Source organism: Sorex fumeus, unplaced genomic scaffold (genome assembly GCF_029834395.1).
Source record: "Sorex fumeus unplaced genomic scaffold, SorFum_2.1 ptg000055l, whole genome shotgun sequence".
In the NCBI taxonomy this organism is placed as follows: Eukaryota; Metazoa; Chordata; class Mammalia; order Eulipotyphla; family Soricidae; genus Sorex; species Sorex fumeus.
The window spans coordinates 4,200,352-4,344,530 of record NW_026606112.1 but is presented as its reverse complement, the minus strand read 5'-3'; the positions used below and the strand labels follow the sequence as shown (position 1 = coordinate 4,344,530).

The window sequence follows — 144,179 nt, the reverse complement described above, 5'->3', positions numbered from 1 at the left end:
TGCTCAAGTGGGCCCAGTAACATTGTGAGACTTTTTACTGTGTTTGGCATACCGAATATGTCATGGGTAGCTCGCCAGGCTTTGCCGTGTGGGCGAGATACTCTTGGTAGCTTTCCAGGCTCTCTGAGAGGGGCGGAGCAATTGAACTCAGGTCGGTCATGTTGGCTGCATGCAAGGCAAACGCCCTACCCACTGTGCTATCGCTCCAGCCCAAATAACTACTATCATTCACAAAACTGTAAGCTCTAAAGTGATAAGGTCAATACAGAACCCAATTTTGAGTTGCTTAAGAGATGATTTTGTTAGACTAAATGAAATAAACTGGATTTTTAAATTTTTTATTGGTTTAAAATACTGCTCATCATGCTTTTCATGCATCCATTAGTCCAATACCACATCCATGTGCAGAGACTGTTTCCCTTCACCAGCATCCCAAGGACCCTCTTAATGCCTCTGCCTCCATATAAGCTCAATTACATAGACAAAATCTTCAGTTCTGATGCCTTTGAACATGAAATGGGTGTGTTTTAGATCAACCACAACTAAACATTGACAATTTCACATTGTCCAAATTGTTTTCAAGAATCCTTTCGTTCTGAGGTTTTCATCTTCTTCCCCAACTTTAGCCTCATCCTGTTCTTTCCCTCCACAGCCTCTTGGAATTTTCCCTCAAATCCCAATGTCTGCCCTGAAGCCCATTGGGTCCCTACTAAGTTCATCTTGCTCAAGCATCACCCATTCTACGAACTTTCCTCAAATACCTTCTCCCATCCAGGGACCCACACACTGCTGTTGGCATAATGGAAAGTGAAATCTGCCCTAGCCTTTTGAGAGCCCCTTTGTCTGGTAACACCAGGAAACTTGGAAAACAGATCCACTTGGTGATGGAAATGTGGTCAATAATATCATCAAGAGTCAAGGACCATCCGTGAGGAAGATTTCAAAGAAGTCATCATTGAATTGGGTCTTGAGGAATTTGTAAGACTTCCTGACTGAGTCAAGGTTTAGCAGGTAACAGCACCAGATGATAGTACTGGGGGAATGAACGATTGAATATTCTAGGAAAGGGCCAGTAATAGGACAAAATATTTGGATGTAAGGAGGCAAGAGAGGATTGAAGTCAGATTTTAAAGGAATATGTCATTTCTCCCCCTTTATCATGGGGGTAACAGAAATTTTTCTAATAAAAAAAATAACTTTTTCTTCCAACTTTTCTCCTACTCGCACCCTCTTCCCTTCTGATAACTTCCATTGTATTGCAGTATAGTAACTTGACATTTGTTTCTGAAATGCACTTCTTGCAAAATTCAAAAGTCTTTATTTTTATGACCAGTTTGATTAGAAGGAAATAATCAAAGTGAGTGGCTATGTAGGTGTTTATAAAATAGAATCTATCTTTTTTTTTTTTACTGACAAAAGAAATAGACTCATCCTAAGCAACTGTCACTGTATCACTGTATCACTGTCATCCTGTTGTTCATTGATTTACTCGAGTGGGCGCCAGTAAGGTCTCTATTCCTCCCAGCCCTGAGATTATAGCAGCCTCTCCTTACTTGTCTTTCCCAACAATTGGAGGCTCTTTCAGGGTCAGTGGAATGAGACCTGTTATAGTTACTGGTTTTGGCATATCAAATATGCCACAGGGAGATTGCCAGTCTCTGCCCATGCAGGTGGGATACTCTTGGTAGCTTGCCGGGCTCTCTGAGAGGCATATATATATATGTATATATATAAATATATACATATATATGTATATATTCCTAATGTCTGAACTCCATCAAATATGGTGTGGTAATTGTGGAATGGGTAGGAAGCCCCAAAAACCTCCATCCATCTCGGAAAGCCCGGCAAGCTACCGAGAGTATCCCACCCGCACAGCAGAGCTGACAAGCTACCCGTGGCATACTCGGTATGTCAAAAACAGTAATAATGAATGGTCCTGATTTCCCTGACCCTGAAGGAGCCCCCAATATGTCATCGGGCTACACTTGCACTTGACAGGGACGAATGGAGACATTACTGGGCCCGCTCGAGCGAACTGAAGAACAACGGGGTGATAGTGATAGTGATAGAAAGTGTCTTATGATGTCTGGAAAGTGGCCTGGAGCATGGTGGCAGTTGGGTAGTGGAGGTCAGCTGCTGGGGCGGGGCCTCTTAGGGTGGGGAGGGCTCTTGCCCACCCCTCTCTGGGGAGCCCCGAGTGAAAACAGCCTGGCGAGGAGTCCAGTGGCATGGTTATGGGGGCCTTATTTTATGCTCCCTTTTGGGAGAAGCAGCCGTGAGTTCCAGAGGGTGGTCATGAGGAGATTATCTGGTGCCAGCAGGGTGTGGCCTATGGGTGTGACACCTGGGTCACCAGAAACTGGGGAAAGCAGGCAGAGGATCTCTGCTCCTGGGTCCCACTGAGCCCAGAGTCTAAGGTTACAAAGGTCACAAAGTTCTGCATTATCTGGGTTCCATGGGTTCCATGGGACTTCACTCTGGCATGAGGCTCAGCCAAAGCATCCAGAGAGCGACCTGGAGCATAGCAGTGGTTGGGTAGTGGAGGTTGGATGCTGGGGCTGGGGTCCCTTTGGGGGGGGGGGAGGGCTCTCTCTCGCCCCCCTCTGGGTTGCCCCAAGTAAAAACAGCCTGGCTCGGAGTTTATATAATGTAACATTATAGAAATATACAACATTATAAAAATAAACAACATAGAAACCAAAAGCTCCCTGCCATCTAGACTTTCAGACCCACGTGCTATACTAATATCTGTCTCTGTCTCTGTTCTCCTGTTGTTCATTGATTTGCTCTAGTGGGCCCAGTAACTGTGTGTGGCATATCAAATACATCACGGGTAGCTTGCCAGGCTCTGCCATGCGGGCGAGATACTCTCCGTAGCTTGCCGGGCTCTCCAAGAGGGGCAGAGGAGTCGAATTCAGGACGGCCATGTTGGCTGCATGCAAGGCAAACACCCTACCGCTGTGCTATTGCTCCAGCCCATACTAATATCATCATATAGATTTCTTTAGGTCTTTATTTCCAGAAATGAACCACACATTAATAAAATTTTCTCTGTGCAAAGTAAATATAGTGCTATCTCATTCTTTCTAATGACTGTGTGAGAGGCACCTGTGTTATTATACTATAATGCTCGAGCGGGCCCAGTAATGTCTCCATTGGAGACTTTGTTGTTACTGTGTTTGGCATATCGAATACATCACAGGGAGCTTGCCAGGCTCTGCCGTGCGGGCGAGATACTCTCGGTAGCTTGCCGGGCTCTCCGAGAGGGGTGGAGGAATCGAACTTGGGTCGGCCATGTTGGCTGCATGCAAGGCAAACGCCCTACCACTGTGCTATTGCTCCAGCCCCATACTATAATATACCAAATAAATCTTTTTTTAATGATATTTGAGCTGTTTTAAGTTTTTCATAGACATAGACAATATTAGGAAGAATATTTTACATAAACTTTTGAAAACTTTTGTTACCCTCAGACAATTCTTCAAAATTCTTTAAGGAGCTGGAGAGATAGTTTAGCAGGTAAAGCACTTGCCTTGCATGCCACTAACCCTGGTTCGATCTCTGGCAGTCTATAGAGCTCTCTGAGTCCCACCAGCAGTAATCCCTGATGCAGAGTCGGGAGTAAGCCCTGAGCACTAACCAGTGTGGCCCAAGCAAGCAAACTAACGAGCAAAAAAAGTTGTAAGGAACTGACATAAAGACAGCATTTTTTTCCATCTTAATAGATTTTACCAAATTGCCACCAGAAAGGTTACATCCATTTACATTTCACAGTGAATGCAGACCCAAACTTCCTTCGGTAAGGGAGCGGCCTTCTAGGCACTCCATTCTTATCAGCGAGTTCAAAGATCCTTGAGACCCTTCACTCAGCTCTGCAAATGTCTGTAATTCATATGTCTCTCTGGTTTCTAACCAATTAACATTAATAGCAGCTCTGAGATTTGCCCAAAAGAGCCGACATTTATGCCGGTCCCTGGGCCATTCCAAGCATGCCTTCTTTCCCAGGAGAGCTTTCAGCAGAGGGTACTTGGCGGGAATGCAGTAGCGTGGAATGGGTTCCAGGAGGATAAGCAGTACACAATCAGAACTTTCACGGAGGAGATTGTGACGGGCGAAACAGAGCTCATAATGGCCCCATACACTCTGAATGAAGCTGCTAGACAAAACAAAGATGGATTTATCGCTGTTCTCAATACAATTTATGATGGTGTCAGGAATTCTCTGGTCAGGGTCAAAGTCTCCCTCCTGAAGACAAATCAAGACAGAACCATCTTCTTTCTCTAGTTTGGGGATTAATTCATATTTCACCCAGGCAGAATCATGTTCACTGTATGAAATAAACACATGGAATTGGACATTTCTTGTCTGCTGTTGCCTTATCCTTCTAACCCTGTGATATATCCGTGTCCACTGATACAACATTCTAAAGTACCCCGGCATATCAAAGCGGAGGCAGCAGAGAGTCACAGCTAAGCCCACAACTAGCACAACAGTTGCAATGGTGACCATCAGCAGTGCCGTGTTACAAAGTAATTCCGGGAGGTGAGCATCTTTCAGTCGAGTCCCCTTCAGGCCCAAAGGGTATTCACAGATGTAAGAATCTGGCCATTCAACCAGGATGCTCTCTGAGTCTTTTCCTTGGCGAATGAAGTCTCTTAATTCACAGGTACAGTGGAATGGATTTCTTCCTGCCTTCAGAGTTTTCACCGCCTGGCAGCTACGGAAAAAATCCAGAGAGGGACTGAGCACCGAGTTCATGTCAACATGCAAAACGGAGAGTCCTCTGAAATGACCACATCCAGGGAGATCGGTTAGAAAGTTCAGTGAAAGTTTGAGCTCTTGCAAAGACTTCAGGTGAGCCATCTCTTTAGGGACAGCTTGAATTTTATTATTACTCAGGTCGAGTATTTGAATACTTCTGGGCAAGCACCTGAAAACAGAATCTGCAAGTTTGTTCGACGATAGGTTCATGGTAATCAAAGTTTCCGGCCACAAGCAATCTTCATCTTCTTCATGCAGTAGCAGATTGTGGCTCAGATCTAAGCCTTCCAGGGATGTGTTGTTGGCAAAGTGGCTCACTAATACAAGGGTCTCCAATTTATTGTTATTTAGAATAAGAGTTTTCAAATGAGGCAGCTGGATAGGTTTTTGGAACAGGTCATCTGTGAAAGCATTATTAGCAAAATTTAAATACTGGAATCGTGTAGGGTAATTTGGGAACAGCACGTGTGGTATTTGTGCATCTGAAATCGTCAGATTTTCTATATCCATTTTGGTAAAAAGCAAGTATATTTTACTTTGTGGAACAGAAAAATCTCTGACATTTACATGCTCCAATTTTACACTTCTCACTACGGAAGCTGAGTAGTCAAATGAACTGTGGTCACGAGAGACCTTACCCCCCAAAGTCACATTTTGGATCTGGATGTGTTCCACTGAGGTATGCCAGACAAATTGGAAGATGAGGAAAAGGTCATCCCAAGCTAAATCAAGTTTATTAAGTAACAGGAGCGCTGTTTTGGAAGTCTCAAAATTAAGGTTTTGCTGAATTTCATAACATGCGAGTTGACTTCTGCTGTCTATATTGGTTATTTCTAATATTTTTGAAGTCTTGATTCCATCACGCAGAAGAACCCAGAAATTTGTGTTCCTTGATAAAATAATGTGAAGTTTTGTTGTGTTTAAGACAGTCAGGCTGCCTTCCTCATAGTGAGAAAACACTTTCAGTCCCAACAAGACGGTTTGCAGATGCAGATGGGCAATTTTCTGGAAAGCCGACTTTTGTATTTTAGCCCCACTAAGACCCAGGACCTCCAGATGTAACATGTTGCCCAGTTCCTCACCCACAGGCAGTGTGTCGAAGTCATTGAAAGAAAGATCTAAATGCCGGAGACTTCCCAGGCAGTACCACGTTACAATCTTCAGTTGATTGTGAGACAAATCCAAATAGCTTAATTCCTTGTTGAATTCAAACACCCTGACATCCAGCTGTCGGATTCTGTTATGGCACAGGATCAAGACTTGCAATTGAGACATGGAATGGAAATCAGAACTCTGGAGCTGGACCAGGAGGTTGTGGGATAAGTCCAGAGTGGTTGTGGAGGAGCTCAGGTCTGCAGGAACTGTCTTCAGAAGCATGTGAGAGCAGTTGGTCATCCATTCTTTCTCCTGTGGCAGCTCCCAAGCCCAGCCTGGTGCAGAGAGAACAATGCTGCAAAATACATAAATGCTTCTGCTAGGCTTCATGGTCCTTGCAAGGATTTTAACGCTGGTTCCCTCATGTGAATGAGAAATGTGAAAATAAGAGCCTAGAAAGACAATGTAGGAAGTTAAGGTTCTTTTTAAATTGCTACATTCCATAGGGTTTTTTTTTTTAATGCTAAGATATGATTATCTTCTGAGCTTGATCTGAGGACTTATAGAGTCTCGAATTACTTCTTTTTTTTTTTTTTTTGGCTTTTTGTGTCATACCCGGCGATGCACAGGGGTTACTCCTGGCTCTGCACTCAGGAATTACTCCTGGTGGTGTTCAAGGGGCCATATGGGATGCTGGGAATCGAACCCGGATGGGTCATGTGCAAGGCAAATGCCCTACCCGCCGTATTATAACTCTAGTGCCCAAGTCTTGAGTTACTTCTGCCCTTTCCATGCAAATAGAGACAAGGAAGTCTTCCTAAAAAGGAGAAATACGATAGCTGGGAGAAGTCTCCATGCCAGATCAGAGTGTGGCCTTTGCTAAGTGGTACTCAAGACCAACCTTCTTCCATGCCCCTTTGTTGATCTGAACAGTTAAGAACTAAAGTAGGGCCAGAGACATAGCACAGGGATTAAAGTGCTTGCCTTGCAAGCAGCTAACTCTTTTGATCCCCATCATTGTATAGAGTCCCTTTGAGCACTGCCAGGGGGTAAAATGAGTGTAAAAATCCCTGTAAGGAGCAAAATAGGATTCTTTTCATAAAGACAGAATTAGTAATACTGATTCTTTTTAAGGTTTTGGGCCACACCAGGCAGTTTTTGGTGACTATTTCTGGCGATGTTCAGGGGAACCATCAGCAGCTCCATGGGTCAGATTAGAGTCAGCCACAGGCAAGGCAAACATCTTAACCCCTGTCCTATCTCTCATCTCAGTAGTATTGAATGTTCTTTCTCTCTTAGGTTCCAATATGACTTATAGGCAATGGCAGATAGAGTTAGGAAGCTCGGATCTGTGATTTTGATATTATCATCTCAGAGAAGACTTAAAACAATTTTAAGTTTCTAAGTTTGGACACTATGTCCTTTGAAAACTATAGCAGGATCTAACCACCTTGCCCTAGTTGGTTCTCCTGATCTGGGACACTTAACTTGCATCTTCTTGCTCTCTCTTCTCCCCACCCAATACCACAGTATCATCTGGATCTTATTCTCAAAAAGGAAGCAGAGCTTACTCTTATAGAGCTTCTTTAAATAGAATATAACAGAAAGTCCCTGGCAGTAATGCATATTCTTTTATCTATTTCATTTAAACATTTTTAAAAGTAGGCCATAAACTGCTGATGAAAGACACATTCAGCAAGCAATATAAATTATTATTATAGTTCTCCTACTGCTACTTCTGTACTGAAAGCAGGTGAAAACCAGAGAATAACTTACCTTAATAGCCAATAATTTAATTCTCTAAGCTCAAAGCCGCCATAACAATGACTATGGTGGCTTGCCAAAGAAGCCCTAATCATTGAATTCCTCTTTACCCAAAGAGGCACACGGCAAAGCAAGTATGCCTTTCCATTTTTTGAGCTTGAGCCCCTTGAGCTGGAGTTTTAAAAAAATCCTTGAATACTGAGTGATTTGTTGCTGTTGTTGTTGGGTCTCACCCAGTGATGCTCAGGGATCAGTCCTGGCTCTGCACTCAGGGATCACCTCTGGTTGGGTGCAGGAAGCACCATATGGGATGCTGGGATCAAACCTGGGTTGGCCACATGCAAAGCCCCACCTACAGTACTATCTATCCAGTCCCTGAATGTTGAGTGATTTTCTTAAAGTAAGAGTAAGAATAATACTTCCTGGCTCTTTCCAATATGTCTGACCAGGAAGTGAATGTTTTCTATTGATTGGTTATCCTGTTCAGTCCTCCAGACAGTGAAACAACGGTGGCTATTTTATCCCTGTTTTGTTTTTAATCTCTGTTTACAGCAAGAGGAGCAGTCTAGAGGCTTAATTAGCAGCCAGTGGCAGAAAATCTAAACCCAAACCCACAATCACCTGCAAGACCCGAGATCCAATCAATAACCCAGGGACAGTCACTAATCCTCAGCTTTATTAATACACATATTAATACACATTAATACAGACAAGAGAACAAATACAACCAATCTGAATAAATCTACTTTTTTCCCATCTCCTTGATTTCTTTCAAATTCTCCCTTCTTTGGAAAATATCCCCTCAAAGCCTATTTCTTTTTCAGCAAAGCAAGCTAAGAGTTCTTACCCCAGGCTTGCGTGGGTCCATCAGCGCTGCAGGTGTGGCCCAGTCAGGTTCACAATTGCCTGTAAGAGGGACCAAAACAGAACTTTTCTACAACACTTGAACCTCTTTGCCCTCTACTGCATGCTGGTGGCACTACACCATGAACGCCTGCATTAAATTTTTAGGGCGTTTTTGGCAAGTAAAGTGAGGGTGTGGGGGGCTCCCAAGCAGTGCTCAGAAGCCCAGGGACCTAACTGGCAGTTCTTAGCCACCCAGCTAGTGGTTCAATGCAAGGACCTGAGGATGAAGAGCTGCTGGGGCCCTGAAGTGTTGGGGTTACTCAGGTCACCCAAGTAGTGCTTGGTGGCCCCAGGGCTGTGCCTAGTGATGTCATCAATGCTCAGGGAACCACGTGCTATCACCAGGAACCGAATCCAGGTCAGGCACAGGCTGTAAATAACTGCTGTAATATCTCCTGAGTTTTCTTTCTTTAGATTTTGGGCCACACCCAGCAATGCCAGAGGCTTCCTCTTGAAAAAGAAATGGTAAACATCATCTGTTTTAATGTAGATTTCAGGATACAAAGTAATGACTTCAAAGCAAGGCTTTTGACATTTTTCTTTATACTTAAAAATCAAATGACATGGCTGAATTTTCCCAGTGAAAATAAAAATTCCTAAACAGATTTGTCCACAGGAGAAGTGATCCACTTTACAAAAAATGATTATAATAGTTCTATGTCAATATGACTTTGGGAAGGAGGTATGTTTTTATTTTTTATTTATTTATTTATTTTTTATTATTAGTGAAACACCATGAGGTACAGTTGTAGATTTACAATTTTTTGTGCTTGGGTTTCGATTATACAATGATCAAATACCCATCCCTCCACCAGTGCCCATTTTCCACCACCATGGATAATATCCCTCCCGCCCCCATCCCTCCCATCCCACCCTGCCTCTGTGGCAAGGCAATCCCTTGTGTTCTCTCTCTCCTTTTGGGTGTTGTGATCTGCAAAAGAGGCTTTGAGTGGCAAACATGTTCAGTCCATAGTCTACTTTCGACATGCATCTCCCCTCCTGGGAGGATGGAGGTATGTTTTTAAAGCAAGACTTCGTTAGCATCAATTCCCCCCCAGCAAAATGGAAAGCATGTATGTCTACTTATATTTTAAAGGAAAATTGTACAATAAATATCTGTCCAAAAAAAAAAAAAGCAGCTGCAAAGCAACAACAACAACAACAACAACAAAATGTAGCCTGTTCTGTTGTCCACATAAACATAAGGGAAATTTTCTGCACAACTTCTGGAGAAAAAAATCCCCGGGTCTCTGATGACAGGACTGAGGTTCCCTCAGACGGAATTAAGTCCAGGAAGGAGGCTGTGGACAGTGAAGGAGAGATATTGGCACTACAGAGGCAGGGGTTGTATGGTAACACTCTTCCGTGTGCCCTAAAAGTTATGGACACCTGTAGTCTTATGACTCTATGTTATACTCATCAGAAAGGGACCGGAGCAATAGGACAGTGGGGAGGTGCTTACCTTGCACATGGCCAACCTGTGTTCTATCCCCTGTATCCCATATGGTCCCCAGAACACCACCAGGAGTAATTCCTGAGTGCAAAGCCAGAAGTAACCCTGAGCATTGTTGGGTGTGACCCAAAAAGAAAAAAAAGAAGAAGCAGAAATTAAATTGGAAAAAGAAAGAAGCATGTCAGCCGACACTGCCTCATGAGCACAGGGGCTGGTGCTTGCCCGTGGTAGAGCCGTGTTGCATAGACAAGCAGAGCTCTAAGACCTCTTTCCCTACAGAAATTCTCAAGTGATAATTAGCACACATATATATATGCTAGATTGCTCTCTTTAAATGAAATAGTCACTGGTGGGGGTGGGGGGGCTTTAGATGTCCAAAGATATCTTCTTTCCTTTCTCACAACCTTAACTTTGCACTGTCAAGAATAAAGATGTTTTCTTTATTTGGCATTGAATGTGATTGCCAGAAAGCAGAGAGCCAGCTTAGAAAGCAGGATTCTGGGCATATTCATCCCCACGTGCATGGCAGCTTCCTTCCACCCTACATGCAGGAAGGGTCACATAGATGTTCTAGACTAATTCTCTCCAGCAACTGCATGGAACTTGAGTCTTGTAGTGCATTGTCATTCCAGAAGTACAATTCCTGCTAGACAGATGATAAAACAGACATAGAGAGAACAGGAAACCTGTTCAAGGTCATTATCCACAACAAGACAAAGTCAAGATTCGTAAGTGATTCAGTATGGTTCCATGATCTGCATTTTCCCCATGACTCCACTCCCACCCCTCAGACTTCTAAGCTCATTAAATCTTTATTTGCAGTAAGTAATTAGAACACCATGCTCAAAACCATATGAACTAATACCTTTATCTTTTTTTTTTAAATTTTGTTTGAGGGGAGGCATTTCGGGGGATGGGTGATGCATACCCAGCTGTACTCAGGGAATATTACTGACTACTGACGCTGTGCTCAGAAGTGAACCCTGGCAGAGTTCTGGAATCAAACTGGGGTCTCATGCAGAAAGAGTGCTTTGCTTTCAGTGTTCCCTTTTTGGCTCATGAGCTGATGATAACTTTAATTTGTGATGCTTTTATTTCCTTCAAAAAAATCTTTTCTTGGGAGGATCCTCCCAGGATGGGAGAAGCATGCTGAAAGTAGACTATAGACCAAACATGATTGCCACTCAATGCCTCTTTTGCAAACCACAACACCCAAAAGGAGAGAGAGAACAAAAGGAATTCCCTGCCACAGAGGCAGGGTGGGATGGGGGGAATAGGGGGGAGGGATACTGGGATCTGTGGTGGTGGAGAATGGGCACTGGTGGAGGGATGGGTACTTGATCATTGTATAACTGAAACCCAAGCACAAAAATTTGTAAGTTTACAACTGTACCTCCTGGTGTCTCACTAATAAAAATTAAAAAAATAAAAAAAATCTTTTCCTCTCTGTCTCCCTCTTCTCTTGCTCTGAGCATCAGAGATATCTGTTATAATATCTCTTTCAGTCTCTCTACCTACCCCAACTCCCCCTACCCCAACACACACACACATTTTCTCCCCCTCCCTGAACTCCTCCCCTGATTTCAGGTTTCTGTCTTCTTACATAAATTGCAGCAAACAGAGCTTAGGGTTTCCTCAAGTGGATGGAGGTCTAAGAAAACTCAGGAAAACAATAAGCTACAGATACTACAGGAAGAAAGGAAGCAGATAGAGTATGTGATGACAGAGTCCATGGGGTTTTCCTTTACCCCTTTCTGGTGAGACACGAACTGATAAATTAGGGCAAGTGCTGGGATGGCTTTTTAGAAACAAGGAATAATAAAAATTATCAGTGCTTCACTAGTCTGGGGTTGTCCTTTAAATCACTGAAAATTTCCCAGTGATACTTGTGATGATTAGCACTGTAGCACTGTCCTCCCGTTGTTCATCGATTTGCTCAAGCGGGCACCAGTAATGACTCCGTTGTGAGACTTGTTGTTACTGTGAGACTTGTTGTTACTGTGTTTGGCACATCAAATACGTCACAGGTAGCTTGCCAGGCTTTGCCGTGTGGGTGAGATACTCTTGGTTGCTTGCTGGGCTCTCCGAGAGGGGCGGAGAAATCGAACTCAGGTCGGCCAAGTTGGCCGAGTGCAAGGCAAATGCCCTACCACTGTGCTATCACTGTTTAAGAAAACTAAATTCTGTAGTGAGGAAGCTATTTTATTTCTTCTGATTTCCTTCCCCAAATTCTGAGTCTCTTAGTTAAAGATGCTTATTGATAGTGTCCCATAGCCTATATATATATATGTATATATATATATACACACACACACATATATATATATATAAATTTTTTTAAGAAAAAGAGAACAGATCGGTGGGGATCATGGGAAGGAAGAAAGCAAGCAGAGCAGCACAAGCCAGTTTTGATGGAGCCTTGGAAGTACAGCTGCTGGGGTTGCCCAGAGGATCCTGGGGTTCAGTGTACTAGCTGTGCCCTGCAAAATGACCCAGTGTCAGTGGTCTGTTACCTCTCCCCTAGTGATGTCTTGGCTTCTCTTGGCCTCTTTCTCTTCTCTGTCTACTCCTAGCTTCCCCTGAAGGCGGCCTTTGCTTCTCTTTCTTCTCAGTCAGAGCTTATGGGTAGAAGGGTACTTCCCACAGACATCTGATTGGCTCTGACTTCAGGCCCAAAGCAGAGTATCTCTATGTAGGCAAAGGTTCCCTGGACCCCTGGAACTAAGGGCCTGGAACTGCCTTCCTGTGGTCTAATTTGTGGTCTAGTATGAGGCTTATGTTAACTAAATAAAGATCCTCAGTTTCATTGTAAACATCACGAAAAAGAGTGACAGATGATAATATCTAAATTATGTTTTGGAAAAAAAAAGCTAGTCATTTTCCCATGTGGTTAAGAAATTTCCATCGCTTGCCATTTATTTGCTTCACAGATGAATATGAAGCAGGGAGCCATTTTCCATCTAAACAAATAAATATAAATGGTCCTATATAAGTCAGGGGAAATAAATGTAAAAGGTCCTGGATTAGTCACAGGAAGCTAATTACAGGTTTTGCAGACACTTGGTAAATTTTGTTATCAAGAACTAAAGCAACACAGTTCAATGGAGTATAGAAATAATGCAAAGACACGTAACTATTTTGTTTTTGTTTTATGTAAATAGATTCTGAATTATCCAGTTTTTGATGTAATATTTTATAGGACACAATGAGGGTGAGGAGATAGCTCAAAGGGTTTGGAGCGCAGTTCTGGAATGTACAAGGTTCTGAATTCTGCCACCTCACTGCATGACACCCAAACACTTTAGGATAACATTGGTTTGTCCTTTCTCCCTCACTGCAGGGAGCTTAGGTTTACTGGGTTACACCATTCACGGTGCTGAAAGGTACTCCCATTCCTCTATGTTTATCTTTAACCTCTTCTCTGTGCTCTGTTTCCCCTATTGGTTAATTACCTATATCCCCAAATCACACCCTATTATGACTTGTAAGGCCAGATTCTTCTAAGGACTCTTCGTATTTGTAAGTGTAATATTGCTTTCCTCTTTCCCTTATGTCTTTTGCATAGTTTCCTTTAGAGCAGTATTCTTTTTGTATAGACACAGGAATGCTATGCTTTTGTAACTTGGGAGTTAATTGACTCTGGATAATATTTACTCCCGGGCATCTGTCATATTTGCTCAACTTAAGCCTCAGTTTCCCTTAGTTCCTAGCACCCCAAAGCAGGATCCTAATGAAAGGACTGGATATACCCAGGGCAAGTGGTAAACTACCCTGGCATTGAAACGGGACAGGCCAAGTGCCATAAAACTTGTAATAAGTTTAGAGCATGGTCGTGGATGAATTCTGTCATGACCCTAAAAGAAGCGACTGGACAAGGGCCCTACAGGGATTAGGAAAAACTATTCTGGCCTGAGGACTGTAGTCCGGGATCTATAGTGAGATATCCCCAGGAGAGCCACCCTATAAGCTTAATATATCTTTTACTGTGTCCATGAAAAATGACTAGAAAGATTATTAAGGAGTAAATCGAAGATGATTATTTATGGACTAAGGAAAGAAGTATGTTCTTAGATGAAACTCCACTCTTGAGCAGAATTTCACCTAAGGACATTTCTTTGTCTTAGAAGAGCTTCCCCAGAAGGAAGGGCTTTACATATATTGATAGTTCTATCTGACCAAGGTAGAGTTGCCCGCCCCGCCCAAGGCTGGGAGGTTGGGCTCTAGACAAAGGCTGCGAGAATTGGGCGTGGGGAGAGTAGCATGGGGAACAGGAGGAAACAGTACTGAGGACTGAGGGCCAGTAGGAGACGGGAATGGGGCGCTCAGTGAGACTGGAACAGGCATGCGGGGAGAATGGAATAAATGGTGGGACTGAGATTGGAATAAACAGCGTCTGATCACTAACCAGCCTGGCTGCCTGTTCCCTCCTTCAAGTGTCTGTTGTGGCGGCTGCAGGCCGGGGTATGGAAGTGGCTCATGGCCACCGAGTGCACGTGGCCGGAAAGAGAGTGCCATGCCTCTCACTGATTTATTGATTACACACCACACCATCACATCTGAGCTTTGCTTTGCAGGCTGAGCACTTGGAAACCATCAGATGCACATTACCAAGGAATGGACCACCAAGTCCCTGAATACTACTAGGGAGCCACCCCAAAAGTAAAGAGGTTAAATAAAATTGAATATATGTATATATTTAAATTTGGTCCATTCTATAAAAATACTTACATACACTCACTATAAAAACTAACAAAACCTTTCACATTCTTTATTTTTCATCCAGTGTTATAGAAATCTATGTTTAGAAAGTGTGTGTTACGCTTACAGCATATTTCAACTTAGAATTGCCATATTATGGACTCAGCAACCACTATGACCAACGGCTACCATATTGGATAAACAAGGAGAGAGTCTGAAGTTAAGCAGAGACATCACGGTCACAGTAGAGAAGGAAAAGGAGGAAAAATGGAGTTCTCATTTGATTGCTGTTTACTGCTATAAATATGAATGTGTTCATCTTAGAATGAGTTATAGGGTAACTCACCATGTACTAAACATCTGCTAAGACACATTAGCCACAGGACTTTCCTGAGTTTCCTCATCTGCTTCTCCATTATGATTCATTGTTTTAATTGCATATGAAAAAAAATCAGTCTTGCTTACTAAGCTCTCTTTCAATCCATCCAGAGCTCTACTAGAGTAGCTTATCAGCACATGAGAGTCGATCTTTAATTTTCAATAATTTTATCACTTAACCATTATTAAAAATTAAACAGAGACTATAAAATCCAGCTCCCGGAACCGCACGGCCGCGATTATCAGGACATCTTTTATGACATCTTATTATCTCATTCCTACTTTGGACAAACTTGCAGGCTATCGAATGTAGCCTGCCCACAGGGCAGAGTCTGGCAAACTCCCTGTGGCCTACCAAATATGCCAAATACCAGTAACAATGATGGGTCTCATTCTTCTAAAGAGCCTTGAATATAATCTCAGGGTTAGGAGGAAAGAGACGTTACTGGGGCCTGCTCGAGGCAATCGACGAATAACAGGATGATGAAATGAAATGAAAATGAAACAAGATATTAAAATCAAAGCAATAAGTTCTCAAAACTTATCAATTCCTCAATATTTTATAGTGTGTTATCCATTATTATGTTGTTATCAGTTATTTATGTACTGATATCTGTATTGGAGTAATATATAAAATGGTAAGTGCCTAAAGCATTTTGCATCCTTAATGACATTATATAGACTTGTTGAAATGGTGTGGCAAGAGTATTCACACAATGAAGTTGTGGACACTGAAAATCAGGGCTTAATAATTTTGCTTAGTTATGAAAGTAATGGAGGTATTCATTGTCATGAGTACTTTGGTGTGCAAAGGGAGAGAGAATTTATTATATCAGCATATTATTGCACTTGGAGCGCTAGCATAGTGGGTAGAGTGTTTGCCTTGCACACAGCCAACCTGGGTTCGATTCCTCTGTCCTTCTCAGAGAGCCCAGCAAGCTACCAAGAGTATCCCGCCCACATGGCAGAGCCTCACAAGTTCCCCGTGGCATATTCAATATGCCAAAAACAGTAACAACAAGTCTCACAATGGAGATGTTACTGGTGCCTGCTCAGGCAAATCGATGAACAACAGGAGGTCAGTGCTACAGCACTACAGTGCTACTATTGCACTGGGTACCACATTGAATATTTGAAAAAGAAAAGACAGGCTGGAGAAAGAGTACATCTAGTAAGGTGCTCGCATGTGGCCAACTCAGGTTCTAACCCAGCACTGCAAGGGAGCAAAGCCAGGAGTCATTCCTGAGCACAGTCAGGAGTAAGGCCTGAGCACAGGCAGGTGTGGCCTGAAAAACAGAGGCAGGAAGGCAGGAAGGGAGGAAGGCAGGAAGGCAGGGTAGTAACTTAGGGGATATCCAGGTTGTGTGACTGAGATGGAAGGGTTTTTTATGTTCCTTTTCTATCTGGCCTGTTCTAAACTGCCCGTCTCATTGCTAATCTTAGAGTATAAAGCTTGTAGTGCTTCCCTACTATATTCTATTACTTTATATATAGCACTGTCCTCCCGTTGTTCATCGATTTGCTCGAGTGGACACAAATAACGTCTCCATTGTGAGACTTGTTACTGTTTTTGGCATATCGAATACGTAACGGTGAGCTTGCCAGGCTTTGCGTGCGGTCACAATACTCTCAGTAGCTTGCCAGGCTCTCCGAGAGGAGCGGAGGAGTCGAACTGGGGTCGGCCAAGGTCGGCTGCATGCAAGGCAAGCGCCTTGCCACTGTGCTATGACTCTGCCCAACTTCATATATATATGTATATATGTATGGAAAAAGTCATTTCAAAGGAAAATTATATTATATATATTAAAGGAAAAAGTCATTACGTCTATGATATGTGCTGACAGTTTCCTTCCCAATTTATTATTTCCCTATTTGTCACTTTTTAATTTCTTTTGCAAATTCATTTGCTTGTTTGAACTGAAAGCTATTTCCAGTTTTGACTGAGTCAAATTCTGCCTCTATTGTGATTTTTTTAATAGAAAAATGTCTACAATATTCAGTATAGTAGATTGAATAGATCAGTAGCTCAGCTCCAGGTCTGTGTTTGGTAGCATTAGGTCCTGAAGAAAGGAAAAGTAGCAGGAAGCAGAGAAATATAATAGCAAGTAGGGCTTTTGTCTTGCACCGAGCTGACTTGGGTTCCATCACCAGCACCCCAAATAGTCCCCCTGAGTTTTCCAGAAGCGATTCCTGGGCTCAGAGTCAAAAGTAAGCCTTGAGTATGGCCCCAAAACAAAACAAACAAAAACTGGAAAGGAAAACTAGCCATCACAATAGTTTCACCATTCTAATAATTAACATTTATTGAGCTTTCCCTTTGTGCTGAATGCTGTTCTAGACACATTGCTCCATTTGCTCGAGCAGGCCCAGTAAGGTCTCCATTGTGACACTTGTTACTGTGTTTGGCATATCGAATACATCACAGGTAGCTTGCCAGGCTTTGCCATGCAGGCAAGATACTCTCGGTAGCTTGCTGGGCTCTCCAAGAGGGGCAGAGGAATTGAACCCGGGCCGGGAGGGTTGGCCAAGTGCAAGGCAAACACTCTACCTGCTGTGCTATCTAGACACATTACCACTATTAATTCAGTGAATCTTCTTTAACATATTTTTTTTTTTTTTGCTTTTTGGGTCATACCCGGCGATGCTCAGGGGTTACTCCTGGCTCATGCACTCAGGAATCACTCCTGGCGGTGCTCGGGCGACCATATGGGTTGCTGGGAATCGAACCTGGGTCGGCCATGTTGGCTGCGTGCAAGGCAAACGCCCTACCTGCTGTGCTATCGCTCCAGCCCCTCTTTAACATATTTTGAGGCAAACATGACTTTATTTCTTATTTGACATTGAAGATAATATAAAAAGAAATCACATAATCACACAAGGTTCCCAGAAGGAGGTGAAGAGGCAGTATCCCAGAATTGAAGCCTTGTCTTTAGAGTGCATGGACTATGCACTGTCTACTCTGGAGTGAATATCAACCCTAAACTAATTTATTTTATTTAGTGTAGTGTTGGGGATCAACCCAGGTCTAACACATGCCAAGCAAGTGCCTTACTACTGAGCTATTTTTCCAGCTCAGCCAAATCCTTCATACACATTCTGTCACAGACTTCTCATTGCAACCATTTGAGGGCCACGATTATTATGCCTAGTCTACAAATGAGGAAAAAGAAGGCTGAATGAGTTCATTAGAAGTCAACCAAGGCCATGAAACTACAGAGAAGTTGAGTCAGAATTTAATTCCAAAATGCTTCAGTGCTGATTTAACAGATTTCACACGGTTTCTCTGCTACTGCCAAACTCGGGGAGAGACCTATTTTTAATTCCCGTTTTCTTGGTTTTGATAGTGGTGAGTTCTTTAAGCATAGGAGAATGTAACACCAAAAGCAAGCACAAATTCATCAGCAAGGAGTGATAATATTTTTGTATACTATCATTTAGACTTCGCCATCTTTCACATACAATATTGTGTTCTATGTTTCTCATTTATGTTGGAAGAATTTTCCAACATGAGAAAAATTCCACATTATTTTTATTTATTTATTTAAAAAATTTTTATCAACTTTAATTCAGAATAGAAGTCAGGTAAAAAGGACTCATGCTTGATATTAATATAAAGGAATGTACGTTGAAAGGAATATTTTTCCCTTTTATGTAATTTTATTTATTGAATCACCGTGAGAGCAGTTACAAAGCTTTCGGGTTTAAGTCTCAGTCATACAATGAAACACCTGTCCCTTCACCATTGCCCATTCTCCACCACCAAAAACCCCAGTATACCCCGCATCCCGCACCATCCCCCTACCTGTGGGGCAGATGATTTCTACATTACTCTCTTTCTCTACTTTGATTACATTCAATATTTTGACACCAGACCCACCCTTATTATTTGGGATTTAACCCAACACTCAAATCTTCTGAAAAGGCAACAGTAGAAAATTTGTTTTCTTTTGCTGGTTATGGATAACATATGATGTCACACGGCCGCAGTAGTGGCCACACTATTTTGGAATTCCAAAATTTTAACAATTAAATCAGGAGGGATTTCTGCCAAAACCTGCTAGGTTCCGAGATTTGTTCCTGAGTCTCTTGGATCATGGCCGTTAAGCAGCTTGATCAGGAGCCAGAGAGGCTATTCATGGGCAACAACTTGGGATCTCCTTGGAGCAGGGAGGAAAGGGCCGACTCCACCCCCATCCCATGAGGCCCTGCGTGTCTCATCACTGTGTGTCCAAACCTGACTGTCCAATGGCCTCTGGAGGATGGCGGCCACCAAGCTGCTAAGGGGAAGCAGGCGGAGGGACAGCACCATTTCCCCCCTGGGGTGGCCCCGTGACAGTAACCTACTGCAGGGTCTGGAGGTAGTTCTGTCAAAAGCCGCTGGTTCCAAGATTTGTTTCTGAGACTCTGGGATCATGGCCGTTAAGCAGCTTGATGAGGAGCTAGAGAGGTCGTTTTTGGGTGGCGACTTGGGGTCTCATGGGGTGGGGAGGAAAGGGCTGGCTCTACCCCCATCCCATGAGGCCCTGCGTGTCTCGCCACTGTGGGCCCAAACCTGACTGTCCAGTGGCCTCTGGAGGACAGAGGTCACCGAGTCATCAAGGGGGAACAGGCGGAGGGACAACACCCTTTCCCCCTGGGGTGGTCTGGCGCTGTAACCCATTGCGGGGACCAGAGACATCTCTGCCAAAAGCTGCTGGGTTTTGAGATTTGTCTCTGAGTCTCTGGAATCATGGCCATTGAGCAGTTCCATCAGGAACCAGAGAGGCCTTGCCTCCAATTATATAGCTGAGCCAGAGGTAGTTTGTGGGTGTGTCTCCCACATACCTAATTTTTGGCTGTTTACTTTCTTGGTAAACTTTGCCCCAAGTTTTTGGGGTCTGGCCAAAGGCACAGCAGCAATTTTGGGGTATCTGGAAGTCTGAAGGTTCCATCAGGCTGCTGATGCACTTGCCTTACAGGTAAAGATTGACCTGCTGATGGCACCATACTCCCTCCACATTATTTTTAAAGATTACAGTATCACTGTACCACTGTCATTGGTTTACTTGAGCGGGCGCCAGTAATGTCTCATTTGTCCCAGCCCTGAGATTTTTAACAGCCTTTGTTTACTCTTCTTTCCCGATGTTGGGAAAGATAACAGTAAAAAATACATAATTCAAGATTTACTGTCTTAACACCGTACCTTTCTTCTAATGGGTGTAAAATACATCATAAATAAGTATAGTACTGTGTTCCTTTGTTGGAGATTTGTATATTTTCAGAATTTTCATTAACAATAAACCTGCAGCAACACATTTGTAAATAAACATTTATCCCACATTGTACAGTATTGCATAATTTTAAATTTTATTTCAACTGCTTTATTTAGGATGGATTTCCAGAAGTGAAATTTAAATCAAAAGACATGATTTCTGTTTGTTTTTTGTTTTGGGCCACACCCAGCAGTGCTTAGGATTCTTCCTGTCTCTGTGGCCCCTGGTGGTGCCTGTGATCCAAGGCATGCAAGGCAACTCTGAACCCTTGTACTATCTCTCTGGTCCCAGAACATGACATGTGCATGTATATTTTTTTAAAGCAGTGTCAATGTTCTTATCCTGACCCTTGGTAATGAATCCTCAATTTCATTTTCATATTAAACCTGAATTTTATTTATTTTTTTTTGTTTTTGTTTTGTTTTTGTTACTGTGTTTGGCATATCGAATACTCTCGGTAGCTTGCCGGGCTCTCCGAGAGGGGCGGAGGAATCGAACTCGGGTCGGCCATGTTGGCCGCTTGTAAGGTGAACGCCCTACCCGCTATGCTATCGCTCCAGCCCACACTTGACAGTGTTCAGGACTTACTCCTGGCAGTGATGAAGAGAATACATGGGGTGTCAAGAGTTAAATTTATTTTATTTAGTAAAGTAGCATAGTTTTTATTGAATGAAACTTATTCAGAAAGATGTGAGGAAAGAGAAAAAGAAGAAGCTCATGTTCAAGAGAAAACATGGTAGTTCCTTCTCTCTCCAAACTGCCCTCTCCCCCAGCATTTGAGGCAGCCTTCCAACTGCGGGCCAATCTTCCTGGCCCTTGTTTCTACTGTCCTTGGGTATTGGTCTAATATTGTGTGTGTTTTGTTTTATATCCCATAAATGAGTACAAATGTCTTTCTCTCCTTCTGACTCTTTTCACTTAGCAGGATACCCTCCATGTCCATTTATCTATAAGTAAATTTCATAACTTCATTTTTCTAACAGCTGTATAGCATTTCATTGTGTAGATGTACTGTCTTTTCTTTAACTGGTCATCTGTTCTTGGGCAGATGACAAAGATAGTTGGAAATGTACACTTTGGAGAAGAACTGCATGCTGAGAGTTGTTAAAGAAATAAATATGATAACCTCTCAGTATCTGTATTGCAAGCCATAAATGCCCAAAAGGGGAGAAAGAGAGAGAGAGAGAGAGAGAGAGAGAGAGAGAGAGAAACTGGGGACATTGGTAGTGGGAAATTAAACTGGTGGAGGGATGGGTGTCGAAATACTATATAACTGAAACCCAATAATGAACAGCTTTGTATATATGTATCTTATGTCTCACAGTGATTCAAAAGAGAGACAGAGAGAGAGAAGAAAAGTGGAAAAGTGCTGCATAGAGGAAGGATAGGGGAGGTGATGGGAGGGAAATTGGGGACCCTGGTTGGTGCTGGGATACGTACACTGGTGGCGGGATGGGTGTTGGAACACTGTATGACTAAAACCTAATCATGAACAGCTTTTTTAAGAGCCTATCCCACAGTGATTCAATACAAAAAGAACATTAAAAAATAAAAATTCACTGTTTACATCAAAATTACATCCTTTTATTCATCTTCATTACCATATATCAATGGTGGATTAAGGTGTGAAGGTACACATTTTTATCTGTCCCATAAACTCCAACATTGTCTTTATATTTGCATTGATATTTCCAAGGAACATCAAAAGTAATAAAGGGAGTTTTTTTAGACCTCTGTTTGGTTTATTTCTTTGGCTGGCACCACCAGCTTAATATTGATGGCAGCTCTTAGGTTAAACCAAAAGAGTCCATGTTTGCTCTTCTCCTTGGGCCATTCCAAATAAGTTCTTCGTGCCATCAGAGTTTTGAGCTTGTGATAGCTTCCAGGAATGGAATACTGTGGAATAGGCTCCAGCAAGATCAGGATTAAGTTATCAGATCCTTCATGAAACAGGTTGTGATGGGCAAAGTAGAGCTCATAATGGCACCACTCGCTCTGGACAAAGTGGGGAGACAAGACAAAGATGGACTTGTAGCTCTTCTCTATGCAGTTGATGATATTTTCCACAATGCTTTTGCCTGGGACAAAGTTTCTCTCATGAAGACAAACCCGGATGTCTTCTTTTTCTAAATTGGGCAGTAATTCTGTCTTCACCCAGGCAGAATCATGCCCACTGTAGGAAATGAAGGCATGGAACTGGAGAGCTCTCCGCAGTTCCTGTACGTGTAGATTCCTGGCTCTGCGTCGGGTCTGGGTCCACTGGCACACCATCCTGAGATACCAGGGCACATCAAAATACACACAGAGGATGGCCGTGGCTATGGCCCACACCAGCACAGTACCCACCACAGTGGCCATCAGCAGAGAGGGGTTGCACGATAATTGAGACAAACGGAAGTCCTGAAGTGGGGTTCCCTTGGAACTTTCTGGATAGTCACACTTGTAGGAAGCAGGCCAGTCCTCTACCACTGCCCTTGAGGCTTGACCTACACTGTGGATAAACTCTCTCAGCTCACATGTACACTGGAATGGGTTGTTCCCGGCTTTTAGTGACCTGATCATTGGGCAGTTCTGGAAGAAATCAGCGGATGGATTGGAAATGGCATTGTAGTCAATGGTCAATACAGAAAGACCACTAAAGGCGCCACATCCGGGCAAGTTGGTTAAAGAATTGAAGGCAACATTGAGTTCTTCCAAAACTTCCAGACTATTGACAGCTTTTGGAATGCTCCTTATTCTGTTATTGTGAAGATCAAGAACCTTGACCCTTAGAGGTAAACATCTGAAAACAGAGTCAGTGAGCAGATTTGAAGACATATTTAAACTTAATAAACTTTTAGTCCAAGAACAATTTCCTTCATTTCCATCATACCTGAGAGCATTTTGGCTGATATCCAACTGTTGCAAAGATTCCATCATCTTAGTCATTTGAATTATATTTGCAAGTTCCTTCAACTGATTCTTTCGTAAAATAAGTGTCTCTAACTGTGTTAAATTTCCACAATTTTTAAAAACTGTATCTGTTAAGAGATTATTGGAAAAATCCAAATATAGAAATGGGCTAGATTGGGATGGGCAAAGCATATGGACCATGCGGGTAGAAGATACTCTAAGGTTTGGGATGTTCATATTTGAAAGTATTTTATAGACAACATGTTGTGGAAATTGGAACACATGACTTACAAGTTGGTGTATAGACACGGCCTTCAGTGAAGTATTATTATAATTAAACTTTCTAAAGTTAAGTTGTTGTCCGAGAGTCACATTTGTCATTGAGAAATACTCTATGTTTGTAGGCCAAACCAACTGAAGGATGTGGAAGAAACAATCCCAAGTTGTTTCAATGTTATTTAAGGTAAGATTCGATATCTTTGGATTCTTCTGAAGATTCAACAGAACATTCAGGAATGAACATCTATTATCGATGATAGCACACTTCATGTTAGACAGTTCCAGATTTACTGCCATGCTGGTTGACACATCCAAGTTATAATGGAAGACCTTTTTTGTGGGGAAAATAATATGTAGGCTCTCTGTGTTAATGTATTGAAGGCTTTCAGGGTCTTCTTTCTCCCCATAAGATTCTCCTAAGACTAGTAACATCTTCTTGATGTTCAAATGAGCAATTGTCTGCATCATAGATTTCTGTAATCTTGTGGCACTCAAGCCCAGAAATTCTAACTGGGTCATGCTGCCAAAGTCTTTGCATATGGGTAGAGTATCAAATGCATTGAATGAGAGGTCTAAGTGCTTGAGGTTCTCAATGGGGTGACAAGAAATTGTTTCCAATTCGTTGTGAGACAAATCCAGGTACACCAATTCCTGGTTGAACTTGAAAACACTGATGTTAAGATATTGGATTCTATTATGAGAAATTATGAAAACCTTCAGCTTTGAGTAAGGTAAAATGTCAGAAGTCTGAAGCTCTGATATAGAATTTTGTGATAGATCTAAGATGGTGGTTTCCACAGGTAGATCCTTGGGAACATGGTTGAGACCTGTTTTTGATCTGTTAACTAAGAACTCACTTTCATCAGATAAGTGAACTCTGATCTTAAGTATTAATATGATGATGACAGCAAGATGATAAATGCTAGAATTAGCTTTAGTCATTTTGTAACACTGGACATTAGGGAAACTGATCATCTTTGGATCTTCTTGATACAGATATGAACCCTAAAGTTGGAAACATATTAAACAATTATATTAAAATAGCATTAATGGAATTAAAAATTATTTTTACTAGAGATTTATTAAACAAGACTAATATCTGGAGTCACACACCTTGGAATATATACACATTGGTAAAAATTTGATAATACTAACCAAATAAATTAGGCTCTTAATTTTATTGTTTTGGACCCACCCCCAAACTGTGCCCAGGATTTACTCCTGGGTCTGTCCTCAGGAATCATACCTACTTGTGCTACGGATTTAACCCAAGTCAGCTGTGTGTAAAGCAAGCGCCTTAAACTCTATATTATCTTTCTATCCCCAAATCAAATAACTTGTTCATAAAGATTGAGTAATGGGTTGAATGATCCCCAATATTTCTGTCCGCATCTAGAAATGGCAAATGTTAGAATTTCTTTGGAAAAAGGAATCTCTGCAGAAATTTGGGATTTGGGAATCAATAGAGTCTCCTGGATATTGCAAGTGGTCTCCATATCCAATAAGTGTCCTTAATAAGAGAAAGGGCAGAGAGTCCTATGACTGAACAGGAGAAAGAAAAACAGAGACACAGGGAAGTTTCTTAGGAAGATGGGCAGAGACAGTAGAGATACAGCCAGAAGTTTGTCACGAGCCTGTAGTAGCTGGGGGAGGCCCGAGAGAGAGTTTGGACTCTGAGTCTTCAGAACTAGCACTTCTGCTGGGTTAAGTCCTCAAATTTGTAGTCACTGGTTACAGTAGTCACAGAAACACAATTTTGCTGTTTATTTGTTTTGCTTTGTTTTATGGCTTTTTTTTTTTTTTTTTTTGGCCCCATACAGAGTTCTCGGTGGCTATTTATTCCTGGATCTGTGCTCAAGAATGATTCCTGGCATGGCTCAGTATATGGTGTCTGGGATCTCAGCCAGGGTTGGCCACATGGCAGGCAAGCTCTTAAACCCCTGTACTGTATCTTTGGTCCCTGAAAAATGGTTTTACCTGTTCACAGAAAGTCATCTGGTCTCAGCCTTACAAGATCATTAAAAACTCAAACCAGGGGGCCAGAGAGATATCACAGTAGGTAAATGCTTGCCTTGCATAGCAGCCAACCTGGGTTCCGCCCCCAACACCACATCTGGTCTCTGATTCCCCACCAAGAGTTGTCCCAAAGGGTTAAAGCAAGGAGTGAGACCTGAGCACCACTGGATGTGGCTCAAAAACCCAACAGCAGCAAAAAACCAACTCAGACCAAACCAAAAAACTCAAACCAGGATTCACAGCGGGGTATTTGATATTCTTGGCCTGCTGCTCCTCATGATTACCATGACTACCTTGGGAGTTCCCTTCCATATAGTAGAATCCAGATGGTTGCACCATCCATTTTTAACACATGGTTTGGAACCTCACTTCGGTTTTATTCAAAAAGTGATTTTGTTATGGTAAAAAGCTTCTTAGAAACCAATTTATCTTGTTTTAAATTTAAACCATATTTAGTAATAACCTACTGATCTCTGTTTTAAGAATTAATGATAAAGCCATGAGCAAGAATAAATTTTAATACTCAAGGAGCTTATTGTCTAGTGGGAAGAAGGAAAGATAACAAATATATGACTAAATGTAATTTCACATGGTGATAAGTGCTTGAGAGACAACGAAAGTAGGATGAGTGAATTAGGAATAATGGTAGATCTAGAACCATGTCTGGTAGTAATATTATGTGGGGTGGAGGAGAAGGGAGGGATTGGTTAACTAACAGATAAGGCCCTTTGGCGAAGTTGACAGGAGTAGAAGCTAGAATAAAGAACATGTGGAATATATGGGCAGTCATCTGTGGAAAAATCTCTCTTGAAAAGGTCTTTGGTTTGTCTGAGGCCCAGACCCTGGCCCAGATCGTGGCCCAGAATTGCACCAGGAAGACTCAGAAACAATTCAAGTTCCAGAAACAATCTGGGTTGCCAAAGTTCCCCAAGTTAGACACAGAAACTTATCTAGGTTTCAGAGTATTGTTGAGACTTACCCTTTTCTAGAAGTGCCAGTGACACCTTGGTTATCTTGATTTCTTCAAACATAGAAGAGAGTCTGGTACATGCCCTTTAGCACCACTCATAAAAAGTCTGCAAGTTAGGAGATGCAGACATTAAAATGCAGGTGAAAAGTAACGGTGATGTTTTTATGATTACATTTCTGAAAGACCCAAACATTTCCCAGGTCTTCCTTTCCAGCTTCCTGAAAGAGCTACTTACAAAGAAGAAACACTTAGAGAAGATATAAAATAATGTCCAATTACTGCTCTGCTTAGGATAGTGCCCAAAATTTCCAAAGATAACCAACTGGCAAAAGCAAGGTCAAAGAGAAGTGGTTTAGGTTTAAAACTCACTTATTCCCAAGCCTGAATCTATTCTTACTTATTCAAAAGCCTGCCTTCTAGACAACCTTAGAGTTCTATGCTTCAAAGAATGAGATCAGTCATAGTCAGGCTTGGTACACAGAGAGTGACCAGGGAGAGGAAAGGTGGAGATAGGACTGCGTACATGGACATGCGTGTTTGGAGCACGGTGACCCCTTAGGCGTGAGTGCAAGGAGTGTGGTGAACCAAAGATCTGAGTGCTGGGAGCACAGTAAATGCATGTACCAAATATTTAAAGCACAGTAAACCCAGTCACAACTGCTTAGAGCACAGTGAGCCAGGGGACATAAGTGCTCGAAACATAGTGAGTCCAAGGACATGAGTGCTTGGAGCAAAGTGAATCCATGGCATAAGTGTTTGGAGCACTCAGTATGCATAAGTACTTAGTAAATATAAGTACACAGTGCACTCATCACAAGCAAGATGAAACTTCTTGTTTTCTTCATAATAGCAACCACCACAAAAGACTTCAACCACTCCCCCAAGGCTTATAAAAGCAAGGCATCAAGTAGGAAGCTTACCACTGGGGCAGAGGTGAGGGGATAAGTCAGTGAGGAGAACGCTAGTCCAATGGGGGGCAGAAAGTGTTTGTCACAGAGAAATGCTTTTGGGCAGGAGGGAAACCGGAGATACCGATGGAGAGTAGTTAGCGCTGCTGAAGGTGATGTTGGTGGACCCCACGGGTGGCTCACATGAGTTCAGGAGGAGAGAAGGATGGTCACCTTCTCCCACTCTGCCTCTGTCACCCGGGACCCGTTGGGAAGACTAGGACTAGTAAAGTCTGCCATGAGCCCCTGCTCGGCATGGGCCTGAGCCCCGCCAGCCCCACCAGGTGGCTGTCAGGTCACAACTGAAGTCCACTTGGTCTTCCAGGCACGGGAATCGATCCCCACCACCCAATTTCTCAGGGAGCAACATGCTCAGGCTGGAGCAAGAATTTGCTCTTTGCAGGAAAGGAGAGGCCAGTCCCAGACCTTACCCAGGGTTTTCAGGGTTCTTGTCTTGCCTCGCATAAAAGAATTTCAGGAGTAGACAAGTAGTGAAGCAAAACAGATTTTATCTGAAGGGATTTTAGGTGTGGAGGGGGAGAGAGTGAGAGAGTGGGAGAGAGAGAGAGAGTAATGTGCTCAATAGAGAATGCACCAGCTTCTCCAAGGGCACAGAGAGGTTTGAATGGGCTTTTGGGCTGGCTTTTATATAGGCTCTTGTCAGGCTGTCTTAATCCAGAACATTATGGAGTTTGCTCAGGGCTGAATCACTAAAGTTAATCTAATCAAGGGAGAGGTCTGAGGGTTTTCAAGGAACTTCATGGGGAGGGGTCCATTCTCCTCAGAGTCTGCTGAAGGTCTCATCAGGTCTTTGTTTTTCATATCCACAGGGTGGATCAGCCTTAGAATTTTTCTTCCTAGAAGTTTTGTTGACCTAAGTTTCATTGCCTACCTGTCTACCTGCCTACATCAAAGGGATTGGTGTAATGGTGTTATACACCTGAAAGTCAATCATAAATAACTTTGTAAAATAAATTAAATCTGTGTCCAAAAAAAAAAAGAGCAAAATAATTGGTTCTAGTTACCAGATCTTCACTTTGCCCTTTCACTTAAAGTCATTTATTTGGGGCTGGAGCTATAGCACAACAGGTAGGGTGTTTGCCTTGCATGCGGTTGACCAGGGTTCGATTTCCAGCATCCCATGTGGTCCCTCGAGTACCGCCAGGAGTAATTCCTGAGTGCATGAGCCAGAAGTAACCCCTGTCCGGTGTGACCCAAAAAGAAAAAAGAAAAAAGAATAAGTCATTTATTTCAAGTACTCAGTTTGGGGAAGATATTTCAAAGGACTGGAGACATGTCTTACACTGCATAGTCCTCTAAATGATGTAGGCAGGTAGGTTAGGGAAGGGCACCCTCACATCATGTCAATGAAATTTCTGGGAAGTAATAAAGTGACTACTCCTAAGTCTGACCCACCTTGTGGATACAAAAAGCAAGACCTGATAAGACCTTCACCAGCAGCCCACCCTGAGAAGACTGGACGCCGCTCTACAGAAAGGGCCTGAAGGAAATTACTGGAGAATCTTCAATTCGTTCCTTTAATCTGATTAACCCTCAATCAACCCAGACCAGAGAAGGCTGGACCCACCCTCTGAGTGAAGATCCAGCAGGAATAAAGGTCAAGAAAAGGAGTTTCAGAGAAGACCACTCCCAACCCTACCCACTTAGCAACAACCCTAGCAATGACTCTTACCTGGCTAGAAAGCCCCGTGTGGGGGCAGCTTGGAAAAACCCTATAAAAAAAAAACCCTTGAGCAAAGGGAGGGTGCACATATACTGCCCAAGCCCATGTGTTGCTTGTGGCAGGATGGCCGAGCACATGTGGTGCCCAATCTCTCCCCCTCCACACACCCCTCCACACCTTCAAAACCCCCAAATAAAATCTGTTCTACTTCACTGGTCATCTTCACTGAAATTCTTTTCTGTGAGGAGAGACAAGAACCTCCAAAACCCTGGGTAAGACCTGGGACTGAGTTTCCTTTCCTGCAAAGAGCAAATCCTCGCTCCAACCCGAGTCTGTTGCTCCCCAAGAAGTCGGGTGGTGGGGATCAACTCCTGTGCCTGGAAGACCAAGCCCACTTCAGGTGTGGCCAGATGGCCACCTGGTGGGGTTGACGGGTCAGGCCTGTGATGAGCAGGGCCTCATCGCAGACTTTATCAGTCCTAGTCTTCTCAGCTGGTTCTCAGGGCAACAGAGGTGCATTAGAAGAAAGTGACCATCTCTCTCCTCCCCGCCTAACATAAGGCACCAGTGGGGCCCATCGACATCATAGGCAGTGCCAGGAGAAGTCTTGAGCACACTGGGGTATGGCCTCCCAAAATAGTAAAGAATTGTTTATGAAACTATTTTGAGGGGCTGGAGAAATAGCACAATGTGTAGGGTGTTTGCCTTGCACGTGGCCAACCCGGGTTCGATTCCCAGCATGCCATATGGTCCCCTGAGCACCGCCAGGGGTGATTCCTGAGTGCAGAGCCAGGAGTAACCCCTGTGCATCGCCAGGTGTGACCCAAAAAAAAGCTAAAAAAAGAAAACCAAAAAAACCCTACACAAAACCTATCTTTATTTTGATTATTAAAAACTCAAAATTTTAGATAAATAAAGAATTAATTTTTGATATTTCAGGATTTTTATCAAATTTGCTAAATCAGTAAAAATTCAAAATTGTGTATTAAAGTCTCTAACTCACATTTATATAAGAATCTCGAAACTATTTTATTACCAAATGAATATTTGCTAAGTAGACTAATAAGTTACTTTATATATTTTAATATTTATTATTTAATGCCATCTAATTGATATGCTGTAAGTGTAATTTATTTTAATAATGTTAAATCAAATAGTATAATTTGATTTAATATTAATTCAATAGCACAAACATTAAAATAAGTTAAGTACCAATATAATTTAACTTGCTTAATATTGATGTCTATTAGTACTTTTTAATAATTTAAATAAGTTTACTTTTACACTGTAATTGGAATGAATAAAATACTTCTAAGTGTGTTGGATGACATTGGTCCAGTTCTTTCTCCTCTGAAGCAAGGAGCTTAGATTTACTGAGCAACACCCATCACAATGTTCCTTGAAGCAATCCCATTCATCTTTAACTTCTCCTTTATGCTCTGCTTCCCCTATCTGTTAGGTAAGGTAAGGTAAAGGCCCTCCCATTGATCATCGGTTTGCTCAAGCGGGCCCAGTAACATCTCCATTGGAGACTCTGTTGTTACTGTGTTTGGCATATCGAATACATCACGGGGAGCTTGCCGGGCTCTGCCTTGCGGGCAAGATACTCTCGGTAGCTTGCCGGGCTCTCCGAGAGGGGCAGCATCATGCTGAGTGAAGTTAACCAGAGGGAGAGACACTGACACAGGATGATCTCTCTCGTATATGGTGTATAAAAAAATGTAAAGGTGGAATAGCAAATGCCCAAAGACAACGGAAACAAAGAACACAAGAACTGGTATTCAGTAGCAAGCATGCCACTTGATAGGATCCAGGGAATAGAAGGGGGGTCAGGAAGGCAATATCTATGGTGGAGGGAAGTGTTCAAGCAGGAGAAGGAGGTGGTGCTAAAGGGCGGTTATGCATGAAACCACACTAACAGTGCTGTAACCCACACTGAAAGAACATATATAAATATATGAGCCTCTCAGAGAAGCAAAGCGATGGGTAGGAGGCAAGTGGGGTGGGGGTAGAGGGGCATTGGTAGAAGGAAGTGGACGCTGGTGAAGGGATTGGTGCAAACAATGATGCTTGAAGTCCAATCATGAATAACTCTGTAATTTCACGGTGATTAAATAAGATAAATTAATAAGTAATTAAAAAAAAGCAACAGAGGAGACATTGGGCCAGAGACAGATCTCCACATGCTGAGGGAAGTTTGCATGCAGGAACCCCGGGGATCCTATTTTTAGAAATGCGTGGTCTTCTGAGCATCTCTGAACATTGGGCTCGGAGTAACCCCCAGCTACAAAAAAATAAAAGAAGCAAAAAAGAAAAAATAATTAAGAAAACCATTTGTCTTTGTGAAAGTCTATCAGTGGTTCAAGTATTGATCTCCCAGTGAAAAATCCATCTCTTGAAAGAAAATCATGCCTGAGATGAGGTATACTAAGAAGAAAACAAATATCAGAGAGAAAAAAAAACAACACCTTTCTCTAAGGAGAGAATAGCCAAGAAGAGCTGATAAGCAAATGCTAGTCCAACATACACACTACATTAAAGAAATAAATCACTTAAGAAAAACACCCAGGGCTTCATCATAGGGACTGTTGGAAATTTTTTGCATCCCATAGCTAACCATACCATTATATTATTTTAAATTGAGATTTTAAAAAGATGTCACTTACCAGGACAAACTGGCCATCTGACCCGCTGGCAGTCTGTAGGAAATTTAAACACTTCCTTGAACATTTGTCTCACCCGTTACAGCATTGAAAGTTGGGGAGGGAAGCTCGCTTATGCCACCTGCTGAATTATGTTGAAACTGCATTAGGCCCAAAGTGTACATTTATTTTCTCCAATTCAGATGTAAAGAGGGTCTTGGCTAAATTGACAGGTTTAGAGGCCAGAGTGATAGTAAAATGGGCAGGACACTTGCCTTGCACACAGTCAACCTGGGTTTGATCACTGGCACCCCATTTATTCTAAGCACTGCCAGGAGTAATCCTTGAATTCAGAGCCAGGAGTAAGCCCTGAGCACTGCCTGTATGGCCAAAAAACAAACAACAACAAAACTGACAGGTTTAAAACCCTGTCTGTATGATTCAGTGTCTCATAATAATTCACTGTTGTCCACATTGACACAGTGAAAGAGGTTGTGTTCGTGTATTTCTGGGAGGATTCTCAAAGGTTTTTACCAGTATGAAGCTATGCTCCTGGGGTTCGAGTTTGTTTATTGTTTGAGTTAGGAGCCACACTCAGTGGTACTTTGGAGCTACTCCTGGCTCAGTGCTCAGGAACCAGGCATCAAACCCAGGGCTCCCAGATGCACAGCAAGGGCTCTGGTCCTTGGAGCCATCTCCCTGCCCCCTAAGAGGCAGGTTTTCACTCAGTGTCCCCAGGGGGTCACGTGCTGTTCTCAGCTCTGCACAGAGATAGCCCACAAGATACAGTGGTTCTCCTGAAGCTTGTATTTTAGTAGAGAGAAAGAAAACAAGCAGGCAAGAGAACTTCCGGAGTGATGTGTACCCTAGGGAGGAGGGGGGGGGCGGGGGGGGGGAGTGAGAGACAGGGAGTGAGCAATGGGAAAGTGGGGTAGCATTTGTGCTGAGACAGGAACAACAAGCTACAAGCTCAGCCTCAGGGTCAGAGAGATCCCCACAGAACGGAAGGGAGGGGCTGAAGAGGAATCCCCTGAGGAGCATCCGGGGAACAGTCAGAGGTGACTGCGGCTGGAGTGGGGACTTTGGAGGGGGAAAGGGTGTGCAAAGAGCAGATAAAGGGGCAGCAGATTTAGGGGTCAATGTCAGAGATCAGATATGAGGGGAAGGAGGGCAGACAGTTGTCACTTGTCTATGACAACTGGCATGCTAAAAAGCTCAGCTCTGGTTCTCAGTGGAAGAGGAGGCCTTTGTAAGCATTAAGTCCGGAAGGGCTTCACGCAATTTATCCTTGACAATCACCATCACTTGGGGGTCTTTGGTAATGGGTGAGAAGGGGTTTCCCACTAAGTTCTGCAGTTTCCCTCTAAGTCCAGTCTGGCTACACCCAACATTTCTGTTTAAATTGTGTCCTTGTCACAGTCATAGCGCAGTGGCTCATACATTTGCCTTGCAAGTGAGTGTTTGATCATGACTTGAGATCCCCACAGACACACAATGCTCTTCTGGCGACTGTGCTGTTTGAACCTAACAGCTCTGCTATTTCCAGCCACGCTGCAGCCACGTGTGTGTAAGCACCTCCCTAAGGGTTGGGTGTAACCCTCAACGAGTGCAGCAATTGAAAAGACACACAGGCACCCTGACCTGGAAGTGCAACCTTTGGCAAGCAGTGCAGGCCCCCCTCCCCATAAACAACACTCCATAACTTGTGTGTACCAACAAGGAGTCCTTGCCCTAAAGAGCAGCAGTGTGGGCACCACCATTAAAGGAGTGAAGACTGAGCTGGGAAGTGAACACAGTGACCCAAGGGACTGGAATGCAGGATTTGTGTGTGGTAGCCCCAGATTCGATCCCTGGCACTGCATGGTCCCCTATCCAAGTGCCTCAACAGGAGTGGCTCCCCAGCATCACTGGGGCCTCAAAAACAACAATCAGAAGTGCAGTCATCAGTGAACCCTGTGGCCGGTTGTGCAAGAACTATAACCAGAAGTGTAATCCCCATCACAGCGAAAAGTGTGTGAGCACCACAGGCAGATGTGGGTGTAGGCCCTGCTCCCTACAACATCATCATCATCACCAACAATGATGAAGGGAAGGGGGAGAGGGCAAATTAAATCAATCAATCTCCTCAGTATTACTGCTGTTGTCAATTTCAAAGCATTAGACAAAACCAAGAGAAACATAAAAATCTTATTCAATCATGGGTTACAAATAAATTTGGCTCTGAGCAAGCAAATAAATCTGAGCCTTTAGCCTCAAGAGCCTATGATAGATGTCGGCACTTTTCTTTATAGACATAAATTACTGCCATGAGTAGCCTCCATCACTGATGGCTTTTGTGTGTAACAGGAGCCAAGACTAAGTAGACTACTACTCTGGTGAGAAGGGGAACAACATCTTTATTTTCTATAACTGGTCTCATTTTTCCTGTACTGCTGGACTGCACAGATGTCAATGCTTACCCAGAGGACAATGAGGAGTCCCAGGACACTCAGGACTGTCTCCCACGTCTCAGAGGCTAACTTTCCTGGTGCTCTGAACCCCTGCTCACACCAAATCCATCCGGCAGAGAGCAATAAGCAAGGTCTTTGAGTGACTGAGTCTTTACTCAAATGAGACTGCCCTGATTACAAAAAAATTTCATACATGTCCATGTCATATTTTAAATATTTGATATGCTGCTAGTTCTTTGAGGAGAGGGCTTGAACCATGCACTACTGAGACCATGTGCTGGGATGAAGCCAATGTAGGTGGGATGCAAAGCAAGCATCTTTGTACTGTCTCTCTGGCCCAAGACTGTTTTCATTTGTTTTTGGAGTGACATCTGGCAATGCTCAGTACTACTCCTGGCTTTGTGCTCAGGAATCACTCCTAGCAGTGTTCAAGGAACTATATGGGGTGCTGGGGATCAAATCCAGGTCAGCTGCATTACTCACTTTACTCTCTCTCTCTCTCTGGCAAAACCTTTTTCATTTGGAATAGAAGGTTAATCCAGAAGCAATTAAGCTATCTCCAAATGTCTGCCTTGGTCTTTAACCAGCTTCTCGGGTTAACCGCAATGCCATGAAAAACTTTCCCAAATGTGTGCAAATATGGAAGTCTCATAGAGATAATAAGGAAAATCACAGTGCTTGCTGGAATCTAAGTCAAAGACAGCTTCCAAATTAAGCTGCATTTCCCTACTTTTTAAAAAGATGCTTCCGCATTGTTTTCAGTCATTAACATTAACTGCACATTGAAAGCAGCTTTAATGTTCGCCCAGAATAGTCCCTGTTTGGCTTTTTCCTTGGGCCATTCCAAATAAGTCCGCTGTGCCATGAGAGTCCTCAGCTTGTAATAGTTGCCAGGAATGGAATGCTGTGGAATAGGCTCCAGCAAGATCAGGATTAAGTTATCAGATCCTTCATGAAACAGGTTGTGATGGGCAAAGTAGAGCTCATAATGGCACCACTCGCTCTGGACAAAGTGGGGAGACAAGACAAAGATGGACTTGTAGCTCTTCTCTATGAAGTTGATGATATTTCCCATAATGCTCTTGCCTGGGACAAAGTTTCTCTCATGAAGACAAACCCGGATGTCTTCTTTTTCTAAGTTGGGCAGTAATTCTGTCTTCACCCAGGCAGAATCATGCCCACTGTAGGAAATGAAGGCATGGAACTGGAGAGCTCTCCGTAGTTCCTGTACGTGTAGATTCCTGGCTCTGCGTCGGGTCTGGGTCCACTGGCACACCATCCTGAGATACCAGGGCACATCAAAATACACACAGAGGATGGCCGTGGCTATGGCCCACACCAGCACAGTACCCACCACAGTGGCCATCAGCAGAGAGGGGTTGCACGATAATTGAGACACACGGAAGTCCTGAAGTGGGGTTCCCTTGGAACTTTCTGGATAGTCACACTTGTAGGAAGCAGGCCAGTCCTCTACCACTGCCCTTGAGGCTTGACCTACACTGTGGATAAACTCTCTCAGCTCACATGTACACTGGAATGGGTTGTTCCCGGCTTTTAGTGACCTGATCATTGGGCAGTTCTGGAAGAAATCAGCGGATGGATTGGAAATGGCATTGTAGTCAATGGTCAATACAGAAAGACCACTAAAGGCGCCACATCCGGGCAAGTTGGTTAAAGAATTGAAGGCAACATTGAGTTCTTCCAAAACTTCCAGACTATTGACAGCTTTTGGAATGCTCCTTATTCTGTTGTTGTGAAGATCAAGAACCTTGACCCTTAGAGGTAAACATCTGAAGACAGAGTCAGTGAGCAGATTTGAAGACAAATTTAACACCACAATGCTCCAGGCCCAAGTGCAATTTCCTTCCCGCCTCTCATATTCTAAAGAATTCCCACTAACGTCCAGTATTTTCAAAGAGGACATATCCTTAGTCATGAGGCCTACTTTTAAAAGGCCTTTTAATCCATTCTTTTGTAAGATAAGAGTTTCCAATTTAACTAATGTGGAACAGTTTTGAAAAACACTGTCTGTGAAAACATTACGAGTGAAGTTCAAAAACATGAATGTGCTCAATGTCTGGGGGCAAAGCATGTGGATAAAAGGTGTATCTGATATGGTGAGCATCTTAATGTTCATCTCAGAAAACACTGTGTATAATGCTTTCTGGGAGAAAATGAAAACTCTATTTGTAATATGCTCTATATTCAGTGCTTTCAAGGTCGTCCTAGGATAAATAAAACGTTCTTCACCAATGCTTTCAACTATCGTTAAATTGTAGATATTCAGGTATTCTATAGGTTTGGACCAAAGGAACTGAAAAACCTGAACCAAACACTTCCAAGTTGTTTCTATCTGGTTGAAGGTTAAATTCAGAAGACTTGGACCTCTAGTAAATTCTGATAAAAATTCCATGAAAACTTGACAGTTGACATCATTCAGTTTAATATTAGTCAGTTGTAAGCACTCTAAAGCATTGACTGATAGGTTTGCTTTAACAGAAAATAAACTATTTGGGTGAAAAACTAAGTGAAGTGCTTTTGTATTCAAAACTTGAAAACTTTCTCTCGCATCTTCTTTTACATAATAGTGTTCTAACTCCAGAAGGATGCACTCAAGATGCAAGTGTGCAATTGGTAGCAGATCTAGTTGTAACTTTGCAACACTTAATCCTAAGAAAATCAGTTGTGTCAAGTTGCCAAATTCCTTACAGATAGGTGAGACATCAAAGTCATTGAATGAGAGGTCTAGGTACTTAAGACTTGTGATGGAATGGCAGGTAATTCTCTTCAACTGATTATTAGACAAATCCAAATATTCCAAATTCCGGTTTAAGTTGAAAATACTGAAATCAAGGTACCGCAGTCTATTATGGGAAAGTCTTAAAATTTTCAGCCTCGGAAGATATCTAAATTCAGAGAGGCTAAGCTCTGCTATATAGTTTTGAGATATATCTAAGACTTCAGTTTTGAGTGGCAAGTCCTTTGGAACATGAGTAAGGCCTACTTTTGACATGTCAATTGCAAATTCATTTTTATCGGAGGATAGGGTTATAACTTCAGATGTGAAAGCCACAAGAAAAACAAAGTTTCTGAGAATGATTCCTTTGTCTTTTGTCATGATTTTGAAGAGGATGTCCCACACTGTGTTTGCTATTCTTCAGAGCATCTTGAGAAGAATTCAAATTCTAGGAACAGAATAGACAGTAGGATGTTTAAAGATCAGATTTTTGCTCTCAGGCCTCCACTTACTAACCATCATCTCCATGATTGCTTTGTTTTCTACCCAAGTCATTTCTGTTTCTTTCCTTGAATGTACCATTTTCTCCCAGTTCATTAAGACCCAGTCATCCAATAATTGGTGGGGGTGAGGGTGTGTGTGGGGGGATATCTTAACCAGTCAGCTCCCAGAGCAATCCACTCAGAACTTCCACTCAGGGCAGGCCTCCCTCTTGATGTTTGGTGAAAGCTCTGAGAGAACTAGTTCCTACCAACTGGGTAAGTGACAGTAGATAGGGTAAGCAGTGGGCCCACCAAAGAGCCAGGGAAGAAGAGGACTACGAGAGGAGGTATGTGAGGAAAAGGCTTTGGAAAACTCCATGCAGACCAGGCAACTGCAGGTCTGCTCATAAAGGATCTGAGAAAATTCTGCACATTTACTTCTAGATGATCTTTAGACTCCATCATGCAGAAAGCAAAGACCAGAGATATATGCAACTCAAACAGGCACTAGAAGAGCAGAAGGCTAATCTGCCCAGATCAGGTTTGCCTTCACATTGCTTTAATTTTTTTTCTCTAGGTGTCTAAGAAACTTTCTAGCTGATCAAACTAATGTAACAGATAATTCAATGGTCACACCCAACAACAAACAGTTCTTCTACAATATTATATATAAATGATGTCACAACTGTTATACATAGGTTTCTTAAAGTAGGCACACAAGAAGGTAAAATTTAAAAAATTATTTTCCCCAGAGCCCGACCAGTGGATACCTTCATCCAGAGTCTTGGTAATGTTCTATTTCTTGGTCTAGGCAGTCAATAGGGAAATGCAAATTTAAAAAAAAAAACAAAATGCCCCTGAATACCTTACAATGGTCAATATCCTAAAACAATATCAAAAATTACTGAGGATGTGAAGACTCATTCCTCATTGATGGGAATTCAAAATGACACAGACATTTCAGAAGACAGTTGAGTTTCTTACATTGTTAGATGTGGTCTCACTATATAGAACAGCCTGAAATTTACCCAAATGAACTGAAAATTTATGACTACAAAAAACCCTGCATGTCAGTGTTTATAGCTATTTCATTTCTAACATCTAAAAAGTGGAAACACCAAGATGTCCTTTAATAGATTTCTTTGCTAACAGTAGAGCCCAGAAACATAGTACAGTGGGCCAGGTGCTTGCCTTGCTTGTAGGCAACTAGGGTTTGATTACCAGTCCCACAAATTCAAATTATTTGTCATTTCATATCTGTTCAAATCTCTTATCCATTTAAAAACTTGTGTTTTCTAGGGCCAGAGAGATAGTACAGAGGTTACATTACTTACTTTTAGGTAGCCGACCCTGGTTTGATCCCTAACCCTGCCTGTAATCCTTCTGAGTGATCCCTGAGCACAGAGTGAGAGTGTACCCTGAACACTGTTGGGTGTGGCTCCAAAATTGAAACAAAGGAGAAATTTCTTATTGCTGAATTTAAGAGTTTGTTTTTGCTACACCCAGTGGTGTTCAGAGGCTACTACTGGATCAGAGATCACTCTGGAGGTGCTTTGGACCAGGGCTCCAGGTCTTTCTGCTTAAGATGGAGCTAAGGGGTCTTTTAGGGTTTATGTGTTGGGCTGTCTAGATAAGCCTGAGAAAAACACTGACTGGTGGACAGTGAATAGTCAAGCCAGCTTTGAGCTAGACTTTCAGATCCTCTGTCCCATTTGGACAAACAAGATGAACAGCAAGGGCTGGGAGGTAGACAGGGGGCCAGAGATGCAGGTGTGGTCCAAAGGTTCATCCACCATAGCTTGATTGTTAAAGCACTGAGACATACAACCATCTGTGTTCTTTTATGAGGGCAGATGAGGACCAAAATGAGGTCGGGCTTGTGTCCTAAGGAAAACTCTCCTTCACTTCCATAAATTGGACCTGGTGAGGAGAGAAAAGCAGCAATAGCTGAACTGGCAGAGATTAAACTCCCACTCATAGAGTCACTGGAGCAGTCAGACTCAATCTAGACCTATTAAAGGAGTGAGAAGTGGTGCAGGGTCAAAGTAGGGTCACACATCCACAGACTCCACATGTGTGTTAGACTCTAAAGGGGAATGGGACTAAAGGTGAGGACTAGAATTGTGCAAAGTGTCAATCAAAAAACCCACCCCACAAACTCAGACACTCTTGAGGCTACACCATCTGCCTCTAGACTGCAGAAAAGGATTCCTGAGCTTCTACATGGGATCAAAGGTTGGCAAGACTGGCGAGGCCTGACCAACTCCCACAGTGAAGAGGTCCCTAATCCCCACAGTGGCATCTCAATCACAACAATAAGATAGCACCTAAACCACACCTTCTCCTTGCATGCAAAAGTTAGAGTGTTCCTACGCAGTGGTCAGAGGCAGTTCGGATAACACAGACTCTGCCATTTCATTGGGGTTGGGTGTTGGATAACATTGGTTTGTCCTTGCTCCTCCCACAGGGAGCTTAGGTTTATTGAGTTACTCCTACAGCAGTGCTCCTGAGGCACACCCAATTCCATCAGGTACTAATAATCCTATATTGCTTTTATATTTCGTTTATGTCATTTGTATGATTTTGTATAGACACAGGAAGACAGTTGATGCTATGCTTTGTAACATGAGAGTTAATTGACTCCAAAATAATATTTACTCCTGGGTATCTGTTATATTTACCTGACTTAAGCCTCAGTTGCCCTTTCTTCCTAATACCCCTAAAAGGAGGGTCTCAGCGAGGGACAAGGATGGACCAAGGGTAAGCTGTAAGCTACCCTGGCATTGGAAAGGGACAAACTAAGTGCCATAAGAAGTATAATAAGTTAAGAGCAAGGTCATGGAACAAACTCTGTCATGACCAAAAAGAAGTAGCTGAATAAGGACCTGCTGGGATTAGGAAAGACTAACCTGGCCTGAGGACTGTAGTCTGGGATATATAGCAAGATGTCCCCAGGAAGAGCCAATCTTTAAGCTTAATATATCTCTTACTGTGTTCATACAAAATGACTAGAAATATTAGAAGTAAATTTACTATGATTGTTTAAGTAGATTACTAGCTGAGGAAGGGTGAAAACAACACACCCTAGATGGAATCCCGCCCTTGAACGGACCTCCTAGTAATCTAGAGTGCTGAATCCCCACATGAGATTTTGTCCTTGACTTAATCTCCTAGAATTTCCCATGAAGGATTGGCTTTACATTTGTTTGTTTGACAATGTTCAACCTCATCTATGTGTACCCTCACCCTTCATGATTTCTATGTAACTATGCTATAAGGGGAGAGATTGAACTACGCTAGGGAGAAAGGAGGAGAAATTACTCTGCTGTAAGGGGATAAAGCAAACTAGATTGGAGAAGAGGGCGGGAGCAATAGCACAGCGGTAGGGCTTTTGCCTTGCACGCAGCCAACATGGCTAACCCAAGTTCGATTCCTCCGCCTCTCTCGGAGAGCCCGGCAAGCTATCGAGAGTATCTCGCCCACACGGCAGAGCCTGGCAAGCTCCCTGTGACGTATTCGATCTGCCAAACACAGTAACAACAAAGTCTCCAATGGAGACGTTACTGGGCCCGCTAGAGCAAATTGATGATCAATGGGAGGGCCTTTACTTTACTTTACTTTTAGATTGGAGAAGAGAGAGAAATAAACTGTCTACCAACGAGCCTGGGGCCCTGTTTCTCTGTTTTCTTATTCTTCCCATCCTTTGTCCTTCTGTTGCCATGGGCCAGCTAGGGGAATGGTTCTCAGACACTGAAAGCATGCATCCCTCATGCACACGCTCCTTGAAACTCACAATTGGGGACCCACCCTGCAGTGCACAGGGGCTATACCTGGCTCTGTGCTCAGGAGTGACCCCTGACTAGGCTCAGGGGACCATATACAGTGTCATGGATCCAACTAAGGTCAGTTGCGTACAAGGTACAGTGGCACAAGGCACCACTGTACCTTGGCGATCTCTCTCTCTCCCGACTCTCTACCTTTGTTGTGCTCAAATTTCAGATTCTCAGTTGCAGAGAGACCAAATCCACACATGATAATGCAAAAGCAAAGGGACTTTATTACTAGCCCGAGCCAGCGCTAGCCCAAGCTAGGGTCCAAGTCTCATCCAACGCAGTGGAGTCTTGACAAGGACCTCGACTTCAAATCACAAGCAGTTTATATAGGGTTCAGAGTTATGAACAGTCTATATACTGGTCTATTTTTAGCATTGGCCCTATTACAATGGTGGTCACAATTAGGCAATGGTTAGTAACAGTTTCTAAGGAAGGTGCAGTGACCCTTTATAACCGGCCGGACTCAATTGCCCTATTCCTTATCTTGGAAAATTTTTATTCAACTTGGAGTTTATCAGCAACGGCGAGTCCTTCTTTGGGGAAACAGAAACTGAGGCCTAGTTGAGACTGAATGTTAGGTGCAACTTGTCATGGCTTTAGTTTTGCCCTCACACTATTATTATTATTATTATTATTATATTATTATTAGTGCCAACAATTTTTTTAGCTGCAGAATTTCTTTCTTTCTTTTTACACAATTTCCATACATACACTTTGTTTTTTTCCCACTCGCTTTAGCCCAGAAGCTGCAAGCATTCATTCAGGTGACATGGACACAAGCCACAGTGCTTGAGAATCTGTCACACCCCAGTTTTGACAGTTGACACACTGACACGGTAGAAGAGGACAGAGAAATGGTAAATCCACGTGGAAGATATCAGAAAGTAAGGCAGATGAAACCGCTGGGAAAAAAAAATCAAACAGTTTTCTTAGGACGCAGAAGGTCTCAACATAAGAGATTCGGCTGATGACAGCAATGATGCAAGGGGAACAGAAATGGGTCACCTGTCTTTGGGGGGAAACCTGGTGCCAGAGATTCCTTACTTGTATGCAGGACAAAGTTCACAATGGTGCAGCTCTTTCACTCAGTTCAGGAGATGATTCACTGGAAAAGCATCAGGGAGCTCCTGTAGGGCAAAACTGACACCATGACTGGAGGCAGAAATGAGAAAAATCAGGTAGGCCTCAGGTTCAATTCCTGGAACTGAAACAGATTCAGTTTGCCAGCAATAAAATAATGCGTAACTAGCCAAACTGAACCCACCTAGGAAAGTTCCTAGGCTCAGCAAGTGGGCTCAATGAATCAATTTTCACAATGCCCAGAAATTGCTTTTTTGTTAACCCTAAAAGAACAAGAAGTCTATGTAATCATAAAATTAGTACTGATATGGGGCTGGAGCGATATAGCACAGCAGGTAGGGCGTTTGCCTTGCACACAAGCCAACATGGCTAACACAGTTCAATTTCCAGCACCCCATATGGTCCGCTGAGCACCGCCAGGAGCAATTCCTGAGTGCATGAGCCAGGAGTAACCGCATGAGCCAGGAGTAACCCCTGAGCATCGCTGGGTGAGATCCAAAAAGCAAAAAAAAAAAAAAAATGGTACTGATACTGAAAATTTTTTGTTTGTTTGTTTTTGTTTTTTTTGCTTTTGGGGTCACACCCAGCAATGCACAGGGGTTACTCCTGGCTTTGTACTCAGGAGTTACTCCTGGCGGTGCTCAGGGGTCCATATGGGATGCTGGGAATCGAACCCGGGTCAGCCGTGTGCAAGGTAAATGCCCTACCTGCTGTGCTATCTCACCAGCCCCCGGAAATTATTCTTTAATTGTTGCCTAACCCCTGTTACCCTATACATTTGCCAAAACACTTTTGTTTGGTAACTTAATAAGATTCTTTTCTGAAACAATAAGGCATGCACTGCTTAGATAATCAAACCCTATATAAACTGCTTGCTGTCTGAAGTTGGGGTCGCTATCAAGAGACCACTCTGTGGGTGAAATAGTTGACCCCAGTATACTGGAATAAAACTCCTACTGCGTTTGCCTTATCGCGTCTGTGTCTCTGTCCGTCTTGCCACTTGGGAACCCAGAATCCCGGGCTTAACACTCTCAGGGGACAAGAGCAAGCAACTGCACAATTTACACAGGGTCTGTGTCACAGGAATAATTGAGAGCATATTTTCACTCCTCACTTCTGTTCAGTTTTGCTAACAAAAGTTTGTTCATAATCAGAGGCTATCTTGGAAATTGTAAAATAGTCAAGTGCTAAGTAGGATTTTGATTAAGTATTCTCTGGAAGATTATAAACTCCATGGAGAGGCCAGAGAGATATTACAGCAGACAAGGTGCTTGCCTTGCATGTGGCCAATCCAGGTTGAATCCCCAACACTGATCCCCTGAGCACTGCCAGGCATGATTCCTGAGTGCAGAGCCAGGAGAAATCCCTGAACGTCACTGGGTGTGACCTAAAATTGAAAAAAAATAAACCACCAATTCCACCGAGTTGGAAAGCTACACACAAGAAGCCCTTCATGGCATTCCTTATACAACCTCTCCAAGCTGTCTAGCAAAGCAGCCTTAAAAATATAGCCATAAACGTTAAAAAACCCACATAGTCACCAAAACGAAGAAGGATGCATATTTCTTGGTCAGGATCAAAAGCATCTCCATTTATGAAAAACTAATTGGAGCTGAATTAAGCAGTCTGGAATATCCCAGCACTGTCTTAAGAAATTAGACTGACAAAAGTATAAAGACATTCTGATCCTTTCCTGTTTAGTCTGTCTCAAACACTGTGAATCACAGCCAGGTAGTTAAGCAGTGTTACTTCAGCTCCAGTGTTACTTCAGTACAGATGAGTGGGTCAGACACTGAGGTTTCATTCTACTATTCAAAATTTTCCCACCTACTTTGTAATGAACTCAATCATGTAAGGATTTAGCAAGAGATACCCTCACCTCTTCAACAGAGTATTATAGTCCAAGGAGTGAAAGAGAGGGACGGGTTGGGGGAAGGAAGTAGAGGAAGGAAGGAATATAAAAATTAATATTAATAATTTCTAAAAAGCAATTTGGTAATATTTATTTATGTCCTAAAATTGTGCTTTATATATCATAAAAAATTGCGAGAGCTACACATAAAAATGTGACTGTGAGAGTGCTCATGAGATGATGCAAAATTATAAACAAAGTCACAATGTTCCAGTGCCTGGCTAGATCAGATGAGGGTGGACAGCCCAAAGGGCTGCAACAGTAACTCAGATTGTGGGCCCTGGGCTTGAGGGGTAAATTTTGTTAAAGTCACTAAGCAATGATAAATAAGTAAAAGTAGAAAAATTCTGTATTTATTTACAGTACAGAATTTTACAATTAATTACAATTTATAAACTGTTCTGCCATTACACTCACAGGAATTTAAGCCCAACAAGTAATCAGATTCTAGTGGAATAATGTTTCCAATAGTTCTGGATGCAACAATGAGCATTATTTAGCTAAAGGACCAGGCTAGATTCACAAGCATGGAATTCATAAAATTAACATTTTAGATATTAGTGGTGAATCAAGGAGGAAAATGGCAGATTTCATATCCAAAACTGATGTTTTAGATATCTAAGTACTTGTTGCTTTAATTGTCATTGTATGTGAAGAACTGTACTCTTGGGTCTTCTATTTACATTGCTTTTCACTGAGAAATCACGGAAAGCAAATTAAAAGATCCTCCATGCCATTGGTAGATTTAGTTTTTCACATTAACCAAATACATAATTTAATTTGCTTATTTAATAGTGAACTTGTGATTTCTCCTACCCCCTCATATGGTTCCAAATCATATACTATTAGTATATTGAGTTGGAATCATAGGTTTGGAAATTTGGGGGTTATCAACCTCATAGGTGTCTTGTTCCCTTTAAACTCTCTATTTTTAATCTTTAGTTTACTTTTACAATTAAAATTAAATTAATCTAAATTAAAATTAATATAAAATAAAATTTTCTTCAAAATTCCTATTTGTCCTTTAATACTGTCTTCAAGTATTACTGCTAACTAATATTGTTTTCAAGAGATGTTATCTCCCTATTATTACAGGAGGCCTGGGAATCTGGTACTGCTCAGGTTCTGCAGTGCAGAGATTACACCAGCCACCCCAGCAATCTCAGAAATCTCCAGGGCTGTACCCTGCAGTGCTTGGGGGACCATCTGGTACCAGGGAATGAACCGGGTTGGCCCAAACTAGACATGTATTACATGTATTCTAACTGTCATACTGTCTCCGGCTCTTAAATAATTATTTTTTTACCATGTTCTCTCAGTTCAGAATTGGCATTGTTTTGGCTGAATTTTTTTCCTTCAAGTAATTATAGTGTAGTCATTGGGAAAGCGATGATGGCTCAGTTTCTACATTTTCTTTGGGGAATATTCATTAAACGGAAGCTTAGGATCCCGTAATGCAGTGAGGGAAAACCACACCACACATATGGAACCATCTTTGCACAGAAACGGGCTATTCTGAGGGCAATGTGCAGAATGTTAAGGAACATAATTGTAAATTTTGACTTTTCATGGATCCATGGCAATATGACAGGTAAATTAGAATATTTATTTTTTAAAGTTCTAATGTCTAGTGTAAAACGTGGTTTAACCAATTTTGTATATCTGTAACATGAAATAACAGGTTGCCACGAATACTGAATTTTGAGGGGGAAATGTCAACAATAAAATGTTAAGTGGAGAAAGAATACAAAATTATATAGGTAGTAGCACTATAGCACTGTCCTCCCGTTGTTCATGGATTCACTGGAGCGGGCACCAGTAATGTCCCCATTGTGAGACTTGTTGTGACTGTTTTTGGCATAATGAATACACCACGGGGAGCTTGTCAGCCTCTGCCGTGCGTACATAGGTAGTAGGACTCTAATAATGTACCATATGGTTAAAACCTGACGTGTACTCAAATACTAAGGGGGAGAAAATGGAAAGATTTTTATCAAATTCTAAGAGCTTATCTGTAGATTGCTGGATCATAGATAAATTTTCTTTCTTATATTTCTAAAATATTTCCAAAGTCTCTCATGTTGAATACCTATTAGAAACTGAAAGTGTTGTCTTAAAAAATGTAGCTAATGTAACATGAGTTTATATTTAAGGAAGTCTTTTGTATTGTTATGAATGTGACTAATTAACAATATATTTTGTAGGTATATTAATAAATCTTTTAAGATTTCTTCCACATTGAATCATTGACATTTGGAGATGAGAACTTGGGTATCTGCTGTGGGGTCTGTTTTCAAGGGGACTGAGATTTAGCCACCAGGTGGGAAGGTTAATCAGACTGTCCTTCACCCCAAACACAAATGCTCCCCCAAAATATTTATACCTTTAGCTGTTCCTAGTGTATACACTTAACAAAGAGGCCAGGAGCTTTTGTGTTTAAGAAGGTCAAAAAAGAGAAATGAAAGCAGACAGAAGATTCAGTAAAACTCACAGGCTTTTTTTGTCTCCTTCCTCCCTCCCTCCCTCCCTCCCTCCCTCCCTCCCTCCCTCCCTCCCTCCCTCCCTCCCTTCCTTCCTTCCTTCCTTCCTTCCTTCCTTCCTTCCTTCCTTCCTTCCTTCCTTCCTTCTTCCATGCTCTCTTTCTCTCAAGTTGTTTCTTAATTTAGTAAATAAAAAGAGGGGGAGAAAGAACAACAGAAGATGCCCCACCTAAAAAAAAAAACAACCCCCCCCCCCCCCAAAACACCAAAAAACAAAACCATGGGGCTGGAGTGATAGCCCAGTGGGTGGGGCGTTTGCCTTGCAGACCAGGATTCAATTTCCAGCATCCTATATGGTCCCCTGAGCACCACCGGGAGAAATTCCTGAGTGCATGAGCCAGGAGTAACCCCTGTGAATGAATCATCATCGGGTATGAACCAAAAAGCAAAAGAAAAAAAAAAAAATTAAAAAAAACAAAACCAAAAACCACCCAATGCACCAATGGAGAGAATAATGAAAGTTAAATGACAAGAAATAGAAGACCACAAAACCATTAAAGGAAGTAAATCGATTCCACAATTTTGTCCAAAAATATGCGAAAGGAATGTTTTCTTTGTCAAAGGTTAGGTGAGAGAACTAGAGAAATGCAAATTGGGGGCTGCCATTTCCTCCGTTCTTCGATGTTGATTCGGAATAGGCTGGGTGCCAGCACTGCTGGCTGCTCAGAGACGTAAAAACAAATTGCACTGATATAATCCCTGCTTTCACAATGCTCATAAATTAGTGACAGACACAAACAATTATAGCACCAGGGGAAGAGGAAAAATCGAACACCAGGATAGTCGCTAGTCGGTGAAATTGTGAATGATGTGAAAAACAAGAAGCAAAAGACAAACGAGGAAATATAGTCCATGAAAGCAGAAAAGAGAACATACTTAGTTTGGCTTTGTTTTCTTAATTATGTTAACAAGTGTTAGTTATCTTTTATAAACAGTCATAAAGACAGAATCCTTGCTATCTTTTGTAGTTAAAAGAACCTTTCCATTGTTTTTTTAATCAATTTCTTTTTTAAATTTTTTAATTTTTTTAGTGACTCACCATAATGTGCAGTTACTGACTTACAAACTTTCGTGATTACATTTCAGTCATAAAATGATTGAGTACCCATCGCTCCACCAGTGCACATTTTCCACCATCAATGTTCCCAGTATCTCCCCCCCCCCCATTCCCCCCGACCTGCCTCTGTGGTCTCTCTCTCTCTCTCTCTCTCTCTCTCTCTCCTCTCTCTCTCTCTCTCTCTCCCCTCTCTCTCTCTCTCTCTCTCTCTCTCTCTCTCTCTCTCTCTCTCTCTCCCCCTCCCCCATCCCCTTTTGGGTGTTATGTTTTTTTTAAGATACGAAAGCACATTGCAAAACTTCCTAAGAAACGTCATACCTATTTCCTATAAAATCATTAGCATTTTCTTGATTTTTTAAGTAATGATATAAAAATTTAAGAAAGCCACAAACTCCTTTTCACTTACCAAGATTTCTTTCTCAGAAGAAATAACTTCTAAGTGCTTGACGAAGTGAGTGTGTGACAGATTGCAGGCTCTCCACTTAAATTCAAGTGAAACCACAGCAGAGACAGTCTACTGACATCTATTGGAACTCACCAGAACTACTCTTACATCTGCATTTCCCTTTCTGAGGTTTTGTACAAAGCTCAGCAGGGGTTTCTGGAAACAGACTAAAACAATGGTCAGTTTCTTAATTCACGGGAGTCAAGAGCTTATGAGAATTTCAGCGTGAGAAAATTGTTTAAATTACACTCATACTTAAGAGTTTTCAGCCTAAATATTAAAAAAGTTGGGGTCTTTGCCCTTTCTGTTTCCATCAAATTTAACACTTAGAAAACAATTGCATTAACCATTATTAAGCAATTTTGTAGCAACATTATTTTAGTTGACTAAGATACCTCAAAAAATATATATATATGTCTCTCAGAGAGTCCACAAGCTACCTAGAGTATCCCTCCCGCACAGGCAGAGCCTGGCAAGGTCCCTGTGGCGTATTCGATATGCCAGAACCAATAACTATAACAGGTCTCATTCCTCTGACCCTGAAAGAGCCTCCAATCTTTGGGAAAGAAAAGTAAGGAGAGGCTGCTAAAATCTCAGGGCTAGGAGGAATAGAGACGTTACTTGTGCCGGCTCAAGTAAATCGATGAACAACGGTTGACAGTGACAGATACTTCAAAATAAATTTAGGTCCAAAATTTTTTTAAAAGTTATTTTGCAACTTTGCTGACTGATACATAATTAGTTACACTTCTAGGAAATTGTACCATTTCCTCACATTCTGACCAATACTTTTTTTTTCTTTTACGTTTTGTTGTTGTTTTAGTTTTATTTGTTTGGGGGCCATAACTGATAGTGCTCAGGCTTACTCTTGATTGCTCAGGGATCACTTCTGAGGGGAGGTGTGTCTGTGGACCACATGGAGTGCAGAGGATACAACCCAGGTTGGCCACATGCAAGGCGAGCACTTTACCCACTGTATCATCACTCCTGCTGTCCACCCTCACTCAGGCCCCTGAAGTTATTTATCATTCAAGTATGATAAATAACCCTGAGATCCTGCGAGCCTAGATGGAAAAATTACTTTTGTAATGAAATAACGATTTTAGAATGATAGCAGCACCTTAGAAAAAGAAGGGGCCTGGTGAATCAAAATTTTCAGGTAGTCAAGATATCTGAAATATCAAGAAAGTTCCACTTAATTAAGGCTCTATAAGGAACTGTATGGTGTAACTTTAAATTTTATTTTATGATGAATACCACTACCTGTCATTTGTTCATCTTCACAAAAATGAAACAAAGCAGGTTTTAAGTCTGCTCTTTGAGTCGTGGTGAAACTGGAGGCTGGAGAGATCATTTCTGCCTAAAGATGAACAGCAAGCAAGCAACAAAGGTCCAAAGGCAACAAATGGGAAAACAGATCCACACAACAAGAGTTGGGGCTGGGGCTTGAAAGGGAGGGCTGTTGGGGTCCTCGGGAGAGGGACTTGGAGTCACTGGTGATGGATGTGGTGTTGAAATTATGTGCACCAGAAACAGTTATTAACAGAATTGGAAACCACAGAATCTCAATTAATTAAAAAAAATAATAATTAAATAAATGAAATAAAACACTGAAAAAAAGCACTTCTGCTTTTAGAAGAAAGGAAAGGGCAGCTTCATGCTATTCATTTTTACTCATTAAATGGGACAGGAAATCATCTTTGGGCTGCAGAGGAGGAGCAAAAGTGAATGGTGAAGGAGACAGAGAACCGCCGGCACCCGTGACCCGGGGAGTGCGGAGCTGTGATGCAGGCCAAGGAGAAAGGGACCAGCATGCCATGCTTGCATGCACATCCGGGCAAAATTGGTCGCATGGCACAGTGACATTTTTAAAATGTTCGTTTTACTATCTGGAGAGAGAGTGCAAGGTTGAAGCACTGGTCTTGCATAGGAGTATGGGGGGTGGTGGGGGGTGGGGGTTAGCTCCTGGGCGCCCCAAGGTCCACAGCACTGCCTGGTGAGGCTCAATAGAGAGAAATGCTCATCAGGGCATTGCCTCATAGCACTGGTGGAATGAGGAAATGATTCCTGTTGTAGTTCTGAGAACTGTTTTTATGGAAATGACAATGCAGAACAGAAAAAGATTGACAGGCAAGGGCTGAACCCGACTCACAGGGTGCGGATACTGTGAATTCTTTCAAAAAGTGGGAGTTTTTGTGCCTGGACCTGAGTGGCTGGCAAGGGTCCTGCCAGTGAGGCGCTTTGGGCTTCTGTAAAGCCCAACATTGGAGGAGAGCTTGGGGCCCACACCCAGTGGTACTCAGGGATCACTCCTGGCCGGACTCCGGGGACCATAGGGAGAGTCAGTGATCAACCTGAGTCCACCACGAGCAACGCAAAAGCCCCCCTCACTGTACTCTCACTCAAGCCCCTAAGAGATAGATTCTTATTTATCATTTTATCATTTTATTTTTTGTCCTAGTTCAATGTTTCTACTATGGACATGCATTACTTATGTTTTTTTCTTTTTGGGTCATACCCAGCATTGCACAGGGGTTACTCCTGGCTCATGCACTTAGGAATTACTCCTGCTGGTACTCAGGAACCTTATGGGATGCTGGGAATTGAACCCGGGTCGTCCGCGTGGAAGGCAAATGCCCTACCTGCTGTGCTATCGCTCCAGCCCCGCATTACTTAATTTTTTAAATAAATTAACACCCTAGAGGTATAAAGCAAAATAAAATAGTATAAGGTCAGTAAATAAATATACTGTCCCAGAGCATAAACATTATTATGTCTATTTTGATATTTTTATTATTAAATGTTATTTGAATCATTTTATTTTTAATACTTATATTTAAAATTTTTACTTTTAAAAAAGAATAATTTTCAACATTATTTTAATAACTTTTACTTTTCAAAAAGAATAATTTTCTATTTTCCTTTAAATCAATAAATAAAGGTAAAAGGTAAAGGCCCTCCCGTTGATCGTCGATTTGCTCAAGCGGGCCCAGTAACGTCTCCATTGGAGACTTTGTTGTTACTGTGTCTGGCATATCGAATACTCTCGGTAGCTTGCCGGGCTCTCTGAGAGGGGCGGAGGAATCGAACTCGGGTCGGCCATGTTGGCCGCGTGTAAGGCGAACGCCCTACCGCTGTGCTATCACTCCAGCCCTCCATATTTATATTTAGGTTATAAAGAAACAAGACAAGGGAATGGCCAATGGCCAATAAAGACAAACCCTGAGACTCTGATGACAGAACTGAGGTAAGTAAGCAGAGGGTGGGGAGGAATTTGGTGGGCTAGAATGGGCATACAGAGTGGGTGAAGGGTCTTTGGCACTTTGGTGGTGGGAGAGGGCCAGTTTTCACTCCAGAAGCATGAGTATCACACAGGTATAAACTTTGTTACCTCACTGTCACTATCCTCCCGTTGTTCATCAATTTGCTCCAGCAGGCCCAGTAACGTCTCCATTGGAGACTTTGTTGTTACTGTGTTTGGCATATCGAATAGTCACGGGGAGCTTGCCAGGCTCTGCCGTGCGGGCGAGATACTCTCGGTAGCTTGCCGGGCTCTCCGAGAGAGAGGCGGAGGAATCGAACTTGGGTTGGCCATGTTGGCTGCGTGCAAGGCAAACGCCCTACCGCTGTGCTATCGCTCCAGCCCTTGTTACCTCAATAATAATAAAATTAAATTTAAAAGGAGAAAAAGAAGGTCTGGGTGGGGCTTGACATCAGTATTCTTTTCAAAGAATCAGTATTCTTGTCAAAGCTTTGTGGATGATTTGATTCAAATCTGTGTGCATGGAGGGGAGGGTGGAGAGGGTGGAGCTCAGACCTAACTCTGTCCTAAACACATTGCCCTCTAGTGGCCCCTGTTTTCTTATCTGCAATCCTCCTACCTCAGGGCCCAGAGGTGATCCTTGACCCTCACTGATCCCTGTTCCTGATTCCTGTTCTTTCTTCTTGTCCTTAAGACCTATTCCTCTGGACTGCAGTCATCCTCGAGCCCTGTAACTCACTGTAACCCACTGTTTTAGCACTGCTGACTATCTCCATCACTGTCCCTATCATAACACCAGCGATTTCAATAGCTTTTTAGACATTCTCCCACTCCCCCTGACTTCTTAGCTCTTAGTTCTTCTAATGATCTTGTCCTGACGCCTCCTTCAGTCATGCATTCCCTCATTAGGCCCTACTTATTACTCCCAGCACCACCATAATCAGAGTCCCACCTTCCAGCCCCCACTTCCAATTTCTCTTTGTCACCAACAATCCTCAGGCCCCACTGCACTGGATCACAGAACCAGGTTTCGACCTTCTCATCAATATTTGCCCGCAGCTACCTACTCCCCTCTTCTCAATTTGCTTAAATCCACCTCTCCTGTGGACGCTAGGGAGCCTGAGCAGCTAAAGTTGGGGGAAACATGAATTCTAGTGACAATCTCATTTGAAATTCAAAGCTGGGGCCCACAGTCTCCAACTTGTTCTACCTCATTCCACCCCCAGTTCTCCCACTTGTCACCTCCTCCTCCCTCCAATATCCCCAGTACCCGCTTCTCTCTCTTGCTCTCTGTTAGGAAGGCTTCATTTTTCTTTATCTCCTTGCCTTCTCCCCTTCCCTGGCTCATGGTACTTCCATAACCGGCGCTTGGGCACAATCTTGCATGTGGTAATCTCTAGATGTACATAAGCATCACTTCAGCGGTGGTGCTTATGCACATCTGTGATACTCACCAGGGATCATATCCATCTTAGCCGTAATATGATGGTTTCAATTAACATAGGAGGCTACAAATCTCTCATATTTAACAAAAAATACCTTCATCTGGACCTCTTCTCTTCTCTCTTCTTTATATTAGAAATACTTGAGGGAGTTGTTTCATTCACTTCCTCTAAGTGTTCCTCTCTTTCCTCAAATCTACTCCAATCATATTTCCATCTCCATCACTACAGAAAAAGAAGTCTTGTCAAGGTCCCCAGTGACCTCCACATTGCTGAATTCAATAGTCAGGTCTCAAATTTTATTATTTTTATTTTATTATATTTTATACTCCATAACATTATTTATGAACTATCTTAGTCTCTTAAACAAATATAAAATAAAATTCCCCTGTATGTTTTTTATTTTAATCACCATGATTTTTAGATTTGGAGCGATAGCACAGCGGGTAGGGCATTTGCCTTGCACGCAGCCAACATGGCCGACCCGAGTTCGATTCCTCCACCCCTCTCGGAGAGCCCGGCAAGCTACCGAGAGTATCTCACCCGCACGGCAGAGCCTGGCAAGCTACCCGTGATGTATTCGATATGCCAAACATAGTAACAACAAAGTCTCCAATGAAGATGCTACTGGGCCCGCTCGAGCAAATCAATGAACAACAGGAGGACAGTGATTTTCAGATTTAGAGTAATGCCAGTGATCGAATTTCATTAATTCAACATTTTAACATCACACCCCCACTAGAGTGCCCATTTTCCTCCACCATTACCCTGAGGTGCTCCTTAGCTCCTCCACGTCAACAGAACCTTGTGCCCTCATTTCTATGTCTCATTGTTATGGTAAGCTCAGGTTTTTTTTAATGTATTGAATGACCGTGATATAGAGCATTACAAAATTGTTCATGATTGTGGTTCAGTCATACTATGTTCCAACACCCATACCCCCACCAGTGTAATTTCCCAGCACCAGTGTCCCCAGTTTCCCTACCATCCTTTCAAGCCAGTCCCCACCCCAGCCTGCCTCTATGGCAGGCACCTCTCTTCTCTCTCTCTTTCTCTTTCCCTCTCTGGTTTAAGGCATTATGGTTTGCATTACAGATGCTGAAAGGTTATCATCTATGTGCCTTTCCCTGCTTTTAACCTCAGCTCCTGTCCAGAGTGATCATTTCCAATTAGTACTGTCATAATGGACCCTCCTCTATCTTAACTACCCCCTATCTCCCACACCACTGACCAACCGTTGTTTGTTTGTTTGTTTGTTTTTTCAGATCTCAATTTTTAACTTAATTGATCATTGTCAGCTTAGATAATAATCAGTATTTAAAACTGCTAGGAGTAATTCCTGAGTGCATGAGCCAGGAGTAACCCTGTGCATTGCCGAGTGTGACCCAAAGAGCAAAAAAAAAAAAGTAAAGAACTACTAAAGGAAACACTCTATTTTTATTTTATTTATTTACTGGGGTGGGGAGTTTTGGGGAGATATCTGGTAGTGCTTAGGAGCTACTTATAGCTCAGTGCTCAGGACTGACCCCTGCATTGCTCAAAGGACCATATGTGGTCAAGGATTCAAACCAGGATTTCAGGGACATAACTGCGTGAAAGGAAAGTGCCTTATCTCCTGGACTTATCTCTCTAGCCCCTCTTAAATTTCTGTGGGAGGAGGGTTGGGGTCACACCTGACAATACTCAGGCTCTACTCTACTCCTGGTTCTGTGCTCAGGTGTCACTTCTGACAATGTCAGAAATTGAACAGAGGTTGGATGCATGGAGGCAAGTGCCTTAACCCCTTTATTATCTCTTCAGCCCTAAAACCTTTTTCTTATTTGACTGCTGGCACTCCACACGCCTGTTCTCCATTCCCACTCTCATGCACTTTCCTCTCAGTTTTTTTTTTTGACATAGGACACCCAAGAATCAGTCTTAACCCTTTTCTCTCCTTCCATTCTGGGCTCTTGCATTCTGGCCCATAGCTTCAGTACTATTTGCCAGTGACCCCACCCACAGTTCCTAGCTTCAGTCTAGATTTGTGCCCTAAACTCCAATTTCCCGTATCAAACTTTCTGCTAAACATTTGCTAAACTGTCCTTGTTGAAAACCAAATATTGGATTTATTACTAACTCAAATCCCAAATAGCGGTTCTGCCTCACCCCAGCAAATTCCCAATTTTGTGACTTCTCAAGCCACACTCCTGAAAGTCATTTATGACTTCTTCCTTTTGTTTAAACTCCACACTCATGAACACATTGCATTGGTTTATCTTTGAAATCTAGCAGATAAGCAAAATACCTTCTTTACCTTCCCCTGCCAGCCTCTAGGTGGGCAAAAGCAAGACTGATCTCACACTGACCACTGCAATGTTCTTCTAAGGAAAAAGACAAATAGCATATGATCTCATTCATGTAAAATATAAAGAAACAGCAGAACATTTCAGTTCATTTCATTTCATTTCATCATCCTGTTAATCGTCGATTGCCTCGAGCAGGCCCCAGTAACGTCTTTTTCATCCTAGCCCTGAGATTATATTCACGGCTCTTTAGGAGAATGAGACCCATCATTGTTACTGGTATTTGGCATATTTGGTAGGCCACGGGGAATTTGCCAGACTCTGCCCTGTGGGCAGGCTACATTCGATAGCCTGCAAGTTTGTCCAAAGTAGGAATGAGATAATAAGATGTCGCGCGGCCGCAAATGCGGCCGCGCGGTTCCAGGATCTGGATTTTATAGTCTCTGAGTCTTGGCCGCTGATGGGATTACACGGCGCCAGGGGGCCAGGTGGTGGGTGTGACCCCCGCCTACTGGAATTTGGAGGATCTGGGTGGAAGATGCTCGACTCCAAATCGAGTAGGCTTGGAGGTCTCGGCCCCGGAACCCGCGTGGCTTTGTCCCTCTGCCAGTACCTTCATGTGTGCGGAGAGTGGTCTCAGCATGGTGGTGGCTGGTTCTGGAGGTCTTCAGCTGCCGTAGCCCTGGTCGGGGCGGGGAGGAAAGCTCAACCCGCTCCCCTCCCAGGGACTCCGGGAAGGAACACCCAGGCGCGGGGGCAGAGACAAATAGCATATGATCTCATTCATGTAAAATATAAAGAAACAGCAGAACATGCAAAGACAAAAACAAACCCTTGGATTCTGAGCACAGAGTTGAGATTAGTGGAGAGAGTAGGCAGGGAAGGTCCAACAGACTACAATGACAGGATTATGGTACTTTGATGGCAAGCATGGTGTACTTGAGAGATCATTAAACTTTACTCCTAAAACATATCAAGTGTTATAAACCATTGCTTCCTCCCAGTTAAAACTCACATGAGCGGAGCTTGAGCGATAGCACAGTGGGCAGGGCATTTGCCTTGCATGTGGCCGACCCGGGTTCGATTTCCAGCATCTCAAATGGTCCCCTGAGCACCGCCAGGGGTAATTCCTGAGTGTAGAGCCAGGAGTAACCCCAGTGCATCAATGGTGTGACCAAAAAAAGCAAAATAAATAAATAAAAATAAATAAAACACTTCGACGTTCTTGAAGGCGTTCCAAGCCGCTCTCTTCCTCCTGCGCAGCTTGGGTGCCAGGTCATTTGTCATGTTGACCTCTCGACCTAGGTACACATAGCTGTTGCATTCGGAGATGGTCATTCCATTGAGAGCGAATGGGGCGTCAGGAACAAGGTTGTTTCTCATAAACATTGTCTTCGTAAGATTCAGCTGTAGTCCTACCTTTCCACACTCACGGTCAAAGTCAGCCAGCATTTGTGCCACTTGGCTGATGTTTGGTGTTATTAAAACAATGTCATCAGCAAAGCGGAGGTGGTGTAGTTGCCGACCATCTATCTTCACTCCCATTCCTTCCCATTCCAGTTGTCGCATGATGTTCTCGAGGGTGGCACTGAAGAGTTTCGGTGAAATGGTATCACCCTGCCACACCCCTCTCTTGACATCAACGATCACTTCTTTGTAGAATGGTGAGATCCTGGTAGTGAATCCGCAATACAGCTCACGGAGGATCCTGATGTATTGGGCTTGAATGCCCTGATTGGCTAGGGCTTCAATGACCGCTTCTGTCTCAACAGAATCAAAGGCCTTCTTTAAATCAATGAACGTTAAACAGAGCGGCATCTTGAACTCCCGAGAAACCTCAATGAGCTTGGTTATTGTGTGGATATGGTCGATGGTGCTGAATCCTTTGCGGAACCCTGCTTGCTCGCATGGTTGTCCTTCATCTAGTGTTCTGCCAATCCTATTCAGGATGACTCGAGTGAACAACTTGTAGATGACAGACAATAGGCAGATCGGGTGATAGTTGCCAATGTCATGGATGTCTCCCTTCTTGAACACTAGTATGGTCCTGCTGGTTTTCTATTGGGATGGAACCTTGCATTCAGACAGGTAGCGAGTGAACAGCCGAGCCAGTGTATTGATTAGTACTGACGGCAGGTTCTTCAGGTGTTCAGGTCTGACCTCGTCTGGGCTGGGTGCTGTTTGTTTCTTTACCGACGAAATGGCGTGTCGGATTTCGGAAGGGAGAACATTGGGAACGACATATCCATCCTGTGGAATTTGGTATGTCGGCAAGTGGACATGGCTATCGAAGAGATTTGAGTAGAAGTCATGGATAATCTTCTCCATTGCCGTTCTGGAGGATGTGATGGATCCATCAGGACGTCGGAGGGCAGTCATCTTGGTCTTATAGTTGGCGAAGGACAGGCGGGCGTTAGGAATACTTTTCCTGGCTTCTGCTACATCTATCAGTACTTCTGCTCTTCTCTCTTTGAGGTCTTCCTTGATCGCATCTCTGCACTGCTTTGCGAGCTCGGATGTTAGCTTGCGGTTGCCTGAGGCATGCGCCAAACCACGCTGGCGAATTAGCTCAAGAGTTTTCGAAGATGGGCGAAGCAATAGCTAAGAGGACAAAGAACCTCCGGCTCCGAGCACATCTCTTTGATTCCACTGTTCTTCCTGCATTAACATATGCCTCAGAGACCTGGGCCCTACGCAAACAAGATGAGAACGCTATTCAGGTCTCCCAAAGAAGGATAGAAAGAGCTATGCTTGGAATATCACGTTTCACTCAAATGAGAGAAAAAATCCGGAGTTCTGACATCCATCCACGATCAAGAATCAGGGACGCTGTCTCATTTGCCAAGGTGTCGAAAATCAGATGGGCTGGTCACGTAATGAGATTTAAAGATGACCGCTGGACTAGAGCTGTTACCGACTGGATTCCACGGGATGTCAAAAGACCGCGTGGCCGCCCACCTTCCAGATGGTCAGACTTCTTCATCAAGATCATGAACGATCGGTTTGAGGCCCTTCAGGTTCCCGGAGCGAACAGATGCCATTGGGCTACACTAGCACGCGACAGGGACAAATGGAGACGTTACTGGCGCCCGCTCGAGCAAATCGACGACTAACGGGAAGTTAAGTGATTAAGTGATTAAGTGAAAAAAAAACACACATGAGCATGCATGAACACGTGCGCCGCACACACACACACACATACACATACACAATGACTTTTAGAGTCAGAGAGTGTGGCCTAGTGATAGTGATAGAGCATATGCCTTGCCTGTGTGTGGCTCAGGGTTTGATCCCTGGCATCACAAAATAAATTAAATAAGAAACGGGGGAGACAGCTCAAAGGCTTTGTATATTGAAGGCCTCGGTTCAATATCTGGCACCATATGATTCTCTCAACAAAGCTGGTAGCAACCGCTGAGCACCAGCTAGTGTGGCCCCCAAACCAAAATAAAGACAAAACAAAAAGAAACCACAAACACACTTTCATACAAAAATAAAATTAAACTCTGGAACAAACCCCCTGAAATGAATATTCTACAGACATGAAGGAAGAGCAATGATTGCCAAATGTCACCTAAATGACATTCTCATGGCGTAGAGTAAAAACATCTACAGGATTCTATTTTATCAAAGTCTAAAACTTTGAAAAACATTCTATAGATGGCGCTGAGTTGGGATGCATATAGTATGTGTGGGGCTATAAACGGGGAGAAGACACAGCAAGCCCAGGCAGTGGTGGGGTGGGGAATGGACAGAACCATCTCACACTTACTGGTATCACTTCTTTTTTGTTTACAAGAAGGTCCTGGCTCAGGAAGACAACTCAAAGGCTGGAGCATGTGCTTTTCATGCTGGAGCCCAGTTTCCCTCTCCAGCCGTCCAGGATCACCAGGAGCCACCCAGAGTCTAGAAGAGGACCCCAGCATACCAATGGATGGAGCACTCACCCCTCAAAAAATAATGAAAGAAGGTCCTAAAATAGAGTAAAGTAAAGTAAAGTAAAGGCCCTCCCGTTGATCATCGATTTGCTCGAGCGGGCCCAGTAACGTCTCCATTGGAGACTTTGTTGTTACTGTGTCTGGCATATCGAATATGTCACGGGGAGCTTGCCAGGCTCTGCCGTGCGGGCGAGATACTCTCGGTAGCTTGCCGGGCTCTCCGAGAGTGGCGGAGGAATCGAACTCCGGTTGGCCATGTTGGCTGCGTGCAAGGCAAACGCCCTACCGCTGTGCTATCGCTCGAGCCTAAAATAGAGCAAAAATTAAAATGCGTAAAATTAAAGTATCAGCATAGTATTCTCTACTCTTTTTACACACATAAGAATTTGCCATTTTACACACATAGGAATTTGTCTTTAACAAGGGCCAGGAGGGTTAGTCCACAGTTGGAAGCTGGCCGAAAGTGGTGGGGGAGAAGGCAATGGAAAGAGAAGGAAGTTTTAAGGATAGTTGGAAATGATAAATCTGGATAGGAACTGCTTGCTGAAAGCAGGTAAAGGAATAAACACTGTAACCTCTCAGTATCTGTGTTGCAGACCCTGCTCAGAAGGAGAGGGGACAGGGGTAGGGAGGGAGGGCTGGGAGGAGAGGGAGAGAAGGAAAGTACCTGCCACAGAGTCATAGAGGCAGGTTAGGGGAGAGGGAGGAGTCGGGAGGGAAACTGGGGTCCTTGGTGGTGGAAAATGGACAATGGTAGAGGGATGGGTGTAGGATGGTTGTATGACTGAAACCTGATCATGAACACCTTTTAAATAGTATCTCACGGTGACTCAATTTAAGAAAGAAAGAAAGAAAGAAAGAAAGAAAGAAAGAAAGAAAGAAAGAAAATTTGTTTCTACTTTTTCATGTTTTAATACCTTCAGCCTACTGCTGAACTTTTACGGAGGTTCACGTCTGTTGGCTTGGAGTGGTGTGGGTCAAGGACCTTTAAAAGTTACCTGTCGTTACTCTGCACAGCAGGGAGGGACGGGGAGTGTGGGCCAGGGCAAGGTGCGGCTGCCTCTGGACAGGCTCTGATGTCACTCGGTACACCCAAACACACCTGAAACACACCTGGGGCACCTGAAAGAGGGAAGCGCTAAGGCTCGCACGCTTGTGGAACTCAGAATGCCAGTTTTAAAATACCCGCACGCTCCCTAACGCTATCTTGCCGGGTCGTGCTATCGCATATGCACATCCCTTTACAAGGAGACTGTTATGCTATGCATAGTTTTATGAGCTTTCTCCTTCCTCTACTTAATATTTGGCGAAGCCCTGAGCAGCTTCAGGGTCAACAAACGAATCTTACAGTGGAGATTGTACTTCTTTTGGCTACTCCCAGCAGGCCTTCCTCCCGCCTGCATACAAAACATGCGCATTAGGTCTCTGGGGTGACCCCCCCCCAAAAAAAAAAAGACCACGGTGTAGCCTTTCTTCTGAAGTTCACTGTAGTTGACATCAACAGTTCCTTCCCGAAAGCCACGTAGAGTTCGGTTCTCCCGTGCCGTGCGATGCAACGAAAATAAGCATGCTTGCGCTCACACACTTGGCATCTAATCCTTGTCTGGGTACAAAGACACTGGCGTGAAACTCTTGGGCAAGAAAGGGAATGCATTCGAATTTTGCTCCCCGTTCCCAAACCGACCATCCCGAGCTTTGGCTTGCTTGCTTGCTTGCTTGCTTGCTCGATTCCTTCGGCATCCGGCAACACGCCCACAGACACCAGAGCTGTCTCGCGCAGAATCCCAGGAGCGCAAACTCCTGCCAAACTTGGGCGAGCCCTTGCCGGCGACTCCGTCTAATGGGATGCTTCGGGCGCTTTTTAGAAGAAAAGGAGTCTAGACTGACCCCGAGATCCTCCCCGAGTGGGCATGGGCCCCTCTGCAGCTCTCCCGGACGAAAGAAGCCGAGTTCCCCAGCTCGGGAAGCAGCCGTGCACCCCCTAGGGCCACTTGTGGGGTGAGGGGGAGCGGGGCGCCGGGCGGTGCAGGGCCGGGCGGGGCGCGCGCGGGGGCGGGGTCCCTCTGTGGCCGGCCGCGGGGCGGAGCAGCCCGGCCGCCCGCCCCTGGGTCCCCCCTCCGGCCCGCCCTCCGGCCGCGTCCCCGCCGGCCCTGCCGACGTGGCGGGGCGGGACCCGCCCGGCGCTCCCGCGCGCACCCGGCCGCCCGAGCGGTAAGAGCCCCGGCGCCCTCTCCCCAACCCCTTCCCCGGCGGGCGGTGCGCGGACAGCCGCGCGGGGTGCTGGGGGGAGACCCTGCCGTCGCGTCTCTGCCTGTCCCCCGCCTCCCCGACCTAACGCAGAGACACCGTCCGGCCGGGGGAGATCGCCGGGGGTCCCAAGCACCCGCGCTCGAGGGGGCGAAGGTCCGGGCGGCGCGCGGCGCGGCCGAGGGCCCTGCGTGCGTGCGGGCGTGTGAGTGTGTGTGTGTGAGTGTGTGTCGCTCCGGGTCCACGCTCATGCACACACCCACATGCCCACACGCCGGCTCTGCGCCCCTCGGCCAGGCCCCCCGCCAGCCCCCCGCGGAGCTCACCGGAGCTGGCCCGTCGGGGCACCTCGCAAGTTGCTGCAGTGACCTCGGAGCCGCGGAGGCCCGCGCAGGCTGCAAGGGGCCCCAGTGACGGGGACACGCAGGGAGCAGAAAGAGGCCCCCTTCCGGGGACCCTCCGACTTTAGCCTAGGAACATCGCGCCTCCTACCCCACCCCCCTGCCAGCTCCTTATCTCTGCCCCCCCACTCCCCCAATCACGCCCTGACAGCTCAGCTACCCTAACCTACAATCTTACCTGACCTCACCTTGATTCCTGCACCCTGCTTCAGTCGCTCGCCCACCCACTCTTCCCCGAATCCGGTGAGTATTTCCAACTCTATTGGATTTGCGCCTGAGTGTGGCTGCCTCTCCCCCACCGTGTAAAATGTTATCTGTGTGTTTGCCAGGCCATCCTGGCCCTCTCTGTCCGGTCGGTCCGTTCCCATCCTCAACCACAGGAGACATACACACAGGTGGCTTTTTTTTTTTTTTAAATCTGTGCCCACCCAACTCCAAAAGACCCCAGCCAACCCCAGGGAGTTGGGAAAGAAACCAGATTTCTCCTCCCGAGGATTCTTCCTGTCCCTTTCCTGCTTCACCCAGATCCATTTCGTGCCTGAAAAGATCTTCCTTTCCTCCATCATAGCCTGAGCTCAGGACAAGGATTGGATAAATCTCTCCACTGTAAACTTGAAGCCAAGGGAGACTTTCAGGGTGGAACAGAAGGCACAAATGACCTAAAACAGAGGGCAGTTGAGGTTGGGACAAGGCCTGTCTGAATCCTGGTGATTTGGACATATAAGTCGCCGTTTATTTATGATTGGGGTTATGGAAAACATTCCCCCCTCTTGTATAAACCTCAAACAATATATTTTAGTTCTGTAAATATCTGAGTTTCGGAAACCAGGTAGACTTCTTGGCCAAGGGTCCTGGAGAAAAGTGGGAGATATGTGGAGCTAAATGTTCTTTTCCAATGCAATAGAAGTCCTTGCAGAGTATTCCATAAACACAGAAGAGGGGGCAATTTATTGGAAGGGGTGGGGGAGCGGAATAGGGAAAAAATTCAGAGCAAAACAGGGCATTAGATGTCAAAGAGCAAATATGGAGTGTACAAACAACTGCTGGAGATTCTGGGCCTGGGCAAAGGAGCTGGTTGGGGAAAAGGCAGGAGGCGGGAAGGGCGTGGGCAGTGCTGGCCAGTGGAGGGGAGTGTTGGCATGTTCCATGCCTCAGGGAAGTGGACAGAGAGCAGAGCGGTGGCAAAAGGACCTGCAAAGGTGTGTAAATGTCATTTTTTTTTTTTTTTGCTTTTTGGGTCACACCCGGTGATGCACAGGGGTTACTCCTGGATCATGCACTCAGGAATTACTCCTGGCAGTGCTTGAGAGACCATATGGGATGCTGGGAATCGAACCCGGGTCGGCCGTGTGCAAGGCAAACGCCCTACCCGCTGCGCTATCTCTCCAGCCCCTGTCATGTCTTTTTAGACCAAGGAGCAAATAGAGTTCACCTGTATTTTAAAAAATACCCAGAGACTTGTGAAAACTACTTGCGGGGGGGAGGAGGACGGGGAATCTGGACGCCTGGCACATGTATTTGTCACCCTCCATGGGAACTTTACCACCTGATTCAGAGCCTTTTTGGATCAGGTCCTTCCTGGATGAGCAGGTTCTTTCCATGTAATGGGATTGATTTCACCCAGAGCATTGTGGTGCCATCCTCTTGCTGCCAGGTAAGTCCATGCAGACCCCCAACTCAATCCACTTCACTATTCCTTAATAAATCGAAGGACATGTCGCTACTAAGATTAGGATGAGGGCTCAGCCTGCAAGCTGAGGATAGTCATTTCCATAGCACACATTTTTGTTCTGATTTGAATTTTGGGGCCATATCCAGCTCAGAGCTTACTCCTGGCTCTGAACTCAGGGATCATTGTTGGCAATGCTTGGGGGACCCTAAGGGGTACCAGGGATTGAACCTGGGCCAGCTGAATGGAAGGCAAGTGCCCTACCCACTGTACTATCTTTCCAGCCTCAATATCAAATAAATCTAGATTGGTGAACAACTCGCTCTCTTGTCCTCATTTTTCTCTGTCTTTATGGACTGGACTCAGTCAGTCCTACAGGCCAAGTTTCTGGATTCTTTGGTTTAGCCTGGCTTTATAGAGGAAGAGGCGAGGCTGCCAGCACAGACGAGTGAAGAGTCAGTGGTTCAGAGTTGGGTTTTTACCATCTCAATACCAACACTCCCAGCTGTTTTCTTCCAGGCAGCTCTTGGCCGGGCCACACAGACACCATCATTCCTATCAAGAGTTTATCCTGATGCTGGGCATTTGCACAGACCTACCCCTGTCCTGCCATGCCCAGGAATCGAATCAAAGCAACTTTCATGGTTTTCCTTTGCATTGAACTCAGTCTAGTTCAGGCACAGCTTTCATCTTCACCGGATGGGCTATTTTGCATCATCGCTTAACTGTTTCGTGCCAGCAGCATTCATTTCCTGAACCTTCACTGACCGGGAATGAAATGAAAACAGATGATTCATTTTCCGTAGCATAGCGGCCACATTTTAGACTTATTTTTGGAGCATGATACGTGGCTGCACCAATACCTAGCCTCGTACCAGGAGCCTTGGAAGTGATGAATGGATTTAGTCATGAAAAAACAACTTATTCCCAGCCCACAAAGGCTGCTTTATGTGCCCCCTTCCTATCCTTGGGGTGGACTGAAGAAGCCGCCTTGTTTCTGGGGGCAGAGTCGCCCTAGCTTCAAAGCCACATGATGGAGCTGCAGTGATCCATGGTCTACACCAGCAAATGGAGGCCATGGTCAGACTGCCTGGGGAGAACCTCGGTAGAGAAGGGCTGGTGCAGGACAGTAGGGTACATGTTCCAGCTACAGTGGGGCACAGGGACTCCTGGGTATTTACAACATAGCTTCCAATCACTTCAGACAAAATGCATCTTTCTAAGGGCTGGGGACACATGCCTTGCATGCATAAGAACCCAGTTTTGATCCCTGATTCTCCATGGCCCCCAAGCACTGTCCAGGAGCATTGCCAGGAATGACCCCCGTGTCCCTGAGCTGCTCCTGGCGGCCTCCCTTCCCGATGCCCAGGAAGAGATCAGGTCTCCCGGAACAAGATCATTTTTGTTTTGATTTTGAAGTCTAGACGTGTAATAGGTAGAAGTAACTATCGATTAAAGGCGTCTAATGAGTTAAAAGGAGGTATTACGGTGATTGTTTTCATTATTCGAGTGTCATAATAGAGTCTATGAAATTCACACGTTGCCCATAAATGTGTTTAAGTGTTCATTCAGGAACTTCCAGATGACTTTTTTGGGTATTTTGACTGACTTTGTGTGTCTCGTAAATGTGGAGCCACAGAAAAAAAGAGGTTTTGTGGCAGCTGTTTTTCTACACTTGGGGTGGACAGACATAGACACAGGATCTGTGGCTCTGAGGCGGGTGAGGGCTGTAGGTTTCCTCCCAGAGAACCTCCCTGCCTCATATGCAAGTCTCAGGCATGTGTGTCAAACCTGCCACACCCCAGTTGTGCATAGGCAACCAGATTGGCTTCACAGTTTGTTCTTGGAAGCTTGATGAAGCCCTGGCTCTTCTGGCTTCTCAGCTTCTGTTAAGAGATGTTCTACAGACAAGACCCAGTGAGACTTTAGAACTCTCCAGCAATCAGCTAGAAGAATTAGAAGGAAAATCTATTCCAAGGGGCCATAAACTGCTAAAGTCTAATCTTACACCCTGGTGATCAAAGGACAGCAAGCACTGCTATATTAGTTTTCACTACTCCGCACAGATTGAATACCTTAATTTCACCAGGGGAAAATGATTTTAATATTACTTATGCTAATCAGCACACCCCGGAGTACCGATTAGAGCAGATGAGAGTTTAGGAGTTAGACACTGGAACATCCCTAGGAGTGGCCCCAGGTCCCCCAACAGTGCTGGGTTTGGGCCTTATAAAATAGAAAAAGAAGAGCCGGAGAGATAGCAGGCAGGGGACTTGCCCTGCATGCAGCCACCCAGATTCAATCTTCTGCATCCCATTTGGTCCCCTGAGCAATGCCAGGAATGATCCCTGAGCACAGAGCCAGAAGTAAGTTTTGAGCACTGCTGGGTGTCACCCCCCCCCAAAAAAAAAAGAAACAAAAATAAAACATAGAAGGGCATACACAGTTAGAGATTATGAAGCACTGAAGACTTGTGGATAGTGTATTCCTCGGTCGGGCAATTCAGGTGTTAAACAGTCCCCAGAGCAGGTTAGCGCTGCCTCACACACATCCCAGCTGGATATGCTGAAGCTTGTTGGTATTGTGAACAGTACTGCAACACATCCAGCGCAGAGAGTATACAGCAAAGTGGCATAATGCTTTTAACTTGCCCATGAATGTTTATCATCAGTTTAGTCTCATGTCCCTAAATAAGGAAAAGGGAAATCATTTGGAGTGTCTTATTCATCCAAATTAGTAACGAGGATTTTCACTCATTGTCAAAGAAAGGAATATATCAAAGTGCCTGTGACCAGCTACTGATGAACAAGCATGGGAATACATGATGTTAAAATATTGTTCATTTGTGGACCCATATTTTGTATGCCCTAAAGCCCAGGCAAGGATAGACTAAATGAAGACAGAGAACTCTTTCTGCTTGGTGATAAAACAATGTTCTAGGCCACAGGTCAGCGAACTTTATGGTGGATGGATCGGGACACACCCAGCGGTGCTCAGAGGGTACTCCTAGCTCTGTGCTTATGAGTCATTCCTGGCAGAGCCCAGGGTACCAGATGAAATGCCAGGGATTGAACCAGGGTCAGTCGCATGCAAGGCAGACACCTTAGCCCTTGTATTCTCTGGCCAAAACATTGTTTACAAAAGGGCCTGGTAGTAAATATTTGAGACATTTGCAACTTTGTCGACCATGTAACCATAGCGCCTCTGACTCTTCTGCTATGATTCCAGAGAAGCCACAGCAACACATAAACAAATGAGGATGTCTGTGTTCCACTTACATTTTATGTATTAATTTTGTGATCTGATACCTCACTGTATTTTATTATTCTGAGGTATTTTGTGGAGTCTATGGTTTTCAATGTATATTGTCATGTCATCTGCCAACAGTGATAGTTTGACTTCTTTTCTAGTTTGGATCAAAGAACAACTAAAGTTTGGACTCCTGCTTAAATGTGAGAGATAGATGACACTGTAGAATGGACTGTGATATGATTCAGTCACCAAATCAGATGTGGATTCAGAGCTCTGATCTGCCACTTACTAAAATGTGACCTCTTAATCTCATTTGTGCCATCTATAAAAGGTAGTTCATAATATCTAACTCACGGGCGAGAATATATTTAAAGAGCTTGGACTTAGTGGGTCTCAATAAGTAAGCTGTGCTGAACAGACTGAAAGTCAGTGACAGTGATGAGTTTTCAAACCTGGGCAACTGGGGAAATTTAAATATCATTGAAAGAAATGCCAAAGTCAAAAGAAAGATCTGCTATTAAATGTAAGACAACAGACTTCCTTTTAGACAGAAAGAGATGTCCAGGTGGCCATTAGAACTAGTTCTTCAGAGGTAAGATTTTATATAACATTATTAACATGTATCATTATATATTATATACATTCTTAATGGGCTGGATCAATAGCACAGTGGTAGGGCATTTGCCTTGCATGCAGCCGGCCTAGCCGAGCCAGGTTTGATTCCTCAGTCCCTCTCCGAGAGCCCGGCAAGCTACCGAGAGTATCTCACCCGCACGGCAAAGCCTGGCAAGCTACCCGTGACGTATTTGATATGCCAAATACAGTCACAACAAGTCTCACGATGAAGACTTTACTGGGCCCGCTCGAGCAAATCGATGAATAATGGGAGGACTGTGACCGTAACTGTGACATTCTTAATATAGTAAAATATAACCCACAAACTTCCAAGATTCACTCTTCGAGACTGTACAGTTCAGTGATTAGTATATTCAAGTGTTGTGCAGCCCTTAGCACCATATCTTAGAACATTTTCACCATCTACAAAAGAATTCCATACCCTCTCTCAGCAACTCATTTACCTTCCCTACCTAATCTTTGTTTCCCTTCCAGTTTTCCCCTGAACCCCTTAATTATTTTCTGATAACAAAGAAAATTTGAGGGTTAGCTATTGGAGACCCAAGGAGTTGATGTGTACAAATGAGTTGTGTTATACCTGGAACCCCATTAGTAACAATACTGTCAACCACAGGGCAAATACCTGTTTGAAACAGACCAGTGGGTGGGAGGCAAAATGGGGTTTAAGGGGATTGGAGGAGAGGAGTGGACACTGGTGAAGGGATTTATGTTGGTATTTTGTGTGCCTGAAACCCAGTCATGAATAACTTTGTAATTTCATGGTGACTTAATTCAAAAACTAACAATAATAACCTACACCACCAAATAATCTGTGTGCTAAATGACTTCTCATATGCTGTGTAGTTTATGCAGCATCCTGAAGGTTGACCTGTGGGAAACGCTGAGGTCGATTAAAAATGTCCACTGAAAATGCCCGAGTTGACTTCTTTTGTAGTAGAAACATGTCTTCATTTTTAACTAAGAACAGTATCTTCTCAAACTAGTTTTCTAAGATTTGTTCTGTTCAATAATGCCAACCACCTAGGCCTATACTACTAAATGATTGAAAATGAAATAAAACTGAAATCTAGGGTTCCAGTTGCACCTGCTGCATTTCAAGTGCTCAATATCCACATGGCACTCTCAAACCCTAGATTTCAGCCGAAGCATGCTGGGACAGTGCGGTACTAGAACCCTTGGCCGTCACTACAGAGTTCTGATATCAATGCTATTCCATATAGCATCAGTAGCTTGAAAGCTTTATCATTTACTGCTCTGTAGCTTACTAGGGTTTACATTCTTCAGTTGGCTTAAAACCTCACTTCTTTCTTTTTTTCATCTCATCCTTACATTTTCCTATTGAAACTATAATCTACTCAGTAGCTTATGCCCAACAAAGCACGCTTATGAAATTTCAGGTCATTTTCTGTGCACATGCTTATTACTGCTATGAATATAATGAATAAAGTTATGTTAATTTCATAATACAAATAATATTCCCAGTTCCCATGTGCATATCTAACTCTATATGCCAAATAAAATTGAAGGTAAGTATAGTAGGTTTCTATTCATTTTCAATTGCTGCTGAAACAAATTATAACACACTTGGTGACTTACCACAACACAGATTTATTCTCCTATAGTTCTAGAAGCCAGAGATAAAGGTGTTGGCAGGGCTATTTATTTTGGAGTCCCTGAGGAGAGGATGGTTTCCTTGGTCTTCTTAGCTTCTGGTGGTTTTCTGTATTCCTTGGCTTGGAGACCCTTCTTTTATTTTTAAAGTGTTTCCCTCAATCTCTGCTTTGGTCTTTGTTCACTTTCTCCTCTTTCTAGTCAAATTTTCCCATGCTTCTGTCTGGTAAGAACATTTGTCGTTTCACTGACGGATCATCATGATAATCCAAAATAATCTGCTCACCTCAAGACCTTGAATTTAATCACTTTCACAGCATCCCTTTTACCATATAAGGGAACATTCACAGGTGTCTGGGTTGGGATAGGAAAATCTTGGTGGACCATTATTCAGCTCCCCTACAATCATATGAAATCTCTTTGAAGGAAGTTGACCAGAGTTCATGTGATTATGGAGGACTTTGAATTAAGTTTAACAATTCTGAGGAAAGCCTAAAGTGTTTATGGTTATTGTCTTAACAGATATTAAAATGTCTGATGATGCCAGTGATACCCTAGCCACTGGAGACAAGGCAGAAACAATCAAGATGCCCAATAGTGATTCTTCTGATGAAGAAAAAGGAGAGCACTGTGATGTGGCTGTGACTGCAAGTGAGCCGATGTCTACTGACCTTGGAGAGGCACATGACAATACAGCTATTCAGGATGTAGAGCTTGCTGGTTCTGTGCATGCTGAGCAGCCCAGAGACCCCTGTACCGTGGATCCACCCTACAATGGAGAAGTGACCGAGGACAACCTGGTTGAGTGCATTGATTCTGTCAGCCTCGAGGCAGAACCAGGATCCGAAATACCCCTGAAAGAACCGAATAGCCCGGTAAGGAGTGATTCATTCCTGTATGTTCATCCTGAATGTCTGATGCACTTTATAGATGCAGTTTTATGCCCAATGCTGTGGGTTAGGGTGCGACTGCAGAATATATCAACATCACTGCTGTCATCCAGATGTGTTGTGTGGTGAGAAAGCCATGTTGAGAGTGATTCTTCTTTATAATATTTTCGCTTTTATCATTGCATTCTTAATAATATCAGTTATTGGTCTGTTAATTATAACACATTATTTGGTTTATTGATTTTATATCCAAACATTTTGTTAGAATTGTGTATGTTATATAATTCACTCCATATACAATAGTTCTTGAGCTGGAGAGATATGACTGGAGTCAAGGTGCTTGTCTTACATGTAGAAGACACCAGTTTGGTCCCCCCACCATATATGATACCACAAGAAGTGATCCCTGAGCACAGAGCCAAGAGTAATCCCTGGGCATAGCCAAGTGTGGTCCCCCACACATGTGGTCCTCAAACCATAGTAAAATAAAAAAAATTGTGACTAGGGAAATAACTTTGGGGGCAGGAGGTCATGTGGTGGGTGTCCAAGTAGAGCGTTGGATCCTTGCATCACTGGAACCCCTGAGTACTGCTTGGTATAATCCTGGAGGCCCCCAGCACTTCTGTGGTGGTTGTGGTGATTCAGAATCACATTACTCAGCTCTGTCATTGAATTTTCTTGTGCAGTTGGCAAATATCTCCAGCGGTTTCCCGTCTTCCGCCATCTGAGAATTTCTTGGGAGACCCCCCCAAAAAAAATTAAAGTGAAGAATTTTCACATCAAGATCTTCGGGTATCTCTCTGACCAATACACTTGATTGACAAGCAGGTTCTCATGCACCATGTCTTCAAAGGGTCCCAGGAGTGTTGTAAGATGAGGGGGGGTTCTGTTGCCCACCCTTAGAGATGAGGAAATGAAAACAAACACTCGATTTGCAGGAATGTTGTGGTGAGGCAGTGAAGACCTTCTGGGAATTGACATCAGACATGGTAAACAGACACCTAACTTGAATTCTAGAGTTTACAGAGTTTTCCTGGGACCCTCTCTGGAGTTTTAACAACCAGGAAAGCATTCAAAAACATTGATGCTAGGGTCTATATTAGACTGAATAAGAAGAAAATTCTTTCTGCTTGTCTGTCTTTGAGCTGGAACATTGGTCTTCTCCCGCCTTTAGACTTAAACTTGTATTGGAACTTAAACCCTAAGCAAGTGTGGTTTTCTGATCACTGGACTTGGACCAGAAGTATATGGCTTGACTTTCTGAAGTCTCTAGCTAACAATGGTGAATGTTTGGAAATATATATATATATTTGCTCAGGGACTCCTGGTGATTCCCAGGGGAACTTTATGTGGTGCTGGGAATCATATATACATATATACATGTATACATATGTATGTATATATATGTATATATAACATGATTCTTTGGAGAATCCAGACCAATACAGACCCTGTTGTGATATTTTTGAATGCTCTCCTGGTTGTTAAAATATTCAGCTAATGGGGCTGGAGCAGTAGTACAGCGGGGAGGGCATTTGCCTTGCATGCAGCCAACCCAGAGTCAGTCCTTGGCCAGGAGGAATTCCTGAGTGCAGAGCCAGGAGTAGCCCCTGAGCATCATCAGGTGTGACCCCAAAAAATATTCAGCTAAAATTGAGAGCCTCTGATATTGGGGTTCTTAACTATGTAATCCTTCAGCTGAATGGATTGGATAACACCATCCTCCCAGCTAATTGAAATGGACAGTTGCTTTGCTCAGCACACAAATCTGAAAGTGCCCTCCCAGATTCACCCAGAATAAGGCACTGTGGCACTGTAGCACTGTCCTCCCGTTGTTCATCAATTTGCTCGAGCAGGCACCAGTAACGTCTCACAACAAATTGTGAGACTTGTTGTTACTGTTTTTGGAATATCGAATATGTCACGGGTACCTTGCCAGGCCGTGCGGGCAAGAGATACTCTTGGTAGCTTGCCGGGCTCTCCAAGAGGGGCGGAAGAATCGAACTCAGGTCAACTATGTTGGCTGCGTGCAAGGCAAACGCCCTACCGCTGTGCTATAGCTCCAGCCCCCAGAATGATATTTGAACAATAATAGCTGGACCTCTTGTGGCCCAGCCAAGTTGATACCTGACATTAACTGTGACATGACATTGTCCTAGACCCAAGGATTCAGATTCAAGGCTTGGGGCTTGAGCATCAGCTTTATTGTTGTTTGAACCTCCAGATCAACCATATTGAGATCAGTCACTCCAGTTTGAAACATCTTCAGATTCCCTTCTAGGAGCTTTTTCTAAGGCTCTTTCGGTATCTTTCTGGCTCTGAAATTTTTTGATGCTCAGATGATACTTCAGAAGCATTTAGAACTCTCTTTTTCCTCTAATCTGGGAGCATTTTTTGTTATGAATATTTTTGCTGATAAATATCTTTGCCCATCAAGAAAAATATTTCTTAGTCATGCATTCTGATCTGAAATGACTTTTTCGAACCACACAAGTCTACCAGTTCCAAGTGTATTTTCTTCTGAGGCACAGATCAGACAGTCCAATTTCAGGCTTCTAATAATTAGGACCAGATGGTTAATAAAGTCAACACAATAAAAAGTCAGCGTGCTACCACCACATCTGCCTTCTTCAATCTTTCAAGCATATTGAATGAATACAGTCTTTGAAAGCACTTGATTAACCTCTGCAAAGCTACAGGGGTAGAGCTGATTAACACAATACTTGTAGCTTTCAAGGATTGTGAAGATGCGAGCATTTAATCATCTAAATCTCTATACACTTGATTGTAAATATTTCCAGTGTTCAATGATGCATCCTTTCATGGCAGAATATTACATGGAAAATGAGAAGGGCATTTTTTCAAGCAAATTTTTTTTAACAGAGATGCATGCATCCCGAGCAGTCCAAATGCTCTCCAATGTCACATTGATCCTCTGTTTTGGAGTGGCCACGGCTTGAAATGCTCAAGGGCTATTTCTGTCTCTTTGCTCAGGGATCACTCCTGGTGGTGCTGGGAATCAAACTGTGATTTGTTGCCTACAAGGCAAGAACTTAAACCTCTGTTCCATCTCTCCAGCCTTGAGCCCCTTTTTAGAATGATTTTGCCATTCTAATTACAATGAATTACATGAATGACAAAACTTACAATTTATGTGCCAGGTTCAGGTCTCCCAGTTTCCATCATTTATATCCCTAGTGAAAGTCTTACTTGGTAACTGATTTTAAACTACTCAAGGAAATAGGACAACCGACTTGATCTTTGATTTTTAAGACAAATATGAATCTTTTTCCTATCTAAATACTAAAGGCTTTTGCAACAGAAATCTAAGGTGTCTACTTTTTTTCTAAGTATGCCTTTGATCTTGAGAGCGTATAATAAAGGCATCTATCTTATTTAATCCCTTCAATGGGATTCCAGATATACAAATATATTCTATTTTAAAATAATTTGAAAGTTTTCTTAACAGTTCTATTTTAAGAATTTTGAACTTGATAGAATCTTGCTTTCTTTCCACAATAGTTATAGATGTTTATATGATCTCCAATTGAGGCTTTTTTCCTAACTTTATTTAAATACCCTGTTTGAGAAAAGTTGTTCATAATACAACAGAGTTGTTCATAACAACAAAGTTATTTTGGACATTCAGTGTTTCCACACCAGTCCCATCACCAGTGTGACCCTCCCTCCACCATTGTCCCTGTTTCCCCAACCTCCCCCTCCCGCCCAACAAGCCTGTTTCCTTAGTAGGCACAAAATAATTTATTTTATATGGCAAATGGAATTATCAAAAAATACTTCAGTAAAAGAAAATTTGTAAAAATTGTAATATCTCACCATGGGGTCATTAAAGGCGTTATCTTTAATAAAAATATCTTTGATTTGCTGAGCTGTTTGTTGCTAGTTGAGCCTTCTGTGTTATTATTTTTGTTTATTCAGCCTGGTAAAGTAGCCTCTGTGCTACTTTCCTGTCAATTTATTGTGCTCCTGCTGGGCTGCCAGTGTTGCAAAATTTGGAGGTGTTATGTAGCTGCATCAGCCATGTGCTCCAGGTTCTCCAGAATCTGTACAACTGGGGTGATTCTTGGCTCTCCCCATCCAGAGGAGGCCCCAGAGCTTTCAGCCCAAAGACCATGTACTTGTGACTTTCATTGGCTTGGTGTCTCTTTTGACATTAGTCGTCCAGTTGAGTTTTTGATATCCTTTTGATCAGGGCAATTCCGGTTTGCGATTTATAGCAAACAAGATGAGGTCATTACTCCTGAGAGTTCAAGGGCAGAACCAGGAAGTTTGGAGTTCTCCACTGATAGATTCTGTTTCCTCTGTACATTAGGATGTGAATCTCTCTGGTAAAGGAGGTGAAAGTTGCATTGGGTGAGGGTAAGAAAACAAGCTTTAAATAGTCATATTTGATCATGGGAGATCTGAGTTGATTCAGGTCATCTACTTTGTAGTCTCTTATCTGTGTGATATAAAAGCCATTGAAAGTGGATACAATGTTGAGAAATATTTATGCAATTCATGTTGAATGTGAATCCAGATGATTTTTATGTTAAATATGTGAATTTAGTCATTTGCGTCTTATAATAAGTATTCTTTGAAGATTATGAGGTCACAGCTCAATGTCAAAGGAGCTTTATTCATTAGGCAATTGAAGTCGTCATTTATTATACTGCACAAAGTTCTAGACTCATTTAACATTTATTTCCATTTGCTAGTCAATTACCAGCTGTCAGAGCATATTAAGTATTGTAAATTTGAGTCAGAAGCTGTCACCCCTAAGTGTATTAATTCTCCCTAACACTATAGGTAGTGATTCGTTCTCTGAAAGAATGGTATTAATCACTAACTTACATCTGTCTGCATGATGATATAAAATCGCCACTGACTTCCATTTCCATAGTGAAGTAAATCAATGTAGACACCAAAAATGAAAGCAGACAGTCATGAATTATGAGGATTTTCATTCATGCTAACAATCTTCTCATTTTTCCCATACAGAAAAAAAGTAGCAGTCAACTTTTAAAGTTTTTTTGCTTTTGGTGCTTAAAATGAAGTTGTTTATTATTATTATTATTATTATTATTATTATTATTATTATTACCACTAAAATTTGTGGAGTATTTATTGCATGCCAGATTTATAAAGCATTCTTACAGTTATAGTCATTACAATATCCCTATAATGCTATTGGTTCTTTTTCTACCATAGTTCGCATTTTGTCTTTTGTTTTTTGGGGGGAGCCTCACTTGGTGGTACAGAGGGGATACTCCCAGTTTGGTGGTCAGGATCACTCTTGTTAGTGCTCAGTGTTCCATGTGGTACCAAGGATTGAACCCAGGTCTTCAGCATACAAATTGTGCTCTCCAGCTCATTCAGCTATCCTGTTGGCACCCATAACTTGCATTTAGTAATTAATAAATTATGGCATAAAACCTTGCATAACTTGTTTCCCAAATGGCAGAGCTTAGAATCAGGCCCAAGCAATTTAATCCCATAACCTGGCTGGAGAGACAATACAGCAGGTAGGGTGCTTGCCTTGCATGTTGTCTGCCCAGGTTTGATCCCCAGCATCCTGTATGTTCCCTTGAGCACTTCTAGGAGTGATTCCTCAGTGTAGAGCCAGGAGTAACCCCTAAGCACTGCTGGGTGTGGCCCAACAATAAACAAACAAAAAAAAGTCAATTGCTTAGCTTCCTCCTTTGATCAGTAATCTATACTGATGGAAAGTATTTAACATTTACTAGGTTCATGTTTGTTAGAAATGCATTTAGAAATAATTCAAGCCCAGCATGTAACAGCAACTTAAAATGCAGCAAGTTGGATCCAGCCATAATTTATAATCTACACATTATAAACTAAAACTTTCCTAGTTGCACCTCACTTATCAAAATCATTTCAGAGATTTGCCCTTGTCATCATGGACTCAAGATAGCAGGCTACAGGAAGTTGAGGGTGATTAATGGAGGTGGGTCAAAATTTCTAGAACCTATAAACTGTTGGAACACTTCACTTCCTTCTTAACTACCAGTTCTCTTCCCCCATCTCTCTTTCCTTTCTCCTTTCTCCTGCATTTATAGAGAGTAAGGGAGTACTTTGGTTCCAGTAATTTAATCAGGACACATTGGTTGCAGGTAACAAAAACTATGGCACAATTAAGGAAATTCATGAATTTCAGTAATTTATCCTACAAAGAAATTATATCAAGTCCTCATTCTATTCCATATACTGCTTTAGGTCCTGGTTACTTGTAAGAAAAGCATTTAAAAATAGAGACACACAGATTCATGCAGCAACTTTATGGAACCCAAAATTTCATGGAACCCAAAGACAGTCCCTCTTAGACGGTAGGACCCTAAATAAGAAGCGGGACAGAGAAACTACCAAGACTGCACACAGCTTTTCTGACAGAGCACCTCTGTTCCACCTCTCTCTGCTTTTTCCTGTGGGTCAGTCTGCATGGTGGGTGAAATAGCGTCACCCCTCCATGCCTGAATTTCCTCTTCTACTTAACCCACCAGGCTGAATCAGAAATCTCTCAGGGTCAGACCAGACAAACAGGACTTGAATCTGCTGAGTCCAGAGATAGAAAAGGAGAGAGATACAGGAGTCACTGGGGAGGAAGTGGGCCATTATAAAACGGTGTCTCTTTAAATGACATGCCCTCATTGCTGATACCCATCTTTTTGGCTTTCTGATGATTTCCTAGGCATTCTGACTGGCCTCCAGACCCACACTCCCTCCTACTTCTATAGGAATTTGAAAGCTCTCGGAATAGTCTTCTGAAAGTATCCCGTGTCCAGACAGGGACTTCATCAGAGCAGGTTTTAAGAGCACATTTGTTTAGCTCTCTAAAACTTTGCCTGAGTCCAGGTTGTTTGTGAACCTTTTCGAGTCACTGCTTTTGCCCTAATGCACCACATCTTTTCCCCACAGTCTTTGCTTCTGTCTTCCAAATTATGGGAGATGTGGGTCTTGTTTCACAGCAAACTCTTCTCACTTGAAGTTAAACCCTTAGAAAACAGCACTAATCAATTTGATTCCAAAGTACACTGTTGCGCTGTGGGTTGGTAGCTTTTTTTTATGACCCTTATAAACTAAAAGTTCATGAGATATGGTTGCTGGTAATTTTTTTAAAGGTTTTTTTTTCTTTGTTTCAAATCAACGAGAGCTTATTTTCCCAGGTAGGGTTATAGAAAGTTGCTGACATTCAGCTGATCTATTTTTCTGCAGACTGCAGATTCCACTCCACAAGGTGGAAGATGGACTGGCTGGGGTTCCTGGGGCAAATCTCTGCTCTCCTCAGCATCTGCCACAGTAGGTAAGCATTCTGTGTTGTGTTTGAATGGATAAAGTTCAGAAGCCTAATAGGATAAGACATTTGATCATACCATATGCTGAGAGTTGAACATCAGCTCATATGATAATTAGAGCAAATCACTTTTAGTGCTTCCTGTTCTAAGTGCTACGTGTGTGTGTGTGTGTGTGTGTGTGTGTGTGTGTGTGTGTGTATTAACACATTCATTCCTCAAAATAACCCTAATACCCTATAAGGGAATATTCTTATTTTCTCCATTTTAAAGGTAAGGAAGCAGAGTTGCAAAAAGACCAAGATCTCATCCAAAGTCAGAAGTGGTTGGGTTGACTGGCTTTTCCCCACTATATTGCACTGCTTCTTAACCTCAAAGTTTCTAAGATAATTTTGCAAAGCCATAATATCCTGAAGGGTAGGAACAGGACAAGGGAGCCTCAGGTAACATCTTTTATACATTTAGCTGCAGTGTTTTCAGTACATTTTCTGTAACCATGAGGATCTTGTGATAGGTCGTGTATTGGTCCTAGTCATTGTTATTCCTAAAACCAGGAGGCATAGGAAGGCCTAGAGGTATTTTTCTCCATTCCAGTGTACCATAATCACAAACAGTTTAAGGACCAGATATCTAGCAGGATTAATACTGAAAGGATAAATAGGTTACGTTTCCCTAACGCTGTATCTGTCAGATGTCAGGAGCTATCTGGCAGGAAGTAGGTGATGGGCATATAAATACTGGCCTATCTGCTGAGAGTCTACAGAGCAGGTATTTCTCATTGCTAGTTGAAGGTCCAGATTTGCATTGGAGGCCACACCTGCAGATGGAAAGAGCATAAAGGAGCTTGTGTTTTCTGGTCCAGACAGTTTTTTCATGAGGATAAGGACAAATACCTGCAGACAATCTGATTCCCAGGGAAAATCTTTGAGCTTTGACAGTCTCTTCTGTGGATCTGCACGTAGTAGTGGCATGCCATAGGAACTACAAATGCAGACTCTAAAGTTTATGAAATTAGGATAAGTCACAGTAAAGAATAGGTCACCAAAATTTGACAGCTCTATTTAATGATTGAAGAGATTTATATATATATATATATATATATATATATATATATATATATATATTCCTCTTGGAGAGCCCGACAAGCTACCGAGAGTATCCCGCCCTCACGGCACGGGCCTCATTCCTCTGACCCTGAAAGAGCCTCCAATACAGCAGTGTTGGGAAAGATGAGTAAGGAGAGGCTGCTAAAATCTCAGGGCTGGGACAAATGAGACGTTACTGGTGCCCGCTTGAGTAAATTGATAAACAGCGGACTGACAGTGTTACAGTGATTTATGTAACTAAAGAAGTCAAGTGTTCTGGTTCTTCCTTTTAGAATGGTGGACAGAACTTCCCTGGCTTATAATAAATTTAGTGTTCCAAAAGGTTTAGGGATAGACAAAGCAATTCTAACTGTGATGTGTTTTACAGGGGAGGGGTTTTTGACTACGACTTGCATTGTTCACAGGCTACTTCTGGCTCTGTGTGTGGATATCACTTTTGGTGGTGATCAGGGGACCATGTCCAGTGCCAGAGATAGAACCAGGGTTGGCCACATGCTAGGAAAGCACCCTATTTCCTTATCTCTCTGGTCCCCTCAGTGAGATTTTAAATGCAAGCTCCTTCCATGGTAAGAATAGAAATCAGTTGCCCTGTAGGGTTTCGGGCATGATGGGGTCCTTACAGGTGCATCTGCCTGTATCTTCTCTGCCCTTGTTTGGTTTGTTCACTGTTATTTCTCATCAGTCCGGCCAGCAGCCCCAAGCAGCTTTAGGGTGCTTTAAAGAATTTCTGAGCAAGGTATATTTTAGAGATTTGTTTTCTTGTAAAGATTTGTGAGCAACCTGTGCTTTGACCTTACATAGCAATAGCAGATGAAATAATAGCATTATTATTTAAATACTTTAAATATTTTAAAGTTAAATAAGTATCTTTGTGGACCGGATGGTATAGAAACATGTAGCATAAAGGGAGGCTGAAATCATAGGCTCCAAGACCAGAACAGGTAGCAATGACAGGGAGTTTGGTTCCCAAAAGATCATGAGAATCATAAGTATCCAAAAAATGGAGAGATGACAGAGCAGGGCTTGAAGTCTGAGAATGAGGGTTGAATAAAATTCAGCCATTTGTGAAGAGAGATTTAAAAAGTTAAAGGGTTGCAGTCAAGGTCTATATTTAACTGCTACCTTAGAATTTAAAAAAGGTGAACTAGCCACGTCTTCTTTTGGGTACTGGCTTCGTATCCACCCAGGACTTTGCTGTTTTAGCAATGTATTATTCTAGGAAAAAGACAATGAGAGATTGCAACACAGATTGCCTATGGAAAGGAAGGAAGGAAAATAAATAACCTGGTGTTCTAATGAAATTAGGATAAGTCACAGAACAGTAAAAAATAGGTCACCAAAATTTGACAGCTGTTTATGACTGAAGACATTTCACACACACACACACACACACACACACACACACACACACAATGTGGAAAATAAATAGCCTGGTCTTCTAATACAGTGGATTCCTACTCAAAGCCTCCTGTTATGTCTGCAATAATTCCAGCCCAGACAAGTGTGTAAAATACATCATGCATAGCACAGCCCATCCTTGAGCACTGAAAATAGAAATAAGTAGTTCACACAGTCATGGGGAAAAATGTACTCACAATGGCTACAACTCTTTAGAATTGGCAGAAGAGTCATTTGGAGAAGGGCTGGAGAGAGAGTACAGAGGAGCTTGCCTCGCACACTGCTGACCTCAGTCTGATCCCCAGCACCATATATAGTCCCCCAAGCACGGCCAGAAGTAAGTCCCGAGTACTGCTGGGGGTAGCCCACTAACACACAAGTGAACAAGAGTAATTTGGAAGTGATTCTCTTATGAAAAGAGTGCTGTACTTGGAGTCATGAGCCCTGAGACCTGGTCCTCATTACGCTGACTTATGATCACAGAGGACTGTTGTTAATTGTCACACTCTGCATGAAACCTAGATTCAGCCTCATCATTTGGAAAAGTGAGAGTGGGTGATTGTGAGAAATTCCAGCTAGAGAGATGGTTCAACAGGTGGAACGCATCCCCCAAGTATAGACATGGACCTAGTGCTCATGCTCCGCTTTTTGGAATGAATTCCAACTTGATGTTCCATAGTCTGTGAATGTCTATAGGGGGGAGATACTTGTGACAACCTTGCCAAGTGGAAATGTACAGAAAATGTATTAAATTTTTGCTGCTCTGTATTTTTTCTATTATGTCTTTTATTTCTCTGCTTTGACCCAAATGGAAAGTTAAGGCAAAACAACAAAAAAAGAGTGACCTTCCCAATATAACCTCAGACATATCTCAGTTAACAACTCATTTTGGAAAGAACATAGTCTCTTGTATTGCTTTCATCTACAGTTACATTATCATCACATTTTAAAAAGATCCAATCACCTGGCACGCAAGCCTTTTGACAACTTCATGAAATGAAGTAGAAATAGTTATTATTTAAGCAAAGTGTATGGGAAATTGTTTTGATATTTTCAAAGTATGTTGTGAGAACCAGATGCAATTTCTTACATTATCTTAAAAAGTCTGATCTTTTTCTAAAGTATATTGCTAAGGTAAGAGTGAAAGACAATAGTCAATTGAACATTTGCAATGTGGAACCATACAAATATGCCAAAGTAAAAGCTCTGTAGTAGAATAGAGTGATTTCTCTCTAGATACTACAAAAGACCTGAAGGCTTACTTTTCTAGTTTTGACAGTTTTATAAACCCAAATGCTTTCTAGCAACTTCTAGGAAGGGTAGGGATATCTGAGCTACATGGTTACTTTTGTCTACCATCTACAATTGTCCCCCTTCCCACATATTCTCTCAGCCACACAGTTTTTTCTCTGCACATTTTAATAAAACTCATCTGCCAGCCCTGTCAGAAATAATGACGGTGTTGATTATAGAGACTGTCAGACCTGTCAAAATGACACTGCAGTGAGAATTATTAACATTGTAGATCACAATCAATTATCACATGGATTCATTCCCGAAAGTGGCATTGCTGAAAACACGAAACATCTCAAGAATCTTCAGTATAGAAGATAGCAGGGCTGTGCCTGTAGTTTGTCCACAATTCTTCAAACATGGTATAAGGCACAGGGTGTTAATAAGTCTCTCCCTAAGAGCTCGGCAAATTCTGTCAGTTCAATTAGCACTTTTTATCAATTTTAAACCTAAAGGAATGTGTCTGACTGCAGATGCACACCAACCTTTATAACAGAGAAGAAAGAGTTTTACAAAATGAACATGGGTTTTCTCCTCTTTTCTTGTTGCCCTGCATTGTGCTTACACTGAGAGCAACAATATAACTTACGTGTTTTTCTAAACAACGGTTTTCGACCACTTTCTTTTTTTTTTGAGTATCAGAGCCAGTGGTACTCAGGCTTATTCCTAATTCTATGCTCAAGATCACTCCCGGCAGGGCTCGGATGTGGCACAGTGGATCAAACCTGCATTGGCTGCAAGGAAGGCACCCTAACTGCTGTACTAATATCACTGTGACCCCCATACTGACCACTTTTTATATCTTTAATTCACTAGTAGAAAACTGTCAGGAAGGTAGTCAATAATTTTAGACTGTTCTATGTCCACAAAATCTACTCAACTAAGAATATGAATTGGTCTTAACTTGAAAAAGATCCAGTAGCATTCCCGGTAAAATTTTAATTGCATATCCTATCTAGCCAAATAATTACACTATTGTAAACTTTTGAATTTGTAAACGTTTCCTTCTATATTTGTACATATATGCTTAATGCATAAAATTTGCTCTGCAAATTTTTATCAGGCAGACACAATCAAGGCAGTTAAAAAAAAAGCATTGAGCAAAGGACATGAATCCTGGTCTCACTCAGCTGTTGGTGCCAGGAGAGAGCCAACAAGTTATGCTGGTAGTGAATAGGACAATCAGATAGAAGCTACACAGTGGCAAGTTCATGTAAAATGTATGTGGAGCAAGAAAAGGGGTGGGTGAAAGTGTTTAGTTTCCCTTTGGCTTTGAGGACCATTTTCCACTCTTCACTTTAAGTCTCTATAGCCTGAGTGTCTTGTACGTAGCAGATAGGTGGAGTTTTGTGTATCATCCATCCTATAGGCAGCAGATAGGTGGGTTTTGTGTCTTCATCCATCTTATCACTTTGTACCTTTCCATTGATGTGTTCTATCCAGTTTCATTCAGGGTGATTATTGATAGATTAGGGCTGGCAGTTAACACTTAAGCTTTTGTTTTCTTATTTTTCTTTTCCTTGTTTCTTTTTCTTGGTGTTTTGATCAGCCATTTTGTTTTTGAAGGGTTTCCATGTAATTTTTCTCTGATTCTCCTTTCTTCTTTTTCACTTTATTTAAAATTTTATTTTTATAACATTGTTCAAATAATTAATTACATTCAGTATTTCAACACCAATCCCACCACCATTACAATTTCCCACTGCAATTATTTCAAATTTTCTACCACCGTCCAAACCTGTCCCAAAGGCAGTTTCTAAATAATTTATTTTGTATTGCTTGTTATGAATAATTGACTAAAAATGATCCAAAAAAGTTTTCTTAGAGGACAGTGTGTTAAAATTCGTGTTGCTCTCTTCTGAGATTCATTTGTGAATCTTGATTCTCCTTTATGGTTCATATCTCCTTTATAAACTTTGGTAATTACCATGGGGTCAGGTTAAAGATTTAAAAATAATGGTAAGGGAAGGACATTAGTAAGACAGAGATGAGATGATGAGCTGAGATGGTGAGGAGGAGAAGGAATTCTTCTGGTATGTGTGAAAATTTTAAGCACTACTTGGGAGGACCCCAAAACAAACAAAAAAAGGCCCTTTGAAGGAACCTGTCCCTGGAATGCTGTTCCTTTCTCCACCCCCAGATCAGAACCTTCATCACATAGCTCTGCCCCCTGCTCACCTGAGCTCCCTGTTGGAGCATTGGGCCTAAGGGACTGTGGACTTATCCACTTGTGTAGACCCTAGCCTTTGCCCTACAATTCTAAAATGCATGGAAATACTCCATTCTCTTTACACACTATACGTCCTGTTGAGAAGTCTCAGTCTTTTGCCTAGCAGTACCAAAAAAACAACATTAAAATGTGGGGCCCGTGGAACCTGCAACAAGTAACAAACATCTGAGCCCTTTCAGACTCTTGCCTATTCTCAACACAGAGAGAGCTAGCTGTCTAGGGAGTTCTACCAGAGCATCAAAGAAGATTTAGTACACATACTCCTTAAGCTTTTTCAAAATATCGAGAAAACAGAGGCTGGAGCGATAGCACAGCGGGTAGGGTGTTTGCCTTGCACGCAGCCAACCTGGGTTCGATTCCCAGCATACCATATGATCCCCCAACCACCGCCAGGAGTGATTCCTGAGTGCAGAGCCAGAAGTAACCCCTGAGCATCGCTGGGTGTAGACCCTCCACCAAAAAAAGCAAAAAAAAAATCAAGAAAACAGGAATCCTCCCCAATAGCATCTCTGAAGTTAGTAATACCCTAATAGCAAAACTAGAGGCACACTAAAAAATAAAATTATAGACTAATATGCCTGATAAATATTGATGCAAAGATACTCAATAAAATCCTAGTGGACTCATTCCAGCACTGTAGCAAGAGTTATACACAGTGATCCAGTGGGGTTAATCTCAGGGGTGCTAGAATTGTTCAATACGTACAAATAAATTAATGTAATACCCCATATAAATACAAGGAATGATAAAGATCACATGTTATAATATATCAGTTGACAGAGAGAAGGCTTTTGACAAAATTCAACATGTATTCATGATAAAAACTCTTTAAAAATAGGAATAGAAAGAACATATCTCAAGGCAGTAATGACCATTTACAATGAAACTATGATATCATACTTAATGGAGAAAAACTGAAATTCTCTATCCTTAGAGCAGGAAGAAGTCAAGGATGTCCACTTTCACTACTCTTATTCAACAAAGTTTTGGAAGTCCTTATCACAGCAATCAGGAAATTAAAAATATATCAAAGAGATACAAATTGGAAAGGAAGGAGTTAAACTATCACAGTTCTCATGACATAATTATATATATATATATTAAAATCCTAAAGATTCCACACAAAAAACCTCTTAGAATTAACAAGCCAATATCATAAGGTAGCAGGTTACAAAATTAATACACAAAAATCTGTGGCATATCTATACGTAAATAACAAACCCAAAGAAAAAGAAATTTAAAAGTTACCTTCTTTCAAAATGTGCGCAAAAGTATTAAATATCTAGAAATAAACTGAAGAAAGGAGGGGAAATATTTATACATGAAAATTATAAATCACAGCTAAAAGAAACAGAAGATGAGACCAGGAAGTAGTAAGATATTTCCTGCTCCGATTCAACAAATAATAATAAAAAAAAGATATTCCTTGCTCATGGACTGGAGGAATTAACATTGCTAAAATGACCTTTCTACCCAAAGCATTATACATATTCAATGTAATGCCTATTAAAATTTCAAAGATGTTCTTTTAAGACTCGGAACAAACCCTACTAATTTATATGAAACAACAAAACTTCCCAAATAGCTAAAGCAATACTAAGAAACTAAAAGAAGATGAAAAGTGTTGTGTTCCCCAACTTTAAATGACAAAGCTATAATAATAAAAATTGCATGGTGTTTTGCATGAAATGATGTATGCATGGAACTACTATTAACAGTATTGTAAATCAGAATACCCCCAATAAATATTTTTAAAACTTCAAGCCATAAGGAGGGAAAAGAATTCTTATTATGAGTTTGCTGGTGCTCTATTGTAGGATCTATTAGTATATGGGATCTTGAAATATAGTAGGCCTCGAGCATCTCAGTTATACAAGGGTGCCCCATAGAACTGTTTGTTATTGCTCCCCTAGGACATAATTTGGTCAGAGGTGGGTTGTGTTATATCTGGTCCTCCAGTTTTAGTTTTAGCAGTTAGCTTTTTTCCAAGTACCACCAACAAACCTCTTTCATTATCCATAAAGTGAAGTAACCATTCGTCAGCGAAGTTTTGACCTTTGTGGTCAATGTTCATGAGTCCAACCCCCATTATTGGTGCTGTTAGGGCACCCCAGAGAGAAAAAGCCCAATGATATTTAAGATGTGACCAGGGTGAGTGTGAAATTGTGAGCCAGTGCTGAGCACACTCCTCAGTGAGCCTAACCACCCCACACTCAAGTGCCCAGCCAGGGAGAGAGAAATAGTAGCATCTGGTGTCTTGGAATGGCTGCCTGGTAAGAAGAGGGAGGATTCTAAAGCATTCAAGCTATGCTGGCCCAAGCTGGCCAGAGGCATGTTAGGGTCCAAGCTCATGATTAGCCCATTTTTAGAATAGACTGGTTCTAAGGGAATGGGTTTGAGGGTTTCATTTCTTTGAAGACTCTTGGGGATTTTTTTTTATATAGGTGGAGAAAATAATCCATTAACTATACCCTCTAGTGTTTTGCATATTAGTTGTTTTCACTCTGTAATTACTAGTTTCCTGCAAAACCTCTGGGGATAAATTGCTTCTGGCGAAAAGATAGCAATGACTGTGTTGTGACTTCCTTGTTCTGGGCACTAGATGTCATACTAAGTAAGGTTTAAGAAGTTTCTTCAACGTAAGGTGTGGCACATTGTCAAAATCTTAGCTTTTTATGAAAAACCATAGCCCTGTGTGTTAGAAATAAATCATTGCCTTATGTATTAAAAAGATACCCCTCATTTATGGAATATTAAAAAAGGTATTTCCCTCTACAAGCACAGTGACTTTTCTAGAGGCAGAGAAGGTAAACAAGTCTGTGATCATTTGTTGTTCTGAGATGGGAAAGCACTTTCCCCTGTGAGGAAACAGATAAGGTCATAATGTATGAGGGGTCAAGAAGGGGAAAGAGATTATAGTGATATTCAATAAACTCTGAATGATCTCCGGAGGATGTGGATCATCTTACTTATGTGGCTAAAGCAACGAAGGTGGAGCAGATGGTGCAAGTCGGCCGCCTCAAGCACAACTGTTCTTTGATTATAGCTCAAAAAAATCTAGATGAAAAGTATAGATGCATATCTAGCTGTACATTATTTTCTCTTAGGAAATATATGCATTTGATAGATGTCGGAGAACTCAGATTCAGTATGTAAATAGCTTGATATTTTTATAGACTGTGCCTTCATGGTTACTGAAAAACTAGTTAGTTTTTATGAAATACTGAGAAATCATTGGACATTCCCATTTATTCAAGCCTTAGTAGTTTGTGTTTGTTTTTCAGTTTTGGGACCACATCTAGCAAGTGATGCTTAGGAGATTTTCCTGGCTATGTGCTCAGGGGTGAACTTTAGTGGTTCTCTGGGGACCATCTAGGGTGCCAGAGGATTTGAAACAGTGTTAACCAGGATGCAAGACAAGCGCCATAATCCCTGTGTTATATCTGGTCCTCCAGTTTTAGTTTTAGCAGTTAGCTTTTTTCCAAGTAACTCAGTGAAGACTTTGAACTTCTGGTGAATATGCTCATGATACGTATGTATTTTTACATGTAATGAATACTGTCAACATCCATAACATTTCTAAAGTTTCAGGATTTTTTAGATCATATATAATGAAGGTGAATACCATGCGATGTAATTAGTTCTCTGTTGGGTAAAAAAACAGTACCCTGATTTAGATTGTTATAATAAATTAAATGGCAGAATACTGCTGTCTTAGATTTGGGATTCCTCCATTTTTCTTACTCAACAGGACAGTCGATCATTTGAAATGTTTTCTTTGACTAGATGTTCTTTTTGACTCTCAGATCCTGCTGGGACTTTGGGCTTCCCCACCCCACATATTAATATTGCTGCTGCTTGGGCATTAATAACCAGCAACCACCCAAATGAATGCTTTAATTTTCATCCCAGATTGCTAAATATGTGGGAACTGCCATCAAGCTCACAATCCATGATGTTTTCCCTTCAAGAATCCAATAGTCACATAGGATCCTCAGTAGATGAGTGATTTAAAAAAATTCAATTTTAGGAATGCTAAGAAAAAACTAGAACTTGACATAGGAGCCTACAAATGTTGTAATTTATAAGATTTTCACTTATATGCGGCCATTCAGATAACCGGAAAAAAAAAGGCATTCTTACACATATTTGGTCTTCAGCTATAGTTCCTAGCTCACAGCTTCTAAAAAAGCCCTGTATACACACACACACACACACACACACACACACACACACACGTATTTGACCTACTGCTATGATAATGAAGATAACTTCGGGGGATTGTCCAGAGAACTAGCCTAGTGATTGGAGGGTTGTAACTACCAGACCCACGCGTGGGCCTTGTGGGAGGTTGAGGTGGGTTGTCAATGAAGCAAAGAGTTCATTGACCTCTCTTGGATATTGACATCTCCACAAAATTTTAAGAGGAAAGGGCTTTAGAGAGCTTCTGAATTGGATTTAGAGAGAAGGTCACGTCTGAAATGGGTGTGGACAGATACACCAGGACCTTTACCCATACCTTGCCCTTGGCATCTCTTCCATTCGGCTGTTGATTCCTACCCCTTAGTGTCTGATGGAATAAGTTACCAGTGTAGGGACCAAATGAGTTTCTTAAGAAGTTCTGTGAGCCACTAGCAAATCAATCAAATCTGAGACTCTGAAAACCTCTGATGTATAGCCAGTTGGTCTGATGGGGGCTTGTGACTGGCACGTGAGGTCTGCAAATGTGGTCATGGGAACCTCCATCCCTTTGGCCAGAAGCCCAAGTAGCTGCCTGCAGTTCGCTCTGTGTGTCTGAAGTTAATGGCCTTATGGAGAGATAGCCCTAATCAGTGGGATATACCTTTGTCTTTAGGTAGATACTGACTTCCCACAGTGCTGAGCTGAATTCTCAGGTACTCTGTGGATGTCCCAGAAGGCTTTTCCTGGGTGGACTATCTACCTACTTTACCATTGGAAATTGGCTTGTAGGATACCTGCCATCTTTCAGGGCCTCCATGGAGAAACAAAAATTAAACAGTACTTAAGACTACTTCTCTATCAAGTACAGGATGCTTGTGGAGAGAAGGTCGAGATAGGAAGCTGGTACTGTGCTTATAGACTGTGCCTCCCCAGATGGAGTAAGCCAACTGCCCTTCCTGCCGACCACTGTTTAGCTGGTGCAGTCTCTATGACTGCCTGCGAAAACTAACCCTCAACCTTCCTGCTCTCAGCTGATTTTCCTACTAGCCTTTGAGCTTATTTTATTTTATTTTTACTTTTTGGGCCATACCTAGCAATGCACAGGGGTTACTCCTGGCTCTGCCCTCAGGAATTACTCTTGGCTGTGCTCAGGGGACCATTTGGGATGCTGGGAATAGAACCCTGGTTGGCCCGTGCAAGGCAAATGCCCTACCCGCTGTGCTATTGAGTTTAACAGCTTCACTCCAGACCCTGCAATCTCCATACTAAAGAAGTGCTGAGTCCTTTGAAAGAGCATGTTGCATCTGCCATGGGTCCGGCCTGCAAGGAATGAGAAAAGAAAATAATATATACCTGCCTTGAGTTGCTTAGGGAAAAAAAAAAAGAAAAGAAAATGAGGAAGCTATTCCTAGGTGATGATTGCCTTGGGCTGGGAATCCCAGGTGTCAGAAAGTAGGAGAAGCAAAGGGAATATCAAAGCCTAGGGGATCCTTACAAACCTCCCTGTACACACACCCATGAGCTGTCACATCCGTGGGAGGTTAGGGATATCTGCACGGGCGGCAGGGAAACCCAGCACCAACAAGAGCCTCATCTGAAGGACTGTGGACCTCTTGCCCCCCACTGCACTTTTCTTTCCAACACATCTACAACTTACACTAGGCCTGACGGTGAGGCTGGAATTTGCAGGGGCCTGGAGGATAACTTAAAAGGCTAGGTACATGCTTTGCATTTAAGAGTCACAGGTTCAATCCCTGCCACTGCACTGTCTCCTTCACACCCTTGCACACCACCTGCAGTGACCCCTAAAGAGGTGTGGGCCCCAAACAAAGACAGAAATCTGTGTGAAAAACAAAATCACCAGAGGCTGGTATTTGCAGGCCTGGAGGGAGGCAGGAGGGGGATGGGGGAGCTGTATTGTTGTTATCTATGTAATATATTTGTATTTCCTGCCAGGTCATGGATTGTCAGCAGTCAAGGAAAAGGCAGGGGCCACCCTGCGGGTCCATACTGTCCCTTCTGGCTCCTCTGATGGGACTCAACCTGATGCTGAGCATGACGTTCCTCAAAGTAAGTGATGTGATTAGGTAAGACCCAGGGGGTGCACCTGGGTTTGGAATATGTATTTGAATTTGGATGTCTTTAGTACGTCGTATGCACAATTCAGTTTTGAAATTCACAGCAGCTAAATGAGGTCTAACGGGCAGTTTATCTGTGTTGCAGCAGAGGCAGCGCCAGCTCAGAGTCCGGAAAGCCCCCCCACATCCCCTTCATCCGGGTCTCGGGGCGTGTTCTCAGCCATCACCAATGCAGTCCAGAACACAGTAAGCCACAAGCTGCTTCCCTTGCCTTCCCAACACCTTCTTTCCATAACTCTGTTTATCTGGTGACCTAGATGCATCAGAGAAAACATGGCCACGCTCATAACTTTGGATGATGATCTTTCTCCTGTAAAGTAGGCGTGACCTTGAAACCAAAATAATAAGGGGTTTTAATACAATGAATTACATTTTTTATGCTGGAAAGAGAGCCACTGCTGAAGAGGACCATTTTTCAGTCTGAGAGAGAGAGAAAGAGAGAGAGAGAGAGAGAGAGAGAGAGAGAGAGAGAGAGAGAGATGTGCTTTTCGGCTGAGACAGAGCAGGTCTTGGGTTGGGGAAGGGAGAAGGAGCTTAGAGCCAGCACAGCCCTTTGACCCAGCTCTAAGATGATCTATGTCCCTTAACCTTCAGCTTGATTAGTAACAAAGTCATTCCAGAATTATAATGTGTTGATAACCATAGGAGGAATGGGGGTGGGGGAGGCCTGCATTTGGATAGTAGTGAACGGAAGTGGACACTAGTGGACACTCTGGTGGAGAGTGTAGTGCTGGAATGTTTTATGTGTGAAAATCTACCAATAACAGTTTTGCAGACCACTGGACTTAAAATAAAATTGCTTAAATATAATATATATTATATTGAACACACTGTCCTCCCGTTGTCCATCAATTTGCTCGAGCGGGCCCAGTAACATCTCCATTTTGAGACTTGTGGTTACTGTGTGTGGCATATTGAATACATTACGGGCAGCTTGCCAGGCTTTGCCGTGCAGGCGAGATACTCTCGGTAGCTTGCTGGGCTTTCTGAGAGGAGCGGAGGAATCGAACCTGGCTTGGCCAGGTTGGCTGCGCGCAAGGCAAGCGCCCTACCCGCTGTGCTATCACTCCAGCCCTGCTATCACTACTAAAAATTATAAAATTAAAATTGCTTAAATATAACATATATAGCTAAAGAGATAGACCACTGATAGGGTGATTACCTTCCATGCAGCCAATCAGAGTTCAGTCCCTGACACCCTATATGATGTGCTGAACCCTGCCAGGAGTGATCCTTGACCACAGAGTCAGGAGTTAGCCCAGAGTGCTTCCGGGTGTGGCAAAAAAACCCACAAATAATAGCAATAACAATAATAAAAGATGTGCTTAATAGTCTCTAGAGAAGTATGACTGTTTGACGTGACAGTAACTAATGAAGCAGATTAATTCAGTGAACTCCAAAATGGCTGTTGAAGTGCCCATTACAAAGATTGGAAGATGCATAGAGACAAAAATATGGTAATAAAATATAATATCTGTGAATTCCATAAGTTGGAAGGGAAAGATCTATGCATTTGTGTGGTTGCAGTGTGTGTACAAGAGAAGCGTCAAAGAATCAGCAATTCTGTTTATATGAACAACTTATGTAAGTCTTGATTGCTTGAATCTTCTTTTTTAAAAGGAAAATAATAGTTGACAAGGAATTTGCAGAGGGGTAGCTGTATATTAGAACAGTGCCTAAAGTCAGTAGTTTATGGAACTTAACCTGTCTTGTTTTGTGAACATATTTATTATAGGAGGCTTTTACTAGTTTCTGAAAGTATGCAAGAGCTTCTGAAATAGTCTGCAGAACCTACACATCTGATTAAAGAATTCCCTAAATTGGCAAGAATATTTGACATTTGAATAGACTATTGCAAATAATTTTGTTATTTGGGTTAAGAATTTTTTTTTCAGGGACCAGAGCAATAGTACAGTGGTTAGTGTATTTGCCTTGCTTGTGGCTGACCTGGATTCAATCCCTAGCACCACATATGGTCCCTTGAGCATCAGCAGGAGTAATTCCTCAGCACAGTAAGCCCTGAACAGTGCCACATGTGGCCCAAAATTAAAAAAAAAAACACTGTCCAAAACACTGTCCTCCCGTTGTTCATCGAGTTGCTTGAGCGGGCCCAGTAACGTCTCTTTTGTGAGATTTGTTGTTACTGTGTTTGGTATATCCAGTATGTCACGGGTAGCTTGCCAAGCTTTGCCGTGCAGGCAGGCTTGGCAAACAAGCGCCCTACCGCATACAAACTGATATTCTTTGGGTTTTCCTAAGCATCATTTGGAAATAACACTTTAGGTCCTAGAAATTCCATGATAAATGCTCTTTTAAGGTGGGGGGGGGGGGGCATGGAATCCAGTGTCCTCTGATGAGGAAAATCTGAGTCTATGTTAATTTCCATACTTGAAATCCTGCTGTCTAGAACTTGCTGCTCCAGTGGAAAATCATAGGGGTACCCGAATCTCATGCAGTGGTCTCCTCTGCAGGGCAAAAGCGTCTTAACGGGCGGTCTTGATGCTCTGGAATTCATTGGCAAGAAAACCATGAATGTCCTCGCGGAAAGTGACCCAGGCTTCAAAAGGACCAAGAACCTCATGGAGAGAACAGTTTCCTTATCTCAGGTTGGATGGAAAACTTCTGCAATTTCCTGTTTCATTCAGTAAAAATATCACTGTAGCACTGTCCTCCCCTTGTTCATCGATTTGCTCAAACAGGCCCAGTAACGTCTCTATTGTGAGTCTTGTTGTTACTGTGTTTGGCATATTGAAGCTTGCTAGGCTTTGCCGTGCGGGCAGGATACTCTTGGTAGCTTGCTGGGCTCTCCGAGAGGGGTGGAGGAATAGAATTCGGGTCAGCCAGGTCGGCTGCAAGCAAGGCAAAAATAATACATTTTTATTATGTCTTTTTAAATGGGTGGTTGAAACTACATGATTCAGATCCAATTGACAAGCAGTTCTAGAGTGAAAATTGAGGATTCTCTGCATTTCTTTATAAAGGCAGAAATACCATCCATGGGCAGGGGTTAGGGGTCACCACCTTAATCACACGGTCACCTTCAAAAGCTATCTTGTTGGAAGTTAGGTTTCCACACCAGAATTTGAGGAAGGAAGGTTATGACCATTCAGCACCGCGGTGAGTATTCCATACAGCTCTACCATTTTCTCACTATGCAGTCTTAAGCCAGTTACTTAACCCTTCTGTATTTGCAATTTACTCATTTACGCGTTTGCTGCTAATAAAGCTTTGTTGTAAGGAGTAAATGAAATAGAGTAAAATCTGACTTGTACTAAATACTAAGGAATGTTAGTTACTGTCATTATTATACTGCTAATATCAAAGTAATTGATAGAAAATAGTGTCCGATTTTTATTTATAATTTTATATATATATATATATAATGGCCTGCCTTCTTTCCTTTCTTCCTTTCTTCTTTCCTTTCTCCCTTTCTTCCTTCTCTCCACAGACCTATGCCACACACTCTACTACTAAGCTACATCTCAAGAATGACCTTCATTTCACACTTCTAGCTCTCAAGTTTTCTATCCTTCTTGAGAAGAATTATGGGAAGGATTTTATGTTATATTTACTCACAATAGTCAAGAAAATTAGGGGCAGAGAGAGTACAGCAGGCAGGGCACTTGCCTTGCACTCCGCTAACCCAGGTTTGATCGCAAATCTGTGACATCAGCTGGTCCCCCTGATTACAGTATGGGAGAGGGACCAGATAAATCAGGAGACAAGGGAGAGAGTAGGGCATGTGACACCTGGAAGAGCAAACTCAGTATTAGAGTTTTATATTTAGAAAATTACATAGATATTAGATTTTAATTTTCTTGAATATTGAGGCGGGGGACACACACTGCTGTGCTCAGGGCTAAATCCCAGCTCAGCTCTCAGAGATCACATTACTCGTGGGACTCTAGGGACCATATGTGGTGCCAGGGATTGAACCCGGGTTGGCTGCATACCAGGCAAGTGCCTTACCCACTCCAGCCCTGAACCCTATGGGTTTTTCTTTAGCAACTTCAAGAACCTAAAGGAGAATGAGGCTAACTGTCTTCTTGACAATAAAAAAATGGAGTCTATCCTTCTGTGCTCTCCTTATTACCGTGGGGTGGCCAGTCTATCGGCAGTACTCTCCACTAAAGAACCCTGTAGCTCAATGTCCTAGTAAACTTGATGAAGTTTTAAAAGATGCTAGGATCAAGAAAGCGGGGATAAGGTATTGGAAATGATTGATGGATTTGTGTTCATGCTGTTATCTTTTTTAAAATCTTCCAAAAAAACTGGAGAAAAATTAACAACTATCACTATCAATCACTCTCACTATCACCCCATTGTTCATCGATTTGCTCGAGCGGCACCAGTAATGTCTCCATTCGTCCCTGTCATGTGCTAGTGTAGCCCGATGGCATACTGGGGGCTCTGTGAGGGTCAGGGGAATGAGGACCATCATTGTTACTGTTTTTGGCATATCGAGTACGCCACAGGGAGCTTGCCAAGCTGTCCCATGTGGGATACTCTCGGTAGTTTGCCGGGCTCTCCGAGAGGGATGGACACTTTTGGGGCAGCCTCTAATCACCTTTACAGGTGTTCCCAGTTAGGCATATATGCAGGCAGGATACTCTCAGTAGCCTGCCAGGTTCTCTGAGAGTGAGAACTAGAAAATAACCAGTCGAATAACAGGAATAACAGGAGAAAAATTAACAACATCAAGAGAAATTCAGTTTACAGTCCCAGTTCTGGAGACCAATCTAAGAATTGATTATAGTGAGTATCTGGTGAGAAACACATAATGAGTTTATATTTTATTACTATTTTCATCAAAGCTATTTAATAAGCACACAGATTCAAATTTCTAAATAATAAAATTCAAATAAAATCAAGCCAGCTTAATTCTGTTTTGAAGTCTGCCTGGTGTAGAAATCGCAGTCAAACCTGACTTGCTAGATTAGATTTTCCCACTGAATATTGACTGTGCTTTGTAGAAAAAAGTGAGTGTTTTAGAAAATAGGAATTTCCTCACACACAGAGAAAGCACACCATTGCAAACCACTGTGAGACTGTGTGAAGCTGTTTTTCTAATTCTTCTCCCAGGTGGAGAATTTCTGCTTGGTTTTGTCATGTACATAATGAACAAAATTGCAGTATTAAAAGAAAAAAATACCAATAGAATCCTTCCCCCTAAAAGTTACAATTGAAGAAATTCCAAGGAAAGAGTTCATTTCAACCCCCATCTTTCTTTTTTAAACATGGAAGGAGGAGAGCACCATACTTGCAATACTCAGCGCTTACTCCTGGCTCTGTGCGCAGGGGTTACTTCTAGAGGGTCTCAGGGGACCATATGCAGTCCTTATGCAGTGCTAGGGATTGAGCAATGGTCAACTTCCTGTGTGGTGAGCACCTAAACTGTGTACTGCCTCTGCCCCTCATCTCTCTGTGTGCGTGCATGAGTGTACCAATCTGTGTCTTTCTGCAGCTGTTAAGGGAAGCCAAGGAGAAGGAGAAGCAGAGACTGGCCCAGCAGCTTCCAGATGAGAGGACTGTGCACTATGGGCTGCTGTTTGATGAGTACCAAGGGTTGTCACACCTGGAAGCCCTGGAAATTCTGTCCAATGAAAGTGAAAACAAGGTATGTGTGTGTGCTGGTCATTTTTAAGTAACCTGTTTCCAGATGCTTTTCTTTTTCTCTTTCTTTTTTTCTTCCTTCCTTCCTTCCTTCCTTCCTTCCTTCTTTCTTTCTTTCTCTCCTTCTCTTTCTTTCTTTCTTTCTTTCTTTCTTTCCTTCCTTCCTTCATTTTTTCTTCCTTCCTTCCTTTTTTTCCCAGTGTTTGGGTCACATCCAGCGATGCTCAGGGGTTATTCCTGGCTCTGCACTCAGGAATCACTCTCGGTGCTGCTCGGGGAAGCATATAGGATGCTGGGAATCAAACTCCCTACCTGCTGTACTGATGCTCCGACCCCTGTGGAAGAATTTTCTAAAACATGAAAGAAACTGAAAATCCGCCTTGAAAATTTTTTTTCTATGTCCCTGGCCACCCTCCCACTTGAGAGCTTTGGCTCTCTAAAATTTTTTTCCATTGAGATAAGGTTGATTTACCAGACTGAATATTTTATGTTTCAGCATATAGTGTTGTCTAGACAGCTTTGTTTTTTAAAAAAAATCCATGCCCACTTTCCATAGTCACTGCTCTTGGTATTTTTACAATGACAAGGGGGTGGGGAATCACACACATGTCTGGTCATGGCACTTGCACCCGTGATTATGGAGCTCATCAAGTTGTGGTACTTGCACACTTAGCCGTGGAAGTCACCGAGGGTCACACTCCATTGGTTTTGGTATTCACACCTGTGGCTGTGGAATCTCTTGCAGCACTAGGTTCACAGACAGCAGAGCTACCAAGTTTGTACTGGGCACATGTGGCAGCTCCAGGGATTAAACTCATGACCAGTGCTTACAAGGCAGACATTCTAAGTCACTGTGCTTTCCCCTGCACCCCCAAATACCTCATTTGAACTGTACTTATTTATTTGGTTTTGGTACCATACCTGGCAGTGCTCAGGGCTTGCTTCTGGCTCTGCACCCAGAGATCACATCTGGCAGGGCTTGTGGGACCCTATGGGATGCCAGGGATCAAACCCAGGTTGACCCTATGCAAGGAAAGCACCCTACCTGATGTACTAGCACTCAGGTCCTAAATATCTCATTTTTAGAACCTCATTATGCTGTAGCACTGTAGCACTTTCCTCCCATTGTTCATTGAGTTGCTCGAGTGGGCACCAGTAACATCTCCATTGTGAGACTTGTTGTTACTGTTTTTGGCATATCAAATATGCCACGGGGAGCTTGCCAGGCTCATTATGCTAAGATCACAAATTCTATGAAGCCCGATGACCGCTCTTGCTCCATATTCTTTCCTTCACTATGCCAAGCTGTATCATTTCCCAGCTCCAGGAGGCTTTGTCTAACACTCTCTCCACATCTCCAGTGCAAAAGCCAGCTGAAAATCCCAGTTTGGAATCCCAGGCTTCCCCCATGCCAGAAATGCCCACCAGAATCTGGCCTCAGTCCTTTCCAAGTGAAACTGAGAGCTTATGTTTCTTCCAGACTGCAGGCTTGAAAGATAATGCAATTTGTATCAATAAGGATGGGACTAGAGGGTATCGTGCTGTGTGAATCAGTCTGAAGGAGACAGATGGATATGGAATGATAGATACGAATGAGCTCTCTCTCATATGTGGGATTTAAAGATGCAAAGTTAAGTAACAACAAAGAGCCAAAGGCAACACAGCCAGAGAACTGATCCACATAAATAGAGATGGGCAGTTGGAGGAAATTGAAAGGAAGGGGCATAGAGGGCCTTGGGGGAGGGAGGTGGGACACTGGGTGTCATATTGGAATTATGTGCATGAGAAATCATCATTAACAGTATCAATTGTTTTTTAATAATAAAGAGAGAATTACCTTTGTCAGTTATATGTCAGCTGTAATATATGCAGTTCTGAAATAGCTAGATGAAAGTTATTTATAAGTCTGGTAAAACAGGAGCAATAAAATCACTTCATATTGGTTGGTTCCAGGAACAATTTTTTTCTTAGAGATTTTTTTTCTTGTGTGATAAATAAAAGGTGGTATTAATATATCCATATTAAAGAAAAAATCGGTAAGACTGTAAGGTTCTTATACCATTTTTTAACTATTGGGGAAAATGTTGGAAGTGGAAAAATAATCATCAAACCCTAAATAGCAAAATAGAAATGAAAGAACAACATTGGAAAAATACTGCAGGTTTTAATAGATTTAGTTTTATGACTTCGAACATTATTTATTCACTCACTTGTTAGAACGCCGTGGCCTCAGATGGCAGGCAAGGTCTTTTCCACTCAGGGTTAAAGTTCATAAGGTGATGTTCCTGACGGAACCCTGGGGTGACCAGTCACCCATTCATGCTTTCCACACTATGATCCCCAAAGGAAAGCCTGAGTAGCAACCATCAGCAAGGTGTGGTGAGTTTTGAAAAAACGAAACCAAACCTAATGCAGATCTGTGTGTGCTTATGTAGCAACCTATGCACATAGTCAGTAAGCATGTTTAAATGACTCTTCATTGCATAAACGAATCAGGCTGATGTAGACAAGGGTGTTTTCTCCAGGGAAGCTGCAGGCAGCAGTATCTCGTAGGGGCTATGGGCCAGGCAGCATTCACTGAGGAAGGGGAAAACCTGGAACAGCAAGCTCAACCTGGACATGAGCCTTGGCTTAGAGAAGTGGGTTCTGAGTCTGACACTCTTATATTTGAATTCTGAGGAAGTTGAGGGATCCTTGATGTCCACTTGGACAGGGAGGGTGAGCTCTGACTTAGAACAAGTGGCCAAGGACCAACGGGCCCATCCCCTCCTCCAGATCATCAAGTTGCATGTTTCTGAGACTTTTTTCCTTTTTCTGCTTTTTTCCTTTCTTTTTGGGTTACACCCAGAAATGTTTAGGGGTTACTCCTGGTTCTGCACTCAGGAATATGTTCTGGCAGTGCTCGAGTGATCATATGGGATTCTGGGGATCAAACCCGGATTAGCCAAGTGCAAGACAAATGCTTTCCCTGCTGTACTATCACTCTCACCCTTTTTTTTCTTTCCTTCCTTCCTTCCTTCCTTCCTTCCTTCCTTCCTTCCTTCCTTCTTTCTTGTTTTCCTTCCTTTCTTTCTTTCTTTCTTTCTTTCTTTCTTTCTTTCTTTCTTTCTTTCTTTCCCCTTTGTTGTTGTCCATGAGCTATCCAGGACATTTTTTTGTGGTTCATTATTAAATGATGATTTTTTAAAAATTGAACTGTAAAACCATGGAGCCAGGGGTATAGCTCAAGTGGTTAGAGCACATGTCTCTTAGGAGTTAGATCGCATCCCTGGCACTGTTTGACCCCAGGGACACCACTGGAAGTAACACTGGTGTTCCCTGAGAACCACCGGCAGAATCCTTTGTGGCAATGGGAGACATAGTAGAGGAGTTAAGGAGCTTGCCTGGTTCCCCAGCACTCAACATGGTCCCCCAAATCTCCACTAGGAGACTAGGAGTCATCCCTTAGCACAAAGCCAGGAATAAGTCCTGAGCACGCGCACACACACACACACACACACACACTGCAAGACAAAAAGAATGTTTTCCAGAAAACATTCACAGCATGAAAATCCCAGAGGATGGCTGTACCTCAGAAGACGTAGGGAAACAAAAATGTTATGTGTGTATGTGCATGTTTTTACCATGCTGCATTCTGAAGCATGTATCCGGTGATTGCGCTTGTTAGCTCTTAGAAAACTGCTTCTGGAGATTGGAGCAATAGCACAGCGGGTAGGGCATTTGCCTTGCAGATAGCCGACCCAGGTTCGATCCCCAGCATCCCATATGGTCCCCTCAGCACTACCAGAAGTAACTCTTGAGTGCAGAGCCAAGAGTAACCCCTGAGCATAGCCAGGGGTGACCCAAAAAGCAAAAAGAAAGAAAAAAGAAAACTGCCACCAGAATCCAGAAGTCATTATATTGTGCTGCTTAGGAAACAGATCTAAAGCATAGGGGTATGAGCTGTGCACATCTAGACCCAAGACTTGAACATTGAGCATCAGATCCAGAATGAAGGCTTGGACAGACCCTGCACCAGACTGTTTCACTCGAGGCACCCCTGAGGGGGGGCGGGTGAGAGCCCTCCCCACCCCAAGGGACCCAGCCCTGGCAGCCAAAAACGTCCAGAACTCACGGCCACTCTCCACATGCTCAGGCCAAGTCTCACTCATGAGTAAACCCCCAGAAAACCCAGGTATGCGGGACTTTGTGACTGAAAACAGGGATTCTCTGCCCATATCCCCCTTTTTCCAGCAACTCAGCAGTCACGCCCATAAGCCACCTCTGGCTGGTGCCAGATAATCTCGTCATTGGCCACCATCCAGAGTCGCAAGTCCTTCTCTCCCAGAAGGGAGCATAACATGACCATCACCATGCCACCAGACCCCGCGCCAGGCTGTTTCATTCAGGGTGTCAAGAAGGGGGAGGGTGAGACCCCTCCCCACCCCAAGGGACCCAGCCCCGGCAGGCAAAAACCTACAGAACTCAAATGCTTCCATGCTCACGGCCACTATCCACACACTTGGGCTGAGCCTCAACCATAAGTGAATCTATTCCTGGATCCCGCGGCTGCAAATTCATACCATATGCTACCCATAGCACAGCGGGTAGGACTTGCACTGCCTTGCACGCAGCCAACATGGCCGACCCAAGTTCGATTCCTCCGCCCCTCGGAGAGCCCGGCAAGCTACCGAGAGTATCTCGCCCGCATGGCAGAGCCTGGCAAGCTCCCCGTGATGTACTCGATATGCCAAACAGTAACAACAAAGTCTCACAATGGAGATGTTACTGGGCCCGCTTGAGAAAATCGATGAACAACGGGAGGACAGTGACAGTGACTACCCATACTCCAAGAGTACCACACCACATTTGATGGGGTTCAAAAGTAGGAGGCAACCAATCTTAGAGGGAAATATTTTTTTCACAGACACACACACATATATACATACATACATACATACATACACACACATATAAACAAACACAAGGCTCAACCTTTAATGACATGTTAGTGATCCCTTATAGAAGAGCTTAATGACCCCTGGGTGAAATACAACAATCTTCACACTCTTTCCTCTAAGGAAACTCTTTTGTAGCATTTTCAGTGTTTTTTTTTAACAAACAATACAAAATACATTATTTGGGTTCTGCTTTAGGGCAGGGGTTGGGTTCTGGGATGGAAACATTCGAAATATGGTAGTGGGAAGGTGTAATCGTGGTGGGATTTGTGTTTGAATATTAAATGTAATCAAATATTGTGAACTATTTTATAAAATAAAAACACTAAAGAAAATGAAGGCTTGGAGGTGGTCAGAGCAGGAGAGGGGACACCACCCTCCAGTTGTGCTGGCTCCCACCTGCTCATGCTCTGTGTGCAGGAGGCCCAAGTTTGCTCTCTGGCACCATATGGTCGCCTGAGCACTACCAGGACCAGTCCCCTAGCATAGAACTGAGATAGCCTCTGTGCACTGCCAGGTGTGACTCAAAAACCAAAGAAAGAAAAAGAAAACTGAGGCAGAGACTTGTTAAAGTACCTAAGACTTCAAAATCAAGCACAGAGGCAATATCTTTTATTGTTTTTTGAGGTAACATTGATTTTCAAGACTGTGTATGCTTTAGAGCTAGAGTTTCACACCTCTTTAAAATGTAAGTTACCGGACCACACTGAGCATCCAAGTATCCATAACCTTCCAACACTGTTCATCAGGCCCCCTCGAGCTTTCATACCTCCTTATTCTCCCAAGGTAACCCCAGTTCTGCCATCAGAATCCAGAAGTCTTTGTTTTTGTTGGGGGTGTCTGTTCCCTTGCTTTCTTTCATTATATTGGTGCCTATAAGTGAGATCATCCAGTATTTGTCTTTCTTCTTCCGACTTGTTTCCCTAGTGTAAGAGACGTTTGAATCTCAGGTTAACAACCAAGCATGTCTACCAAAGACAGAAGAGCTATCTCCACTTTTCATGTCACACCCACTATATACACCTGTGCTATGTGCTTTAATACATGGTATTTTGTTTACCCTATAAAGGATCACAGCAATGTGGATCTTACTGAAAAACAAAAACAACTAAGACCCAGGGATCTCTTTTTTTTTCTTTTTGGATCACACCCAACAATGCTCGGGGGTTACTCCTGGCTCTGCACTCAGGAATTACTTCTGGCGGTGCTTGAGGGACCATATGGGATGCTGGGAATTGAACCCGGGTTGGCCGTGTGCAAGGCAGATGCCCCACCCACTGTGCTATCACTCCAGCCCCCAGTGAGCTTTTATAACTCACCCAAAGTTGCAGTAAATCTAACAGTGAGCCCAGCTTTTTCCACCACTTCTCAATCTTGAGAGCAGGAGGGACCTGGAACTACATGCTTGTTAGTAACGAGGAGCAGTGACAGCTATGCTGACCTATTTCTTTTTTCAGGTTCAGTCATTTTTAGCTTCACTTAATGGAGAGGAGCTGGAGCTCTTAAAACATGACCTAATTTCCATTAAAGACATCTTCGCAGCCAAAGAATTAGAGGGTGAAGAGAATGAAGAGAATCAAGAAGAACCAGGTAAAGGAAAATAATGCATTAGATAGCAAAACAAATGTGTCTGTATAATCCTCATGAGTTGATGAGTACAGTCCTTAGGATGGAGTGGGGTGAACATTTAATTCAGTTGCCTCTCCCCAACTTCCTAGACACCCCGGGTCTCTGTTCTTTGGGATTTTTATTAGAATTGCCATGGTGAGGTGGGTCCCATTGATTTCTAATTCTCTCCTTTGCTTGGTGGGAATTCCTGACTGCTGTCTTTACTTCTCTGGTCCAGCACAGTCCCTGACACATTAAAGGCATGCCATAGTCAGGCTGATCAAGCAAAGAAAGAAAGAATACAGTGCTTCGAGGGCCCTGCTGACTTGAGCCTCTGCTCCAACAGCTAATTGGTAGTCTCCCGAAGCTGTTGAATATAATTGCTGTGGATGCTGGATGGGTGATTCAGCAGGCTTCTTTTCCTATTTGTCTTCCCTTTTATGTCAGTGTTCAGGAGTTAGTGTGTATACGTAAGTGGTCTGCAATCCACCCAAAGTGTTTAATTCAGATAAAGTTTGAACCATTTTCCCACAGTGCACTGGGAGTGATATGTCAGGTTGGCCGTCACTGACCTGACTCAGGAGCATGCTCCTGGTTGTCACCCAGCATGACTCCAGGGACACTAGACCTATTTTGTGTTCAGAAGCAAGACTTCCTTATGAAGGGGGAAGAAAAGCTTCTCAGACTTACACCTCCTTACTGATGACTCAGGGTTGACCATGTGGGAACAGAATTGAGTTTGCGTGTGTTTCTAGAGAGTGATTTCTTACTGATGTTAATGCTGGTCTAACCTTAGTTGTTTCCTGAAAATTATACACCTGGACACACAAAACAGACTTTTTGTAGGGTCATCTGATGGGTCTCATTTGAACCATTTTTGCCACTCACTTGCTTTGCAATAATCTCTGATGTTCAGTATTTACACCTATAAAATGGAAATAATAATACATATTCCTAAGGGCCAGTGTGAGAATCAAAGTAGATTATACCTGTAATAACTTTTAAGGTCTATGACACAACCAGGCATGCAGAATTGCTCAAAGATATTGGCTGCAATTATTAAAGTACTAACAAAATGCCAGGAAAATAATAAAGGTGCAGTAATTGTACCTGTTGTGTATGACTGCATTTATTAATGCCCACCCAGAGTGGTGATAATGCTCATTCGAGCCATTAAGTCACTGAAAGCTTTGTGTCCAGGCATGTTGCATACCTTTCATCAAAACCAAAACTCGTGAGCTCCAAGAATTCAGCCTGGATGCTCAGAGCAAAATTATTATAAGCATTTAAAAACTGTCATTTAAATACCAATCTCTCTCTCACCACAAATTCTGACCTTTCGCATGCTCAGCTTAATGAGGTTTGTGCTCATTGCATCTAAATAAAAGAATAAATTATATAGCCCCATAGAAAGAGGCCATAGGAAGAGGCCAGAGAGACAGTTGGGAAATAATGTTCTTTCATAGCATTTGTAGGTTTCTCCAAGTTACCCAGGATGACAGCCTTGCCTCTGTTCGAATGTCGAGAAAACTAAGACATTTGCTGTCAGAGGTGATGCAGCTAGGGTTGTGGCTTCAAGATAAATTAATATCAGTGCCTCTTTTCAGGCTATTTTCCAGAAAGAACCAGGCTCTTTTGTTCAATTTCCAGATGCCTCAGCTATCCCTTGATCTTAGTGGGAATGCCATTTGGAAAGGATGCAGAGACAGACATTCCCACATCCCCTTCCATCAGAGATTGAGACGTGTGGGTACATGTTAAGGCAGTATTGCACCCCAACTAGTACTGCTTCTTGCAGAGGACACTTAATGCTAAATAAGACATATTACTATGAATGATAGTTTTACTACATCTCACTTTTCTCACTAAATTGAGATAGAAGAATATGACTCCCTACCCCAGATGACGTTGTGACGAGCATTTTATTTTAAGAAGAGGAAATGACCCTATCTCTCCCCACAATAGATCCATTTTCCCAAAGGACCACTACAGATAATTGAAATATTTTATTATAATTCGCTTCGTTTGATGAATAAATTTCATCCAAACACTTAAAGAAGAACCAGGAGAAAAGAATTGTGGGGTTATGGTTGCGTGGATCCCCTCATGATGAATGGTTAGAGAAGAAGTGGCTGGTCACTGGGAATGAGCAGACAATCCAGATGCCAAACATCATGGAAACACAGTGTTTTCATCAATGTGCTTTCTCACAAGCTCACTTATTCTGAAACACTTCCTAATACTTAAATAATTTATTTGATTTTTTTTGTGAAAATGTAATCAAATGTCATTTTCAGGTCAATTTGAGAGCAGACTTCTCTGCTGTTAGCAGCATTAGCTGATGATTTGCATGTTGGTCTTTCCACTGAGTGTGATTTTATCATGCTGCTCTGGGTCTCTGATGTGGTTTACCACTGCTGTGGAGAGAATTTAAAAGGCTGTTTTCTATTTTTATTGCCTTGGTGAAGATCCTCTTAGCCCTAGGGACAGACCAAGAGTTGTAGTAATAGATATTCTTTGTTGCAACATTCTTTATCATCTGTTTCTTTATATTCCTCTCTTTCCCACTGATTCTTTTCCTAAAAACATTTGCCAGAAGTTATTGGTGTGTTTTCCTGTTTTATAGAGCAAATGAACATTTAGAATCCAACGCTGCCCAAAGTACTTGTGCTCTAATTTAGTGTTGAGTGTTCCCAACTGTGTTCAATCTCCGCTGCTTACATCTCTGCAACACATAACAGTAGTAACATAAAGCTTGATCATTTGCAGAATGCTTTCACATTCATTATATTATTTTTGTCTACAGCATGCCAAAGAGGGTCGGTTTTCTTACCTTATGCTTAAAGGAGTGGAAACGAAGACACTCTGTGACTGGCCCCAAGCCCCAGAACCAGTAAATGCAGGAACTGGTTAGAAGCACATTTTCCGCATCTCAGTTCGTGTGTTTTCTTTCCTGTAACACAGCCTCAAACAGTCTGAGAAAGACCAGGCATCTTCCTGATAAAACCTAGACTCTGCCTGGCTGAGAACCACAACTCTCTCTCTCTCTCTCTCTCTCTCTCTCTCTCTCTCTCTCTCTCTCTCTCTCTTTCTGTGTGTGTGAGTGTGTGCACGCTGCATGTGTGTGTGTCTGCCCTTCTGTGGCCACTCTGCCTCCATGCCAGCCCCAGCAGCACAGTCCCTCCTGAGCTTTGCACTGGTCAAGTGTCTCCATCTGACCCTTGCCTGGAGCAGTTCACCCTCTGTCCCTCCAAGGCATGACCTACAGGTCACTTCTCAGCTGCCCACCCATTGCAAACGTCACCTGCAGGGGCCCCTGTCCCTCTTCCTTCATCTCTACCAACCTGACAAGGATGCCTTTTCTCCTCTGTTTCTCCATCTGTCTCCCCAGAGAACATAGGAACTCTCAGGGGTGATAAAGTGAGAGGCTGAGAGGTTTGACAAAGACTGAAAGTGACCGAGCTCTCTTTTCCAGCTGTTGCAGCCCTAAAAGCAGAAAAGTGTGTGTGCCCAGGACTGTTAGCTATCTGTCTTACTTGGCCGATCATTCTTGAAGCTTATCTTCACCTGCCTGTGTACTAGAGCATTGTTGAGGACTAGGGAGATATGATCATCCCAAATTAATGAGTTTTCACTTCCACCCCACCAACCACAATGAAGATGATGCACTCAGTTACTTTGTACTTACCAGAAACCTATCGTGGTCTCAGAAACCGCAGTGAGTCAAAGGACAAAATACAGTCATTTAAATTTTTTAATTTTTATTCACACAATCACAAATCATCCTGTTATTCGTCGATTGCCTCGAGCAGGCCCCAGTAACGTCTCCTTCATCCTAGCCCTGAGATTATATTCAAGGCTCTTTAGGAGAATGAGACCCATCATTGTTACTGGATTTGGCATATTGGGTACGCTACGGGGAGTTTGCCAGACTTAATTTTTATTAATTTTTATTAAGTTGTCATTTGTTTGGGGGTCACGCCAGCAATGCTCAGGGGTCACTCTTGGCTCTGCACTCAGGAATCACTCCTTGCGGTGTTCAAGGGACCGGATGGGATGTCAGGATCAAACCCAGGTCTGCCAAGTGCAAAGCAAATACATTACCCATTGTGCAGTTGCTCTGGCCCCAACGTTTTTAAAGATCTCTCTCAGGGCTGGAGCAGTAGTACAGAGGGTAGGGCGTTTGCCTTGCACGTGGCTGGCCCGGGTTCGATTCCCAGCATTCCATATGGTCCCCTGAGCCCGGCCAGGAGTAATTCCTGAGTGCAAAGCCAGGAGTAACCCCTGTGCATCGCCAGGTGTGACTCAAAAAAAAGCAAAATAAATAAATAAAGATCTCTCCTCTTAGAGCCCATTCATGACTTTAATTCATTTTATATTATAGTATATATTTTATGTACTATAAAATATAAATGTTATATATTTTGTTATAGGAGATACTATATATATGCAAAATTGGATATGTGTATTCTAGCTGGCATGTTCTTATCTATTATTTCATAATTTATTGATCATGTATTAATAGCCCCAATGTTTATTAATAAGACATTCATTTGAGACCTGCCATGTCCAGAGCATGTGTTAAATGCTCTGGATTCCAGAATAAACCAAATCAAACACCCCTCTAACCTTAAAGAAGCTCCTGTCTGGAGGGAAGACATTCCACTGACTAGCGTGGGCTCAGGCAAGTGTCTGAGGAAATCTGAGGAGATTTCTTTAGAGATCTAACATTGTTACAGGAAATCATTCACAACCCACTGGGTCTGCCTGCTACTGTTCAGCATTGGGGCTCTGTGGACATCCAAGAGCCCCCAAGCATGAGAAGGGGTGCAGGGCTCGTGTGCAGCACTCAGTCAGATGGACAGTGTTGTCACAGGCCTCAGTCCTGAGAGCACAGGTGTTTGTTTATTTACTTATTCTTTTAAGAAAGCTGCTGACCAGCATAGCAGAACCCCTCTCTGCTCCATCTGGCCCTCTGGCCAAGCTGGGGGTGCCCTCACTGCAGCTTTGAGTGGTGGGCTTCTGCTTCCCCTCACCCATGGCAGTCTCCTGCCCTACAGCTGTGCTGCTTTGAAAACAACCTCTCCTCACCTTCCCACAGATTGGGCTTAAGTTTGGGGGAGCCACCACATTCTGAAGGATGCCAACTAAATCAGCCTGTCCCTTCTGTCATTTTCCATTTCTAGGCCCAGAAGAAAAGGGAGAAGAATTCGCTAGCATGCTCACAGAGCTTCTCTTCGAATTACATGTTGCGGCCACGCCTGACAAACTCAATAAGGTCAGCACCCTCTGAGTCCAAACTGTTGCCATAGTCGTGGTATTTATTTGTTTATTTATTTATTTATTTATTTATTTTAAAGTCTTAGTAAAAGATGCCAGATATCTACTGGAAATGAAAAAAGCCCCAAATCCCATGGCAGAGGCTGGGAATGTAGAATCTGGCTTCAGTAATTAAGAATCAGGGAGGCAACATAATGAAATGTAATAGAGCATGCAAAACTCCTGTGAGGGGTTAGGGCAATAGTTCCATGCTATGCGTGTGGGAGCCTGAGCTCCATTACCGGCACTGCGTCGTTCCTCCAAGCACTGCTGAAATGACCCCAAAGCACTGAGCTGGGGAGCAGTCCCTGAACACCAACAGGGGAGCCCCCTCTAAAATATACACCTGTGTCATGAGATTACATTTTAGCTTACACTTCATAGTCAAAATACCTTGTGACTTTGTAAGCCATTTCTCCTCAAAGTTGAATTTTCTCAGAGCAGTGGAGACAAGGGGTACAGAATCACCTAGTGACTTTTTCAGATACCATCTCCCCTTGCTTCTATTGGCCAGAATTAGAAGCTTTTGCAGGCAGATGTCCCTGCCCACCTGGAATGTCAGTCAACATTTTAAAAACGTTTCTGTTTCTGGAACCAGAGAGATGGTACAGTCACTAGGGCATTTGCTTCACAAGAGGCTGGCCCTGGTCCCATCCCCAGCACCCAATATGGTCCCCTGAATCCCGCCAGGGGTGATTCTTGAGCACAGAGACAGGAGAGTAATCTCTGGGAACCACTGGAAATGCCCCCCAAACCAAATAAATAAATGTCTGTTTCCTCCAAAACCAAAACCAAATCATCATAAAGAAAAGAAGAGCATTCCAGTTTCGATTGAAATATGGCTTTCCCTGAGAATACACAAATATTTTGCAAGTGAATAAAAGGCCTTACTGTGGAGTAATGAGAACGCTAGTCATTAACTAAAAGTATGTGATTTTTCCCATTGTCTTTTTCCCCCTTTCTTCCTAGCAAGCAGTAGTTGACCCCGGCCCCCACTTACCAAGGTGGGGGAGGGATAGGCAAGATGAGGCAGTGAAGTGGACAGATGAGAAATTTCTTTATCTCGGATAGAGGTCGCCCATTCCAGGAGGTCAGTGAGTTGAGCACGGCAGGAAATTGCCTCATTCATCTCCGGGCAGCATCTGCCATTGCTCCAAGAAGCCGCCTCTGAGGTGCCATTAGTTTGTGCCCTAGTCAGGGATACCTTTGTCCCAGAAAGAGGACACACCTAGAGTTTGCTCAGGTTCTCCTTGGAACTAAGTCGTCAACACCCTGATGCATGAAACTTTGGAGATGAAAGCTTTAACATGAGAATTCAGGGTAGAAACAACCGTCTCTTAAGCAAACAGCTTAGGCTGTTATTTATCAGCGTCTGAGTCTGACCTTGCAAAAGTCTGAGAATAAATAACCCTTTGGGAAGGGGATGCCCGCATGTTCAACTGAGTCAGAATTTTTTTTAGTTCTCAGGCAGCTCAGAACATACTTGGCGAATTAAACAAGTCAGGGGGCATTCCAGATCTTTCCAACAACTTCCTCCTCTTCCCTCTTGATCTGGGGGAGTACAGCCTTTGCTCAGCTCCCCAGCGGGAAATATTAAGAGTTAGTTTATGAGCTGTATCAGAGTGTTTGCTGTACAGCCGTGATTGTAGCTACCCTTCTTCCCACCTAAGGTCCTATCTAACTTCCAGCCTCAAGTACTATTATTAGTTTATAGTTGCTAAGGAAAAGTGAAAATAGACTATTGATCCTTCTAGACAACTCTTGCTATGTTGTAAAACTGAACTAAAATTTTATTTCAGTTGCTGTAATTTACAAGGCTGTCAACGAGAGGGTTTCATGCATCCATTTATTCCATCTCCACACCCTTCACCAGAGTGTCCACTTCTCTCTGAGACCCCTCCTCAGTGCTACCCTGACCCCACAGCCACCCTCTCCCCACTGCAGCACGCAGCAGGCTGGTTCTCCAGACCCGTTCTCGGGCTCTGGGGAGTCCTCCAGACCCACAATGCTCTTGCCCTTTCTTTCTGTTTCTTCCCTTTTGTTACTCTATATTTACCAGAAAGCCGCAGCAAGGTGTTTGGTTTTTGCTGGGGGTGTTGGGAATGGGGAGGCAAACCTGGCAGTGCTCAGGGAACTGGTGGTGCTGGGGAATGAACCTGGATGCTTGTGTGCAAAGCATGTGCTCCAACCCTTTGACTCATCTCCAGACTCAACAAGGGTAAGGGTTTTTGGGGGGTGGGAGGAGGAGATGGAGCCATACCCTACGAGATTTACTCCTGGCCCTGTGCTCAGATCACTCCTGATACACTTGAGGGGATCATAGGTGGTACCTATGACTGAACCCAGGTCAGCTGCATGCGTGGCACACATCCTACCCACTAGTCGGTCTGTCTAATCCCAACACCAGTGTGTTTTGACTTTTTTTTAACTTTTGTTTATTTTTTTATCTTTTCTTTTTTTAGGGGGGGGTCACACCTGGCGATGCTCAGGGGTTACTCCTGGCTCTGCACTCAGGAATTAGTCCTGGCGGTGCTCAGGGGACCATATGGGATGCTGGGAATCGAACCCGGGTCGGCCACGTGCAAGGCAAATGCCCTACCCACTGTGCTATCGCTCCAGCCCCTGTTTTAATTTTTTTTTTTTTATTAAGGGCTGGAGCGATAGCACAGTGGTAGGGCGTTTGCCTTGCACGCAGCCAACATGGCCGACCCAAGTTCAATTCCTTGCCCCTCTCGGAGAGCCCGGCAAGCTATCGAGAGTATCTCGCCTGCACGGCAGAGCCTGGCAAGCTCCCCGTGACGTATTCGATATGCCAAACACAGTAACAACAAAGTCTCCAATGGAGACGTTACTGGGCCCGCTCGAGCAAATCGATGATCAACGGGAGGGCCTTTACTTTACTTTACTTTACTTATTAAGGTGTCATGATTTATAAAGTTATTCAGAGTTGAGTTTCAGGTAAACTGCGTTCCAATCCAGCATCAGTGTCCACCTCTCCCTGATAGTGTCCGAAGGTTCCCTCCTACCCCTGCTACACTTCCCTTTCCCCACCTGCAACAGGAGGCTTTTAAGTGAATAATTTGTCCCTCCCTCTTTAAACATACACCTTTCAAGTTTATGGCAACTTGATCCTAACCCTAAAGTTGAAATTTCTCACTTTTTTGCAGGGGAGGCCCATACCGAGCCATGCTTAGGTCTTACTCCTGGCTCTGTACTCAGGAATCACTCCTGGAAGGCTTGGAGGTGGGGGGGGCATATGTGGTACCAGGGATCGAACTTGTTGACCGTATCAAGACAGGTGCAGCCCTGCCCACTGTACTGGCTCTCTGACCCCCCTTCCCTTCTTGTTGTGATGATGGGGATCATACAAAACTTGATTGTGATGCCCACCAGGGACCACACACTTTTCACTGTGGTGCTGACACACTTTGGCTATCATGCTTACTGGCAGGCCTGCCTGCCCACACAGATACTGGTGGGGGTCACTGCACTCCCCTGACACCAGTGCACCATTTAGCTAGAGAACTCTATGGTGACCACATACTTTAGTCACAGTGTAGGGCTTAGTATGGGCTCCAGTCTACAGAGCTGATAAGACTGTACCTAGCACTCATGGATGACCCCAGGCCCAAACTCATGGCCTCACACCCACATGGCAGGTGCTTTTGCCACTGAGTCATCTCCTGGGTTGGAATTTCCCATTTTGCTTACTTGCACAATAAGTGTATAGCTTTGATTGGGTGTTCGTGTGTTTCTGCAGGCCATGAAGAAAGCACATGAATGGGTTGAAGAAGATCAGACCATTGGGTCTGTAGATTTGACAGATGAATCAGAAGAAAAAACTGAGAAGGAAGATGAAGCAGAGAAATCTGAAAACTCCAAAGAAGAAGGCAAAGGAGAAAAAACAACAAAGACAATTGAGGTAAATGCATTTTAGATGGTTTACCTCAAGAGGGGCTGGAGCAATAGCACAGTGGGTAGGGCATTTGCCTTGCATGACCCAGGTTCAATTCCTCTGCCCCTCTCGGAGAGCCCGTCAAGCTACCAAGAGTATCTCGCCCAAACGGCAAAGCCTGGCAAGCTCCCTGTGATGTATCGATATGCCAAAAACAGTAACAACAAGTCTCACAATTTGTTGTTAGATGTTACTGGTGCCCGCTCAAGCAAATTGATGAACAACGGGAGGACAGTACTACAGTGCTAAAGAGATTTATTAGTTAATATTTTAGCAACCTAATTTCGATTGAGGGGACAGCCATTTGGGTTTCATTTGCACTCCATAGAAATATGGATATCAGTGTCAATGACATGTTGGAAGGACTGGAGTGCATGCCTGCATGCAGGAGTCCCAAGTTCAGTCCCAGACATCGTGTAGTCCCTTGAGCATTGTGTTAGGAGTAGCCCCTTAAGCACTTCTGGGTGTGCTCCCTCAAACTAAACAAAGCAAAACACAAAATATGAATGCCTAAAAGATAGTACAACAGGTACGGCACTTGTCTTGTATAAGGCTGACCCCAATTTGAACCTTGGCGCCACATATGAGTCCCTGAGCACTCAGAAGTGGTCCTTGAGCACAAAGTCAGGAATAAGACCTGAACAACGCCTTCTGGTGGAGTCCAATACCCTCCCCCCCAAAATGATAATTAAAAAAATCTGGTTTTTTTTTGCTTTTTTTGGGGGGGTGGGGAACTCACACCCAGTGATGCTCAGGGGTTACTCCTGGCTCTGTACTCTAGAATCACTCCTGGTGGTGCTTGGGATGTCAGGAATTGAACCCAGGTCAGCCGCATGCAAGGCAAATGCCCTACCTGCTGTACTATCACTCTGGCCCCTGAAAAAAGAGAGATCTGTATTAATGTATTAATGCACTAAAATTTTTCTATGCCAAGACAATTTGTGACTTAACGTAGATTTTGTCACTTTTCTCCATAGCTCTGTAATTAAAATTTCAAAGAAAAGAGCTTTAAGAACAGAGTTGATTTATCTTTAGGGTAAAGTTCCATCTTGTATGTAAATTTATAACTATAAAATGTCTTTATGGGTGCATATGCTGCCTGAGCCCATGTGTAGCTTGTGCCCATGTGGCCGAGCACATGTGTCACCTGCATCTCCCCTCTTTGATGTGTCCTTCCATATCTAATGCTGCATTGTGTGTAGGGACTCTCTCTGCCTTTGGAGAAACCCACATTCTCACTGGAGCATGTTACTCTTCTCTCACTTTCTCTCCCTTATTCCCTTCCTAAAATCCTCCAAATAAAATCTGTTTCACTTTAAAAAAATGCCTTTATGCCTCCTAACTAATGAGGTAATTGAAGCTTTTTCAAGAAAATTTTTTTATTGCCACAGTTTTTATCCTGTAGTTTAATATATTTTCTTGTACATGATTTATATCCTGCTCAAAAATGAGTTTGCAATAAGTTCATCTTATATTGAATTTCAGTTTGAGAGAAAGTCACTTTTTAAAATTAGGTCACTCTAAAAAGTGATGTCTGTTGAGGTCTATTAATTCACTTGCTGCCACATTCATTCTTGAGCACTGCCTGTTGTGCGTATGACATTGCTCTGTGGCGCTTCATTTTATAGGCACATTTCCTTCACCCAAACATCAGATATGCCCATTAACCTTCAGGTAAGCTTTTAGGTCATAGTTGGGTTGCTCTTTTTTGTTTTGGGGACTCGGGGTTTGAATGAATTACTTTCTTTTAAAAAAAATAGCACTTTTTTAAAGCATCTTCTAAAATTTTTGGAGGTGATGGATACATTTTTGACCTTGTGAAAATGATGTAACAAGTATATGCTTACCTTCAAAACTATCATGTTGGGCAACATACAACATGGAATTTTTTTTGTGTCCTTCACATTTTTTATGTCCTTCATATTTTAATCCAGTGCTTTAAAACATTTTTTTGTCTGTTCAGTGAATAATTGTTTTTCTATTTTGTTTCTTTCAGGAAGTCTGCAGGCTCTCCATCGAGAGCCTGGCAGAGGTGACAGCCCGCTGCATTGAGCAGCTTCATAAAGTCGCAGAATTAATTCTCCATGGACAAGAAGAGGAAAAATCAGCTCAGGACCAAGCAAAAGTTCTCATTAAGTAAGTGTTACTGCTAATTCTTGTTTTTAAATTTTTTTCCAAAAATAAAATTTGTAAGTTTTGGGAGTGTGATCAGGGCATACTCCTTGCTCTGTGCTCAGGGATCACTTATGTGGTCAGGGAGCCACCATACGTGTGCCAGGGATCAAACTCAGGTCAGCTATGCGCAGAGCAAGTGCCCTGCCCACTGTACCATCTCTTCTGCCCTGTTTTATTTGTTGCTGTTGTTTTGGGGCAACATCCAATTATGCTCAGGACTGTCTCCTGGTTCTGCGCTCAGATATCACCCTCATGGGTACAGGGAACCATATGGGGTGCCAGGGATCAACCCAGATCAGCCACATGCAAGGCAAGCACCCTACCCACTGCACTATCTCTGACCTCTCTCTGGCACTTTTTTTTTCATTTCGTATTTATGAATCATGTACATGCAAAGACATGTACACATGCACATACAAACATATACACACACTATAAATTAATTATTTCCTTCAAATTAATAATTTCATTCTTCTATGGTCATCTTAAGAAATTACTCTCAAGAAACTGCTGTCAGTGAGATTATTAATTAACTAGACATTCCAGGAATTATTTATAAAGAGATTTAAGGGAAGCCACCCTAAATCATTCAGAGTTAAATGGGTGTTTATTTTAAGAGAACTGTCTTAGAAAGTACAACATCTGAGGGTAATTACATTGTCAACATACCGCGTGAGTGGAAAAGAACTGCTTAATACAATGTCTCAATCAGCTTAACAAAAATATGCCAACCCCCCATACACATACACACATACACACACACACACACACACACACACACACATACACACACCCTAGAGAATTATACTGGCTCTGCATGTCCCAGTTGGGTCTGCGTGACCACCCAGGGAATGCAAGTCCCTTTGCTAGGATTTCTTTATATGTATATGTACTGTCACATGTCCTTTAATAAATCATAGCTATTATTCATAGGTTATTGATTGGAATTTAAAAGTGTATATAGATAAATTTTTATACAAGAAAATAGTTGGTACAGAGCTAGAAAATAATTAACTTTTATATGTAACTGCCTATTTGTTAAACCATAGAAAATCAGGACAGATTCAAATATATTCTTATTATACAAGAGTGCCTTAAAAATAAATGGATTCTGAGGGCTGGAGCAATAGCACAGTGGGTAGGGTGTTTGCCTTGCACGCGGCTGACCCAGGTTCGATTCCCAGCATCCCATATGGTCCCCCAAGCACCACCAGGAGTGATTCCTGAGTGCAGAGCCAGGAGTAATCCCTGAGCATCGGCTGGGTGTGACCCAAAAAGAAAAAAAAAGGATTCTGGTCTGGACAGTTAGGTCAGGGAGATTAAGTTACTTGCTTTGCATGCATCTAATTCTGGTTCAATTTTTGCCACCACATATGGTATCCTGAGAATGGAACTAGGAATGCTAGCTCACTAACATGAGCACTGCCAAGTATAGTTCTAAAACCAAGCTAGATCGATAGATAGATAGATAGAGAAAAAGGTACATGGATCCCAACATACTCTTTCAGTTTGTAACTGCTCTCATTAGATGGTTCTCGGATTTGGTCATCATTTGTGTTTTAGTTATAACCAAAATTGTATTGGTTAAATATCTGTGTCCATCTTGTGTTGTTTTCTTGGGGTGGTATACCTGGAAGTGGATTTATAACTGGAAAAAACTTGGGACTGTTTATTATAGCACAGCAGATAGGGCGTTTGCCTTGCACACAGCCAACATGGTCGACCTGAGTTCGATTCCTTCGCCCCTCTCGGAGAGCCCGGCAAGCTACCAAGAGTATCTGGCAAGCCTGGCAAGCTCCCTGTGATGTATTCGATATGCCAAACACAGCAGAGCCTGGCAAGTTACCCGTGACGTATTCAATATGCCAAACACAGTAACAACAAGTCTCATGATGGAGACGTTACTGGCCCGCTCAAGCAAATCGATGAACAACGGGAGGACTGTGACATTGTCACGTATTGCTCCATGTTTTTAAGTATACCTTTACCATATGTTTCACATTCATCTTCTTCCTTGCATTGTGATTTCCTGAATTTAGACTCTGTCCTACACTGCAGCGGTAGGGGACAGAGGTCAACATTGGCATTCTGCTGCCTAAGGTTAAACCTGCTTTGACACTTCATCATTGTAGACACTTGGTACTACTAATTTAACTTATTTATTTAGTTTTCTCATCCAAGGGAGGATTATAACTGTGTTTTTCTCAGTGGCCTGAATATTTGTAATATGTTTAGGCTTATAATAGCACCGGGCTGGAGCAATAGCACAGTGGTAGGGTGTTTGCCTTACACTCAGCCACCTGGCCGAGCCAGGTTCGATTCCTCCGCCCCTTTCAAAAAGCCCGGCAAGCTACCGAGAGTGTCTCACCCACATGGCAAAGCCTGGCAAGCTCCCTGTGATGTATTCGATATGCCAAACACAGTAACAACCAAGTCTCATAATGGAGATGTTACTGGGCCCACTCAAGAAAATCGATGAACAACGGGAGGACAGTGACATAGGACCTTTACTCTGAGACATGTATAAAGGTGATCAAGAGATCAAGAGTTTGAATCTAGAACTATCACTACTGTGTGTCCTAAGCTAGTTACTTCACCTTCTTATCAGTTTCTTTATCTATAAGATGGAAATAATAATATAATCCACAAGGCCACTATGAGGGTTAAATATGATAATGCACCCCCAAAGTACTGGGAGAGAGGTTGGTGGCAGATAAGACTGTCTGTTAGGAAACTTCAACAAGGCATTGAGGCAGGAGGCTATAAAAGGAGAAAAACACTTGGCAAGAATCTACACATGTGATGCTCAAGCCTGGTATTTTCCTGCCTATGCTTTTGATTCTAGAAGAGAGGCAGGGTAAGTTAGATGATTATTCTTTAATTAAACAGGCAGAGAAAACTAATATTAGATTAAATGGTACCTATGAATCACGGAAGATTACTGAAGAAAAGGTTTCGACAGAGCATCTTCAAACTTGCAAGCTTTTCTTCCTCATGGAGTAGAGTGTTAATAAGAGTCATTCAGTTATTTCATTTGACTTGATTAAAAATCCCCAAACCTCTTTTCTTCTTTCAGATTAACTACTGCAATGTGCAAAGAAGTTGCTACCCTATCCAAGAAGTTTACAACTTGCTTAACCACTGTTGGGGTAATACTATAATGCTTCTATTCTCACTCCTTTTGGGAGGGGGGTTGGGAGGGGGGTTGGGTCTGTAGTGCTTGGGGACCCAGGGCTGCTCCCAGAGATAGTTGGCCCAGTTGTGTGGGCCTGATGGTTCAGTGCTCAGGCCATGCAGTGCCAGGGATGAAATTCAGCACCTCGTGCCTGCAAGTTTTGTGTTCTACCGCTTGAGCTGTTTCTTTCCACCCCTTGTTTCACCTTTGTAGGGGAGATGGGTCTCTGAAGGGCTATGAGATAAAGCTGCAAGTTCAGCACCTTCTTTGGTAGCTAATCACCTAGAAATCTAAGTCAAGAGCATTTTTTTTCACCTTCAGGCAGCTTAAGTCTCTCCCCTGATCAGATTCTAGTCATCTCAGACGGCAGATGTTGGCTGTGTTTCCAGACCTCTTTTTTAAAAAAAAGGTGTCTAATACTTCCATTACTTACTTATCTATGTTGCATGATTCATGAATCACTATTAAAATCATTTCTTTTCAAGATCTGAATTCACGGTTTCCCTCACAGAATATTTTATAATCCACACAAGGTTTTTTTTTTTTTAAATGTTTTCTTTCTCTATTGTTAGACTTTGACTTTATTTTCTCTAATAAAACCAGAAACTTTTACTTTTTTTTTTGAAGTTTACTGAAAGTTCTTTCAGCTCTTTTTATTTATTAACGTTTTTCTTACCAGGTTTGGTTGGTATAGAACACTGTGTATGTTTTCTGAGCCCAGGTCCACACCTTTTCAGTTGCTTGATACCATACCATGCCTCCACCTACCTAACTCCCAGGACCCTTCTCCACCTGAGTCCAGGACCCTAGCTCCATAGTCCCTAGACCTCTGCGCCCTATGTTTCTATTTGCCCATTTCTAGTAATATTTGTTTTGCAGATTTCTAGTAATATTTGTTTCTAGTAATATTTGTTTTGCAGATAGACTCCAAGGGTTTTTCTTGGTTTGTTTTTGGGCTGGAGCAATAGCACAGCGGGTAGGGTGTTTGCCTTGCAAGCGGCCAACATGGCTGACCCGAGTTCGATTCCTCCACCCCTCTTGGAGAGCCCGGCAAGCTACCGAGAGTATTCAATATACCAGACACAGTAACAACAAGGTCTCCAATGGAGACGTTACTGGGCCCGCTCTAGCAAATTGATGATCAATGGGAGGGCCTTTTTGCCTTTTTGTTTTCATTTGTCCCCTGATCTGGTTATTTTTCACATATGAGTGAGGGATCATTGGTGTTTGTTGTCTTTCTCCTTCTGACTTATTTTGCTTAGCATGACTACTCCAATTCCACCCATGCTGTAGCAAAGGAAAACATTTCATCTTGTACTGTTCTGCTGTGTTCCACTCTGTGTATGTATATGTGTGTGTTTGTGTGTATGTGTGCGCGCACGCACTCTACTTCGTTCCACTCTGTGTATGTGTGTGTGTGCACACGTGCTGGTGAATCGCACATGCTCACAATTGTATACAATCACCTGACATTAGGCACTTGGGTTAGTTCCAGATTTTGACTCTAATACGTTTGCAGTTGACATTATGATGCATTTATCTTTTTCAATCCAAAGTCACCTAGGAGAGGAAGTGCTGGGTTAAATGGTCAATCTCTTTCCAATGTCTTGGAACTCTCCATACTGCTCTTCATAGGGACTGAATCAGTTTATACTCAAAAGAGTGGAGAGTTTCCTCTCTCCACACCCTCACCAGCAACTTTTGTTTCTAGCCATTCTCACAGATATGAAGTGATAGATAGCTCATTGTAGTTTTGATTTGAATTTTCCTGACAGTAAGTGATGATTATTTTTCTCATGGACCTGCTAGCCTTATGTGTATCTTCCTTAGAGTAGTGCCTTTTCAGTTATTCTGTCAATTTTTTAATTGAATAATAACTTATCAGTAAGTTTTGTTTTGTTTCTGTTTTTATGGGCCAAGAAAGAACTTCATTGACAACCAGTCATTAAGCTGGAAGATGGTGCTCAAAATCACCATCTTCTGGATTGTTTTTGTTGTAATTGTTGAGTTTTGCAAGTTCCTAATATGCCCTGAATTTTAGTTCTTTGTCAGATTTATGTTGTGCATAAATCCCATGCAGTCTGATGTCTTGTCATTTTAATGAGTTTCTTTTGCTGTGCAAAGCACACCTCATCTTTAACCAAGAGAAAAATATTACCAGTTGTCATATGTCTATTCTCAGCTTTGAAAGGCTCAACATTCTTTTTGGAAGAGTAGCTTCTGGTTCTTCCTTTACAAACCATTCACATTACACACTTACCCTGGTAGCCAGGGGAAGCAAGCAGAAAACCTTTCTACACCTGCCTAGAAATGTAAGGGTTTTGTTCTTCTGTAGGTGGTTAATAAGGGGAGAGGGAAAAGGTGCATGTCCCATATCATTCTGTGTGAGTGCCTGCATGTGGTTTCTGTTTTAGAAAGGATCAACTTTTATACCTTTAGCATGAGAGCAGCACTGTGTAGACAAAGTATGTATGGGCAGCGGGTGGGGGTGGGCGGTCACTGATGAGAATGGAAGAGTTCATTACCAGGTGCTTTATGTGGTTGATGTTTATTTTGTTTTGTTTTGTTTTGTTTTGCTTGGGGGTCACATAAAGTGATGCTCAGGCCTTACTCCTAACTCCACACTCAGAAATTACTCCTGGAGGTTGCTCAAGATACCATATAGAATGCTGGGGATCGAACCTGGGCTGGCTGTGGGCAAGACACATGCCCTACCTGCAGTCCTATCACTCCTACCCAATGTGGTCAGATGTTACCTGAGGCAGACAATGCCAAGGCTGTAGTAGTGACCTGCTTCATGCAGAAGAACAGGGTCATAAGCAGAGGATGGTCTAAGACATGTGCCTTCCCAAGATTCTCCTGTACCCTCTTCTCACAGTTCCTTTGGGGAGCAGCAAACTTCTCACCCCATGCTCTCAGCTCTCGGCCCGTTGCCATCAGACTCCATGGATAGAGAGCTGAGTGTTTGCATCCCTGTGGTTCCTTACCAATATGGGTGTAGGTGTCTTTGTGTGTGTGAGCGGTATACGGCTTCAGTCATCATGGCAAGCAAGAACTTGTATTCATGAACAATATTCATTGTATTGCTTTCTGTTTCCTCTTCAAATATTGGACTTGAGCATGGTCTTTCTCAGACCATCCCCTGGAGAACTTGTGAAAATACAGATTCTGGGTCAGCATTTCTCAGATTCAAGTTTCCAAGTGATAACTCTGTTCTGATCTGAGGTCTATGTTTGTTTTTTTGTTTTGGCATCACACCAGGGATGCTCAGGGACTGTATCCAGTTTGGTGCCGAGGGTCACTCCCAGCAGTATCTGGGGTAGCCAGGGATTAAACCTGGATTCCCATATGCCTACATGGGAAGCATGTGCTCCTGCCCTACAGTCCGAATTTCTTTGGGGATCTTTGGGGGGAATTGGGCCACATCCAATGGTACTTCAGAGCTTACTCTTGGCTCGGTGCTCAAGGGTCACTCCTACAGTGCTTGAGAGACCATATAAGATGTCAGGGTTGGCCACATGCAAAACAATCACCCTAACCTAACTAATCTCTCTGGCTCCTTCAATCTACATTATAGGCAGTATGTTCTAGCAGATGTCTATGCCCTTAAATTATAGTTATTACAGAGAATATATATCTATATATATGGATATATATACATATGTACATGAATTATGTTGCACAGACCTGCCTTCACAAAGTCAAACAACAAGACTTTTTTTAAAGAGAAGGTTCACTCTAAGTAGTTTACTAAAATGTCATCTCCCCAGCACAATAACCCTATCTTGCGCTATGATAAATCATTTACATCAAGTCATTATTTCTGTTCTCCAAAACAGCCATTATTCATAACTTGAAGTTAATGAATGTATATTGCTCTCCAGACTCTATTTAAATTGCTTGCACATCTCATTGATTCTGAAAACCAATGTCATTTTATTGCCCTCGTTTTGATTATGTTTTAGAGGTTTATTGATAATCAAATAAACATGAAAGCAAATACCATAATGGATTTTCTGGTTACTTACTAAAATGACTGGGGTTTTAAAGAGCTTTTTCCCAAGACTCCATTATGGTTTCCCAGAGCAAGACATTACTTGGACCTCAGTAGACTTATGTCAAAGAAAGGGAACTGTCTGTGAAGATGTATTTCATTTCTATGCTTGTGTTTACCATAAAGTCTTCTGGGTATAGTGAGGGAAACTAGATTGCCCTCACTCCAGTTCCTTTAATTATTTACCATCTACGAGTGGATTGAACATTTATTTGGCGGGGGGAATTCCTCTCAGAGATTCTGGGCCAGCTGGGTCAGCAGCTTAGTGCAAGGATGTGATGTGATGTGATGCTGCTCAGGCCCCTGGGAGGACCCAGGTCATGTGAGCTGTGCTGGGAGCCTCCAGAGCTGGGCCGGACCATGCACAGAGAACCATGTAGTGCTGAGGATGGAACTAGGTTTGGCCATGTGTAAGGAAATGTCTTAACCCCTCTCTTCAGACCCAATACTTTGCACTCAGGTACCACTCATGGTGGAGCTTAGAGAGTTCTATGGGGTGCCAGGAATTGAACTCAGGTCAGCTTCATGTTGTATTGTAGCTCCAGCATCACATTTTTATTGCCATTTTTGTTGATGTGGGGCCAGTTGGCCATGGTGCAGAGCCATCAGAGAGCCAGAAGGTCCACTCCTAGGTATACTGTGCTTTGGATATGGATATTGGCGAGAGGCCCCGAGAGTCGTTGGGGATCAACTCAGAGTCTTATATATGCAAAACCTGTGTTCTGCTTGAGTCACGTCCCTGGCCCAAGACTAAGCATTATAGGCAGAGAAGACTACTTACTGATTCACAGACCAGTGGTCGAAGTAATCCTAATGACACCCCAAAGCACTAGCTCTCGCTTTTCAAATTCCTGTTACAACAGGCTCTCTAGCCCATGCTTTATATTTATATTTATATTTGTGTTTTGCAAACCAGGATCTGCAGATCTGTTTACAAGTTGTGATGAAGCATGTTTTCATTCTGCTGTTGATCTGCAAGCTATACTCTATAATCAAGTACCCAGGTTCACTTTCTAAAGCATAAATAAATAAAGACTTGAACCAGAACAAGAGTAAGCAAATAAGGAATCTTCAAATTCATCTGCAGATTTTCAGTCACTGCCCTCAAAAAAAGACAAAGAACCTCTCATCTAGATACGCTTGGGGGCCACACCCAGAGACTCACAGGAGTAGTTCCATGGATCTAGCCTGGGCTCCACGTACAAAGCAACCCTTTGAGCCATTTCTCTGGCTCCTGGGTAGATTGTTTTAGTGTCATTTTAGTATGATCTAGGCAGTGTAATTTTTTTCACCTTGTATTTATTTTAATACACACAACTTTAAGGTTATCCCCTTAGCCATTTTAAAGAGTACAATTCTGTAGTGTTCTGTATGTTTGCATATTAAGCAACCACTCTTTGGGCCTTTTTCATCTTCCCAGATGGGCCCTCCGGAGCCATTAAGCACAGCTCTGTGTTCCCTCCCTCCACCTGGCCAGCCACAGCAGCCCGGCAGCCATCCTTCTCCTGTCTGACACAATACATTTGCATACAATACAAACTGTGGAAAGAAGAAATTATGCGATATTTGTTGGTCTGATTTTGTTTTGGATTTTTGGTGACTTATTTCACTTATCCTAATGTCCTCAGCAATCATCTGCGTTATAATATGTAAGAAGTCTTCCCTTTTAAAAAGGGTGCCTTCCACCTTTGAATCTCATTAATAAGCCAAGGGCAGAAATTTTAATTAAATTCTAAAGGTGAAGAATCTTCATGAACAGACTCTGTGTGTGTGTGTGTGTGTGTGTGTGTGTGTGTGTGTGTGTGTGTGTGTATGAGAACAAACTCTGGTCACAATCTTCTCACAGAAACTTACTGCAATTTTTTTTAGAATATTTGACTTTTATTGGCTACCATCCGTTAACATTTATAATTTTGATGTGTTACTGCTGGAGCGATAGCACAGTGGGTAGGGCATTTGCCTTGCACACAGCTGACATGGCCAACCCGAGTCCGATTCCTCTGCCCTCTGCCCCTCTCAGAGAGCCTGGCAAGCTACCGAGAGTTTCTCACCCGCACAGCAAAGCCTAGCAAGCTACCCATGATGTATGTATTCAATATGCCAAACACAGTAACAAGTCTCACAATGTTACTGGGCCCGCTCGAGCAAATCGATGAACAACAGGAGGACAGTGACAGTGACTGCATCTCTACCACCAAAAAGTTCCCAAGATGCTCCATCTCCCTCTTTTCACATACTGATGTGCTACCATGCTTCACTCACCTCTGAAATGCCAGGATCCCTCCACCGCTGTTTATTTTTTATTCAGTATTTTTTTTTTGTAATCAAAAGGAAAGGAACAGAAAGATAGCACAGCGGTCAAAGCACTTGCCTTGCATTTGGCCAATCCTAATTCAGTTCCTGGCATCACATATGATCCCCCTGAGCACTGCTAGGTCTATCCAAGTTGTTACAAACGGTGAGATTTCATTCTTTTTATGTTGGGTGGGGGGAAGTACTCCCAGTGCTGCTCTGAGACACTGGGGTGCATCTTCATTACTCGCTCACCCTTTGCTTATCCCTTGGTGGCCTCTTCATGTTCTGTCTCTTGGCTACTGTAATGATTCAGTGAACACAGCGGTGTGTTTAGAGCCTTCTATTTTCAAATTTGTGTTTTTCTAGTAGGATAGATGCGCAGAGTGGAATCACTGGATCATCGGATATTTCATTTCTTCTTTATTTTTAGAAGTTCCCACACTCTTTTCCATAGTGGGTGTCCCAGTTGATATCTACCTCCTGTAAATGGTTCCATTTTCTCCCGTCTCTTCCAGGACTTGTTGCCTGTCTTTTGAGATAATACCCATTCTTTTAGGTCTGCGATCACACCTCACTGTGGAATTAATTGCCATTTCCCAGATGATACGTGGTGATGGCCCGTCTTTCTATATGTTTGTTGGCCATCTGTATTTTTTTCTTCTGGGGTAAACTGTCTTTTGCCCATTTTATGTTTGTTTCTTATTGCTGTTTCTTTATATCTGTTAAAGATTAATACCATGTTCCATATATGATTGCAAATAGCTTCTCCAGTACAGCAGGATGTATTTTCCTTTGGGCAATAATTTTTCCACTGGGCAGAAACTTTTTGTTTGACATAGTGTCATTTGCTTACTTTTACTTTTGTTTCTCTTGTACTTGTGATCAGTCCAAAAGTTATTACTAAGGTCAGCATCAGAGAAATTTCTGCCTGTTTCTTCTATGAGTTTTATGGTTTCATTTCTTTTATTCAGGTTCATAATCCATTTCGAATTAAGTTTTTTTGTGTGACATTATAAAGCTCAAGTCTTATTCTACAAGCTTCAAACTGTTTTTAAAAAAACATGGTCTGAAGAAGAATGTCTTGCTCTGTGATCTTAAACACATACCTCACCCTTCCTAATCTCTATTATCTGGTCTTTAAAGTGGTGTATCACCGTTACCTACTCTTAGAATTTCTGTCCAAATGAACTGAGTTTCCTAGGAGCACGCTGCTAGGATGAGGAAGCAGCTTGGTTGAGTCTCCCCCTGGGTATAAACTGCCCCACTCACATGGAGTCTAGACGTTTAGAAATAACCTAAGTTAGAATTTCCACCACAAGCACCCTCTGTGCTTTTCCTGGGTACCTTTGAAAAAGCACTTGTTGAGTGGAAGAGCACATGCTTGACATGTTTGGGAGCTGTGGGTTGAAAAAATTAAAATTAATAATATAACCTCAAGGAATTGAGCAGCCAAGAAGTTAACAACTTTTACCTTAACGACCTTAGAAGCTAGACCAGGGACTTGCTTCCCTGCACCCTCTCCTGCTTGCTCTTGGGCCCTGGGTCTGGGTCCCCTCGCTATTCCTTTCTGTCGGAGTCGGGGGGGGGGGGGGGGCTGTGCCTTCCATCAAAGCTGCTTCCCGTTTTTCCACTTCCCCAAATGGGGACTTGGGTGCTGAGGGAGATGCTGCTGGTTGACTCCTGTGCGCCTTCACCCCCTAACTTACTTTGGTGATAAGGGCATCATGTTAACTTAACACACTGGCTCCGGCACACACCCTCTCCCTCTAAACCAGAGGCTTCAGTTTCATGTGACAAGCCTTAATGTCTAAGCACCTAATCTGTTGGTTTCATCCTTTGATTCCACAGAGCGACAAGAAGGCCGAGGTCCTTAACCCGATGATCAATAGTGTGTATGTAGAGGTAAGTTGCCCTCCAGAGAAATGCTTTTGAATTAAGCAAATGAGAGTGATAATATGTGTGTGTGTGTGTGTGTGTCTCAGCCATGCTGAATCTCATCTACAATAATTTTTTTCCCTTTTTGAATTCATTTGTGTATCTCCACCAGCTCTAAACCTAGGAGTGAAGCAAAAATACCTCGTTTTCAAGAATTTCTGATTCTAAAGAGAAACGCTAAGTTTGCATGTTTGCATGTTATTGCTGTCACTGTTTCCTCAGGCAGAAGCTGATTTCTGCTGCCAAGTGTGACAACGGATTTAACAGTGTGATTACTGCTGCCATGGAATTTGTGCCCAATGGGGATTTTATGAAAGTGGGCACACCTCTATTCAGGGCAACCTCTGGTTTCACTGGGCTCTCTGCTCCCAATGGACAGAAGTGACCAGGAAAATGTCCAGTATCTGCTCTTCTCTGGTGTCTGGGGTTCCACTCGCCGGGACATGATCTCCTGGCCCAGAACCTGCTGCCTGGCCAGAGCAAGACATAAGAGAACAGAGGCCCGGAAAAAGAAATTATTGCGGATGAGATTCAGCATGGCTGAGACACACACACACACACACACACACACACACACACACACACACACACACACCGGTGAAGTAAAGCTCTCTGAGAGACCAGACTCCAGCTGATGGGGGGCTCTGTGGCCATGGGGAACCCAGCCAAGGTGGTGAGAAATGAGATAGAACACAGATACTGCAGGTTCGCTCCTGTTTTGCTGTCTGGACTGTAAGTGTGGAACTCACCAAACTTCCAAGCAGGGAGAGTGTCTGCATCTTTCAGGCAGTGTTTTTTAGGAATGACTGTAAAGAAAAACTACCAAAGTAGTAAACAGTGGCAACTACCATGTTCTTTAGGGAACAGCCACACTGTGGGACAGAGCAAGGGGAAGGGGCCAGCAGATGTAGGGACAGCTTCTGCCAGAGGTGGGATTTGAACAACTCCTCTGAACCCAGGATAGAGGGCAACGGGCTAAGTGCAGCCTTTGCCTGCAGTGGGCTCAGCTCTGCAAGGCTCCCTGTGCACCATCTGGAGTGAACCCCTTGCACAAAGCCAGGCCTGGCCCCTGAGCACTAATGAGAGGGGCCCCAAAAGAAAAAAGAACATCTTTTTTGGTTTGTTTTATTTGGGGGCTGCATCCGGAGGTGCTCAGGGCATACTCCTGGCTCTGTGCTTAGGGATCACTGCTAGCAGGGCACACAAACACTGTGTGCAGTACAAGAAATCGAGCCTGGGTTAACTTCATGCAAGACAAGCACCTTAGGGGCTAGAGCAATAGCACAGCGGGTAGGGCGCTTACCTTTCATGCAGCCAACCCGGGTTCGATTCCCAGCATCCCATATGGTCCCCTGAGCACCGCCAGGGGTAATTCCTGAGTACAGAGCCAGGAGTAACCCCTGTGCATCGCCAGGTGTGACCCAAAAAGAAAAAAAAAAAGACAAGCACCTTAACCCACTGTACTAGCTCTCCACCCTGAAGAAAATCTCTTTTCTACCCTTGACAGGCAATATCTATAAAGATTACAAGATTGCATGCTTATTCATTCTCCCAATGGACGTTTTCTCATGTTTTGGTCACCCTAACTTTTAAATCACCCCTCTGGTGCTAATAGTGTACCCCACAGAATGGAAATCACAACATCCAACCCAAATGTAAAGAGTCCACATGTATGGAAGAATGACCAAGTTCGAGGAATAATTGCCTAGAATTATCTCTATTACATGCTAATCTGGAGCCATTGCATAGCAGGTAGGGAGTTTACCTTGCACGCGGCCGATCCAGGTTTGATTCCTCCATCCCTCTTGGAGAGCCCGGCAAGCTATTGAGAGTATCCCTCCCACACGCCAGAGCCTGGCAAGCTCCCTGTAGCGATATGCCAAACACAGTCACAACAAGTCTCACAATGGAGACGTTACTGGTGCCCGCTCGAGCAAATCGATGAACAACAGGACAGTGCTACAGTGCAGTGCTACATGCTAATCACTCTATTACATGATAACCATTCAGTACCTGTACTGCAAATCATTATGCCAAGGAGGTGGGGGGGACAGCTGCCATAGAGGCAGGCTGGGGGGGAGGGGGCGGTAGGGTGGCTAGAGGGAAACTGGGGACATTGGTGGTGGGAAATGTGCACTGGTGAAGGGATGGGTGATGGAACATTCTATGACTGAAATCCAAGCATGAACAACTTTGTGACTGAATATCTTAGGGTGATTCTATTTTTTTTAAGGATCCCTATTTAGCTGGGGGTGCACCCTTTTGCTTATTGTGCTGTGGGTAAGAGCAAGCCTGGGCCTCTGGACTGTGCTTTTGTGTTATTTCAGGGCAGTGGGGCTGCCCTGGGAAGAGGTAAGACAGGACAGATGGGTGGGTGGTAAGAATGCATGCGCGTGCGCGCATACACACACACACACACACACACACACACACACACACACACACACCCCATACAGGTGCACCCTAACACTAAGGAAATGACTTCCTCCCCCTGTGAGCAGAGAAAGAGAACTGGACACTGTAGCCTCAGGAAGGGTGTTGCTCTCCATACCCATTAGACGAGAGTGCTGTAGGGGTGGAGACGAAACGGAAATTGCAGGATGCTGACAACGGAGCTAGGCACTAACCCGCCCTTTTCCCCTGCGCAGGGCTGCAACAGCACGACCTACATCCAGGATGCCTTCCAGCTGCTGCTGCCGGTGCTGCAGTTCTCCCACATCCACACGGCCGCCCCGAAGCCCAGCCCCGACCCGGGCGAAGCCCCACCGCTCTGAGCCGTGCTGGGCAGGCCTGTCCCGCGTCCTCCGACTTGCTCTGCGCCCCTCTGCACCGCCCTGAGGAGCCAGCTGTAAAGGGACCGTCTGTAGGGACCATCTGTCCGACCACCATGTTATTTTTACACGGGATTGTGCCCTTTTTTGTGTTAATTTAAACTTGCACCCCTTGGCGATAGTTTCCTGTCATCTGAAAAGTCTCTCATTCTTTTCCATTTTGCTGGTCAAGCCTGCCAATTTTACAAGTTCATGAGAAGACCTGGACTTTTTTTTTCTAATGGACTTTAAATGTCCACCTTCAGTGTTCCCATTCTTCAATAGGAATGATATCATCACATCATTCTTAGCTTGAACTTAAGTGTTCTTACATTGTTGTCATGGGCAGAAGATAACACTACTGGGGCCAGATATAAGTACAGCAGGTAGGATGTTTGCTTGCCCGCTGTTAACCCAGGTTTGATCTCTGGCACCTCATATGGCACCCCTGAGTCCTGCCTGAGTGATCCCTGAGCACAGAGCCAGGAGTAAGCCCTGAGCATCATGAGGTATGGCCACCAAACAAACAAAAACAAAAGATCACACTACCTAGAGGTTTTTCTTGGTATGGTAAGGGAGAAATCTAAGTGTCTCTGTGTAGCCATTAATTCTTAAAGCAGGCGCTTGATGAACCCCTACTCAGTAAGTAGAAACATGATCAAGCCAGCAGAGACAGATATTCTAAATATCTGTCTTATAATATATAAGCGTATAATATTTTTTCTTTTTTTTCTTTTTTGCTTTTTGGGGCCACACCTGGTGATGCACAGGGGTTACTCCTGGCTCAGCACTCAGGAATTACTCCTGGTGGTCTGGTGGTGCTCAGGGGACCATAGGTGATGCTTGAAATCAAAGCCAGGTTGGCCACATGCAAGGCAAACACCCTATCCACTGTACCATGGCTCCAGCCCCGTAATATTTCTTAAGATGCTTAAAATCTTTGTAGCTGTCCTAAACCTTCCCAGTTTTGAAGGACAAAGTAAATGGGCGATTTCTTAAATGTTCTGCCATTCAAGGAGTCAGTGTCACTTTCTTTGAGGGGAGAGCTGAGCCTCCGCAGGTGCTCAGAAGTCTGGGAGGCGAGGGGCGGGGAGCACCAGAGAGTCTCAGCCAGCTGGGTTGGCACCCCAGCAGTGCTGACGCCACAGTGTGATGCTGGGGCTAGGACCTGGGTCAGCTGCCTGCTTGGCGTGTGCCCTAACTGCCACACTGTCTCCTGACCCCTGTGATCTTTCTCTACGCTCCTCAAACTGCTTTTTAATTTTTTTTCCAGCCCCAGACTCTAGCTATGGAGTAAAACTGTAGATGTAAAGAAGTCCCCAGTGGCCAGGGGAGAGAGCTCAAGCAACCGAGCACACGTCATGCATGTGGCAAAGCCCGAGTTTCACCTCTCGGCCATTCCCATCACCGGCACTACTGGGCTAATCATCCTGGTGGCCTGGTGTAGCCTACAACCCTAGCAGCAGGCACCGAAGACCAAAACACACCCTAGGCAGCCCTCCTAGCACAGCATGGCAGGCTCACAGAGCACAGAGGTGAAAGCGGCTCAGCTCAGCAGGGTCGGCACACCCCAGCCTGCATTCTCAGTCTACCACTGCTGAGCGGGAATCCACTGATCACACTTGCTGGTGGCAGGTGGCACCCTGGCTGCTGATGCACCGTGCGGGCTCAAGGGAAGGTGCGCTGACTGGTGCATGGGCCTGGGAGAAGCCGCAGTGAGGAGCCTAAAGCCAGCAGGGCCTCTGCCCCGGGCGCCCCTGCGCTCATTCCAGAGAAGTTGCTAATGAACATTCCTATTTTAAAGCCCTGTCAGTGCCCCTGCAACTGCAGGAGGTTTTGCCTGCTGGCTCTGGGGCAGAGGAAGCCCTGATTCCAGGGTGCAAATCCCTTTCCCTTCTGCTTTGTTTCCCTTGATGAGGTCAACTGCCTTTGTTCCATCCAGGCTAGGGAGGGCTGTTTTCATTGCATCCTACTTGTTAGCATTTCATTTGTCTCTGCCCTAGATTTCATTTGTGAATCTCCTGCAACAGCCAACTAGAAAAACCTGAGAAGAGTTTATTTGCTATCTAGGAAAAAAAAATCTCTGTGGGATCAATTAAAGATGCTTTTTTTCCTACGTGCTCTTTGATTGCCTGAAATGTTTCTATTATTAAGTCTAGAGCACAATGAACTGATGAAAATGGTGCAATTATTTCTTCATAAATTTGAGACTTTTTAGAGAGCGAAGCAGAGGAAAAGATTTAGGTTTTAAATTTCTTCACATTAGATATTTAGCATTGGAGGGATTGATAATGTTAATTGGGAATGTTAAGGAGAAACAAATATTTTCAAAAGCATCCAATTCCCAGACCTCACCTTGAAATCTGTGTGCACTTATTTTTATTTATTCATTTATTTTTTTGCTTTTTTGGGGTCACACATGGTGATGCATAGGGGTTACTCCTGACTCTGCACTCAGGAATTACCCCTGGCGGTGCTCAGGGGACCATATGGGATGCTGGGAATCAAACCCGGGTTAGGCGCATGCAAGGCAAACGTTCTACCCGCTGTGCTATTGCTCCAACCCCAATCTGTGTGCATTCAGTACATAGCAAAAATTTTAACCTTAAGAGAAAAATAGAAATATGGTTTTTAAAATGAGAGAGAAAGGACCAGAGCTATAGGACAATGGGTAAAGGAGCTTACCTGGCACGAGGCTAGCCCAGGCTCAGTCCCCAGCAGCCCAGATGGTCCCCCGAGCCCTGCCAGCAGTCATCCCTGGGCATAAGCATAGAACAAGGACTAAGCCCTGAGCACTTCTAGATGTGCTCTCTCCAGAGAGAGGAAGAGAGAGAGAGAGAGAGAGAGAGAGGAGAGGAGACAGATAGTACAGGGGTTAAGGTGCTTGCCTTACACTTGGCCAACTTAGGTTCAATTTCCACACTGCATAAGCCCCTGCTTCCCCTCCCCCACCGTCCCCTGCCACTCCCTGAACCCCACCAGAAGTGATCCCTGATCCCTGAACACAGAACCAGAAGTAAACCCTGAACGCAGCTGACTGTGCCCTAAGAAACAAAAGTAAATATATAATGAGAGAATTGTTCTCCTGAAAGTAAAAGTAAAGCAAAGGCCCTCCCGTTGATCGTTGATTTGCTCGAGCGGGCCCAGTAACGTCTCCATTGGAGACTTTGTTGTTACTGTGTCTGGCATATTCAATACTCTCGGTAGCTTGCCGGGCTCTCCGAGAGGGGCGGAGGAATCGAACTCGGGTCGGCCATGTTGGCTGCTTGTAAGGCGAACGCCCTACCGCTGTGCTATAGCTCCAACCCTCTCCTGAAAGTACCTGTGATATTATTTATTTACCTGTGATATTTATATACCTTTAAATCTGTGGCTGCCAGATGGAAAAATAAGAGCTGGTTCTGCAAGCCTCCATTCTGGTCTGAGAAGAATGGTTTGTTAATCACTTCAAATATAGCCGCCCCCTAGAACCACTCACACTCAACATGGTTTCCCCCATCGCTTTGAAATAATTGTTGCTGTGCTTCGCTTTAAAACCTAGCAAAGAGCAGTCTCCAGAGCTGGCCAAATGTCAATGAGTTCCTGAATGAATGATTTAGTAAGCTCACTTTGCAAGGTTTATATTCCTTCAATCAGTCTTTAATAAATCGTTTCCATTTCACTCTGTGCAATTACCCCAACAAAACAGGCCTGGATTTTTTTTTTCTTCTGTTACATCCCGTGCAAAGTATCTTCTAGTTTAAATAATGAATATGGGCCTGTGGCCTGCACTTTATTAAATAAAAAAAAAAGCATCAAAAGCATATTTCAAATTCAAAGCAAAATGCCACCAAGAAAAATTGCTTATAAGTCTTGTTATATACAACTTTTATGAGCAAAATTGAGTCCCAACACTGAAAAGAGAGGCTATGCTTACATTTTTCTTCTGAGAACAGGCTTATTTTCCTCTGAGCCTCACACCAGGATGCTTGAGGAGCCCATGATTTAATGAGGGTGTCACTCAGAGACCAGGACAGCACTGATGGGGTGCACCCCATCAGTATCCTTAGCTCAGGTCTCAGGAACCCAGGGCATGAGACCAGCAGATGCCTTGGACTCCAGGAACATGTGAAAACTGGGGAGGGATTTGGTGGTGTTTTTGTTTGCTTGTTTATGGGCCACACCTGTTGGTGCTCAGGGTTAACTCCTGGCTCCGCAATCAGGGATCACTCCTGGCGGGACTCCTATCAGTTCCCTGGGGACCGAACCCTGCTTGAGCACCCTACCCATTGGGCTACGACTCCAGCCCTGGGAAGTGTGAAAAATTATCAAAGCCTGTGCTCTGCAAATGTCAAATGTCCCCCAGTCCACAGTGGGAGAGAGCACCCGCTATCCGTGCAGATCAGTCATGCTGTGCCGAAATCAGAAACTGGTTCCCATCAAAGCCTCCTTGGAGGTCCAGAAGGGAACATCTCAGATAAGTAACTGAACAAAAAATGTGACATGACATATAGGTATATTATAGTATATTCAATGTTTATTATATAATGCTATTAAAATAGCCTACTCTTTAATATATTACATCTACAAATATATATATATATATATCTCTCACTATGTAAATGCTCCTGGTATCTAAATACTAATACAATTTTTTTTTGCTTTTTGGGTCACACCGGGCAATGCACAGGGGTTACTCCTGGCTCTGCACTCAGGAATTACTCCTGGCAGTGCTCAGGGGACCTTATGAGATGCTGGGAATTGAACCTGGGTTGGCCACATGCAAGGAAAATGCTACTGCTCCAGCCCCACTAATACAAATTAAAAAAAAAAAACTACCTAGCTGAAACTTTACTACTGACTCTGTGCTCTAGGGTCTCTCCTTGAGGTGCTTGGGGGTCCATATGTAGCACGGGGGATGGAACCAGGATTGGCCTCATGCAAATAATACTTTTCAATACACAACACTACGTGTATGTACATAACATGTGGAATAGATCATAATACATGACTTCAACCCATAGATCATTTCATAAGAGCAATTATTCAGGACCAAACTAACTTTTTATAATGTAAAAATTGCCTTTTGAGCTTCCTATAAGGCAGACATTCCATTTCTGATGGTCAGATCCAAGGCGTCAACTTGAAAACTGCCTTTTTGTTTGTTTGTTTTGACATCACAGCTAGCTATGTTCAGGGCTTATTCTTGGCTCTCTGCTTAGGAATCACTCCTGGTGGGGTTTGGGGACCATATGGTGTGCCAGGGATTACACCTGAGTCTGCTGCATGCAAAGCCAATGTCCAGTTTGCTGTACTACTTCCTGGACTTAAATTATTGTCTTAAAGCACATCTTAAGGGATCATTTTGAAAAATTCTCTTCAAACTGCAACTTAACCTTGGTTTTATGGTGAACTTCAACTCAAAACTGGATTCAAACTAGCCTTTCATAAAAAATTGTGTGGTTAGCTTTTTTTTTTTTTTAAAGCTAGTTAACTTCATTTAACCAGATAATCTCAGAAGCTTATTAGGTCTGAGAATGCTATTTGGGTCTCCCAAAGAGGAATCGAAAGAGCTGTGCTTGGAGTATCACGTTTCGCTCGAATGAGAGAAAGAATCCGGAGTTCCGACCTCCGTCAACGATCAAGAATCAGGGACACTGTCCTTTGCCAGGGCATCAAAAATCAGATGGGCTGGACACGTAATGAGATTTGGAGACGACCGCTGGACTAGAGCTGTTACCGACTGGATTCCTAGGGACATCAAAAGACCGCATGGTCGCCCAAATACCAGATGGTCAGACTTCTTCACCAAGATCCTAAATGATCAGTTTGAGTCTCTTCGTGTTCCTAGAATGAACAGACGCCATTGGGCTACACTAGCACGCGACAGGGACAAATGGAGACATTACTGGCGCCCGCTCGAGCAAATTGATGATTAACGGGAAGTCAAGTGATCAGTGATCAAGTGATTAGGTCTGGGTTTCTTTCTTTCTCTTTCTTTTTTTCTCTCTTCCTTTCTTCCTTTTGTTTTAGTTTTTTGAGCTAAACCCAGTGGTGTGAACACAGTGGCATACTTTTGGTTCTGTGCTCAGGATCATTCCTGGTGGTGCTCAGAAGAACATACAGGGTGCCAGAGATAGAAGCAGGGTCCGATTTGTGCAAGGCAAGTGCCCCACCTGCTGCGCTCTCTCTCCAGCACTGGCTTCTTTTTTTTTGCTTGTTCACCTATAATAGACGTGCCACCATGTCTGAGGAAGAGAGCATCCTGCATTAGTTTGGTTTGTGTTTGTGCTTTGACCTTGGAAAGAATCTCCATTGATCTTTTCTGAGAATCCTTATCTTCAGCAAGAGCTAAAGTGTGGCAGTACAACAGACAGGAAGAAATGGGCCGACTGTCTTCCTGCTCTTTCAAGTGTGGATGCTTGTTACCGACTGGAAAGAGGAGCTGATTATGGAGGGTCAGAATTTCATGTTGGGATTTAGGCTACATTTACCTTTATCTGAACCAGAGAGCACCTTTCTCTGCATGAGCTGTCTGCCAAAAAGCAATCGAATAATGTCTGCCGGTGCTCCATGCCAACTCGAGCGGCAACTGTCTCTTCTGTTTGCCTCCAAGGAATGCTCTATTGCAAAAGGATCATCTATGTATTTCTCACAGGCTTTCCCTGAGTGCAGAGATTTAGAGAAATTCAGAGAGGATCTGCCTTCACTACTGGATCTCCTGCCTGACTTCCCAAAGCTGCCATTTGGAAGGAAAAACAAGCACAGAAGCCAAGGCCAGATGGATGAAAGCTTGGCCAAGCTGCCCCGTGCGGCCTCTGCTCTGAGTCCCTGCCATCTTTATTCCACTTCTCTCAGTGTTTTTCATGAACAGTCATTAAACACCTGCCTTCCGGGGTCAGCACTGAACATCCTGCTCCTCTTTATCCTGTCTCTTCTTTCTCTGCATTGATCTGCTCCTTTCCACCGCCTTGCTCACCAGAAAAACAAGCCGTCCCCAAGATTTCCATAGCAATAATTCATAGAAATTCACTGTGTTCTGGGTGTTTGCCCACTCCCTCTCGTTGTTACCTGACTGGGTGGATATTTGCACCTCCACTGCACAAGTAAGAAAGGAGGTGAAGGTGCTCGCCTTGCATACGCCCAACCCTGGTTCAATCTCTCACACCATATTTGGTCCTCTGAGCAGGGCCTGGAAGAGCCAGGAGTAAGCTGTGAGCATCATCGCGTGTGGCTCCAAACCAGGAAGGAAGGAAGGAAGAAAGGAAGAAGGGTAGCAGGAAGGAAGGGAGGGAGGAAGGGAGGGAGGGAGGGAAAGAAGGAAGGAAGGGAGTGAGGGGAGGGAGGGAGGGAAGGAGGGAGGGAGGGAGGGAGGGAGGGAGGGAGGGAGGAGGCAGGGAAGGAGGGAAGGAAGGAAAGAAGGGAGGGAGGGAAGGAGGGAGGGAAGGAAGGAGGGAGGGAGGGAGGAAGGAAGAGCAGTGTGCTAACTCAGCGTCACACAAGTAGTAAAACAGAGCCCGATTCCAGGCCTAGCCAAACCTAATGAAGTAGTACTGAAGCTCTCATCCCAACATTCCTACAAAGGAGAAACCTGGAGAGTTCCTTTCAGAGACATCTGAACAGTCTCGCTGTCTGCAAGCTGGGAGGTGGATTTTTATCTGAAAGACTTAGTCATCCGCTTTGATTGTTTCTGTGCAACTGAGAACACACTGGGAATTGGAACTGAAGAGACAGAAGGGGGGCCCTGGGAGGTGAGGGGGCCCCCGGGGGTGCTGGGCTCAGGCCTCTTCCCAATTCACAGCTTGGCACAGCAAGCTGCTTCCTGCTCCTCGATGGCACAGCGACCTGTCTCACAGGTGTCTTTGCTCCATCTAAAATGTCTCCATTTTCTCCCTCCCTGCTTCTCCCCTGCCAGGAAGCCCATTTGCAAAGCACCACCCTACCAGAAAAGCCTTAGCCCTCTCCTGCTGGCCTGGAGTGTGGCGTTTCTAAGGCTTTCCTTTTCTTGCAGAAGATGGACTTGTCTAGACAACATCTCAGCTGAATCTGCAGTACCAAGTGCTGTGAGATATGATGAATGCTTGTATGGGGCTCTGAATAATTTCCTCTTGTCCCTGAATTGGGAACTTTCTCTGGAAAGCCCAAGAAATCGTGGTGATGGTAACATATGATAGTAACCCTGCTTACTGCTAAGATAATCTACCTACGAGCTCCACAATCCACTGGAACCTCCCCCCCTTCCTGCTCCCATGTCAGGATTATGAGATAGCTGCTATTCTCTTCATCTTTGTTGCTATTTTTGGTTTGGGACCATACCCTTACTCAAAGCCTCATGCCTCACCCCTGCAAGGTGGCTCTCTATCACTGAGCCACATCTGTAGGTCCCTAAGACACAGTCTTTTGAACTGTTGCCAAATATTCCACAGTAGTGGCATGCTACAGATACTTGATGGTTTTCACTATAGCCTACCCCCACTTGGTGGAGACTTACAAAGTCCCTTCTAGAGTGAATTCTTCTAGGGTGAGGAAAAATGTAAATTCTAACCATTGCAGACAGAACGTCCTGACCCTGCTCCCTGCTGTCTTCTCTGAGGCAACTCAGAAGGGGGCGGGTTGAGTTTCCCAGAACCCAACCGCACAGCCATGCTCAAGGCCGCTTCTCCACAGGCTTGGACGAGCCTCACCTACAAAGGAACCTGCAGAAAAACCCAGGTATGCAGATCCATGATTGAGATCGCCAAGCTCGCTCGGAAGGGAACTGGGCCTCCTCTGCACCCACCCCCCTGCTCCCCAGTTTTCCAGCAGCTTGGCAGTCACCCCACAAACTGCCTCTGGCACCATATAATCTCATCAGTGGCCAAGAATCAGAGACTATGAAATAAAGTCCCCGTAAGCGAGTGACACAGAACATCCTGGACGCATGGTCGCAAATGTGGCAGTGATACCTCTTATACTCTAGCCCACTGATAAACCAAAAGTAGCACACATTTGGGTTTAATGTATATATTTATAATTTCTTATACAAGGGTTTAAATGGCTCCAGGATAAAATACATCAATCCTCGCACACTTTCCTCTTATGGTGGTGGGAAGGTACATGGTGGTGGGATTAGTGTTTGAATATTATCTGTAATGAACTATTGTGAACAACTTTATAAACATTAAATTAAATTTTTAAAATTCTAACCATTGTAGTGGGAAAAATATTTATGCATTTTCTATTTACCTCCCCAATCAATCACAACCATTTATACTACAACATAAAATACTAATAAAAGGCTAGAGAGTGTGTGGTGGGCAATTCACTTGATTTGCACACAGCCAACCCAGGTTCAATCCTCCAAACTACATATAGTTCTCTGAGGCCCACCTGAGCGCAGGTGATCCCTGAGCGCAGACCTAGGAGTAAGCCCTGAGCACAGCTTTGTGGGGCACAAAAACAAACAAACAAAATTCCCAAAATGGGCACAATCACTTCTATAGTTAACATTTTATGATATAACACAGCCAGATGTTTTCCAACCCCAATAATAAGGCATTCTGCATTCTTGCCCTCAGGTTTTACAGAGCGTCCACTTCAGACTTGTACTTTTCATTCACCAAATAATTTATCAGCACCTAATATTGCTCTGGATGCTTGAACTATAGCAACTACATTAGACCTCTCTCAGATGTGCCAACTTCTGATTGCAGATTATTTTGAGTTGAGGTCAAGTGAAGGCTCCATTTGCCACTTTCTTAACAGCTTAGCAGAATAACGTGTTGTCTAGGATTCAGGGTTATTCTCAGAAATAATTTTACTATAGAAAACAGTCTAGATGTCAAGGCAAATGCAGAATTACACAGTTGTGTTGCACACATATTTTGGTTGTGCTCACTGGTGGCAGTGGGGATAACAGGCATCAGATTGTGCTTACCACATATGGGGATCACCAATAATCAAACTCATGACCTCACGCTTGCAAGGTAGGTACTGTAATCACTAAGCCATCTCCTGCACCCCTGAGCTTCATTTTTCTCCAGAAATGAAAAGGGTCAGAGTGACAATGCAGTTGAGAGGGCACTTGCTTTCCACATAGCCAACCTGGGTTTGACCTGGGCATCCCCAAGCACTGTCAAGAGTGATCCTTGGGTGCAGAGCCCTGAACATCACTGCAGGTGATGCTACCCTACATCTCCTTAATGACAATTATTGCAATCCCTATTCCATAAGTATGGAGTGTCTGACTTGTAACAACAAAATGTGTGCAAATACGGCAACCAAGTGTGCAACCCCCCAAGAACACTGTAAGCCGGTGTGTGAACACTGCACTCAAGTGTACAAGCAACACAATAAAGGGAAGTGGGGGCCGGGTGGGGAATGAGTGTGCCTTGGTTTCATTTTGGTCACTGTAGCCAATGAGAGAACTTAAAAATCAACATTTCCTTCTCTGGCTCCAGAGGCCGGAAAGCCAAGTTCAGTAGGTCAGCAGATCAGCGTCTGGTGTGAACCCACCTACCGCCTGGTTAGAGAATGCTCCTCACATCCTCACATGGCAGAAAGCAGAGGGAGAGAAAGGAAGTTCGTTTCCTTGCATCTCAGCTTAGAAGGGTTCTAATCTCATTCATAAGGGCTCCACCTCCATGGCCTAGGTGTTTTCCCAAAAGGTCACTTCTAAATATCATCATATTTAGAGTTAGGCTTCATTATAAATGGGAGGCAGGAAGATGCGAACATTCAGTCCATAACAGAATGGAATCAATCTCTGTTCCAAAAGAGCTCAAAAATGTATTATAGAGAGAGAAAAAAATAAAAACAAATACAGTATGATTCTTATAAAATGTGTATCTAAAATAACACATGCAAAAAAATTTGTACATCATACTCTCAACATTAACTATTACAACCATGTTATCTAAACTATAATAAAGTTTAGATTTATTAGAATTATTAATATTAAAAATAAAATAACACATGCACACACATACACACACACTGTAAGCATAATGAACAATCACCACCACAAGATCTGAATAGAGACTTCAAAAGCTATTAAGTGTTTATGATCAGGGGTGATCAGGGACATGAGTAGGTAGGGAAAGATGTCAGAACTTGACAATGTGATCTAAGGGGACCCTACTGTGATTTGTAATTTTTATAATGAAATGTATTAACGGATGGCTTACATAACAATGGCTTTGAACTAAAACAAAGAAGCAGAAGAAAATTGCTCTTTTGGGATGCAAAAGGACCTGCCAGAGAGGGTAAGTATAAAATATGTAGATTTTTTTTTTGATAGAACAGCCAGAAAAAGGAGGAGCAGTGAATAATTTGGGTTTCTTCATGGTCAACCTTCCTACACAGTTCTATGACAGTATTATTATTTTTTAAAATTTTAGTCACCGTGATTGACAATTCTATCAATGACAAGGTTTCATGCATATAGTGTCCTAACACCCTCCATCAGAGTGGCCCCTCCCCTACATAATTGTCCCAGTTATTGTCCCAATTCTCCCCTTTATTCCATGTCCCCTCCAAGACAGTTGGATTTATTTGTGTGGTTGGCGGGTTTGGTTTGGTTTGGTTTGGTTTGGTTTGCTTTGCTTTGCTTTGGTTTGCTTTGCTTTGCTTTGCTTTGCTTTGGGCCCACACGTAGCACTGATCATGGCTAATGTATGGCTCTGTGTTCAGGGATCACTCCTGGCAGTGCTCAGGGAACCATATACAATGTTAGAGATCAAACCTGCAAGGGGAGTACCTTACCAGCTGCACTGTCTCTCTGGCCCAAGGCAGTTTTGGTGATTATACAAATCTGTACTTGCATTCTCAGAAAGCCCTAGCCAAGAATTGGGAATGCATAGTTTGCAACAACGGTGTTGGTGTACACAGAAAATGTGTTGTTTCCATCTCATTGAAAAAGGACTCCAACTTTCCTAGCCACAGAGCCGCTCTAATCTTCCTACTAAATTTGAACAGCTCTGGAATATGTAATGGGCTACAGAAGCAATTTCAGAAACTTCTGGAGAGAAACGCCACACAAATGAACAAGTCTGTGGTTCAGAGTTATTAGCTTGATGCCCAAATGCATATCATATTTGCAAGAGGCAGTTTACAATCTGCTCCTCTTGACAAATGTAACACGAGGGGATTTAAATCCCTGCATTTGCAATCCTGTCTCTCCCGCTCCAAATTTATGGAGACATTGTAGACACAAATAATGTGTTGGGGTTGAATGAATTGAGGTCTCTGCTCCCTCTTCCAGCTTCATTTCACTCAAAGGAAATAAATGGAAAGCAAAGAAAGGTCTCAGCACATAGTGAATCTGAGTCCTAATGACCTTCCTGGACTGCAAAATGGATTTGCAATTTGCTTGGCATTGCCCAAACCATTTGGTGCCTCTAATGAGGTGTGAAAACATTTTGGCCATTTTGGACCAAGACTCTGCATTTCAGGCATCTCCTCAATCATTTATGTAGAGTCACACTATCTTTCCCTTGCAAAGTAAAAATGATCTCTCAGTGGCAAGGGACGACTTGATCCCAGTCTACCCTGTCAATTGCTTGAATGGTGATGTGATTGATTGCTAAGGATTTTTTCATTTATTCTGCTGCTCAAGGGACTGAATAATGCCAACTTACATAAGATAGGTGTGGAGCAATCCAAAGCCGGGTATCCCACATCTCTTTTTTCTTTTTAAAAATTCTGGGTCTCTGGCCAAGAGTGCCGAGTGAGGACTCAACATTTCTGCAAGGGAAGTCATTTGTGAAATATTGTTTGTGTGCTGAGCAGTACTCAGTCTGTCTCTCAGCTGCTCCTCTGTCTAAGTGGTAAAGGCAGCAGTTGGTCAGTCACTACAAAGGCATCTATTTCACATGGGGATAACATGCATCCAATAGCCTAAAATCAGTTACCTTAAAAAGACTTACTGATTTTGGAAAGTGGGAAGTAAGTCCTCCATATACCATATCCTAATGTTCTCTTTTTGTTCCTTTGAGCTTGTCATATTTTTTCCTTTCTAGAGTAAAATGAAAACAAGCCATGAGATAAAAATAAAAGAGAAGCACATGCTTATATCAGTGTTTAGTTAACTTGGACCAGGCTTCTACTCATCATTATTTTAAAATACCATTAAACATGTTCACAGTCAATGTGTGATATTTGCTCTCTCCTCTGAGTTTCTCTGTCTTTGTTGGGGCACATAACACTATCTCTGTCAAAAGTCTAGCTCTCACCATTGACTACTGCCTTTCTTCACCTTCAGCCCATAGTTTCTAAGTAGAGTCCTTGATTTCTTTGTATGTGTCTCTTCATCTCATTGGGCAACTCTTATTTCAATTTCTTCTCACCCTCTGAAAGGCATCAAAATAGTCACCCCCAAAATATTCTGTTTTGAAAAGTGGTTTCTTTTGACTTATAGTCACTTGATCTACAGCAAAGGCAGAGAGAGGCTTTCTGAACTCTCTTTAAAAATTTTTTGTGATAACATCATTATTTGCCAATTTGTTTATGATACAGTGTTAGACATGCATTGTTCCAACATCAATTTCACCACCAGTGTGAACTTTCCTCCACCAATGTCTTCAGTTTCCCACCCACCACCTCAACCTGCCCTCTGAAAGCCTGAAAGACACAAACAAATTTACTTTATATTTTTGTCACAACTCACAGTGAATGAAATTATCAAAACTTCAATCAGTAATTGTTAATTTGTGATCATTGTTATATTTCACAATGGAGTTATCGAAGTCAGATTTACTGCGCTGGTTGATGCTAGATGAGCTTTCTGTTGTTGTTTTCACTTACTGAACTTGGTGGTCTTCTATGCAACTTTCTCATCAGATTTGCTGTGATCTTACAGGGCTGACAGCACTATGAAATTTGGATGTGTTGCACGGCCACATGATACAGGATCTGTGGAGCTGAAATAATTTGGTGGCTTGGCAGCTTGATGAGGTTCACTGTGTAGCTAGGCCGTTTCTACATCAAAGGGTGTCAGGCTGCAGGCTGCTGTGCCTTCAGGCAGAAAGAGAAATTTGCCAGTCCCTATTCTGGGCCTTGCATGTAGAAGCTCTTGGTCGCCAGGATTCCATCTGGAGAAGGCAGGAAGAGAGCACCTTCTCCATCTAGGGTGTGCTGGTGAAATCAACTCGGTATGGGGTCTGAAGAGATCTCCAGCGCTGTGGTGTCTTCTGGGACTCGCTGCTGTGTCTCTCCATCTCTTCTTCATCCACTCCTTGTCTTGGGGATTTTTGCTATTTCTTCATGTTGTTGTGGTAGTACGGAGGTGGGATCCTACAATTCACTATTAGTGTCCCCCTCTTGCTGCAAGAAAGGATTCTGGATGAGGTTGGTAGATGGTGGTCACCTTTTTCCCCTTCTGAAATATTGATTTCATCTTTAGTCTTCCTCTGTGAGGCCTTTAGTGCAGCTTCGGAGCCTGTGTTCTTTTATATTAGACATGTTAAGTTTCTTGTGTTCACCGTTATTTTGTTGAGTTTGGAATAGGCTAGTGGACTATTGGCCTAATGTGTTTGGGATAGCCAAGCTGTCCTCCTCAGAATTAGGTAATGGAGACTGATATGTGAGTCCAAAGTGCTGGAAAAGGGGAATATAACAGTGGCTGCATGAGTGACCAGACCCCGGAGGCCAACCTCTGCCCCACACCGCTATACTTGTGGGGAAGTTGGCTGCATTGGTGGCTGAGCAGGATGAAAGTCCCACTTCTGATGCAGTCCTAAACCTTGTTGGGGATTATTCCCTCTGGCCTGCGTGCTCAGGGAACACCTTGACCAAGGGGGGGATGGGAGGGGGGAGTCTTGTAGTTCCCTGGGTTGGTTTTCTTGAATTTTGACAATCTTTTCTTTTTCTTTCTTTCTTTTTAAAAAATTTTTCTGATTTTGATTCTTTATTTTTTTTTCAATTTTATTGAATCACCATGAGATAGTTTCAAGCTTTCATGTTTGGGTTACAATCACACAATGATCAAACACCCATCCCTCCACCAGTGCACATTCCCCACCACCAATATCCCCAGTATACCCCCCCCCTTTCCCATCATCCCCAGACATGATTCACCATAATCTCTCTCTACTTTTGGGCATTATGGTTTGCAATACAGACCCTGAGAGGTTATCATGTCTGGTTCTTTATCCACTTTCTGCACACATCTCCCACCCCAATTGATACCTCCAGCCATCTTTTTCTTAGTGATCCCTTCTCTATTCCAGCTGCCTTCTCCTCTTTGCTCATGAGGCAGGCTTCCAGCTATGGAGCAATCTATCTGTCTCGTGTATCTACTATACTTAGGTGTCAGCCTAATGTTATGTTGTTTTATACTCCACAAATGAGATATCATTTCGCACCACAGAGACTGGCACACATTCAAAAGAACAAAAGCCACCAGTGGATGTGGGGGAAAAGTGACACTCTTTCACTGTTGGTGGGAATGTCCACTAGTCCAGCCTTTCTGGAAAATAATATGGACAGTCCTTCAAAAACTAGCAATTGAGCTTCCCGCAATACCACTTCTGGGAATATATCCCAAGGATGCAAAAAAGCACAATAAAAATGAAGACATCTGTACCTATGTGTTCATTACAGCACTATTCACAATAGCCCAAATCTGGAAACAACCCAAGTGCCCTAGAACAGATGACTGGTTAAAGAAACTTTGGTACATCTACACAATGAAATACTATGCAGCTGTCAGGAGAGAGGAAGTCATGAACTTTGCTTGTAAAAGGATAGACATGGAGAGTATCATACTAAGTGAAATGAGTCAGAAAGAAAGGGATAGACATAGAAGGTCATTTTATTTCTTTTTGTGAGGGGAAGGTGGTGTTACACCCTGTAGTGCTCAGGGTTTTTTCCTGGCTCTGCACTCAAGAATCACTCCTGGAAGGTCCAGGGATCACAGAGAATGTTGGGAATGTTGGGGATTGAAGCAGGGTGAACTGTGTGTAGCGTAAGTGCTCTCCCCTCTGTGCTATTGCTCCGGCACTTGAACTTTGACATTCTTAAGCTGAAAAACATCACCTCCCTCTCTTACACAAACCACTGCAATGTCCTTGAAATAAATGACAGTATAGTGATTACTACAAATGAAGGACAACATAGTGATTACTATTTCCAAAAGAAGCAGACAGCGTGTGTCTCTCTCTGTCTCTCTCCATCTCTCTATCTCTGTATCTCTCTCTCTCTCTCTCTCTCTCTCTCTCTCTCTCTCTCTCTCTCTCTCTCTCTGTGTGTGTGTATTTGTGAACAGAGGTCTTAAATCAGAGACCCTTTTTCATCACATCATTACCCAAGCACCTTCAAATGTTTTCCAGACTGGCCAATGTCCCTTCAAGTCTGTTTGTCTTGCCTTCCCCAGGTAGTCTCCTTCACTTCTCTCTTTAACCTTCATTTATGTGTTCCTTGTCTGGGATTCCTTTAATGAAGCACTTCCTTCACAAGGCCTCTCCAGGCTGCATTATCATTGTTTGGGTAACCTGCCTTTGCCACAAGACTATGCCTGACAGCAGGTAGGTGCTGTACTGAAATGTCAGGCTAAATAACTCACTTCTGCAATATGTTCAGAACCAAAGGAAGTGTCCAAGCAAAACAGACTTCAATAACATTTTCACTGAAAAAGATTGTATAGCAACTAAGTCTGGGTACTGAAATGTTAGGGAAGTTTGCATTGCTCAGCTCTCTAGGTGTGTCAATTAGAAAGATGATGTCTCAGACATTTGGGGCACAGGAAAGTGAATGTGAGTCTCCAGGAAAATGGGAGCCCAGGGT

At 43.2% G+C, this 144,179-nt stretch overlaps 4 protein-coding genes across 4 annotated transcripts; 1 reads left to right on the top strand and 3 right to left on the bottom strand.

The window, feature by feature from the left end:
• Positions 1–3,771: 3,771 nt before the first annotated feature.
• Positions 3,772–6,270, bottom strand: TLR10 (toll like receptor 10). The gene has a single exon (XM_056125568.1). The coding sequence runs from the start codon at positions 6,247–6,249 to the stop codon at positions 3,772–3,774; it is 2,478 nt and encodes an 825-aa protein (XP_055981543.1). The 5' UTR covers positions 6,250–6,270.
• Positions 6,271–21,941: 15,671 nt separating this feature from the next.
• Positions 21,942–26,571, bottom strand: TLR1 (toll like receptor 1). Its single transcript, XM_056125586.1, has 2 exons — positions 26,477–26,571; positions 21,942–24,486 (listed from the first exon to the last, which is right to left on the bottom strand). The coding sequence occupies exon 2, from the start codon at positions 24,454–24,456 to the stop codon at positions 22,036–22,038; it is 2,421 nt and encodes an 806-aa protein (XP_055981561.1). The 5' UTR covers positions 24,457–24,486; positions 26,477–26,571; the 3' UTR covers positions 21,942–22,035.
• Positions 26,572–34,923: 8,352 nt separating this feature from the next.
• On the bottom strand, positions 34,924–48,281 carry TLR6 (toll like receptor 6). The gene is made up of 2 exons (XM_056125567.1): positions 48,238–48,281; positions 34,924–37,375 (listed from the first exon to the last, which is right to left on the bottom strand). The coding sequence occupies exon 2, from the start codon at positions 37,306–37,308 to the stop codon at positions 34,924–34,926; it is 2,385 nt and encodes a 794-aa protein (XP_055981542.1). The 5' UTR covers positions 37,309–37,375; positions 48,238–48,281.
• Positions 48,282–61,372: 13,091 nt separating this feature from the next.
• On the top strand, positions 61,373–127,403 carry FAM114A1 (family with sequence similarity 114 member A1). The gene is made up of 14 exons (XM_056125566.1): positions 61,373–61,411; positions 69,539–69,891; positions 77,140–77,227; positions 89,382–89,495; positions 89,649–89,749; positions 92,035–92,169; positions 95,028–95,180; positions 101,571–101,703; positions 106,908–106,999; positions 110,801–110,962; positions 112,992–113,131; positions 116,247–116,319; positions 124,543–124,596; positions 127,278–127,403. The coding sequence occupies exons 2-14, from the start codon at positions 69,547–69,549 to the stop codon at positions 127,401–127,403; spliced, it is 1,716 nt and encodes a 571-aa protein (XP_055981541.1). The 5' UTR covers positions 61,373–61,411; positions 69,539–69,546.
• Positions 127,404–144,179: the final 16,776 nt, after the last annotated feature.

Bases quoted from the DNA above. Each gene is read 5' to 3' on its own strand.
- TLR10 (XM_056125568.1), bottom strand. From the start codon at position 6,249: ATGAAGCCTAGCAGAAGCATTTATGTATTTTGCAGCATTGTTCTCTCT.
- TLR1 (XM_056125586.1), bottom strand. From the start codon at position 24,456: ATGATCAGTTTCCCTAATGTCCAGTGTTACAAAATGACTAAAGCTAAT.
- TLR6 (XM_056125567.1), bottom strand. From the start codon at position 37,308: ATGACAAAAGACAAAGGAATCATTCTCAGAAACTTTGTTTTTCTTGTG.
- FAM114A1 (XM_056125566.1), top strand. From the start codon at position 69,547: ATGTCTGATGATGCCAGTGATACCCTAGCCACTGGAGACAAGGCAGAA. The intron at 89,750-92,034 runs GTAAGCCACAAG...TCTCCTCTGCAG, and splicing joins CCAATGCAGTCCAGAACACA to GGCAAAAGCGTCTTAACGGG. The intron at 95,181-101,570 runs GTATGTGTGTGT...TTCTTTTTTCAG, and splicing joins CCAATGAAAGTGAAAACAAG to GTTCAGTCATTTTTAGCTTC.